Source organism: Equus caballus, chromosome 22 (assembly GCF_041296265.1).
Source record: "Equus caballus isolate H_3958 breed thoroughbred chromosome 22, TB-T2T, whole genome shotgun sequence".
Lineage (NCBI taxonomy): Eukaryota > Metazoa > Chordata > Mammalia > Perissodactyla > Equidae > Equus > Equus caballus.
The window spans coordinates 46,239,833-46,382,635 of NC_091705.1; the positions used below are offsets into that span (position 1 = coordinate 46,239,833).

At 47.9% G+C, this 142,803-nt stretch overlaps 2 protein-coding genes, 2 long non-coding RNA genes and 1 other non-coding gene across 14 annotated transcripts; 2 read left to right on the forward strand and 3 right to left on the reverse strand.

Moving 5' to 3' along the window:
- Positions 1-25,264: 25,264 nt before the first annotated feature.
- Positions 25,265-63,598, reverse strand: LOC111770045 (uncharacterized). 2 transcript variants are annotated; one of them, XR_011430844.1, is made up of 4 exons: positions 62,842-63,251; positions 61,071-61,251; positions 32,324-33,619; positions 25,265-26,377 (listed from the first exon to the last, which is right to left on the reverse strand). It is a non-coding gene; the product is annotated as an uncharacterized lncRNA (long non-coding RNA). The 2 variants fall into 2 exon arrangements; XR_002802980.2 differs by lacking the exon at positions 32,324-33,619 and having other exon boundaries at positions 62,842-63,598.
- On the reverse strand, positions 31,992-32,069 carry MIR296 (microRNA mir-296). Its single transcript, NR_032985.1, has one exon. It is a non-coding gene; the product is annotated as a microRNA mir-296 (primary transcript).
- GNAS (GNAS complex locus) lies at positions 52,051-118,787 on the forward strand. Of its 9 annotated transcripts, none has more exons than XM_070247286.1 (13): positions 52,051-53,344; positions 103,802-103,874; positions 106,951-106,995; positions 111,262-111,316; positions 111,400-111,519; positions 113,462-113,559; positions 116,666-116,720; positions 116,846-116,919; positions 117,032-117,090; positions 117,202-117,322; positions 117,498-117,628; positions 117,954-118,021; positions 118,286-118,787. In XM_070247286.1, the coding sequence occupies exons 1-13, from the start codon at positions 53,302-53,304 to the stop codon at positions 118,430-118,432; spliced, it is 1,089 nt and encodes a 362-aa protein (XP_070103387.1). In that variant the 5' UTR covers positions 52,051-53,301; the 3' UTR covers positions 118,433-118,787. The 9 variants fall into 9 exon arrangements, with proteins under 9 accessions (XP_070103387.1, XP_070103386.1, XP_070103384.1 ...); XM_070247283.1 differs by lacking the exon at positions 52,051-53,344 and adding an exon at positions 65,021-67,399; XM_023626819.2 differs by lacking the exon at positions 52,051-53,344 and adding an exon at positions 99,575-100,078.
- On the forward strand, positions 52,550-103,874 carry LOC100050675 (neuroendocrine secretory protein 55). Its single transcript, XM_070247288.1, has 2 exons — positions 52,550-53,344; positions 103,802-103,874. Exon 1 carries the CDS (start codon positions 52,550-52,552, stop codon positions 53,300-53,302), a length of 753 nt encoding a protein of 250 aa, XP_070103389.1. The 3' UTR covers positions 53,303-53,344; positions 103,802-103,874.
- LOC106782441 (uncharacterized) lies at positions 87,139-97,050 on the reverse strand. Its single transcript, XR_001379510.3, has 2 exons — positions 96,908-97,050; positions 87,139-90,402 (listed from the first exon to the last, which is right to left on the reverse strand). It is a non-coding gene; the product is annotated as an uncharacterized lncRNA (long non-coding RNA).
- Positions 118,788-142,803: the final 24,016 nt, after the last annotated feature.

A 142,803-nucleotide genomic window follows, 5' to 3' on the forward strand; every position in this document is an offset into this window, starting at 1 on the left:
GCTCCAGGAGGTTCAGGTGCTGAGAGAATTGGGCCACAGGCCAGCCAGAGACCTCCCTGCCCTCTTCTGGCCCTGCCCAGTGACTGGTGAGGTAGTGCGCCCAGAGGTGGGACACTGGACTCTCAGAACCATGAGGGGTCAGAGGGCCTCCTGCAGAGACCCCTGCTCATCCCTGCCGCCCAGGGGAATGGCTCTTTTCAGGATGGGGGCTATGGTTCAGATCTCATCCAGGGCCAGAAAATTCCAGATCCAAAGTCTTGAAGGACAAAGCCCAATGTGGAAGAGCCCGTGCCAGATGCTGGGCTTCTCCCTGTCCTTGGGCCCTGTCCCGAGCTTCTGGGTGTGACTGGAGCTGACTGGGACCACTACCTGTGTGTCCTCTAAGAGCTGTGGGGGTGGGGGCAGCTGAAGGCAGGCCAGGGACATGGGCCTGGGGGGGCCTGAGATTCTGGGATTCCCAGGAGGAATGGTTAACTTCAAAATAGGCACACAAATGTTGTGCGATGCTGCTGGGGTAGGAGGCAGGCTGTCCAGGTCCTCACTCTCACTTCCCCAGATTCTTCCCTCCAAGCCTCTTCCTTCGCCTCTGTTGACATCCTCCTCTCCAGGACCTGCTGCCGCAGCAGCAGCCAAAATAAAAATGCATAGAGACTCTGCAGTGGAAAACAAACGATAACTTTATTGCTTACCCGCAGCCTCACTGGGATATGAATCATGAGTTTCCATCCTGTCACTGGGGCCAGGAGTGGAAACAGGCTTCTGCTGCTTTCAGAGGCCCTGTCGTCTCAGGTGCGTGAGCCACAGCGGCCCAGTGGAAGATGGCGTTGGGAGGACGGCCAGGACGTGTCCATCCCCATCCTGGTGTGCACCTGGTTCACATCACCTGGGCCATGCTCCTCAGAGCTCACAGGTGTCAGAGTTGAGGAGTTCATGCTGCCCACTCCCTCCTCATCTTTCAGAGGAGGAATTTGAAGGCCAGAGTGAACACAAATGTTCAGAGGGTCCCCAGAGCTGGGGGCTCAGCTGCAGCCGAGCCGCAGGCCCCTCATTCCCCAGCTGCCAAGCCCCCTGCCCTGCTCCCACCCTCCTGTGTCTAACCCAGTGCTGGGATCTTTTCTGAAATGGAAAATCTCTCTCTGTCCTGGTTCTTGGGCTCCTCCCTTTAAGCCAGCGCCCCCAGGCCCATCCCCACCCCAGAAGGCAAGGAGAAATGTGGCCCTCCCTTGGCATCCAGGTGGAGACATGGCTGGGGGCTGAGGAGCCAGTTAGGGACCCCTGTGACAGACACACAGAGCCCCACAGCAAAGTTGAGGAGGACCAGGAGGTTGGCATAGCCAACAGGCAGGGCAGCTTTGCAGGCTCAGGTGGCAGTGGTCCTGGGCCAGCCAGGTGACACAGGCCCAGAGCAGCAGGATGAAGCCCAGCCAGCTGCCAAGGGTCATGCACTACACCTACGGACAAGGCGGCACAAAGGTCCATGCTCCTCTCACAGGCACATCTTGGAGACCAGGGGTTCCGGAGCCTTTTTTGGACTGCATTTCCAAATCAGGCCTTCCCCGCCAGGAGCCGTCACCCTGTAATTAGGGCAGCCCAGCAGGGCTTTCCCCCACGCACTGCACAGTGGTTTGGTCCCTCTCTCAAATCCACTTGGATTTAAAGACTTGGATAAATTGCATTTTGTCAACAACTAAAGCTCCATTTTGAGCAGCATAGCTGGGGACTCGAGGGTCCCAGCCCATCTCCCAAATCTCAAAGCCACCAGGGGGAGGAGTCATGTCCCAGCATGAGGTGATGAGCAATGCGGCCCACCCCCTTCTGAGAGATCCTCCACGACCTGCCAGACGTCATTTCCCACCAGAGGTCTTTTTTTCTCTGTTAATGGGGATGAAAGTTTGGCCATCCCAGCTACAGGGACAAGTAGAAGGGACAAAAATTAAAATGTGTCTGGGAAAATGACACTTGCGCCCTCCAACCAGACCCCCCTGGGGGCCGCCCCAGCTCATGTGGGATTTTTCATCATGATGCCCATGGCCTTCCACCTCTCTGAGCTGTCATTCTGAGTGCTGGGACCAAAAACGTACTTTCTTCCTAAACATGAAGCCAGGCTGTCCCCAAGGGCCACATGGCCAGGTAAAATCCAGATGGGCTCTGTCCCCAAGCCCACCCATGGAAGGAGCTGATGAGAAGAAGAGTTGGGGTAGGGTACAAATAAATATAAACTAGTGGGTGGGGTTTTTCTTAGCCTCAGTGAACAGACTCTGAGCAAGTCTTCATTCTGGAAACTCTCTTCCCCTTAAAAGATGAACCCCGACTTCACGTGCTAGAATCGAGCACACAACAGAAAGAGCCTGCGCCATCCCCTGCAGTCAGCCCTGTGGTTGCACAGCCACCCAGGGCTCTGCTGCTGCCTGAGGGGCAGCAAGCACCTAAGGTGGCTGGAGGAGGTCCCCCCTGTCAATCTCGAGGTTACGAGGTGCCCCAAACATCCCGAGTCTCTCTTACAACTCCCTTATGCCTCCTGCATCTGCTAATTGACCTCAAGACCTGAATGAGGGGCTTCCATTTCCAGGCACCGAGGCCTCTCCTGAGGGAGTGTCCCTGCTCGATCTCTTTCCTGATTGGCTCCAGGAGACAAGAAAAGAGGCCGCTCCACTTCCAGGACTCACCATCATGGTGATCAGCACCGGGATGTAGCTGTGCCTCGTGGTGAGGTGGCCCAAGACCGAGGGGCTATGTGACTGGAGCCCGTGACCCCTGACTCCATGGGCGTGGTGGTGTGTCCTACAAACAAAGGATTCCGACAGACTGCAGGCCACAAGCAGGACCTGCAGAAGAGCTGCGCTGGGCCGCCACAGCAGGACAGAGGACACCGGAGCCTGTAACAGGCAGGCGGGCTCAGTCCAGAGGGTCCTGTCCTCAGCACAGCAAGGACTTGCTCCGCCATGCAGCTCCAACCCACCTGCCATGGCCAGGCAAGAAAAGACTGGTCAGCCTTGGCCCTGCCCACCCACACCTGCGTCCTTTGGGTCTTCCTGAGTCTCTCCTTGGGCCCAGTAGCGTGTTTTGACAATACTCTTGATCCAACATGGCAGCTGTAAACAGCGATTCCTCGGGACTCATAGAGGGCCTGGTAATTGGTAGGTTCTTGGTAGATATTTCCAGAATAAATGAATGAGACAGAAGTCCCACTGCAGGAGCCCAGTGTGGCTTTAGGAATTCCCTCTAAGCAGTCCATGGTATGCTATCATTCAGGAAGACGTTAGTGGGTGCCTTCTGTGTGCAGAGCCTGTGCTGGGCATCACAGGGACCACTAAAGAGGCAGCGGCATCAGCTCTGCCCTCAAGGGAGTTAAAATGCAGTTGGACAGCGATGTCCCGATAACTCGCTGGAGAGCCAGGTCCGCCGGCCTGATGAGTGATAGTGCGTGCATCCGTGCTATTGGGAATCGCACGCCTCCTTCCCTGCAGAAGGCGAGGAGGGCAGGGATGTGGACTGCCCTCACATCTTTGGATCATCACAGCCTCTCTTGCAAAGAAACGTCTAGCACAGTGATTCTCAACCACTGTGAGAATCCCAACCATGGGTGGTTTTACTCTGCAGGGGACATTTGGCAAGGTCTGGAGATATTTTTGGCTGTCACAACTGGGGTAAGGGGGGTTGATACTGGCATCTAGTGGGGGGAGCCTAGGGATGTTGCTCAACATCCTGCCATACACGGGACAGCCCCCAACAAAGAAGGATCCGACTCAGCACGTTGATAGTGCTGAGGTGGAGAAACCTGTCTCACGCACCAGTTAGGAGCATGGAATTTAAGTCAGCCAGAGGTGGCTGCATGGGGCCACTTACGGATGGTCTGCAACCCCCCATTTCCTCCTGGATAAAATGAGCACAACGACAGCACTCGTTTAGGGGGCTCCTTTCATCCTTGTGCGAATGGACTGAGCTAGTGCGTGTTCCGAAGGCACCAGTGCTGGGCTCATGCGTTTAAAGTTACTGCTCTCGCCGTTATTACAAACCCCAAAATTGCCAAACTGGGACAGAAACTCATGAGTTTCACACTCTCTTCCCAGATTTTTCTTGCCCAAAGAACATTTTCCAAGGAGTGTTGGATGTAAATTGGCTTCTCTAGAGAGCTACTTTGGTGCTCCCAAATGGACCCATCTCAATACTAAACTTCTTCGACGTGGCTGACCGGTCCCACCTCCCAGGGTGAGACGTGCTGAGAGCTGACCGCTCCCATGGCAGCACATGTCCGTTCCCTCCACTTCTGCTGTTGTCTTGGGGATTAAGGGTTTCTATGCCATGAGTCCAGTTAGGGGTTTGGAGGCCTCCACTGGGGTATGTGAGTCTCTTACTTGAGAATGTCTCTGCTCTTTTTGTTTTGTTTTTTTCAGTGAGGAACATTGGCCCTAAGCTAACATCTGTTGCCAATCTTCCTCTTTTTGCTTGAGGAAGATTGTCATCGAGTTAACACCTGTGACAATCTTCCTCTATTTTGTATGTGGGATGCTGCCACAGCATGGCTTGATGAGCAGTGCATAGGTCCACACCCAGGATCCGAACCCACAAACCCCTCTGCCAAAGTGGAGTGCACAAACTTAACCAGTATGCCACCGGGCCAGCCCCTAGAATGTCTTACTCTTTTCTGGCACAAAGAAAGCTGGTGGAATCAGGCCCAAGCTTTGCCTCCGTGCTCCTTGCCACACAGAAGGGTGAGATCTGCCAGCTTCCACCTGGAGAGAGCATCATCTGGCAAAGCAGGGAGGGCTGCGTAGAGGCTGCCTGAATGGGAGGCCTGAAACTGGGCTTCGTGGCACTCCCAGGACCCTGAGACGAGGCCTGGAGATGACAGAGGCCAGCAGGGAGGGCTGTTTTCGGTTAACTTTCTGGTGACAACTTGTACAAATGCCATGTGAGACTCCAAGGGACATGGGTGTCTTCCTCCAGTCAGAGTTGTGGTTTCTAAAAAGGCTGTTTCGGGTCCTGCATCTTTCCTACATGTTCTTCTTCCTGGCTCTCTGAACTTGATCTCACCTAACAATCCCGGGGTATCTGCATCGTGTTACGCCTCCCCACCACTGCCAACCCCCACCCTCAGCCCTGACAGCCCCAACACCACCGCAGCAGCATTCAGGGGTCCTCCGTGGTCTGCAAAGCAATGTTTAAACTCCCTCGTGGCTTCAAGGTCTCATGTGTCCAGCCGCTTCAGGACCTGTGATGTGCCGCACACACAACGGTGAGGGAGCAAGGTTAGGGTTACTGAAAAGAATGCCTCTAGCTGCTACGCAGAAAATAGACCCCCGGGAACAAGAGTGTGGGGGGCATCGCAGAGGTCCAGGGAGCGTGGGGGGAAGGGTGCACCATGGTGGTGAGATGAAGAGGGAAATTTCTGGAGAAATTTAGGACAATGCAAAAGCATCCTTATGGTGCATTAGACATGGGTTGAAGATGAAGGCGAGAACTTGCTTGCAAAATCTGGCTGGTTGGAGATACCGGTCACTGAAGCGGGACATTCAGGAAGAAGACCAGCTCGCAGGAGACACGCTGGGTCTGGTTTGGGGCAGGCGAGGTCTGAGGGCTTTTCAGACATCGAGGTTCATTCCCCACTTTAGCCAATGCTCCTTTCAAGCTGAGAGCTACTTATCTCACACCAAAACATATACACCTCTCCTGGGGTATGTCCCCAGCGAAGAATGAACTTTCCACCCCCCAACCTCCACTCTGTTGAGACCCAACCCATCCTTCAAGCCAAGCTCTCCTCCAAGAAATCTTACCGGATGAACCACTTTTCACCCAGCATCCCTAACTGAAGCAGTGAAGAGAGACCCAGAGACACCTAGCTACCATCTGCCAAGTCCGAGGCCAGCAAGAAGCACCTCCCCTCACCAGAAGGGGTTCCAACTCTGCTTCTCCCTGCCCTATGCTCTAAAATTCACACAAACGTCTTAGTGCCCTGGCTGGATGGTAAGTTCTGGAGGCCAGAAACCCAGCCTTGTAGTCTTTGTAGCCCCCACAACGCCACGCCTGTGCTCTTGCGTGGAGCCGTCACTCAGCCGGAGTGTTAACGACAGCCTCCCTCCAGGCTCTTGTGGTAGAGAGCCACATACACATCTCAGGATATGCATTCCAAATAGGCTGCGGGCAGTTCTTGCTAAAACACCATTCCATCTTGCGCTCAGAGCCGAGGTCAAGCAAATGGATCTGTGCAGAAAATGCTCTTTAAAATGCATTACGTGGATGAGTTTAAAGAGACACCCGCTGCTCGGTGAATTTCAAAAAGGAGCAAGCCGGTGATGAACGGCCTCGGGTTGTTACCAGGCTAAGGACCACGGGGCTCTGTCTGTCTGCTGGTAAATAAAGTATGGACATATATCACCTACGGGGCCCTGCCGGAGGGAAGCTCCTCAACCTGCTGGACAGGAAAGTGCAGTTTCCAGTTCATTACAGTATTATACAATAAGGTTCTTATTTGGATAAAATGTGAAAGGAGTCACAGTGGATGGGGAGGGGGTCCCCATGTCTATCCTGAAGGGTCGAGTCTCAGGTTCATACCTCCTATGCAGAGAGGGAACTTCTGGGATGGCACTTCAAGGGATGGACAAACAGAATATGATTCCTTTTTGTTTTTCCACTAATCAAGAAGATTTTATTTTTCAACTTTTCCATCCTGGGTGGCACTCTGGTCTAAGGCAGTTTATCCTGGGCTGGCTTGGTGGGGGTTCATCTATAGCATGTGAATGACATCTTCTGTATCCTCCCCTCCTAGAGCTACCTGGGAAATTTAAACTCGGATGAGCTATTAAGAAGCCATTATTAAATATGCCCTGTGTCCAGAGCACTGTGTCAGGCGCTGTGGGGAGAGAGGAAAGAGCCGAGAGGCCTTCTCGGTGTTCCCTGGGCCTGCTGACAGGTGCAGGGAGGCTCCGCCATCACTACGGAGCCCGCGTCACTAAGTCCAAAGTGACAGCCCGACACCCAGCGGGTGAACTCAGGAAGGCGCTTGGGTCAAGGCGTGATGGGACTGAGAGGGGAGGTCTCCTGGGCGAGCCACGTTTGCGGCTTACTCTCCCTTCCGGCAGCAGAGTCAGCTGGTTGCAGATTTCTTTCTTCGTGTCTTACAGATCTGTCCTGCAGTTTCTTCGGGCCTGGGAGCTCAGTATTGTCACAGGGCTATGCACAGAAGTAGACAGAAGATAAAGAGTGGGCCCATCCCGCCAAGGTGAGCGGGGGTAAAATCACCCTGGAGCAAGCGGCATGGGTCTTTATTCACACAGACTATTTCTTCCAAGATGGACAGCTTCCTGTCGGGGTTTGGGGAAGCTCGGTTTGTGACCTTGGGCAAGTTATTTGCTTCTGGGCGCCCCTCCTATTTGCGGACAAGTAGCACCTGCCAGCCAGTCCCCCGTGCATCTGTGAGCCATCGCCACATCTGCCACTTCAATATTCCAACCCACGTTTGTTAAGCAAAGCAATGAATGACACATGAGTGTCAGAGTTTGCCCTGTGCAGAGAGGCTGGCCCCTTTCTCAGCTACCCTGGGCAAGCCACATTCACCAAGCAAGCATTCGCTGAGCACTTTCAGGGTGCCAGAAGCCAGCAGGCCATGGCACAGATCTCTGGGTGTGCTACCCACTGGTGCCATCTTGGTTTGCCATGCTTGGGATCTTCTCGGTGGTTTGTTTCAACACAACTTTGGCACATTTCTCCTGCAGGCTTCCCACCTCCCTCCTGCTGGGAGACAACAGAGCGTGCTGTTCAAACAGAAGCTCTGGTGGCGCACTGCCTGTGTTCAAATTCCAGTTTTGCCACCTAATCCGGGCGTAACCTGAGTGGGTAACACTCTCTCTGCCTCAGTTTCCTCATCTAAAGAATGAAGGTGATGATAATGAAAGCACTTGAAATAGCACCTAACAGAGGAAACCCTCAATAAGTCCACTTCTCCTTGTAGCTATTACTATTGTCATGATGCTGTTGTGAAAAGAAAGTACATAGTGGCCATGGCGTGTGCCCACCGAGGGAGTCTTACTTGGTCTTCCTCGCTGCCTGAGGTCCAGGTCTTCACTTTTGCTTGGTGACCTTGTGGGGAGGGCCTCCATCTCTTCCCGTTTTTGGAGGAGGACACGGCTTCCAAATCCCCAGCCATCCACAGAATCCCCTCTATGAGTGCTCAGTACCTAGGAAGCCCTCCACCGGAAGAGGAGACCACAGGGTCGAACGTTCGGAATTGAGGCTTGCCCCCAGGAGGTCCTGCCTCTGAGTTCTGGGGACCACTGAGTAGGAATCCCTTCGGGGCAGGGCTACTCTCTGCTGTAGGGGCGGGCCATGAGCCATATGTGGCTATTGAAAACACCCTAAACATTATTATTTCAACAGGTAAGCAGCACAAAAAACTGTTGCTATATCTTACGTTCTTTTTGCTACAGCAAGTTTTCAAAATCTGGTGTGTGTTTTGCTCTTACGGCATATTGCAATTTAGATGCTAAATTTTCCCTGGAAGCACTTGATCTGTATTTAGATTTTAAAATTTAAAGTGGAAAATGTAGATCTACACACCCGAGTTGTTCCAAACAAACTTTGAAGTTTTCCAATAACGAGGTCAAGTGTTAGCTTCTAAATTCTCATTTTACTTAAGTAAAATGAAACATCTGTTGCTCAGAAGCACGAGCCACGTTTCAATTGCTCACAAGCCACGTGTGGCTGGTGGTGGCTGTTGCATTGTATGGTGCTGATGGAGAACGTTTCCTCCGTCATCACAGAATGTTCTGCTTATTGGGCAGCACTGCTCTGGAACGATGACCTGGGGACCCTGTGAGGACGCAGACCCTGACAGGCAGATGGGGGGTGGGAGCGGAATGCTGAGGGTCTGCACTCCTGACAAGCTCCAGGCCAGGGCTGTGCTGCAGGTCTGCAGACCACGCTTGGAGTGGGGAAGCTCTAAAGAGTAGCACAGGATTTCAGAGAGGGGCTCTGGAGGCAGGCGTGCGCCCAGCTCTGGCCCCGCCTCCCAGCAAAGCAGCCTGCCCACTTGGCTTCCCTGGGCTCCTGCCGCACTAAAATCAGGGCTGGCCAAACCTCCAGGGGTTTCTGTGAGCATGTCAGAGGCTAACAGGGCTTGCATAGGTGATGCTCAGTAAGCGATGCCTCCATTGAAGGGCAGCTATAATTTTTTGTAGTTCTTTTGCACATTAAATTGAAACACACCTCTTTGTAACTCACACCCTCCCACCTTCCTTCTGTTCCCTGGGGCTAAGTGGAGACAAGTTTATTGCCTCAGTCACACAATAGCCCTTCAAACACTCTAAGGCAACAATCACATCTCCTTAATCTTCTCTTCTTACGCAAAACCATCATACCCAGTCTGTGAGTACCATGGGAGGAGAAACCTAGTCAGCAACTGTCAGTTATTCACACCTTAGTGAGAATTTGCTCATCAGCTTGATTTTCTCTGTAGGAGCAGGCAGGTGAACAAATGGTCCCAGCTCTCTGGGGACAACTTATCCCAGGCTGTGGGGCCCACTGTTGCAGCAAGAGGACCAGTCAGTCGTAGCACAGCAGCAGGATCAGAGGATTTACAATCTCTGGCCAGTTGAGGCCTGGATGGAGGTGGAGCTTCCAGAACTCTGTGTGGTTGGTCCTGATGAGTGCATCATCCCCAGCAGCTTGCATGCAGAAAGCCAACTGGGAAGGCACCAGATGCAGCCATGGACTCCCAAGTCTGGCCCCCCCTTCCTGGCAGTGCCTTCACCTTAGCTTTCTCTGCCCCAGCCAGCCCTTGGCTTGGGGGGTGGATGACCAGACTCGAGGTGTGGGGTGAAGATAGGGCGGGGGCATGCCATGGGCCCTCTGCCTCAGCTGCCTTAGACCAAAACTTTCTTAGATGGCCTTTCTTCCTTAGTATGCCACCAGGGCCGACATCAAGGGTTTCCCCTTTGCCTTCCCACAGCCTTAATAAAAGCATATTGAATGAATGAATGACATGAAAGCAAAGAGCCAAAAATGGAGGTAGGTGGGGCCTGTTCCCCTTCTGGCAGAATGGGATTCTGGGCATGCACCTTCCATCTCCTCGCCACACACGGCCTCTTCCTGAGCTGTCCGTGGCCTTTCCCTCAGATTTTGGGACACGGGAACTGGTATACACCTTGCATCTGCACGTCCTCTCAGGGAGTCAAAAAAAATGCCAGTAGGAGCGGGGAACAGTAAAATGCCAACCCAGACCACCTCAAGAGCAGCCTCCCACGAGGGAGGCAAAGCCCTCCCACCATCCACGGCGGTGGGGCTGGTCTGGGCCTGTACCTGACGTGAGTGTCATCAGGAGGCACAAGGGCTTGGGAGAAGGGGGAGCTGGTAAAGGTTCAAGTTCCCTGGACGGACGGCGGGGAAGATGGCCTTGAAGACACAGAGCTTGCTGAAGGCTGGGGCGCTCAGAGCCTGGTTGCACGCCCACCAGGGGCCCAGGCCCAGGAACGCCCCAAAGGACATGGCCGAGGTCACAGCAGGGGAGACCATCCCTAGGGAGACAACCCCCACCCATGTGACTGGCAGCCTTGACCAACGGAGCCCCTGATCGTGTGCTCCAAGACCCAGCCCTGGAAAAGCCAGCTCTGGGGACAGCCTACAAGACAGGCCACCCAGCTGCAGGCCCCGGAGAGGCGGCACTCCTGCACTGTGGGGCAGGGTGGCCCTGCAGAAACCAAGTCTGGGTTTCCTTGGGATGGCCTGAGCCCTGCCAGCTAAACGACAACAAGACCTGATGGAAAACGTCAGCCCATCTGAGGTCCACTGAGCCGGAAGCTGCTCTCCACAGCTGTGGCGGCTCTTTCTCTCTCTTTCGCTCGGGGCATTCACCGTGCAGTCCTCAGCTGCACCTCTGCTTCCAGGGAGCGCCCCTCTCCTTTCTGTCCGCAGCCATGGCCTCATTCCTTTGAGGGCTCCCAGCCAGCCGCATGCCTCCCTGCCAGCGCCAGGGCCTGCCCCAGCCTCCCTGGGTCTGTCCAACCTCTCCGGCAGCCCAGCAGTGGCCTCACCATGGGGCCCTCTCAGCACCTGCTGAGCCCAGGAGAAGGTCACCAGGACCGTCCCTGAGGTGGGGAGGAGGGGCTCCAGGGTGGTTTTCAAGCCCAAAATGAAGGCATTGACTTTCAAGACAAAGTCCTTGCTCCTCTCCTGGGCCTCCTTGGCCTTCTTGTCACTGATGTCAGAGTACAGGCGCTTGCATCATCCTCAGAATTGCTCCTGATATGGTAGAAAAGTGAGTAAAGCACACCGGCCAGAAAGAATCCCAAGGCCTTCTCTCCCTCGTGGGCAGGGTGGCCTCACTTTGGAATCTGGAGACTGACCCTCCAAGGGCTCAGCATGAGCATCTGCTAGAGTGCACCCCCACCCCCCGCCTTGCAGATGAGCAGCCGCGGCCCAGAAAGAGAGAATGACTTGCCGAAGGTCACACAGCGAGGTCTGGGTTGGGAGCCAGAGTCTACACTTCTTTTTTTTTTTTTTTTAAAGATTTTATTTTTTCCTTTTTCTCCCCAAAGCCCCCCGGTACATAGTTGTATATTCTTCGTTGTGGGTTCTTCTAGTTGTGGTATGTGGGATGCTGCCTCAGCGTGGTTGGATGAGCAGTGCCATGTCCGCGCCCAGGATTCGAATCAACGAAACACTGGGCTGCCTGCTTCGGAGCGCGCGAACTTAACCACTCGGCCACGGGGCCAGCCCCCAGAGTCTACACTTCTTGAAGGCAAATCTCAGACTTGAGAAATTCTGCTCATCATCCCTCCAGTCCAGGCTGGTCCCCTGGACACCTGTCACTGGCATCCTGCCCTCTTGCCCACCCGCTGCAGCCTGCCTTCCCCAGGTGCCCACCCTGGACCCAAACAGCTCTCAAAGTGTTCAAGTGCAAACTCCGGCCTGAGTCAGCTGCGGAGGGTTACCAGATTCTCCACTAGGACGTGCTGGGAGACTGTGCAGTAAGGATTCCCCTTGCCCAAAGAGAGGGCTGCTTGGCACAGGCTCCTGGGAGGTGAGCTCTAAGTCCTTGGGATGTGCTGACTGATAAGACTGTCCTTGTTTGCCTGAGGGTCTTGGGCCACGCCAGACAGCCTATGCTGACAACATGATTTAGGATGGGGGCCTTGGGCCACGAGATATCAGCTTGACCTCTAGAGAGGCTGGAGACCAAGGTCAACCACATGGGCAGTCAACCATGTCTACGTGACTGAGCTTCTGTAAAATCCTGGACACCACGGCTGGAGGGCCTGTGGCTAGTGGACATTGCTCATGCATGTGGTCACGCATTGCTGGAGAAGTCCGTGCTGTCCCCAGCTCCATGGGGAGAGAACACAGAATCTCCCACCCAGAGCCCTCCTGGCCCTGCCCCTGTGCGCTCCCCTCTGCTGAGCTGCCTCCGCTTCCCTTCAGCAATAAACTGCAACTGGGAGGATGAAAAGCCTTGCAGAGTTCTGAGTGGACTTGTAGCCAATTATTGAGCCTGAAGGTGGCCTTGGGGACCCCCAAGTGGCACAGTGACTTTGTACAGATCTATCCTCCATCAGGGTCTCTGTTTCTGCCTCAAACTGAGGAAAATGGACAAAAAGTTTCCCTGGTCCTTCGAGGGACATCTGCATTTAAATTGCATGTGTGCACGTTTCAGCCGAAAGACGACTCCCTAACGGGAACCTCAGGTGCTGGTGTCGGAGGTGTTTGGGGGCTTCAGCAGCCCCAGAAGGGTCCCTGCCCGAGCCCTGGCTCTCAGGACAGTGCCCCCGAGAGGGGGCCTTGCCTTCTGTGGAGGAGCCACCAAAGCTCATTCTTTACGACGCGCTCACCCCTTGCCCTTCAGTAGACAGTGTTTCCCCCGCTAATATTTACTGAGTAGCTGTTAGAGGCCTGGCATTGTTCAGGTGCTGGGGACACAAAGGTTAACAGACAAAACCGCTGCCACCTTCTCCTGTCCCTGATGCCTATCAGCCTTACGAAGATGCTGACAAGGCCTGTAGGACGGCCCCATTTTAACTTTGAGGAATTCGATATTTCTTCTTTTTTTTGTACCCTGTGAATGCCACCCAGCATCTTGTGGAGCATGTGGTCGCACACGCCTCTTCGTGCCCCACCTCCCTCCACCCTTTCTGCCTCTCCCTCCACCTCTTGCTCCTCTCAGCCCTCACTGTCGGAAGGGGAAGATGCTGGAGGCCTCCAGCTTGTGACTCAGCCTGGAGAGGATGAGGCCACAAGGACCACCCCGACATCTGGAGCCAGGGGACGTACAACTTTCATTGCGTCCACCTGCTGACCCTGAGGGGAGGGCAGCGCAGTGCCTGTGGAGAGTGTCCAGCCTCATGGCCTACCTCCTCCCTCCCCATCACCCCCCCTTCCAAATCTTGCCTCTCCTCCAAGAAGGGCCAGCTGCTGTCCCACCTGCCCTAGGAGGCTTCCCCTCACCTGCTAACTTCCCTGAGCCTCAACTGCCTCATCTGTACAGTGGGGCTGTAACAGGATCTGCCTCTGGCGGCTGTGATGAGAATTACGTAGGTAGATTGGCATGATCAACACTCTCATTGTCAACGTGACGATTACACTACTCTGTACCAACTACAGAGAAACGACATAGCGTCCGGCTAAGAGCGGGAATCCTGGAGTCCGCTGCACATTGAACTCCCAGTTCCACCACAGCTTCACACGCACTTGACCTGTGTGACAGCTGAGTTCCCTGCCCTCTCTGCTCCTCATTTTCCTCGTCTTGAGGGCTGTGGTGAGCAAAAGCTGGCTGTTTTTCCGGGGAGCTGTGGTGGTCACTCGCTGAGCCCCCTCAGCCCTCCTCCGACCTCCTCTACGCCTCCCTGCCTTGATTTCCCACCATCCGAGCATGGCGCCTGCTTCTTACCCAGACGTCAGCCCCTCTGGGGAAGGACCAGGCCTTGTTCTGATACGTGTCTCCAGGTGCCTAGCTTGGGGCTGGGCATCCAGAAGCTTCTCAATGAACAGGGCTGGCTGGGTCTGAATTCACCCTGACAGCCGTCCACTCTTGTTCCGGGGCCACCTCACCTGATGACTCCAAGACGCTCTAGGACCTCCTTCCAAACAGTGCCTGCAGCAGACAGGGGCTCAGGCTCCGGCCTCTGAGTGTTTTCTGGCCGCACGACAAGGCCTCTGCCGACGCAGAACGGCCAAGGACCGGGCTGGTCGTTCTCCTCACTGCGCCCGCAACATCCTGCCTGGCACTCTGCACACACATGGGGGTTGTTTGGGCGAATGTGGGTTGGACTGAGCAGTAGAGGCTGGATCGTGGACTGGGTGTCTTAGAGCCATGTCAGGCAGATGTTCCCTGTGCTTCACAAAGAAGGTCAGTAGACTTCTTCTCATCCTTCAAGCCTGAGCCCCTTCTTTTGATTCCCCGAACTCCTAACCTTAGCTGGGTTACCTCCTCTGTACCCCCATGATAGCCATTGCCTGGCCCCAGGGCTCTCCGTGAGAGGGTGGGAATGCCTTTGTCCACACTTTCTCCTGGTGCCACCGGCAGGTCAGGGAACATCCGTGCCCTCGTTCCCACCGCGCCTCTGAAGCTCTCCGGGGGCCAAGGGCTGTGTAGTTCAGGGCCAGCGTCAGGCGCTGCTCAGGGCAAGGAAGTGCCGCGGCAGGAAGAGTTGAGGGGGCCAGAAGTGGCCCTGAGGCCGGGGCAGGCGGGGGCAGGCCGAGTCCCGAGGACTAGGAGAGCAGAGGACACCCCGGGGAGTAGGCGCGGGTCTAAGGCGCAAAGCATCATCTCCATGAGGGAGTTCAGTGGAGAATGCCCCAGACATGGAGGCATGTTCATGAGAACTGTGTGAAGAAATGGCTGAAAGGGCAGAGTGGGGGGACCCGAGGGCGAGCAAAGGGCCGTGTTTTTCATCATGAGCGTTCAGAACACTTTGGCTTTTAAATAACATAGATGCCTTACTTTGATAAAAAGAAAAAGTGAGAGCAATACTGGGTGTTCTTAATTCATACATACAACTAGAGTAAGAGGCCCCAGGTGCAGCCTTTGGGAGCGGAGCGTCAGGTTCACCTGTAGGTCATTATTCACGGTGGCGCAGCCGTCACTTGAACCGTGTGCAGCAGTTAAAAAGAACGAGGTAAATCTAACGTGCCAATGTGGACACATGCCCACTGTGTAGCATTACATGGAAAAGTAATGGGCAGATAGATGTACTCAGAGTGACGTCCTGTGTTGGTCCAGCCTGGAGGGAACGTGGGAGAGCTGGCTCCAAACAGCCTGTGGGAGGCAGGTGGCCCCCAGTGGCCAAGTCCTGGATACTTTCCCTTCGTTTATTATCCATTTTATCCAGGATTTAATTTTTTATAATGAGCATGAATTTCGATTGTAATCAGAAAGCTTAGGCCATAAAAATATATAAAAATTAATTTAGAGGAAATAAATATAACTTCACGTTCTTACTAGACCACCACATGGCTTAAGAAACATCAGAGGGAGGGTCCCTGGAGGATCAGAGGAGGGAAGTGGGGTCCATCATCCCCTTGAGGGGAGCCGTGAGAAGGGGACACTTAGGAGCTGGTCTCTCTTAGTCTTCTGGTCAGGTTGCGGATAAAATGTGGCAGACCCAGTTACACAGGAATTTCAGGTAAACAATGGATAATTTTTTAGTACAAGTCTGTCCCCTGAAATATCTGGGACATACTTACACTAAAAATGTGTTTGTTGTTTATCTGAAATTCCATTGAACTGGGTGTCCTGTATTTGCGTTTGCTATCTCTGGCAGCCCTGTGTTTTGGGAACCTGGGCCCTTTGAGAGTTTGATGAAAACGTGGGCCTTCTGAAAAAGCGCCCAGGTCCTACTTTGCATTCGATCCAGGGAATTCGCGGAACCATCTGAAAGTCCATGCGTGGGTTTAGACCAGGGCTCAGCAAACCTTTTCTGCAGAGTGCCAGATAGTAAATATCTTCAGCAAAAGCAGCTGTAGGCGATACATCCACAAACGGGCGTGGCTGTGTGCCAGTAAAACATTACAGGAAATTCAAATTTCAGTTCCCATAAATAATTTCTGTGTGTCAAGAAAAATATTGTTTTTCTTTTGATGTTTTTTCTAACCACTTAAAAATGTGAAAAACCATTCTTAGCTGGCAGGCCGGGCTTGGCGCACAGGTCCAGAGCACAGAGCCCCGGCTGGTTCTCCTGAAGCCCCTGCACCACCCTCTTGTCTCTGCTGCAGCCCTGGTTCCTCCTTCAGGATGGAGCGTGCGGCGTCTGCGGGAAGCGGAACTCCTCGGACGGGGCAGGTGGGGCTTCTTCGAGAAGACAGCTGTCATGGAAAGAATGAGGGCTGACAGTAGTGTGGTTAGACCACAAGTGGGCCCTCCGCCTCGCGGCTCCCTGAGATGGAGCCCCGGGAGGCGAACGTAAAAGTGGTCTTTACCGTCAGGCGGCCCTGAGCGACAGGAGCTCTGTAGGGCCCCTTGGAGCAGGAGGAAGAGGATGTGGGTGCACCAAACAGCACACAGGAAGTGCTTGGTGATTCCTGGAAGCAGGGTGGGGGTGCACGGCCGAGGGGTCCACACAGCGTAGGGGGCTCAGGCAACTCTCTTTCCGATGCCAGGCCCTACCCTCAGCACTAGCTGGGTCGCTGGGGGTACGTCCCTAACTGGGTGGTGGCTTTCTTGGGGTGTTTAGGAAGAGACGTGAAGTGGGCCACCTCTTTTGTCTGTTTCTTTCACTCACCTCTCCTGGAACTGTTTGCTCATTGGCTGCCGCTCTCTGTCCAGCCGGGCCTGTGTCAGACCCATGGGTGCGGCCGTGCTGCATCTGCGGCATGCACACGTTGCCGGCCGGAGAACATGTGTGACTTCCCAGCGCCGGAGCAGCACAGACTTGGTTGGCAAAGCTCTAGCGAGTTAGCAAGGCCTCTCGAGAGGTTGGTCCCACTCTATGGGGACCGAGAGGGAAATTTCATGAGGCTGGACATACTCCACTCAAAGGATGGTCTTTGCACGCAGCCCGACCTGGTTACCCTGTGTCCCAAGTTCCTAGAATGCCACTAGCCCAGAGGATAAATCCATGATTTCATCAGTTCGGAGTTTCGGTTTTTCTTGCTCATGTTGCCCTTAGAGCCGAAATGCCCGTCCTTTTATGAGAATTGGCCTAAGAAGGTAATGCCTTTTCTCGATAAAATAAAAAGTGGCAATCTCCTCTCTAATTATATTTATTTTTTGCTGGTCTACAAAAATCCCAAATCTGGGGATCAGTTCCTTAAATGAGTAGTAAGAACAATCTCTCAGTGTGTTAATTGACTGGAAAGGAGATTTAGCCATCTCCCTTTTTACTGGGGAGGAGTTTTTTTGTTTCTTCTTTTTTTTTTGCTGAGGAAGACTGGCCCTGAGCTCACATCTGTGCCCATCTTCCTCTACTTTATATGTGGGATGCCTGCCACAGCATGGCTTGACAAGCAGTGTGTAGGTCCGCACCCAGGATCCGAACTGGTGAACTCCGGGCTGCCCAAGTGGAACATGCGATCTTAACCGCTGTGCCACCAGGCCAGACCTGAAGGAGTTTTTGATATAGGATATTTCTGTCTTCCTCCACCAGCTTTGTAAAGCGAGGCATTACCAAGAATTTAGTATTGATCTCTGGGAAGATACTGAGGAAACTCTCTGGCTCCAGGCGTCAGACATAAAAAGGCTAATTTTAAAAGGTTAGACAACAGAATCTACAAGTTCGGCATATGATTTTGTTCACTTCCCCAATCCACCTGCAAGAGGCTTTCCACATAGGGTTGGCCTCCGTCTCATGGAGCCAGCTGAAGGTGTGGGGAATAGTGGGGTCAGGACAGAAAAGCCAGGTAGGCAAGGGAGAATCCATTGTACCTGAGTCAGAGAGCTGGAGGAGGAAAACAGCGAGCTGGTCTAAGGTGCCGCAGGTCACCTCGCTGTCGGAATGGAGACAGGCAGGGGAAAGAGTGGGGTAGAGGTGTGCTGAGATTTCATTAGAAGGGTCTGGAAAATCAACTTGTTGGGATCAGACGCTTGTTCTTTCCAAGCGGTGTTTGAATTTTCAGAGTTTTTTTAAAGGGAATAAATAATTCTATAGATTCTTCTCCCCAATCAGTGGCCTGCCTTTGAAATTAACCATTTCTCTGGCTGTCTCTCTGATTGGGATCGTGTCCCTCCTCAGTTTTTCTGAAGTGCTATCGTGCCAGCTGTTATTCGCTTAGCCACACACAATGTAACTTTGAAATGTGATGGAAAAAAAATTAGCATTTCCAGTGAACTGGAAAGAATGCATCTGATTTCAAAATGTGTACTTAAAAAAGGAAAAGCGCACCCAAATTCATGCTACCAACTATAGGGCTTATTCTGCCAAGCCAAATCTGAAATGCATTTTTGCAAAGGAACAACTTTATTTATGATTTTTTTAGAGGAAGGAAATATGAAGATCCAGACACAGGAAAAAAAAAAAAAGCATCTTGAGGATTTAATACAGCTTGGATTAATCAAAGTGCCTGCTTTTAAACTGTGTGCCCCCACAGAGGAGTGAATTAATGAGCAATTTATGCAATGAATATATTTTTTCTTTAATTATCTAGGTATTTCAGATGAACGTGCTTCTTCTGACTTGAATTCTCCAGATACTTCTCTGAAATTTTAGCTTCACTTTGCATGTATAATTACAGCCTCCAGTTGTTCACAGAGCAGGTCTCGAGGCAGTGGCAACCTCTCTCACCCCCACCCTCATGCAAATCAAGCTGGTTTCTCACCACTCAACCTCAACTCTCTCTCTCCTGGATCCTTTGGAATGAAGAATCCATTTAGGAATTATCCTGAGGCCAGTGTCTCCGAGGCTGGTTTGGAGGAGAGCGCTTTAATAACAATACAGACCTGGACCCCACTCCTGGAGATTCAGAATCAGCAGGTCTGAGGTGGGGCCTGGGAGCCTGTATTTTTAAAGGTTATGTAGCTCACACACACAGTGAGAAGGAAATGCTAAATTACTCAAGTTAGCTTATCTGCTGCCCTTACAAGGGCAGTCTGTAGACCACCGAAGGCTCAACCTCAAGGCTGGAGCTGTGTGAGCCACAAGAAGATGGATTTTCCCTTCGCCGCACAAACTCAGTTGCAATTTAGGTCCCCAAGAAATGTGTGGGACCTCTAGAAGCAACCTGAGTTTGCATCTGTGTTGGTCCCCCAACCCCTAACAACACTAGGGCTGGTTCTTGGGTCCCAAAATTGTCCTGCTTCCAGGAAATGGAGAGGAAGCAGGGCACTAGGTGTGGAATTCCTAGGCAAGGGCCTACAGCTTGTCAAGTTCAGTCTTATCTCCCCCTGCAGCTTGATCAAAATGGATGGCCAGGTTGCAAGAAACAATAGCTGGGGACCACCAAGAAGGCTGAGCTATTGACAGCCCTGAGTGGCAGATGTTGTTGGTGGAATGTCCCTTCCTCTCTCAAAAACAATCCAGCGATTTTACCTGAGCGCAGGGAGCCGGGCAAAAGGACTTGGAAGGAGCCCAGCCACCACCTCTGCAGCCATGGCCTCCAGGTCACCCAGCTGGCAGCCCTCTTGCTGTTTCAGGGACGATACTTGGGTCTCTGCAGCACGTCCTGCCGTCCTCTCCCGGACACCCTCCCTGACCAAGGCCTTTTCTAAAGCCAGAGGAGGGGCTCTGGGGGAAGAGTATTCAACCTGATGGGAAAATGCTTGATCAGTGGAAAGAACGGATTCCTTCTGGGCCCTTCTCCCCTCTAATGCAGCCCTTCCTGGTCTGCTGGGTCAGGAGGCTCCAACACTGATCCCCAGGTTCACTTCTTCCCACTTTGCCCCCACTTAGGAGTAAAGGGAGGGTGGGGGCTGGTTGTGAGACAGGCTGAGATACACCCCCCAGCTGGCCTCTCATCTCCCCGACCCGAGAACTTTCGGGAACCAGAAACTTACCGTTCAGGAAAGTACAAGAATGGCTAATTCTTCCAGCCACCCCTCCACTTTGCCACAATTTCCATTAGCACCAACATCACCACCTCCAGAGCCTGGGTGGCCTCCCGGCTTAGATAATTATTTTCTCATTAGTTCCGTTCACCTGCAACCTTCATTAGACACTGGTGTATCAAATGGTCATCTTTGGGCATATACGGCCAACTGGGTCCACTGCCCTGCCGGAGCCTGCCTCCCAGCCCTTTGCCCCATGCTCACTCCCTGGGGAAGGTGGCCTCACACTCTCTCTGGAACTCCTCTGACACACAAAAGTCCCGCATTAGCCAGGCATTTATCTGGGTTACGAACTGCCATCTTCCTGTGCCAGGAACGTATGTGAGGCAGCTCACATAGGAATAGGGGAGCCCCCCGGGGCAGCCAGAGAACCCTCAGAGGCTGCAGGGTTCCCCTAGAATACGTTCTGCCTCCTGGGCTGACAGCCCACGGGGTTGGCAGTCCCAGCCCCGAAATGGCCACCTGTCTCCACTCAGGCAAGAGCGTTTATTGAGCACCTCCTCTGTGGCAGGCACCGTGCTAGTTACTGGACTTCAGCAGGAAACCGAGGAAAGCCCCTTCCCCATAGCATTTCTTAGGTGACAACGTGTGCAGTTGCTAATATTTGGCTGTCTTTGACCTATGAGACCAACACTGAGCGCCGGGGCTCACTGGCCTTGCCCATCCTCAGGCGCCCATGCAAGGAGAACCCTGGCTGGCTCCAGCCTCCCCTCCTGCCTCTCAGAGCAGCTCCCTGCCCCTGGAGTCAGACGTGGATTTGAGTTCCGTCTCCAATGTTCTCTGTCTGGGTGACCGTGGACAAGTCGCCCAACTTCTCGGAGCCTGTGAATGTGGGGTCACACCAGCGCTTTCCTCCTTAGATCAAGTGGGGTCATGTGTATACAGCCCACCGTCAGCACCCAGCCAGGTCAGTTAGTTTGGGTTATTTGCTGTTTTCCGTAGGAGAGCTGTAGGAGGTTTCTTGAAACAGTCTCCTCATGTCTGTTCAGTGCCTACAGCCTCCAGCACTGTCTTCAGGATTGTTTCAAAACCTCAAAAAGACCTACTAGAAACATCTGCACAGACCAGCCAGGAGTTCTCCTTCTCTAGGAACTTGCTTTTCCCAAGCTCAAGGTCCGTAGCCTAAATGAAAGTTGGATGGAAGGATTAACTAGGCTTTCTACAATAAAAAAACTAACTAACGGGGAGATGTCCAAGAGCTCGTGCACGGGAGTTCAGGCTGTAACCAAATCCAAATGAGCAGGCACTCGGGTATTGTGAAGGCCAAACAGGAGAGCTGGGGGCCTGTGAGATGCTGCTTCTGTGTAGCAGTGACTACACGTCACCCTCAGCCTGCTCTGCTGGAATTCTCTTTGCCTCAATCAGGAGAAACCATTATGCCCTTCTCCACTGGAAGCCCTCCCATGTTTTTCCGAAATATAATTTGGAGCTCACTTGCATGTAAATATACCATAGATCTTCTGGGGGGACCTTTATCCCAGGACCCATCTCTGGCACTACCTGCAGTATCTCTGAGAATGGGCTGCAGGCAAGTGTTGATCCAGCCAAACCCTGGAGCTCATTAGGCCTCCCTTATCAGCTTAAGATTTGTGGCACTTAAGGCATAATTGACATCAGAGAATGGACAATACATTCTAAAATGGAATGGAAAATACATTCTAAAATGGAATGGAAAGTGAAGTTTATCATCTTTGTACAGAGGTAGACAGAGACAGCAAAGGAGACACCTGGTTTTGCTACTTGGCAGAGTAACTGAAAGCTCACTGCAAATGCCTAATTTTTTTTCTCTCTTCTTGATCATATTGAGTCAGGGAATCCAAGAGGCCAAGTCACTGACAGTAAAGAAGATTTGCTGTGGGGCAGGGCGGGGGGTGATGTTGTGCAGAGCTGTGTGTCCCCAACTTCAGCTACCAGGGTTCCAGCTCTGTGGTTCTTGCGTATCTGCAGGCTTAGCTGTGCTGCTGTTTACCTAATATTGTTTTGCTCTTGCATTACTTAAATAAATGATTTGAAAAGGAAATTTTACTCTACCATAGTGAGTGGAAAAATCTTTGTCACTTGATGCAAATAGGAAAGACCCATAAAAACAAGTCCCTGCTTATCCAACTAATAAAGTGTCAACCAAAACCCTCGCCATCTTGCTCGGGGACAGGGGTGGGGCGGGGTGGCCGGAGAAGGGACAGGAGCTTTAGACTCAGCTGCAGCCCACCAGCAGAGGCTGTTGACAGCTGCCTTGTAATTTGTAAGACACCAAAGTAGCACAGAATATTAGCAAAGCAAAGAATCCTGAGAAAACAACTGCAAAATGAAAAATTCCAAGACCCAGAGAGGGGCCCAGATTTCCCAAGACAACACACCTGAGTTTGTTTCATACGAATTCATCATCCCTTCCCTGTGATATGTTTTTCATAACAAATTAGCATGGGGTATGTGTGTTTAAGGAAATTTAATTTTATCTATTTATTTCTGAGGACTTATTTCTGGTTCAAAAATCAAAACATACAAAAGAGTATGCAGGGAGGTGTCCTGTGGCCTCTCTCTGGCCTCCCTGTGCCCCTCCTGGGAGCCAGCCAGCTTAGGGATACACTACGTCTACACAAGCCAATGCATACGTGTATATTTGTTCCTTTTTTATAAACACAGACGGGAGCATACTATAAACACTGTTCCCTACTGTGTTCCAACAATGCGATGACGCATCTCCTCTCACTATACAATGAGCCTCCTGCTTCTGTTTTTAGCGCTACACTGCCGTGCCCTCGCAGGGGAGGAACAGGCTTTATTTAACCAGTCCTCGATGGCGGGCATCTACGTGGTTTCCAGTCTGTTGCTGTTACCGACTGCTCTGCAGTGAACAAACCTGTATATTCATCACCGCGGGCCTGTGCGAGGACAGCGACAGGAGAAATTCCTGGCAGCGCAATTAGCATGCATTTTAGAATATTGTTTCCCATGTTTGTAATGTTCTCGTCCCCATGGGGTGGAGGTTTGGGCCAACAAGGTCAAGATCAGGGGACGTGAGCTCCAAAGAGTTGCTTTTTATTTTCTCCATTTCAAGAAAATGCTTCTCTCAGGCTCAGTCTTTAGAAAAAAGGATAATTCAATTTGAGCTGCACACCCCCTGACTGGGTTCTCTATGAATTATGGATTTTTAAAAAGACAGGAAAGGAGGTGAGATATTGAATTTCCAAACTGGTTTTATCTTACTCAATTTAAAGTTCATCTTCTGATTCTGATGTAGGCACTGGTGTGCGAAGCAGCGGCAGCAGCCCCTGTCCAGGCCTTCTCGCAATGAGTCGGGGGGTGACGCACTCCCAGAAAATGCAGGCTTATTCTCTGGTTCCTGCCAGCCAGGCCGCTAGCACACAGCCTGCCTGGGTTTCACGATTTGTAGGAAAACTGGAACCCGAGCCGCGGCCTCACCACGCCATAGTGGGACTTGTCTAAAGGACTTGGGGGCTCCTGTACCACCCGGGGTACTGCCTGGGTGAGGGGCTGTCTCGGGTGGGGTAGCCACAAAGAGAAGACTTTTGAAGATAGGAAATATGGGCAGTGACTCCGAAATGCAGCAAATCAGCACCCTGATTCAGGAGACTGTGCCATCTCTCTGAGGTCCTATCCTTAAAACACCAAGCATGTCCAACCAGTGCTTCCGCACTGCCCGTGGGCCTGGCCCTCCCTGATTGGACTGTTTGGCCTTGACTAGAGACATTTTGGGTTGTCACGACTTGAGAGTGGAAGGGTGCTATTAGCGTCTAGTGGGTAGGGGTCAGAGATCCTGCTAAACATCCCCAAATGCCCAGGACAACCCTCACAGCAGAGAATTAGCCCACCCGAAATGTCAACAGTGCCCTCATTGAGAAAGCCAGCCCTAACCCAGCCTTGAGAGGAAATAAGAATGATCCAGGGACTAAATGTTACCTTCGAAAGGTGGCAGCAGCCATTTCACCCACACTAAGGGGCAGGAGGCATGCCAGACCCACCTGTTCCCAGGCTCTGGCACATGGAGGACCCTCACGGAGTCTCAATCTCCTGAATTTCTATGCTGCAAAAATGTACAGATCACCTCAGAGGGGAAATGTATGAGAGAAGCAATAGCCCAGCATCCTCAACAATTTTTCTCCTCTGAGCTCCGAGCTTTTCCAGGACGACGTTACTTTATATTCCTACAATATAAGGCAAGAAGGATTGCTCTTCTCCCTTTCCAGATAGACATATTTTCCAGAGAGCTGGTCCTGACAGCTAGTTAGTGAGGGAGCTGGATCAGAATCGATAAGTCCCGAATCTCTTTTTTATTTTTACAAAATGAAAACAGCTCTTTTTTTCTGATTATAAAAGCGATACATGCACATTGTTCCTTAGAAAATTCACAGTACAGAAAAACATAAGGAAGAAAAAGTAAAAATTACCCAAATCCTTTCATCAAGAGATAAACAAATATAGACAGTTTGGTGCTTATCTTTCCAGCCCTTTCTCTGCACGTGGGCATGCACATATATTACCCAAATGAGGGTTTCTCAGCTTCAGCCCTATTGACATCCTGGACTGGATCATTCTCTGCTGTGGGGCCGTGCTGGGCTTTGTAGGATGTTTAGCAGCATCCCTGACCTCTGCACACTAGATGCTAATAGCATCTCCCCACTCCTGAACTGTGACAACCAAAAATGTCCCCAGACATTGCCCAATGTCCCCTGGGGTGCAAAACTGCCCCTGGTTGAGAACCACTGAGTTAAAGGGAATCATGTACCTACTGTTCTGTACATACCCAATGTTTGGAGAGAGAGAGAAAAGAATAAGGCTTACGACTTTTGTGTCCTTTGGTTTTTAGCATCAGAGTTGGGGGTCAAGGCCCAGTTCTGACATATACAAGGCAAGATCTTTAGGTAAATTACTTGACTTCTGTGAGTCTCAGTTTCCGCATCTGCAGACTGGGACAGCGATGGGACCTCTGTGCCAGGAATGATCCCAGGGGCCCCTGGTTGGTCTCCTTGTGTGCTGAGCTCTGTGCTTCCTGTGGCAGGGAGCCCAAGACCCAAAGGAGGCTGGCCCATTCCCAGGGAGGAGAGGTGGGCTGCAGGGTGATTTATTCCAGGCGCTGAGGCGAGAGGAGCAGCAGGGGGCTGGCACAGACAGCGTCATGAGGTTCTGTTTGTGGGCTTTGTTTTTTAATTCAATTCTTTTAGAAAAGAGATAAGCATATGTCTGCTTCAATCTAGTATGCTAGGTTTTTTCTTTTCGTGTAAACTTTGGTTTCTTTGGAGCTTCTGATATTAAGGAAAAAAAAAGACAAACGTACAAGATCAGTTGGAGGTTTAAGCAAATTGGTTTATTCCATTGCCGGGGGAATTGAGGTAGATGAGTCATAATCTAGGGTTTGTCAGATTTTTACTAAGTAGCATCTGATTTCGATGCTGATGAAAGAGAAGAGACAGCCTCTTGTTCCTTGCTGTCCCCACCCCCTTCAAGCCCTGCCTCCATTTCTGCCTGTGCTCCTTCTCATGCTCAGATGGTGAAGTCGGGCCCATTCGGAGCTAGGTCAGAAGGTGGAAGGACCCTCCCTTCACTAATCGCCAGTGGTCTTGGCTAAGCCTTTGTCAGCTCTGGCCTACAGTTTCCTCGTCTGTAAAACGACCCCCAGAGACCCAGATCTGATTAGGTCCTACCCTCCCTCCTTAGAACGTCAGTCTGTCCCCTAGCTCTCAGGATAACAAGCACAATTCTTCCCAGGGCCACAAGGCCTGAGCTCTGAGCCGTGCCCACTACTTCTCACTTGTCCCCGTTAGCCATCAGGTCGCCTGGCCTTCCTTGGGTCCCGCCTGCTCTCTAGTTCTCTCCCACAGGCCTTTGCACGTGCCATTCCGCCCCTTTGCCGAGTCATGCCTTTCATCCTGGGGTCTCAGCCCTGCATCCCGTCCTCTGGGAGAGACCAGCTCCTCTGTGGCACAGCCTCGTCTACAGCAGATTGACAGGTGCTTCTGTGATGATCCGATTAGCGTCTGGCTCTCATTTGTCCGTAAGCATCCCAAGGGCTGGGGCCCTGTCCAATTTTGCTCACTATTGTATGACCAGTGTTTCACATGGTGCCAGGCATGATCAATAAATGTTTGAAGGAAGGAAGGAGGGAGGGAGGAAGAGACCCTTCCATCTCTAAAAGTGTGATTTTCTTTTCCCTTCAACATCCCAATCTTCCATAGTCAAGTGGTACATGAATATAAGCTCTCTCTGCCTCCTGCCTTCCTCCTCTTCTGGGGGCCGAGGTGAGCATCTCCCATTAGTGGATGGGGAGACGCATCCATTAAGCCACCTGCGATGGCCCATCCGCCACCAGCCAGCGCGTGGGAGAAGCGATGAGTCAGCGCTTCCACGGCATGAGTGACCAAGTGGCCGCTCCAGCCTTCCTGAGGAGCTGTCCTCCGCCTGTAATGGAGAAATTATGTGAGGCATAATTTATAGTAAAAATCAAATGAACATTAATTCTGGTGAGTCACCCATGCAGAAAGGGCACCCGGCGGCTGCGGACGTGGGCTGCGGTTGAGGACAGCTAAATGTTTAATCAAAGTGAGAGAAGACTGTGCTGCATGTTGCGGTGCCTGAGGTTTGGGGCGGTGGGGTGGGTGTTGGTGTCTGAGCCCTTCTTGGTGGCCAGTCACACATCCACACCACCTTGGGGCTCCCAAGCTCAGAAAGGACTGGGCCAGTAGCCCATCAAGCTCCCTTATTTTACAAACGGGGACGTGAAGACCAGGGGGAGACCCCAAACTCATTGCACATCTTGCCCCAAACCACCCCTTGCCCAGCCTTGCTCACCCCTGCCCACGTCCCTGGTGCCCACTCTGCACAGCCCTCAGAAGCCAGGATGCCCGGCCTCCCAGGCTTCCTGCATCTGACACTCTTCTCTCCTCCCCCTGCCACCTCCTCCCTGGTCCAGTGCTATCTCCTCTTGAGGGGCAACTCCAACAGTCTCCCCACTTCCACTTTGGCCTCAAATGGCATTCTAGAAGGAAATTTCCAAAATGCAAACTGGACCGTCACTTGTCTGTGAAACACTTCAGTGGTCTGTCCCTGCCCCTGGGAAAGTCCAGGCTGGAGGCGTGCGTTGGGGGAGTTCTGCAGGTTCAAGACCTTCCCACATGATGTCCTCTCCCCCATGGGTACACTTCCCTTCTGCCTAGTCTCCTGCTACCTCCTCCTCATTCCACATACATGCCACCTCCCCCAGGAAGCCCTCCCTGCTTCTCCCAGCCAAGCCCCTGCTATTCACATGATCAGGGTCTGTTTCAGGCATGGGCTCTAAGCTCCCTGAGGACAGGCCCATGTCCATCTTGTGCCCCTCTGTGTCCCTGGGGCTCACAACAGACCCTGGCTTGCAATAGGTGTGCATACACCTCTTCAGACTGTCCGAAGAGAGGGATGGGTAGTGACTGGCCCTAGAGAGCTGGTGATGGCACTAGGCATCCCTGCTTCTCTTTCTCTTCCCCTGGCCTTTCCAGGACTCTTCCCAGAAGGGAGCTGGTCCTCAGGAAAGCTGAGGGCGGGGGCGGCCCTTGTTTCCATGCACCTGCCCTCCACAGACCCCTGACAGCCCCATCACAGCCCCTCCAGCCTTGGCAGCAGGCCCCGTCCTTCAGGCCCAGACATCACAGTTAGATGTGAAGGAACAGGCTACAAGTGGCTCTCCTTCGCAGGTGGGTGCAAATGCCCGGTACATGGGCACATTGTCTTTTTGAGGATGGCATCAGTCCCAATTCATCTTGCATTACAAGAACATTCTGCCTTTTGAGAAAGTGAAGAATGTCGGGGGACTGTGGGGGAGATATTTTGGGGCAGACGGGGCCTCCCCTGAATCTCCTTCTGCCAAGCGCGTGCTCTGGGTTTTCTCCAACATGGAAATCACTGCCAGCAGCCAGGAAGGCCTGGGCCAACAGCCTCAGGGCTGAAGGGACAGTCTCTGCCAGGCACGAGCCCGCCAGGGAGGCTCTGAGGAGGCCTGGGCCTTTCCCAAGATGTCCCTGGTGCACACATTGGGAGCATGTGGTAGCTTCCAGGACAAGAAAACCTGCCACACCCATCTCGTGCCCTAAACTCGGGCCCAGTGCCCACCCCTCCTCATTTGCACACTGCCCATCTTTGGTCGCAGCCAAAGCCCTAAGCACCTCCTGGACACGACACCACCTTCCTCCCTCCTGCCCAGTCACCCCCTTGTAAGGGACGGTCCTCTCTCACCTTTTCAGCCTGGATGTTGGTTGTGCACCTGCTGGGTACCAGCGCACCTAGGGCTTGGGAGACCCCAGCGGCAGGGCAGAACCGAGCCCCATGGTGCAGCCTGCATTCTGGCAGAAGAGGAACGTCAAGCACTGTGAATATGCCAAAGCTGCAGAGCCATGGGCCAGTTAGGCTGGGGAGAGGGGGCAGCAGCAGCCGCGTGGGTGTGGGGCAGAGCGCCATTTCTCCGCCCGGCCTAGTGTGCTCTGCAGCGCTCACCTCTGGCCCGGAAAGCCCAGGGCCTGCTTCTCGCAAGGCCGGCCGCCACTGTCTATACATCTGTACACCTGTATTTTAAATAAGCTGTATGTTCTAGAATAGTTTTAGATTTAATGAAAAGTTGCCAGGTAGTAAAGAGTTTCTGTGTGCCCAGCAACCAGTTTCTCCCATTGTTATGTTGCCATGTTAATGAATCACAACTAATGAATCAATATTGATAGATTATTAACTGAACTCCACACGTGACTCAGATTTCACTAGTTTTTACTTAATGCCCTTCTTCTGTTCCAGGAGCCCATCCAGGCACATTGCTTTTCATTGTTGTCTCCTCAGCCTCGTCTTGGCTGTGACAGTTTCTCACGTTTTCCTTGTTTCTGACGGAGTTTCCCTGCGAGGAGGCTGGCAGATTGGCAGAGCGGGCCTGGCGCTCGGGTCGTGGTTCCATTGGCGCCACCGGCCTGGGAGGAAGCCCACAGCCACGAAGTCCTTCTCATCACGTCCTGTCAGGGGCCAGGCACCCCATGACTCATCACTCAGTGTGAACCCTGGTCCTCAGGCTGGGGTGCCATTCCCATTTCTCGACTGTGACGTTCACTGCCCCTCCTTGCACTGTACTCTGGAAGCAAGTTCCCAGGTGCCATCCAGACTTAGAGGAGTTATGCTCCCACTCCTTGAGGGGCCATCTACACAAATTCTAAGTCTCTGTACAAGAGAGTTGTCTCTCCTGCCTACTCACCTACTTAGTCAATTGTTTAGATCAGTGTGGCCTCACGGATATTTAATTTCTACATCGGGTTAGAATCCAATACTACTTTGTTCATCAAATTATTCTAGTCTGGGCCTTTGAGAGCTCTTTCAGAGGCTCCTGTGTCCTTTCACGCCCCTACTTTGTGTCTTTTAGAACTTCCTTACTTCCTGCCACTACACCACGCTCCAGGCTCCTCCTGCAGGCCTCGCCCCAGCCCAGGAATAAGCTTTTTTCACAAGGAGCCTATTCCTTTCATTGGAGAATGGTATTAGAAACCAAGATCTGGGTGCGGGGTGTGCTTGCTGCTACTGGGGTGCCATGCTTCTAGGCGCTTTCAGAGCCCTGGGCAGAGCCAGGAAATGTGTGTGTGTACACCAGACTGTGTACACGCATTGATCTAGAATGACCTCTTCATCCATCCGTCAGTCTCTAGATGGAGCTAAACATCCTCAATCACCAGGACCTTAGAAGGGCACAGACTGTCTTTATATCCCAGCTGCCCTGGGGCAGTAAAGTCTAGGCCAGGTTTAAAGAGGGCACCAGCTGATGAGCTAAATCTTTTTCTTTTTCTTCTGTCAAGTAGGTCAAGGGAAAACTTGGGTAAGCTAATTGTGCACCAGTAGTTCTCGACTAAGGGGTTCATTTCCTCCCTGGAGGACATTGGGCAATGACTAGAGACATTTTTGGTTGTTACCACTGAGAGCAGGGGTGGCATCTGGTGGGTAGAGGCCAGGGATGCTGCTAGCCATCCTACAATGCCCAGGACGACCCCACCACACGAATGACCCAGCCCCAACCATCATGGTGCCCAAGGTAGAGAAGCCTGAGGGTACAAAGACACAAACAGGAAGGAAGACGTTGGGGGCCCCCACTTGAAACAGCAAACTGTTTTGTTTCTCCTATCCCACTGCACTTTTCCACAGAATTTATCACTTCCTAGCAGACTGCGTAATTCCGATTTCTTGTTTACGGGTTTCCTCTCCCCACCAGAGAGAAGTCCACATGGAAGGGGTGCGTGCCCCTCCTGTGCACTGAGGTGCCCCAGCCCCAGGACGGGCCATGGCTGAAGGGGGGTGGGAAGGGGAAAACAGGAAGCCACAAGAAGGTTGGCCTTGGCAAGGATGGTCACATTGTTTTTCCCTGAGACAGAAGGAAAGGCTGCAGCTGAGAGAAATGGGTGACAGTCAGTATTAAAGAAGGGAGGCAAAGTCCACAGCAGGGCTGGGGGCAGCGAGAGATGCGGAGCCTTGCGAACAGAAAACGTTTGGAGAAGTGATGGGGCGGGTGGGAGGGAAGCAGGCAGTCTCACCTTCATAGCCCCGTGCCCACCTCCGGGCGCCGGGGAAGCACTCAGAAGGGGAGAGGGCTGGGGAGCTGGCTGCAAAGCTCGCTGCCCGTTCCCACAGCCAGCTCCCAATGACATCGAGCCTTCCCTGCTGCGAGTGCTGTCTGGGGCAAGGGCCTCATTCTCTTTGTTCTCATCTCTTGGCCTTTGGCAGTGTCCTTAGCCTCCTTGTCCAATTTGCCTAAGGCCTTTTCTGCCTGGTGCCTCGTTGAGGGGGCTACTCAAGCCTAGCGCGTGAAACTCCAGGGCCCAGGCAGCAGGGCAGCCTGGTGGTGGCTTCCTGCCCAGCCATCTCCAAGAGCCCAGCTCCCAAGCACGTCCCAATGACAAACCCCCCAGCACAAAGCCACTGTGGGCCTGCCACCTTGCCTGCATAGCTGAGCTCCCCCCTCGGCTCACCCCCTCCAGCCTGCTGAGCCAGGTTAGGCTCCGTGATGGTTTGTGAATGGGCTTCAGGGATCCCTATGTGCTGCTGTTGCAATGGGGTGAATTTGTGGTTTCTCAGAGGACTCGTCTTAGAGAATTCATTTGCTCTAAGGGGAAGGCGTCTCACCCTTGCTTCTTCTGCTCTCAGTACATTCTGGGGACCCTCTGGCCCCCATGCCTTCTGCCCGTGCCCAGAGCCTTCTATAAATTGTCAGAAAGTCACTCTGCACATGAGATGGATCCTTCGACTTCAGTAGCCTTTTTTCATATCAAGTGTCTTTGAATCTTTTTGCTCTGTCCATCCATTCGTCTGCCCATCCGTCCATCCACCCAACAATTACCTGAATGCTTACTCTGTTCTAAGTGTGTGAGAAAGACAGGCCCTGCCCTTTGGGGTTTGGTCTGGTTGGGGAGACAGGCATTCAGAAAAACAGCATACCCATCCATCTACTCGTCTACACACATTTATTAGGCACCTACTGTGTGCATGCATGGAGACAGAAGCTGGAGAACGTAACAATGCACAAGGCAGCTATGGCTCTCGCCCTTGGAGCTGAGTGTAAAGGAGGGGGCCAGCAAACAAGTCATCCACCGAGGGACAAAGACAATGGAGGCTGTGATGGCCAGTGAGGGCCAGACAGTCAGGGGGCTTCCTGAAGGTGGGGAGGGCTGGCCGGGCCAAGTGGGAAACCAGGGTGAGAGTGGGGGAGGAGCAGCCTGGGTGCAGGTCTGCAGGCAGCTGTGGGCTACAGAGCATTGGGGAACCTGGGGGACAAGCACGCGGGCAGGGCCCAGGTTAGGGGTGGGTGGTGTTCCGGGTCACGGGGAGCCACTGGAGGCTTGGAACAGAGAAAGGACAGTCGAGTTTTCATTTCAATGCCCTCTGGCTGCCGCATCGGGGACTGCCTGCATGGGAGTGGGGGCCTGTGCAGGGGAGCGGGCAGGTGCCAGGGCTGGGCTGGGGCCTTTTCTTTGTCCAACTCCTCACATCCCACCTCCTGACCATGCAGCCTGTGGGTGCAGCTCTTCTCAGAGCCTTCAGGAAAGCCTCCACCCAACCCTCTGAATCAAACACAACAGGATTGGGGGGGGCCCTCCGGAAGAGTCCTGCATCATCTCCCACACAAGGCTGTGCTAACACACCCCCTCCCAGCCCTGCCCCACATTGGGGCCTATGGTGGACCCACATGGACACGTATGTCACTGCACACTGACATACTTCTTCGCACCCCAAGGTCTCACATGACCATAAACCAAAGATGCATCGGCACCTTCCTGGTGGACCCTCTCATTCAAACATGCACATCGAATCCTGCCTCCCGACTGCCCGCTTCCCTTCTGAGTTCAAAGGCAGAGCTGTTACCTTGAAGAAACAGCCTTTGAGACGTGGGTTTTTGGGGCCTCGGCAGCAGGGCATCATGGGAAAGAAGTTCATCACAGGTCTGTCCTGGCCTCACACATCGACGGCCAGCCTCAACAGTCTGTCTTCAAAGGCTTCTCTTGGAAGGTTCTGTTGCTACTTGATTTGAGTGGCCTGTCCGGGCTGGAGAAGAGTTTATGAGCAATTGCCTAACTAGAGTGTTGCGAGGACGGAGAACCCCTGCTGAGTTCTGAACGGAAGCTTCAAATCAAAAAGAGCTGTCAGCTCACTCCTGAGCAAAGCAAAAGGCCAGTCCTTCATCGTCATGGAAAACCACCAGGAGAGCCACCTGGCTCTGTCCTAGGCCTTCAATTCTCCCTGTCCTCCAAGGTGACGGGTTGTTATGACAAGGCCCATACAACTGATCTGGGAAATTCTAGGCTGATGGGACTGGCTGATGAGAAGGGTCCCCATGAGTCTGGACATTCTGCCTAGGAACATTTGCTGTGGCATAAAGATAGTTAGAAAATTATGAATGCAGCCGAAGCTGGAAGAGAAAGTCTGAGAGTGGCCAGGACAGGAGCAATGTTGAAGTTCAGGGGCCCCGACCCTCCAGGGTTCTCCTCAGGGGACAGAAAGCCACAAATCTAAGCAGGCTAGCTCCCCAGAGAAGCAGAGAGTGGGTGGCTGAACCCATGGCTACCTCAGCCGAGGTCACTGCATTCAGCGGCTCCTTATTATGCAGCAGTATAAAGTGTCTGCTCTGTGGATGTGCCGTTGTTATTTTGTTCCTTGCAACAGATGGGCTAGAGTTTCCCGCTTCTCACCTGACATGGCTTAGCGGTAAACTGGTACAGTAAATCCTCTCGTTTCAGGTGACTGGGTGGTGGGGCTGCCACTATGAATTAATCAAGCTATCTTCAAGAAGCCCAGTGGTGAACCCAAAGTAAGCTGTGACAAGGTGTTTCTAAGAGGAACCTGGCTGGGTGTTTATTCAAAGCTAGAGATAACTCTACCCTAACTGACGATGCAGCTGACGCGATACAGAAAGCCTGAAGGACAGCTGGATTCTGGTGAGGAGTGAAGATCATTGACCTTCTTCATGACCCTCTATTTTCTCAGCAAAACTTTCCTTCAGAGAGCATAGGTTAAATTCCTATTGAGAAGAGGCTCAAGCATTAAGTTTTCAGATCAAGGAGGCAGCAGTAATGAGGCTCAGTGGTGCCACACAGAGAGGTGTCAGGGCTTCAGAGGAGACACAGGTGCTGAAGGCTCCAAGGACACTTGAAAGCAGAAAAGCTTGGGGTAGAGAGAAAGAGAAAAAGGCGGGGAGGAGTTACCAGGATCAACAAAATCAGACACACACACACACAACACCCCAAAGTCACACTCAGGTGGCTCTTCAACTTGATGTCTTTCTTCCAATGGCACAAACAGCCATCAGTGCAACTTATATTTATGGGCAATCTTTAGACTGTTGTCTGTTGTTGATTTAAGAGAGAGGAGTCTTAACGGTTTTGAAAATGTGGCCCCCTTTCTGATAAAGGAGAGTGGGTTGTCAATGAAATGGGTTTGGAGTCACAATCTCCAAAGCCTTCCTAGATGATCACAGACAAATCACCTGCCCAGAGTTGACTTCTTCAGGGCCCTCAGCTGGGCAAGGGCAGAGCACAAGAAGTCAAACCCAGAGGAGCCTTCTCTGCCATCCCTCCAGTCGGCCAGAGGACAGAGAGAGAGCTGTGGCTCTCCTGTCGATCCTGTACACCAGGGCCAGGGATGGGCACCAGAAGAAACAAGGCAGGTGAATTTGTGGCCTCATTCATATGAAATTATAGAGCTGGTGGAAATCTATTATCTCTGTACCCAACCGTCGTTACAGACAAGGAAACCCATGCAGGTGACATCATTTACCCGTGACCACACAGCCAGGTTCAAGAGCAGATCCCAGAGGTGACTGGGGCCAAGGGGGCCATAGGAACCCCCACCCCAGGATTCTCCTGAGAAAGGGGCCCTTGAAGGCACCATCAGCATCATTTACTGCAGCTGCGCCATCTAGTGGTGAGGGCCTGGGGCAGTTTGTGCCACCGCGGCAGCCCCCAGGAACACCAATCACCCAGAGAGTAAGATGATGGGCTGGCTCCAGTGCAAGCCTGGGGACATCCAGGAGACCCCTTCATGGTATGCCCACAGTGAGCACTGGCCACCTACTCACCCTACCCCCAGTGGCCTGCCATTTTCATCAGGGGGCTGGAGAAGCGGTTTCAGGCATTGACCTCTCTCAAGGCTAACTTACCTCACCTATCAAAACATAAAAACCGGAAAACCTGTAACACCTGTCAAGAGGATGAAGATGAGCTGCTCCCTTCAGAAGTGGAGGGGGAAGGAAGGCGCTACTGGAACTTGGGTCACCGCGTACACACAGGGGTCTGTCCCAGCCTGCCCACGGCTCGCCAGTCTTCCCAATTGTGACACCTCCTCCCACCACCCCCTGGGCTCTCCAAGGCTGCCTTGCCCTGAGGCTGTGTGTGCTCTAGGCCAGAAGGAACCCGCTTTGATGACAGGCTGAGCCCCAAAGGGCTGAGGAAGATTCCTGAAGCGCCAGAAACCCTCCTCTACACTGTCAAGGAAGAGGCCTCAGAGGGAAAGCCTCCCCCAGCTGCACCACCTCAGGAAGCAGACCCCAGCTACCCCAGCGGGGAAGCCAGTCAGATCAGAGCCACCTCTGACGCCCTCTAACACATCCATCAGCAAGTACTTTGAGCCTCCCAAATGCATCTCAAACATTCTCTCTTTTTTTGTGCGGAAGATTGGCCCTGAGCTAACACCTGTGTCCATCTTCCTCTACTTTATGTGAGACGCTGCCACAGCATGGCTTGATGAGCAATGCTAGGTCCACGCCCGGGATCCAAACCGGTAAACCCTGGGCTGCCAAAGCCAAGCGCACGAACTTAAGCACTACGCCAGTGGGCAGCCCCTCAGACACACTCTTCACTGCCACTGACGGTCTAACCAGTCCCCGTCTGGGCCAGCTGGGCTCCCTGCTGCTCCTCTTGCCTCCAACAGTCCCTCCTTGACATGAGAGTCCTGGATGCAGACCACAGCTCAGCCCCTCAGTGCTTCCTCCACCCTCCTCCTTTACCCCGACTCTCCTCCTCGCCCTTCCTGCAGCCAAGCTGGCCTTCCTGTCACTAGATCCATAGCCAGCTCTCGCAGCCCAGGGCCTTTCCCGAGCTTGCTGCATGGCAGGCTCCTGCCTCGGCCCAAGCGTCCTCTCAGACCCCCTCCCTGGAGCCCCCTCATCTCACAAGCAGTATTCAAAGGCAGTGGTTTGGAAGGTGGGCTCTGGAGCCTGATTGACCAACTGGGTTCAAATCCAGACTCCACCACTTTTCCAGATGTGTGACCTTGAGCAAGTTACTTGACCTCTCTGTGCCTCAGTTTCCCTATAAGTTTGCTGTGACGACTAAATGAATTACTGTAGTCCCCTAATGCCTGGGATATGGCAGGCACAAGATACATCGAATAAAGAAAGAAAAAATCAAGAGGAAGGGTTCTCTGTGCCGAGACCAAATTTGGGGCAGTCTGTGTGCGAACAGCCAACCCCAGTGTTTCTCCCACAGGAGAAGACTCAGTTCTTCAAAAGAAGAGGGATCTCCTAAGCACTCGTGGAGATGGTCCTCAGGGCCCAGCCAGAGTCACTGCTGCCATGGTTGCTTCCCAGGGGCCTGGACAAGCAAGAGAAAAGTCTGAACCACAGAGGACAAGGAGGAAATTCTGCATAGGAATAGAAATTAACTCAAGGGCTGCCTGCCATCAGCCAGGTGCCCAGAGAGACACCCCCTCCTCCCTTCCTTCCCCTGTGCTGAGAAGGCATGCCCAGGTTTTGGACCCACCCTGGCCTCCTTAGAGTCCTCTAAGAGAGGCCCAGAGACGCACAGATGTTGGTGTTGCCGCAGCAACTGACCTAACCTTCCTCTGTTTCTGCTCAGGTTCCTAAGAGGCACAAGGAGGAAAACGGGCAACCACTGGCTCCACGGCCCAGCCAAGGCACCCATGGAAGCCCCTTGTGCCCTGCCTTCAGCTCCTCCGCAGGCCGGGCCATGCAGTTCTCGTCCATGCGCCCAGGTCTCCCAGGCCAACATCACAGCAGAGTCAAGGAGGCCCCAGTCAGCAACTCGGCAGCTAACTCTGATGACCCTCGTTCCTTCTGAGATAATAATAGCTCCACTTTACTGCACGGAGAGCAAGTGAAGTGCCTACAGAGGCCAGGCCCTGCACAGAGGTGAGTGACGGGGCCAGCTGGCGGCAGGCGCAATAGTGGCTCTGTGGTACACCGACAGGGGGCAGCCACCCCTCGGCTATGGCTACTTGTGGACGGCAGGCCCCAGACAACCAGAGGCTCCTGTGGGCCAGGAGAAGTCAAATCTCCCAAGCTTTTGGTAAACTCTCCTAATATCTAAGCATTGGTGGTTATCATAATTCAGACTTCAAAAAAAATGCTGTGTGGTTGAGACATAACATGTGTCTGGGTGGGATCAGGCCTGGAGGGCAGTTTCCAACTCCATTCCAAAATGGCAGTTTTTCACAAATTAATTTTTGCTATTAATAACAGGAGCCACCATTTAGGGACTACTTTCTGAGCGTCAGGTGCTACTAGTCTGGCTTAATCCTCCAGGAACCCTGGTTCCTTCCTCACAAATCAGGAAGCGGCCTCGGCAGATGAATGATTTGCCCTTAGGGTGCAGAGGGGACAGTGGCGTACTAAGGCTGGTGCTCAGTGCTGTTTGACACCAGAACCAGGGACCTTAACTACAGGCTTATTCTCCGGCCTATTCCTCTTAGCTAGGGCTTGGCCTGCTGACCTCGCAACTCTAGACCTGTTCTTGGCGATTCCACACATTTCCATCTGCCCCTGCCCCCAGCACCCCAACTCAGATCCCTCACCTGCCCCCTCCTGCCCGCCTGCGCCTAATACTCAGATGACCCCCTGCTCCCTCTTCCCTGCACTTCACACGCTGGGCTTCTTCCTGGCGCTAATCCTACCCAGCTCTGCTGACCATAGCCAGCATGGCGACGCAGCGGCCTCCAAATCCCCCTGCCCCTCTGTCTTGCTGCCAACTGAGCTTCCATTTGGCCTGTGACATTTAAAAATATCTGCCGAGCCTTGGCATATAGAACCCAATACCCAATACCCCCAGCTGTTTAAATACCACTGCCTCATTCAGCCCACACATGTCTGCACTTCCAGTAAAAGTGTAAGTTGACCCAGAACATGGGGCCATCCGAACCCTCTTATTCCAGCCACGCCAATCTTAACTTGGCTCCTTTGTCAAGTATATTGTCAGCTTGAGCCCATTCCTGACCCTACAAGGAGAAGACACGCATGGGCCTGGGGGGCTTTGAGCGGCAGAGCAAGGTGTGGGCCATCTGTGTGCTCGTGACCCAGGAGCACATGCCTGGCGCATGGTGTGGTGTCTGCCACAGCTGTCCCTTTCCTCTCCCTGGCTTCCGACCCCACTGGGCCCCAGGGCCTGCTATTAATATAGTGCAAAGAGGCCCAGCAGCTGGCCATGGCAAAATATTTCCACACAGACGGTGACAACTGACATCACACTGATTTGGGCTCTGTATGTTCCAAATGTGCATTCTTTTAGAGAGAGCAAGCTGAGATTTGCCTCGTTGCTGGAAACGTGTCTGCTTTGCTTTGGGAATTGGGGAAATCTCCAATGAGCAATTTGGGGGCCTTTAAAAGGGGGCCCAAAAGATGGGTGGTGGCTTTAGAGACTCCTGGGGCTCCCAGGAACAAAGGTCTACTCTCCCAGCAAGGGTCCCCTAGGTCTGTGCAGTCTTTAACTACACAACTGTGGGGAAGAGAAGAGAATGCAGGGTCAGTGACCCTGACAGGCTCTCCTCAGGGCGAAGAAGGCAGCTTTAACAGACCCCAAAAGAACTCAGAAAGAGTGGCAGTGAAATGATATTATTTCTGGGATTTGCTTTAAAAGACGCCAACGAAAAGGTGGGGGTGACAGAGGGAACGAGAGAGGCAGGGCTGATGGCTCTGCAGCTGTGCTCAGGCCTGGGCCTCTTCACCTTGGTGTGCCTGGAAATTTCCATAACAACAAGTTTAAAAACATACACGTGAAAAAAATATTCAACAAACGTTTGCTGAAGGCCTAGTATGCGCTAGGAACTCTCCTGGGCACTTGTCGATTTGTACAAAAGGAAGAGAGTAAGCAGCGCCCTGGCCCGAAACAGTAACGGCTCGGCCTGCCAACAGCATCCTTTGGCGGCAGCACAGTGGGCCCCCTCCCCAAACCCCCTGGATTTGTTTCAGCTGACCCCTGAGACAGTCTGAACATGTACTTTTTAAATTTAGTATTTAAAAATACTACCGTGAGTCCTTGTAACCCTTCAGCCAACCCAAGAAAGCACACGGCCAGTAACTTCACCCACTAGAATGCCTTCTCCCCTGCCCTCGCCCAGCTTCCCCCCAAGGCATAATCGTGGGTTTACCATACGCTTGCCGTGGACATTTCCGTTTTATCTGTATATATTGGCTTAGTTTTGCTTGCTTCTGAACTTTATGAAAGGCATCTGAATACGTATTTTTAGGCACAGGATCTTTTCTGGCATTTAATCAAGAACAGAGAGTATGACAGGAGAAGAGACCCTCCTTCCCCACCCAAATCCCAGAGAAGCCCCAGTGAGCGAGAGGAAACGCCTCTGCTCAAGGGTCCCCGAGCGGAGCCAGGCCGGGCCGCGCCGAGCCAACAGGAAGTGCGAGGGACTGGGCACCGGGCACACACTCCTCTCAGGGGAGAGTGAGGCCGAGGGTGCAGGTTAGAGCTGCACCGACAAGCCTCTTCTCAGCTGCATCCGCAAACAAAAACGTGAAGTGATGGCAAGTGTCACGGTAAAGGCAGATCAAGACAGCTGCATTTGTCCATTTATTATTAGAAGGCAAATGTCATGGAAAGAAAGTATGCCCCAAGTAATTTAGTCCTATTGAAACTTAACAGGCTTCAGCTGGTTGGAACCAGAATCCTGCCTCCCACTCCTCAGCTAAGAGTTCCCTTACTAGACACTGGGGTCAAAATCTAATCTGCCCCCTTCGACGGTGAATGCCTGTTGGCAAGGGAAACAGGAATATGCCGCACAAAAGAGGAAGACCAGCCCGTGTCACATCTTCGCGCGGGTCCAGAGGGTGTTCTCTGAGGCGGGTGAACAGCCTCAGCCCCTCACCACGTGTTGCGGAGAAGAGAGCTGGACCAGATCAAGGTGGTGCCCAAGATGATTCTGACGGGACAAGGGCCATTGCTGTCTGTTTTAAAAGCTACACATTTATCTTCACATGTATTAAAAAATACCTGGCCAGAAGCCAAGTGACAGCAGTATAATTTTCCTTTAAAACCAAATTCATTTACATAAAGAAAGCAAGTCGATTTAAAGAAAACCATTGAGTGTAGTGATAGTATGGGAATATGGCAAAAATCGTGAAGGTAGTATGGAAATAACTGAAGTTTGAGCAAAAATGATCTCCCTATTTCTAAGACACTGTAAACTTTTTTTTTAATTTCTAAGGTACTTTTGAGCTCAGAAAGTTTTGACTACTTTCCCTGCCTAAAAATGGCTATTCCACACCCCAGGCCAGCCACGCCAAAGCTGTACTGAGCCTTCTCTGGTCAAGGCCCTGTGCTGCGGGGCCTTCCAGTGGCTACGCCAGAAAGGGCTGCACTGAGATCCCTGGCGGCGTTGGGAAGAGAGGAAAGGAGAGGCCCAGAGGCCCCAGCACTGCTGCTGAATAAAGCCCCTGACAACTGGTGGTGACCGACCTCAGCTCTCTGGGCAGGATCCCCAAGAAAGGAAACTTCCTGTTCTCTTTCTCCTGAATTTGCTCTTTTCCTTAAGTTCCCACAATGACTTCAGAAAGAAACAGAGAGGAGCACACTTCACTTTCCACCGAGACGGCGCACCCAGTTTAACAGGCGCTCTCCACGGCAGGCCTTCCTCCCCGCACAGGGGAGGCTAGCTTAAACTAGATGGGAAGCTGTTTCTTTTAAACATGCTAAAAATAACATTAATGTTAATTACACTATTTCATTTATATATTTAATTACAGTGTTATAATTCTATCACTACTGATAATAGTCACATTAGTATTAAGGACAAGCAGCCCATACAACTCCCTTCACCAGGAAAGTCCTGGTTTACGCATTACCCCAGCATCCCTCCACTTAGTGCTGCCTTTCGCGCCCAAAAATGTCGTGGTTGGATGACAAATTACATGGCAACCCTAGTTACACACCATGACTAACTCGTCTATGCCTGCAGTGAGCAGGGTGGGGATCAGAGGGGGAGACGGGGACCTCGATTTCAAAGGCTGGAGAGCATTCTTTAAATTGCGGCCATTCCCAATTTAAACTGTCTCGATCCGGGATTACAAGAGGAGGTCTACCACTCAGGTTCAAAATGATCCCGCAGAGAGGGGTGCTCTCATCAGAGCAGCGCGCGACTTCTCGAATGGGCACCAGCAGTAGTGGTTTGAGTGATGCTGTTTCTCAAAGAGCTCAGTCAACTCCATGAAGAACTTCAAACAAACCGGACACAGACCCCGATACGCTTGGCTTCCCTTTTCTAGCATCCTTCAGTAAGGTTTTCCCTCCACCTCTCTTTGTGGCAGATCTCTGAAATATATTTCACCAAAGTTCAGTTTTTTTCTTGACCAGTTAGAGACAAGAATGATGACAGTAAGGTCATGGCCCCACAGACCCAGTGGCATAAGAAAACAGCCTTGAGCCCTTGCTCCCTGCTCGTGCAGGTCTGGGCACACCAGCAGTGCTACTGCTCTCTTGGCCAGAGGAATGGGTGGGGGAAAGACATGCATGGACTGCTGGTGGGGACAGACTGGTGGCCTTGTATTGAAGGACAACTGAGCCAGAGCTGTGTGTCTAGCTGTGATCTAGCACTTCCACTGCTTGCCATCGACCCTAGAGAAACCTTTATAAATGTGCCCACAGAAGTATGTGCCGGGACAGGGGCAGTGGCGCTGTTTCTAACAGGGACCAAGGGGAAGGCAGACATGCACATCAACATGGAAGTGACTCTCGCCAGACGATTTAAAAGAACAAAGCAGACCTTAGGCGAACCAATGCAGTAGGGTCTCCAGATACACCGCCCAGTGAAAAGGCCATAAAGCGACATAGACACTTGTGTTTTAAAAAAGACATTTTCTGTGGAAACTGGTCACTATATGTGAAGTTGGTAACTTCGAGGGGATTTGAGAGGGAGAATGTGGAGACCGTGGCTGGCGGACGGTCATTAAAGCAGACTTCGGCCTTGCCTCTAGGTATTAGTATTTTTAACTTCTATATCTAATTCACATATTCCATGTGTAATTAAACATTAAATTTTAACTACAACAGAGTAGACATCTGGAAAAGGACTGAGAAAAACTGACTTGTTCTTATATCTAAACCTCCTATTTTGAGGACCAGCTTTAAGTAGTAACTGGTACTTTGGGAGTTGGCTGGATTTTTGAATAACCAGCAGAAAACAAAAGACTCACCAAATTATCTTAGCTTTAACCTTGCCCAAGCCCTTCCTGGCTGCCATATGGACTTTGCCAGGCTTGATAATTAAGGACATGGTATGGTTCTATTTCTAGCTTCCAAACCCCTTCTAGCTAGCTCTTGCTTTGCTCTTTCTTTAATAAGGAGCCGACGGAATGTCAGTTCTAAAGTGATCAAGAAAAGAATGTGAAGCTGTGAACTGTCTGTTTGGTTGCTGACAAACAGACAGATCTGATATCAAGGGGGTTGACATCTGAACCCTTGGTTCATGTTCCATCTCTACATGAAGATTCTCCACTTGGTGGAGTGAAAAAGGGACTCAACTAGGACTACGAAAAATGCAGTCTGAGAGATGGTTTTGCCCCTAACTAGCAGGTCCCAGCCCCCTCCAAGCCTGTTTCCTCGCCTGCACAACGGCTGGGCTAAGGCTCGCTCTGCCAAGCCCTACGTCTGGGACGACTGCTACCCACAACGACCGTGGTTGGAAACTCAGTTTGGGGTGTCCCTCTCTTGAACTCTCGTTGCCACTAGATTTTTTCCTGATTCTGCTACAGCACCTCCACTGAGCTCTAGATCCACAACATCCTCCTGCCTAGTTGACTACACTTCACACGTGGTCCAAAGGCACTTCTAACTCTACCAGTCGAAGACAAAACTCATGGTTACCTCTCTCCCCACTCAACACGTCAGAACTCAGTCTGCCAACCCACACCCGGGCCACTTTCCACCCTTCTCTAGCTCAGTGAAAGGCACTGACTTCCATCTAGTTCCACCTGAGCATCATCTTTCGCACAACCAATTCCCTATATCCATGTTGTCACCAAGCCTTGTTAGTCGACCTCCTAAATGACTCTAAAAGCCACTCTCACCACCACCAGTTTTATATATTTCCAGAACCAACCTCCTCCCTAGACCCAGCTACCATCATTGCTAGCTTCCCCTCAAATTCCATGCCCCTACCCTGTGGCCAGAGAGATTTTTGAAACAGACAACTTGATTATGGCAGCTCCCGGCCATCAGGACAAGGGCTTCCCACTGTTCTAAGGATATTTAAGACACAAGACTGCATTTTGTCCTGCTGGGCCAACAAGGCTCTAATGGTGGCCCCTGCCCAGCCCTCTAGACTCATCTCACTGTGTCCCACTGTTCTGCTGACCTCCTGCTGCTTCTCCTAACACACTCACTCCTCTCCACCAGAGGGCCTGGGAATACGCTCTTCCTGCCCTTGGAAGTGCACCACGCCCCTGCCACCACATGCTCATCATTCAGTTCACAGCTCAAGTGTGCACATACCATTTTCTCAGGACGGTATTCCCCGACGTGCCCAAATCCAAGGCAGCTTCCTCTGCTGTACACTCTGAAAAAAAACCCATTTCTTTTCCAGTGCCCTTAGCTCGGGATGTAACAAGACCCTCCTTAATGTGATGATTCATTATTTCCAGATCCCCCACTGAAGGAACCAAGTGGAGAGAAGGAGTGTGATTTAGCTCACCATCATATTTCTGGTGCCTAGCACAATGTATGGCCCATAGTGGGCACTCAGTGCATTTCTGTTGATCAACTGTGGCTTCTAAGACCATCATTAAGAGGCCACTAAGAGAGAACTGGAAATTCATATGGACAAAACCCAACTTGATTGACCTCTCCAACTTTCCATTAGGTTTTTTCTGCCTAGCTGAGCTCCTCCCAGTCCTCACCATCACTCTCCTGCCTCTTGGCCTTTACCACTACCACTACCATTACCATCACCATCACCCACTATCATCGCCACTACCACCATCAGCACCACCACTACCATCGTCACCATCAATGACAGCTGCCATCAGTTGAGCTACCAGTTTAACATTTGCTTGTTACTGACCATTGCTAGGCACTTTCTGTTTCTTTCCTCATTTGATCATCTCCACAACCCTGGAAGGCAGGTTTTTTCGGACCCTAGAAGGTCCTTATTCTGCAACTGAGGAGACAGAAGGCCAGACAGGGAATGCCACTGGTCACCCATGAAGCAGAGGGAGACAAAACATACATCCAGGCCCGTCTGGTCCGAATCTAGCCTCTCGCCCCTCACCCCCAGCCTTCTGATGACTTGCTCCCAAAAGATACCATTTTCTTTCCTTTTAAAACCCATCTGAACACTGTCAAAGACAAGACATTAAAAAAAAGAAACATCGAGGGTGTCCCCATTCCATCCCGCTCATTCAGTAAAGGAGTAAGGATTCTTCTCTCGTGCATACTCTCAGACAACACGGCAAGGCACAAAGGAAGGGTGAAGAAACTGAAAAAAGGTAAAGAAATAAAAACGTCAATCTAATGAAATGACATGACTGACTAGAAGAATACAAAAGAATAAACAAAAATATATTTTAAAATAAAAAAAGAAGCCCAGAATTACCAAATATCACAAATATCACAAAGATATCATCTAAGATGACATGAATTGGAAGTTCCTAATTTTGAGATTTCAGAATGCTAAAATTTCAAAAGAAATGTGGGATGCCAACCTGGGATTGCCAACTGGTTTTTAAAATATGCTAAGTAAAGTCATTTTAAAAACTAAAAAACAGGGGCTGGCCCCGTGGCCGAGTGGTTAAGTTCGCGCGCTCCGCTGCAGGCGGCCCAGTATTTCGTTAGTTCGAATCCTGGGCGCGGACATGGCACTGCTCGTCAGACCACGCTGAGGCAGCGTCCCACATGCCACAACTAGAAGAACCCACAACGAAGAATACACAACTATGTACCGGGGGGCTTTGGGGAGAAAAAGGAAAAAATAAAATCTTTAAAAAAAAAAAAAACTAAAACTAAAAAACAAAATTAAAGAAAAAACTCTAAAACCGCCCCCAATATCTTAAAACAAAACAAAAAACCCAAATTACTATCTATTGTGATTCAAAAAGAAATGACAGGGAAATACTAAAGGTAGGAGGATTTTGTAGCCTCCACATCAAAAGGAGTCCCCTCACTGAATAAATTTAGCCTGATCAGAAACCCACTACAGCATCTTTATCTTCCTCATTTCACTGTGGGTTGGCACCTGGCAACACTGCCTCACTCAGCTCTCACCCTCGCGCAGGAATCCCTTCCACAAATGCTCCCGCGCCCTGTCCCGAGTGTTGGCTCAAGCAGGTCGCTGGCTGCCTCATAAACCAACCAGTTCTAAAAGTAGCAGAACGTGAGAAAAATGCACAAAAATCAATACCATTCCTATAAACACATGATCAACACCCTGAAAATGCAATGAAACGAGAGAGCCCTTTCACAACAGCAACAAAAGTATCAAATGCTTGGGGAATAGATGCCACATATTCACATCTCAAACTCCATATGACATAGTAGAATAATGTAAAGAAAACACACAACCTTAATGGAAGAAATAGAAACTCAAATAAATGAAGACAGAGATCATACTCCTGGCTTAAGACAATACAGAAAGGACGACAATATTTCCCAGCTTAATTTATAGATTGAATGCAATTCTAGTCAAAATATCACCAATGTCATTACAGAACTTGATAAAAATGGTTCTTAAATTCTATAGAAAAATAAATGGGGGAAACTACTCGAGGATTCTGAGATGATATGCAGGAAGAAGGCACTAGCCCCAGGTCTTAGAACAGCGGACAACGACGATCGTTAAGGCTGTAAAGCAGTCATGGTACACACTGGGCAAGGACGTCACTGTTTCACAAATGGAGCAGGAATTAACCTGGTATCAATAAAAACATACATAACACACGTTATGGACAGACAGATGTTTTTCAAAACCCTTTTATCTCAATTATGGACAGGAAGTTTTGGGTTTAAATAACTAAGCAACATCAGAAAATTTCAAAGTGACAAAGATGAAGATTACTTGACAGCCTAAACAAAACAAAAACTTTCTAATTTCTATATATTTTTCTAAGGTCATCTCAAGCCCCACCACCTCATTCCTAGGGTGCTTATAGTCCAAAGCACAATTTGGAATTAATTAGATTCATCTTGCTCTCTAAATTGTGAGTGTGAGTGTGTGGGCACGGCAAAGCCTTCCGACTGGGCTCCTGCGTCAAGGCCCTGCCCGGCCCGCGGCGCCCAGCAGGCTGCATGCAGGCCTCGCTCCCCGGCGGGCGCTGGCTGCCTGACTGCTTGCACTGCTCTCAAGGGCGACTGTGACCCAAGTCCTCACTTGCTTCAAACCAAATCAGAACTCTCATTGGGGCACACAAAAGCCTTCTCCTGCTCTTCCTTCTTCCCTCGCGAGGGAAGAGCTGGCAGGGAGGTCATGGCTGCTTTTTGAGGGAATTTCTCGACCAGCAAAGGGAAAAATGCCCAATTTACAATGATTTTTTAGTCAACACAATGGATGGAGAAGGGGGCCCAGAATTCACCACCAGCCTATAATGAGTTCATTTCTGGTTTTGAGGAGACCTATTCTTCTATTCTCCTAGTTTCCTGACTTTTTTTTATCATGTGTGGTTCATATCTCACCGTAGAACCTATGGGATCTACATGATCTTGGCACTGGAGGTGACTTTGTCAATCACCTGGCCCAACGTTCCTAGGATCCTTATATGCAGGGAAAGAAGGGGTGGGAAGCAAAGACTGAGGTTCCACCGGAAGCAGAGGTCGGGCCATTGGAATGCACCCGGCTGTGGAAGTGCTGATTATAAACTGATCCAGATCAATCCCCACCCCCCCGGACTGCTTGACAGGGTCCTGCAAGCTAAGGGAGCCACACACTCTAACGCCAGTGCAGGGCAGGACGGATCTTTACCAGACTGCCTTTTGGAAAAACAAAGCTGAGAGCAAATAACAAACAAATACCTTAGAATCCTGTTTAACTCAAAGCTATGCGACGGTGAACAAGGCTGCTTTCCCGTTATCAGGATGGACTGATTACAGAGCCCAGAGTCATTTGCCTGAAGATAATTGCCTCAATTCTCCACTTCACTTTGCACATATAGAAATAGTCCCAATCTACCGGAGCCTCAGTGACTAGACATGTAAAATTGGTCTAATCATATTTTGAAGAGCTCGAGCTGAAAGGATTTCTATGAGCGTGCGCCTGAACCATGACACCACTAAGAGTTTCTCCCCTCTGGGCTCATGGCTCGCTCGCTCCCCCACCAAGTCTGAAGGGGTGAGTCAGATCCTCAGCAGATGAAACAAAAACAACTTTGAAGCTCTCTGTCAGTGACGGTGGCTGGAGGAAACAGTGGGATGACCGGGAGAGCTGGACAAAAGCTAACACCACGAGCTGGGGGATGCTCCTGACTGTTGAGTAGTCCTCTGCAAGGAGGAAGCAGAGGTGCCAGGGCAGAGGGGGATGTCTGAGACTAGAATCACCTGGGCTGCAGGCACTTCTGGACACTGATGTCTCAGCTGGCTAGGGGAAAGAACCAGACAAGCTAACATGTGAGCTAGGGCTAGGCAAATGGACAGAACCCAGTCCCAATTTCCACAAGACAAAGCCAGGCACATGACCAGAGTCCAGAGTATAAACAGGGACCACATGAAAGCTGAGTGCTAGGGCCCAAGCAGAGAAAGGGAGGCATCACGCCTGAGAAGGACCTGAACGCCCAAGCCTATGCTTTGCCTAAGCAAGGGAGCTTCTAGACTCTTCCTGTTGGATCAGGAGCCTAGAAATTGCTCCTCCCGTGACAGAGGTAGGTAGACAGGTAGGTAGGTGGGTGGGTGGGTGGATGATGTACTCGTGGGAGAACCTCTATAGAGCCCAAGGCAAAGGGCAAGGAAAGAGCACCCCCAAGAATACAATCCCTGACAGTGCTGTACACAGGAATACGTTCGTTTCTGATCCTATCTCCCTGTAAAAACGAACGCACAAACAGAGGATTGTAATCCCAACAATGGCCTGGACAGAATCCAGCCATGTCAAAAAGATGATTATTTCCCCCTATTGTTTGCTTTTAGCTCTAGATGGCATTCCCCCAAAATCACAAAATCGGGAGCTTGGGGTTGTCACTATTTCTACTGGTGAGAGCCAATCGATATCATTGCAGTCTGAATAACAGCAAAACAACACCCCAGAGAAACGAGCCAAAAGCTTTTGTATTGTACCCAGACCTCTTTAAGGGGCAGGCGGAGGAGCAATGCCAAATTCTCAGTGGGCTCAAGCCTGTCTGGCTGATTGCCACAGTCAGGGGTGGGAAACACTTCACACTCCCTGAATTCATTTCTACCCAAAGGAAAGTTTGAAAAGCTCTCCATCTCCCAAAATAGTCCTTTCCAATGACTGTCCAAAAAATATGTTCAAGAGTGATTTACCCAGTCGCCTAGCAGAGAAGAACCAATCTTTTATCTTACGTCTCATCTTGGAGAATGTGTTGGTGTCTGTGGGACCCATGACAATAGCCTGGCAAGCCTTTTGAGAATTTATGTGATTCATCTCTGTCTCCCCCAGAGTGACCAGCACAGGGCTTTGCACACGGTAGATACACAGGAACAGGTGGATTGAAAGTAATCCTCTTACAGGCTTTAAAAAAAAAACAAAATCTCCAAGTCAGACCAGGTATAAACCCTTCCCTTCCAGAAAACCACTAGATGCCTCTCCATCTGACTGCAACCACAGTTACTCAACTTGCCTCCCTCGTTTACCTGTCTGGTGTAGGATTTATTATTTGGCACCTGTTGGCAATCCACTTTTTAATATTTGGGGGCATTTCGCATTGATATGCATGTTGTTGAATGGCAGGAGTTGTTCACTCTCAATTACCTCCAACTCCCCATGATGCCTGGAATAGTGTCTTGGTCACAGAAGTGACTCAATGCATGATTGCTAAATAGTCAATTTCATTTTTAATTTCCGAGACAGCTCCAGGAGGGGAGGCAAAGAGGACCGATATAATTAATAGACAGACTTGACTAATTTCTTTGCTTCAACAAATGAGCTGTGAAGCCCAGAGACTGAGAGCCCTACCCCGGTTATGAAAGCTCCACTACAGACTGCTGGTTCCATCACATACACCTGTTTGCTCATGTCCTGAAACTGCCACCCAAACATTCCTTCCTGTCACTGAGACACTTGTACTTTCAAATGCTTCTAAAATAGAAGCAGAGTCGGAAGAGCGCAGCCATTACTGGAGCCCCCAGCCCCTGTCCCAAGGCCTCCAGATGCCCTTCATGGAATCGCAATCGGAGCTGAAAAGAACTTTGGTGGGTCAACTTCCAACTCTACCAGGCTCGTGAATCCCATGGGAAACATCTCCAATATGTGGTCATCTGTCCTTTGATTTAACACTACCCTGACAAAGAGCCAACCACCTCCTGACAGCCACTCCATTTCAGAGCCCCAATCGTTAGAATATTCTTCCTTGGGCTGAGCTGAGCTGAAATCTGCCTGTTGTAACTACCACCCATAGGTTCTAATTTTGCCCTCTGGAGACACATAAAATCTCTCTTAATGCCTCTTCAACAGGACAGTGCTTTAAGGGGCTGAAGACAATACCCTTCACAATTCATCCAAATAAAAACCTTATTGTATAATACTGTAATGAACTGGAAACTGCGTTTTCCTGTCCAACTGGTTTAGGAGCCTCCCTCCAGCAGGGCCCTGTAGGTGATATATGTCCACACTTTATTTACCGGCAGACAGACAGAGCCCCGTGTTCCTTAGCCTGGTAACAACCGGAGGTCGTTCATCACCCACTTGCTCCTTTTTGAAATTCACTCTGCAGCAAGCACTTTTTAAAATCATGCACGTAATGCATTTTAAAGAGCATTTTCTGCACGGATCCATTTGCTCGACCTCGGCTCTGAGCGGGAGATGGAGCAGCATCTCAGTGCGGTCCTCCTGCTCCTCCCGGAGCCTTGTGTAGAATATACACCGAAATGTATTTGTAACTATACATGACTGAGGCTCTAAAACGCAGTGTTTTGTTAAATGTTTGTTTGCTGATTAAAATGCATCTTGCAAAGAAAGTGCATTACTGATGCAGAATCTAGTCCAAAAATATGTATTATGTAATGCACATTTTTTAATAATGCAGGCAATCTCGGTGTATCTGTATTAGTGGATCAGCTCTGGGCTGCCATCTCCATTATAGGCATAAAGCACTCCTTCTGAAAAACGAACTACTTTCTTACGTATGCTAAAGAATTGTAACCCACCCTGTTGCTGACAGTTGGGATTCACCTCCTTGGAAGGGCATTCACCAGCACCCACATATTCCTGATCTCTTTCCCAGTGGGCCCTGAAAACCATTTGAATGACATCTTTCTGTTCCATACACTGTCAGTGGGGCTGTGCTAACTGAAAGAAAGCAGGCAGGTGGGTCAATATGAGCAGAACCTTTAGAAATGTCCCCCCTTGGTCAGGGCTGAGAGGTCAGGATTTAAGATATTCAGCTCCCAATGGCCGTGGTCAGTGTCCCATCATAATAGCCACATGATTGGAGCCAGCCGGCCACTTGAGATAATAAAACTCAGTTTCTCTGGAAAGTGTTAGAGTGGGGCACAACTAGACTACAGACATTTGTCCTTTTATGGGGTGTGCCAAATCAACCCCACTTTATTAGACTAATCAGTATTTTAATGCTACAAACTAACTCGAAGAACACAAGACACAAGATAGACACAGCCACGAAGCCAGGTCAGGAACATTCAAGAATGTCCACAGCCAAGATGCAGAAATAAAAACCTCAACACACCAAAAGCAGTTGCTAGAATCTTACTAAGGTGTCAGCTCTGGGTCTGACAACTTTAACGTGGACCTGGTGCTGACGGTGTGACGGCAAGTCCACCGCACTAACAGCACGTGACTCTTCAGCCACCAGGACAGGCACCAGCAGGGGACGCCTGGTGGACCACCTCCAAAGGGACAGCAGAATTAGTAGAGGTCACGCCTCTTCAACTTTACCCTTATTGACTCCAAGACAAAGTGTCCCAAGTGAAGCAAACTTGTTGCCACTTCCATGGATTCTAAGAAGATGGTTTTGCTCTGAGTTATGCCACTCTGGACTTGTCACTATGACAAAGGGGGCATTCCATATTTTAATAGGGAGGGCATGTACAACCCAGAAGAAGCAGTCACGTTACAGATGGAACTCAAGAGCTTCCAAAGTACCGTCCCCTCCTGAGCAAGGATGGCTCCAGGGATCCTCCTCCGGGAGGACATGGAACTCATTGATTTTCCAGGGCTGAGAAAGAAATGGACTAAATTTCCTCCCACCTTTTAGCCTTTGGGGTTCAACAATATGATCTAGGGGCATCTAGCCACTCCCTAACCCTAATGTTCTGGTTGAGCCAATAGAATTCAAGCTGGATTAAACAATCCTGGTGGGTAAGGAAGGATGCGGGGTGGGGTAATGCTCGGACTAACAGTAGAGTACTCCTGAATATCCTTTCCTGATTTTAAGATTTTTTTCTTTTCTTTTTTTTTTTAATCTACCTTCAGCACCTAGAACAGAGCTTAGCATGTGCTAGGCGTTCAATAAATATTTGCTGAATGAATTAACTTTACTGAAAACCTATCTATGAAAGAGCTTTAAAGGGTAGCCCGTGAGGTTTCCTCGATAGCTGACCACCCTGAAGCACCCCCAGGGGCTAAGAATTGGCTGCACCTACTGAATATCAGCGCAGGAAAGACTTCCCTTAACTAGTGGTTCTGGCTAATGAGTCTGTCTCCCAGCATACGTTCTCAGCTAGAGCCCATGGCAGCCCACCAACGCGTTTGCAGACTTGCAAACCACCACCCCGTCTGTGGGGGTCCTTCTTAGCGAAGATGCTTATTTGTCCATGATGTAATTAGCCAATTGAGACTGCGTGTGTGTGTGGGGGGGGATTTTTTAAACTTCTCTAATTACAGTCACTACAGCAGTTCTGCCAAAGGTGGTTTCATGATTGACTGCCGCAGGTTACCATTCAGACTATTAAGCCCTTGGAAAATGCCCGGGGCCGGATCATTAATACTCACGTATAGACCCCTATTCCCATGGAATATCTGGAGCGTTGTGGTCTGGTTTTTAGCTGCTTCGGGCTTTGTTCGTGTTTTCTCGATAACCCTGGAGAAGTTGGGGAGGATGCGGACCCCATGGAGATGCCATGCCCAGCAGCCAAGTTCTGGAACCTGTGGCTAGCTCGCTCGCTTGTTCCTTGGCACCCGCCAGGCCCCCCCACTCTCCGCTTTGCCCAAATCCTTTCAAACAAGGATCCCTCCTGCCACCTGCCGGCCCACTAGGGTCTGCGCCACCGACTCAGCGCCACCGCGCAGCTGGCGGGGAGACGCCCCCGCCTCCTTACTGCACATGCCCGGCAGAAGTCCGGGCGCGCAACTTTGCAGAACCTCTCCTCCCCGTCTCTCCTCGCCTCAGTCTCCTCTTCCCTCTCCCAGGCGAGAGGACCAGCGGAGGCACCTCTCCCGAGTCTTGGACCGCAGCGTCTGAGACTTAGAGAGGGGAGCCCGGGAGGAGATAGACTTTTTCTCCCCCTTTCCTATCCCTTCTTTTTTTCTCAGAGGCAAGCAGAGGCGCGGAGCTTTAGAAAGTTGAGTGGTCAGGAAGGTAGGTGCTTCCCTTTTTCCCCTCACACCGAGGTGGGGCTGGGACCTCCGGATCCAGCTTCTCACCTCGTCAGGTGCACCTTTTTCGGCTCTAGTAGTCAATGCGCATCGGAGCCGCTCTCTGCAGAGCCAGAGGGCGGGTCGGCTTCTCGGTGTGCGCCTAGGAGAATGGATCGTAGGTCCCGGGCTCAGCAGTGGCGCCGAGCTCGCCACAATTACAACGATCTGTGCCCACCCATAGGCCGCCGGGCAGCCACCGCGCTCCTCTGGCTCTCCTGCTCCATCGCGCTCCTCCGCGCCCTTGCCACCTCCAACGCCCGCGCCCAGCAGCGCGCGGCTGCCCAGCAGCGCCGGAGCTTCCTTAACGCCCACCACCGCTCCGGCGCCCAGGCGTTCCCCGAGCCCCCGGAATCTGACCAGGAGCACGAGGAGGCAGACCTCGAGCTATCCCTCCCCGAGTGCCTAGAGTACGAGGAAGAGTTCGACTACGAATCTGAGACCGAGACCGAGTCTGAAATCGAGTCCGAGACCGACTTCGAGACCGAGCCCGAAACCGCCCCTGCCACTGAGCCCGAGACCGAGCCCGAGGACGAGCGCGGTCCTGTGGTGCCCAAGCGCCCCACTTTCGGCGAAAGGGGCTCTCTCACCCAGCGCCTGCAGGCTCTGAGGCTGCGGAGCCCCGACGCCTCCCCAAGTCGTGCGCAGCCCAGCACTCAGGAGCCCCAGAGCCCCAGAGAGGGGGAGGAGCCCGAGCCCGAGGACAAGGATCCGAGGGACCCCGAAGAGTCCGAGGAGCCAAAGGAGAAGGAGAAGAAGGAGAAGCAGCAGCAGCGCCGCTGCAAGCCGAAGAAGCCCACCCGCCGCGACCCATCCCCGGAGTCTCCTTCCAAAAGGGGACCCATCCCCATCCGGCGTCACTAATGGAGGACGCGCCCCAGATTCTCCTTGTTTTCTTTGACCCAGGTTGGTTGCCCACCGCTAAACTGGGAAGCCTGGGGTCGGTGTGGGAACGGCGGCACGAGGGGAGAGAAAAGGAAAAGCAGGTTAGGAGGAAGGCGGGAATAGAGCCGCCTCAACTAGCCCGCCCGGGAGGTGGGGGGCCAGGGCAAGCTGGGAAGGACTCCCCAAATCTCCCCTGGGGCGTCAGGAGCGCCCAAGTGGCCAAAGGCTTGTTGGACGGTGGGGCGCTTCTTGCGCCCCTCTGGGGACAGCCTGAGGTCTCCAACCTACCTCCAGGACGCACTACTGGATCCCCCCCAGGTTTCCAGCTGCACACGCGAAGGGCACGGGTAAGTACTTGTTTTACGCTCTTTTTTCTCTCCTAGAGAGACTAGTGTTAAACCAGTTGGTCTTGGCCGGCGCCAAAACGTGGTTCGGAGGTGCGCGCGCCAACTTTAACAATACAAGGGCAGCCGCACTGTAGCGACACTGTTGCAATGTGCAAAAAGTAATCAGACTGGGATTGGGCGAGAACTCCGGAGACTGCTGGCTCCGGGGCAAGTCGTGCGCGCGGCGCTCAAGACACTTAGAGCCTGGAGCCCAGGTCCCGGAGCTTCCAATCTGGAACCACGGGACCTCGGCACCAGTACCCCCCACGGCTGTGCACCAGTCCTGGCCGCCACCGCCCGCCTCCGGGCGCTCGCCGGGCCGGAGACGGCGGCAAAGGGTGTGCGCACCTGCCCGCGCGCCCCAGAGCCGACTTCTCCGGGCGGCCGGTGGTTCCCCACGAGTCACCCGCACTCGGAGGGCGAGCAGAGGAGGTACGGGAGTCGTGGGGGATACCCCTACAGGCTACTGGGGTTGGTGGCGCGAGCATGGTCACGTCGGGGCATCGCCAACCTTTGGGGCAGCTGGTCTGGCCACGAAGCTGGGCGCAGCTTGGCTGGAGAGGTCCCGGGCCGTTTGCGCAAGGCCCTGGGGGTGAAAGAGAGGGGCTAAGAGGCCCAAGAAGTGGTCGCCAGAGGAAAGGTAAAGCGGAATGGGCTGGAGGGGGTCGCATCTATCACACTCTAAGATGTGTCCCCAAAGAGCGGGGCACCCTCTGAGCTGGAGGAAAGGTGTTGGACGCGACGCAAGTCCTTGGGCGATCGGTCGAGAGGGGGCAGGGGCAGGGGCAGGCGCCGGCGCCGGCGGCTTCTCCAGCCTCGGGGAGGGGAGGCGGCGCGCACCGGCCATTTTCAGCTTGGGTGGACCTAAGTTTGGAATCTGTAACCTGGAGGAGAAACTGTCCTGGTGTCCGAGCACAAAAACGGCCGCAGTCAGGTAACGCATCTTCTTCGGTGCGGAGTGCGCCTTTCTCGCCAGTCCTGGGGGAGAACACTGATAAGTGAAATGTATTAACAAAACCTCACCCGATTTGAAAATTGATCTTTTCTTGGTACACGCGCGTCTCCTTTCCGCGCGGATGTGAGCTATTCTGATGAGAATGATTTGGAGGGAAAGTGAAGCATTTTGAGACTTGAAATGAAAAGACGGGTCGGGTTCTTAGACTCCTAGGAAAAGAACGCGACCAGAAGGAACACACTTTAAATGGTCTTCCTTCCAGGTGTCTTCCCTGAGAAAGGCGTCGCAGAGTCCCAGAACTTAGTTATTTTGGGCTGCGGCGCTGACGGATGGCTGCTGGAGCCGTTGTGGTGTTCCCTCGTGGTCCGGGACAGGCGGGTGCTAGCAGGGGGCTCCGCGGGGCGGCGAGCCGCCGCGGAAGTCTGGAGGCAGCCGAGGGCGTGCAGGGGGGCTGGGCATGCCCTGCCTTCAGCTGGAAAGTGTAAATTGCCTAAGTGACATGGAGCGCCTCAAAGTTGGAATTTCTGCTTGACGTAAACAGTGATGCTCTGTTCCTTTCTGTGGCATTAAGTGTTCTGTTTTGCCTCTAGTATTGTCTTAGCAGCTTCAGTTCACCAAGTAAAACGTCCCTAGCGAATAGGCAGAAGCAGCTAGCGTCGTGGTGGGCTTCTCTGGCGGGCTTTTCAGTGTAGAGGCTACCTCCACAGATGCGCTAGTGTGAGGGACCGGTTTTCCTGCAGAGCTAGGTTTTTCATGAGAGAAATTAGCATGCTGCCTTGTTGCAGGATGAATATACAAGTTTTAAAAAGTCCTCAGCGCCCGGCCCCACCTCTCACGGAAGCCTGCATGCGGGAGGCTGCTTTCTTGACTGTAAGCAATATACCAGGTTCATGGTGGGGGGCGGGGGGCGGCAGCTAGGAACACAGGCTCTCCTCCACAAGCCGCCTGATTGTGGAAACCTGTTACCCACCCACCCCTCCCCCACTCAGTTCCCCTCCCCCACTCAATTCCCCTCCCCCGCCCCCTCCTTCCATCCTGGCTCCAGGGTGGAAAAGCCATTAGGTACCGTACAAAACAAGTGAGGACTACACCAGCCCCCGGGGAAAGTGCCCAGGACCCACCAGGAGAGGGCATTTTGCTACAGAGACGCTTCAAAACCTTTCTACCTGAGGCACTCGGGTTCAGCTGCCTTTCTATTCCAGAGTCATTGCTGGCAAGTTCTCCGAGCATTCCCAACTCACTAGTCTCCCAACTGGTCCTTTGTTTCACCCTGCTAAATGGGTTAGCATTTGAATAGGCTCACTTGCCCTTTCAACTCAGGCGGGTTCTGTCTGGTGAGGAAGTTCTCTCAAAGAACAGACCACGTAGGTGAATTATCAGCCTGTTGTAATATTTCAAATGGAGAGAGAAACGAGGAGAGCAGAGCTGGTTAAAGGTGACGGTATGCACCAATATTGAGGATTTTCCCCTTTATGACACTAATCATTTGCTTAATGGAAATTGGCTTTTCCTTGGACAAAGCTGCTCTTAGAACTGAAATTTTTGAATTGGAAAATCATGCAGCAAAGTTCAAACTGTGTGAGGGGTCAATAGTCTAGTGCAGGTTTACTTCTAAAGTTTGCCTTACAAAACATGTTTATCAGAATTCAAGAATTGGGGATTTCAAAGTTTGGAATTCTTTTAAGATAATGTTTCTTTAAAGCTTTTTCCTCCCTGGAATTGCTCACAGCCCTTCGCTCTCTAGCCTTCATTTTTAGCAGCTGTGATAGAAAGTTTAATGAGGAAGCGAGCTGAAACTTTGGTGTTGGCAAGAATGAGGTCTTTTTTTAATAATCTGCATGGATTTTACTTAATTTTTGTGTATTATCACTGCTCCTAACGCAGAGGGAAGCTATTGAGCAGAAACTGAGCAGAAACCATGGTATTGGGGAAAGTAGTCTCTTAACAGAAAGGTGACCTATAGCAAAAGACAAATCACCAAAATCAAATCAAGCTTCCAGAGGCGAGTGATGTCATATGCCAGCTCAAGTACTGCCCTTCTCTTAAAAAGAGCCCAGCAAAGGGGACGAGATTCTCAAATGACATCTTTAATTCCCACGTTCCAGAATGAGGGACGGAATTCGTTGTCCTACCCTGCAGGGTTTTGACATTAATGACTCTGTTTCCTAAATCCTGATGCCTCAGAGGTGGGCATCAGGATCTAAGATCTAAAGATCTAGCCTTGATCCTGCCCGGCGGACTCGGCTCAGACCCAGCACCCCTCTGCCTCAGTCTCTTCGCATGGAAAATGAAGTAGCTAATGAGATGTTCCTAGCATCCTTTTCAGCTCCAAATACATGCAGGTTGATTAGTTTAAGAAGCCCAGTTACCCAATTTGATTCTATCAATGATTTTAACACTAATGAAGCCAAAACGTTTTCAAAGATTGATCAAATAAAAAGCACCAGTTGTGAAGAAATGTTTTGTGTTGATCTAATTTTGATTTGTCAAATCTGTTTTTGAATTGGTGGCAAAAATGGTTAAGAGGCCAGTTAGAGAATACAGAATCCCACTGTGTCCTGTTACTAACCTGAGAAAACGGGCCATCCCCAAGCAGCCCTTCAGAGTTTGTCTTATGTGGGCTTGTGCTCACCACCTGCTCTCCCCGATCTTCGTGTCTGAAAACGAGCTTTCAGAGTGGGCGCCGACAGCCTGGAGCCGGCATTGCACTGAGCACTGCAGCCTGGAGATGCAAACGGCTCCGGGAGAGAGCAGACTGACAGCAACGAGGGTAACTGACCACAAGTGTTGAATATATTATTTGGTAACACCTCTAGGTGTCCTGATTAGGCTAGACCTGAGAAAAGTGGCTCAGAGGCTGCAGCGAGTTAGGATAAATCAGTGTTCCCCACTTTTTTTTTTATCATCACTCCCTCCCAGGAGCTTTTTCAGACAATTTTTTGTTAATTGCTCCTTACCCATGACATTGTAATACCACAGATAGATATACTGTGTATCTGTTTCTGTACTGCAGGACCTTGGAACAGCTAATATTTTTTTGCACGCCCCCCAAAACACTTTTGCCTCTTTTGCAAATGCATGGGATAAACAAACCAATTGTTAAAAAAAAAAACTGGTTTATGTCAAATGAAGTGCTTTAACATCCCACTGTGTTTCATATTTTAACCTTGTTTCGGCCACATATTACAGGGCTGTCTGTAAGGGGAATTTGACTGATGTTTGTTTTCCCTTTTTTAAATCTCAGTTTGTTTTCTCCCCCCAAACCCCTGGTACCAATGCTGGTGCTAGTGCCCCGCCCATCCGCACAGCAGAGAAGCCAGAGTAAGCAGCCTAGTGACTTCGTTCTCCCCAGGCCAAGAGTCCGCAGTGCAGGGCCACCAACACCTGTTGACAGCGCTCAGCCAGTAGGGGCAGGACATCTGAGAGGAGCTGGCACCATGGCACCCCACACCCCTGCCCACTCCCGACTCCAGGGTAGAACTGGGGAGGCTGCCTTCCTGGCTTCATGTGTGGACACGACCTGTTTTTATTCTATGGGCTTATTAAGGGTGAGCATGTTCCAAGTTAACAGGTGAGGTCACAGCTATCAGAAAGGCCAGAGGAAGACGAGGCTGTGGGACAGTGGGGAGGTGGTAGCTGTAACGTGGGGGAGGATTTGAGGACAACAAAAGGAAACAAAGGTTTTGGGGGGTCACAGAAAAACTGGAAGATATAGGGAAATATGAGCACTGGGGAAGGAGAAGATAGGATTTGGAGGTGGGAGTCACAAAGCCCACAAATATTAGGGGTAGAAAGAATAGTTGGAAGAAATAAATTCAAGGAGAAAAAGGTTTAGGGAGACTCCATGACAACCTTCAGATATCTAGTGGCAGCTGGAGCAACGTGAGCTCAGCATTAGGAGGCGTATTCTTAATAGCCAAGGATGGCGATGGAGGGCACTAATGGGGATCTCAGATTGGCTATCCTGAATGTCACTGTCCCCCGACAGTCTTACAGACCTGGCCCAGAAATTTCAATTTCATAAGTGAGTGAAGTTTTCATGTATGTACCTCAATTGCTTCAACCAAACAGAAACATTTAAAATGTAAGAAATCTTGTTTTATAGTTCAAAACCTAAGTCTTGGATTTCAGTTCAGGGAGAGGCCCCAACTCTCAAACTTGAGGAGTGTGAGGGGCTCGGGGCCAAGAACTGCCAGCCAACTGAAGAAGACATGTTTCTCCTCCCCCCAGGCAAGAGCTGCTCTCTGAGTGCCCTGGCTTATGTTGCTGTCTCAATTAGAGTTCATTAGGAAAATGCGCTCTGGGTAATTGAGGTTGTGCGAGAAGGTGAAATATACCATTCCCCTTAAATTCAAATCACATTGCCCAGAAGCCCCCAGGGTGCCTGGAATTTCCACCATGAATTACCGAAATTTTGAACAGAGCTTCCCTTAAAGCCAAATTTATCTCCTGGGATTCCCTCTCGCCATCCCAGCCCCGGCTTTTGCCCCTCTCTTAGTCCCTTCTCATGGTACTGTTCATCTTTTCTGGAATGGCCGGCCACTTCTCCCCTTGAAATTCTCAGCTGCATCATCAGCTAGGCTGGAGAAGGAGTCTATAGCCCAGTTCAGGCGACTGTAGAAAATGTGGTGGTCAGCTGACAGTTGTGTGCCTGGCTGCGGTAGAGCTGGGCAGCCCTTCCAAGAAGAGGGCTGCTGAGTATGGCTAGTGAGCTGAGTGAAGGGGCCTGAATTCATGGTGGGGACCCCTGGCCTCTGGGGCTTCAGCATGGGGCTTTTTAGTCTGCAAAGATCAAGTATTTTCGTAAGTCTGGTTTCCACTGTCTTTAATAAAAGCTCCGCGTCTGCTGCTAACCCTCCTCCATGTGAGGCATTTTCCCTTCAGTTGGCATTTGTCTGAAACAGCCTGGTCACGCAGACCCTTCTGCAGACAGCAGTAGGCTGCTGCTGCCTCCACCGGCCAAGGCTGGCAGAGGAGATGCTGGAAGGTAAAAGCCTGGGCGCAGCAAGTCTTAATTGAACAGTAATTAATTGAACAGCTTCAAAGTCTTATTGCTCCTCAGTCAGCACTCAGAAAACATTTGTTACTGGGAGGCTGAGAAACGCAATAGTTGCCTGAATTCTCTTTCCTATGTTCTCTCCTTTCTGCTTTTGCCTTTTCTTCACAACTGGTGAAAAGAGTCTCCTTTTCCTCATTTGAAAGAAACCCACAGACCACTAATGACACGAGTGGGATGCAGAGAAGGCTCTTCTGTAAACTGCTCCCCGCTCCCCCGCCCCCAGCACCGCAGGCTAGGAGGAGATGCCACTGCCAAAGATCATTTTTCCCGGTTTCTGCTCCCTTCCCTCTTGCCCACCTCCCCTCCCTCTCAAGGGACCCTCTTCTACTTTGCTTTCTCTTTCTTGGATACGGAGATGAATTAAGGAGAAAAGGTGACAGGCAGCTACTTAAAGTTTGGATGTGCTTTGTGCTTTTGGCAATGAGGAAGAACCCCAGATGTAAGTATACTAACAGGTGTCTGCTGCTTAGCACGCGTGCTGCCATGGAGGCATCAGTCCAGCAGTGACACTGAGTTTGGGAAGCCCAGGGCATCACATGGGGCTGCCAAGGATGAGAGCTACATCCCTGCAGGTGGCAATGGTGCCATTCAGAGAGTGAACAGTGAAGAAATACTTTCTTTCCATTTGGGGTTACTTATTTACAAAAAGCCAGCTGATTTGCTACAGTGGCATCTGGGTCGTTTAGTCTAACAGGCTGACTTTCCTTAGAAGTGCAGAGTTTAACTGAAACACGAGTAACATCTCCCATTCCTTTCTTAATTCAGCGAGTGTAGAAAATCTTTTCAAGCAGCTGAGTATAGACAAGTTTCACGAAAGCGTCACCTGGATTTTGACAGCTATCCTTTCCTCCGCTAATGGCCTCAGATCTCACGCAGCCCTTCTCTCTTGCCCAGTCCCTGTGAGAACAGGGTCCAGAGCCCAGCGCGCAGATCCTGTCCTTCGCCTCAGCTCAGTCTGTCTTCAGGCACCCTGACTAGCCTGTCTGGCCTTCCTCCTCCTAGTCCGTGTGAACCCATTAACTGACTTTCCTTCCTTGTTCCTGCTTACTCCTATCAAAAATTTACCTCTTTCCCTGATAGAAATCCAACCAGAATTGGAAATATATGATCAAAGGTATTTTGCTATTATAAAATTATAATGGCAAACCCTAAAAGCTGTGCCCTGGTGGGGTTAGGCCTGGCCTGGGCTGCTCACCACAACCCATCGCTGGCCATCTCCATCCAGGGCAAGGCTAGATTTCTGTCGTGAGCCGGCAAGATAGGCAGCCCCGAGTGGGCTCACCAGACGGTCCCACCAATCAGGGTGGCCCCCAGTCCACCCACCAGCTGATCACCCCCAGCTCTTACCATACTGGTTCTTCAGGTCCCTGTGGCCAGGCCACCAGCTAGAGTGAGTTAGTCAGCTCCTCAAACATCTGGCCACACTTCTGGAGTCTCTCGAGTCCCATTGCTGATGAACGGTGAAGTCTCAGCTCTGAACCCCACTCACCCAAGTGATTCAGGGTTTTCAGATTCTGGTGGACAATCGCTACAGAAAAATAAACAAGAGAGGACAAAAAGGGGAGCGTCAGAGTTAAATACTGGAATTTTTCTTTCTGGTCCTAATTTACCTTTAAGGTGATTCCTCTTCAAATCTAAGGGTCCTTACTCAGCCTAAAGCAGTGGTTTAAACTGGGGGCTATTTTGCCCCCCAGAGGACATTTGGCAAAGTCTAGAGACATTTTTGGCTGCTACAACTAAGGGGATGCTACTGGCATCTAGTGGGTAGACGCTAGGGATGCTGCTAAGCATCCTACAATGCACAGGACAGTCACCACAACAAAGCATTACCCAGCCCCCAATGTCAACAGTGCAGAGGCTGAGAAACCACGGTCTAGATTAGATGGGCTGACCGATTCTTAAATTCTTCCCTCTGGTATACCCCACCAGTCCCTTCCAAGCCCCCCTGCTCTCTCCTGTGATGTCTCCCTTTTTCCTCTCCAGTGCTCCAAATGGTTAAGATTCTATTGCCAAATATATTTCTCCCCTTGAGGGTATTATCTGACCTAGTGACTTCATATCCTAAAAGGGAGGGCTGTCACTTTACCTTTCTTCTAAACTTCAGAGCCATCTTCTGAATAATAGGCTTTAAAAGTCTCCATCCAGACTGCCCATCCTTCTTTTCCCTCTGCCATGTCTAAAATAAAATTGGCTCCAGCTCTATGCCACTTCCTCCCAGATCCCCACCTCCCCTCAGTCTCACTCGTGTCCCATCATCCAGGTGCCAAACTTTGGCTACTCCACCTTTTGTGCCTTTCTAGCGCAGAAGTTTCTAGAGGGTCCTTTAAGATCCCTCAAGTCCCTTCCTTCAGCCTTCCTCTTTCCTTCGCTGAGTGTGGTTCTCTCTTCTTTAAAGGTCATGACCAGTCACAGCCCACTTTGTTCTCTTCATCGGCACCATCCTCTACACTGCTTCAGCTTTTCCTAAAACTAGGCTCGAATCTTCACTTGCAGGACAAAAAAACTTCAACCTCTGCTCCATTTCCTACCAAAATAGCCTCAAAACTGCTTGCCCTGATATTCCATGGTATCCTCAGAGACATCCTAGCCAATTTTTCCTGCTTTCTCTCCCGCTGCTCCCCCAGGACCCCACAAGGTAGCCTGTGGTCTTTATCCAGCCATGTGCTGTTTTTCCTACCATTGGATCTTTGTTCCTGGTAGGCCAACGTCTCCCATCCCCCATATCTTCTATTCATAGCCAAGGCATTTTATCCCTCCATGGAGACCCATTTGAAACGCCATTTTCTCCATCAGGTCTCCCCCAATTGGAGGTCTTTTCTTTCGTTTTTATGCTGCTTTACCTTTAGGATGGAGGACTGGTATCTGCCCAGTCTTTATCCCCTCAACGCATGTGCTCTCCTGGCAAAGAACCAAGATACCAGAAGAGTACTGAACACAGGGGTCCCACAGGCCCAGGAGGATGTCGAACAAAGGCACCCTCTACCCATTCCTTGATGAATAATACTTTGGGAAAGAGCCCAAGTGAAGTGGGCCGAGCGCGAGGCCTGGCGAGAGCAAGCCATCCCTTTGGGGCCCCTGTCGCGGCATCCCTGGAGCTCCAACCCCAACGTCTACTGACCTTCCACTTTCGCAGGGCTCGGCATCCCTGGGGCATCAACTCCTTATCCATCTGAGGCTGCTGCTCTGCATTGGGGCAGTAAGCCCTCTCCCTCCTCGGGATCATGGTCCTTTGCCCCAGGCCCTGGAAATCTTCTTCCTCCTGGATTTGCCCCAGTGGCAGCCCCCTCTGTTGAGTAGGTTTGCTCACCGCCATCAGCGAGACCAAGGGTTGGCCCCTGAGAGCCACCAACCTCCCATTCTAGTCCTTGTGACTTGTGGCATCAGGAAGAGTGACCCCCACGGCACCAGCCAGCCTCGTGGCGTCCCAGGCCTGGCCGCCATACGCCCGCCCACCAACCGCTTCCAACCACCCCAGCAACACAATCTCTTAGGGCTTTCCAACGCGGCGCCCCCTATTGGACCTCCCCCTCATATCCGGTTTCCGGTCCGATACCCCCTGCTCATTCGCCAGGCAGCCTTGATTGACGTGACCCCAGCCCAATGGCTGACCCAGCGCTGAGGTCGGTGGGGAGCGAGTTGACTCTTGTGACCCAGTTGGCCCATTTAGTGGATGGCCAAGTGGCTGAGCCGGTGCGTGTAGGGATAGTTGGTGAAAGTTTGAACCAAAGTTCAGTGTTGGTATTTGGAAGTGTGTAGACTCATAGAGCTGAGATGATACGCCTTTGGGGGGCCCCAAACATTACTCGGGGTCCGACTTTATCAGCTCTCCTCTGTGCGGTGTGGCCACGGGATGGTGGATGCGGGGGCAACGATGCACAGTAGCTGTGGTCCCCTCGTTCTAAGAGGGGTGCGTTAGACTTAACGAGATTGGACCGTGCGTGGTTTGCCGCCTGTGCTTCGTAGATACAGCGATCCAGGTGGTGTGCCCCGCTTGCCGCAGCCCACCCGATGTAACACTCGTCCCACCATCCTTCCCTCCCCCGCTGGGGGGGGCCTACCGCCGACCCCCATGCCTAGCCGCCTTGCGCCCAAAGGTGGCTGGCATCACCCGCTAGTGAGACAGACCTGATGCCCCTGTCCCGGGTTTTATGTGATCTACAAGTAGCATTTTTTTCCCGGGGTTCAAATCCTTCGCAGACCCCAGACCCAGAGCACTAGGCATGCACGCGCAGAGCCCACCCAGGTGGTTCAGGTCTTTACCCCGGCAGGCTCTGAGCCCTCCACGCTCTACGGCGATGGGAGCGCAGCCGGGCGACCGTTGGGTTTGTGGCCGGGCTTAGTGCCGCCTCAGCGGACGCTAGCAGTGGAAAAGTAAAGCGGCTGCCCTGGGAGACCCATGGCGAGAGGACAGGGGACAGAGGGGTGCTGGAGAGGAGCTGGAGAGGAACTAGAGGAGCCGACTGACCGACCCTGCAACCGGTGCCCGAGGCTCGGAGCAGCAAGCGGCTGCCGGCACGGCACGGTGTCTTTGGGTTCGGCGCGCACAGAGTTGTCCAGACTCTCAGACCACCCTAAACTAGCCATAACTCCCAACCAAAATCCCCTTTAACTCTTCCCCAGAACTCAGGGCTCCACTCATGGGGTCCTGGTGTACATCCTGCGCCCCCCGCCCCGACCCCTCTTCCGAACCGCGGCGGCTACCGCTTGGAGGGTCTCCATGGTACGCGCCCGAGACCCTCTTATTCTCCTGAATCATCGTCCACATAAACGGAGGAGAAAACCTCCTGCGCCACCCTGGGCTACTACGGAGACCCCAAGACTGTGGTGGGGATGGGGAACATCAAAGTGCTTTACAAAGGAGCCAGCCTCGGCAAGCCGGCAAATAAAAACTGCAGAAGCCAGGGAAAGTACCCCGAAGCGTTTTGAAAACAAATTGTGTGCGCACATTTGGCAGCCCCTCACCCCTCACCTCCTGTCCACCCCGCTGGTGGGCTCACGACCACCTGTCGCATATCTGCTGCGCGCCCTTGCCCCCTTCCCACGCGCCCAAAGCCTTGCGCTCTGGACTTGGGGCTCAGGATCCGAGGCTGCACAGGGCTGGGGGCTGCGGCTTGGGTTCAGGGGTATTCTGAGGTGATGAAACCCTCCTGCAGTCCCCCCTCCCCCCGAGAAGAGTCAGTTGGGTCCGGGAGGGAGGGTTTCAGCTCCTGCGCTCAAGCAGCTCAGGGCCCACGTCTTGCGTCACGTGTCCCGCAACGCAGGAGAGCTCTCTGGCCAGGGGAGAAAGACTCCAAATCAGTCAGGGAGAGGCGTGGAAGGAGCCAAAACGTCCCTGCGAGGCCTGCGCTCATCAGCCCCCTTACCCAAAGTCCGGGGCTGTCGGCGCCAGGATCCGGCTCCTAGAGCCGCCTGGGCACCAGGGCCGGCGTCCCCTGGTGGCAGAGAGAGAGCACTACGAACGATTTTCGGACCGAATCGGCACGCTCCTCAGATCCAAGCAGGCGGGGCCGGCCTGGAGCAAAGAGAGAGAGAGGAGGGGACAAGGGCAGGCCAAAGGGGGCCAGGGGGGCAGCCTGAGGGGATAAAAAGTGGCCAGGGAGGAACCAAGACTACCAGCAACAAATAGCGTTGCTTCTGCCACGGTCTAGGGTGTGAGGCCCTGACCCCCCCAGACCTCACAGAGGTTTGGAAAGTGAAATTGGAGAAATTTCTAGCTAGTACTTTGATTTTTTTTTAAATATTTTTTTTTCACCCTAGTTTGGTTGGGTGCTCCGTTTTACGGGGCCCCAAGTTTATTTTAAGAGTCCGCCACCGTGTTATGGGCTTGCGCAACTGCCTCGACGGCAATAATATGTCAGGACAACGCGATATCCCCCTTGAACTCGGGGAACAGCCCGAGCAACCATCTTTGGAGGCCCCAGGGGCAGCTGCCCCCAGTGCTGGGCCTGGCCCAGCCGAAGAGATGGAGACCGAACCGCCTAACAGCGAGCCCATCCCCATCGAGATTGAAGGCGAGGCCTGTGGACCCCAAGAGGTCTCCAGGCCCAACTTCCAGAGCCTTGGCCAGGCCATCGAGGAAGTCGGAGTCCATGGAGGCTACAGCCCACCTCCTGAGGAAGCCATGCCCTTCGAGGTTGAGCAGCCCAGCATGGGAGCCTTCTGGCCTACCCTGGAGCAGCCTGGAGACACCACTAAGGCCCAAGCAGACCTTGGGGCCTTCGGCCCAGCACTCCTGGAGCCCGGAGCCTTCCGTGATGCCAGCACAGGCCTGGGAGGCTACAGCCCTCCACCAGAAGAAGCCATGCCCTTCGAGTTTGAGCAGCCTGGCCAGGGAGGCTGCAGCCAACCTCTCTTGCAGGTCTCAGACCTTGCTCCAGGAGGTCCAGGGGCGGGGGTCTCCAGCCCTCCACCCGAGGAGCCCCAAGCCCTCAGGCCCCCAAACGCAGGCTTTAGAGGAAGCTGCAGCCCTCCCCCTGAGGAGGCTATGCCATTTGAGTTTGATGGAGCAGCCTTTGGGGACGACAGCCCACCCCCTGGGCTCCCCCGAGCTATCCCGCAAATCGACGGCGGTGATGGCGGCCAGTTCACGGCAGTCGCGATCCCGAGTGAGGTCTTCCTCACTCCCACCGCGAACGAGCCCCCCCTCTGGGTCTCAGGCGCCATCGGCAGCCCATCCCGAGAGGCTGTCAGACCTCCTTCACACTTCGTGGGTAACAGCCCCCCGATGGAGATCTCCGGACCCCCGCTCGAGATTGGCAGCACCCCCGTTGGGGTCGACGACACTCCCGTCAACATGGACAGCCCCCCAATCGCGCTTGACGACCCGCCCATCGAGGTCTCCAGAGCCCCAGTTAAGAGAGCGCGAGCGGAGGGAGAGGGACCCCCAGTTGAGGGAGAAGCAGCCGAGATGGAAAGAGGCTCAGCCGCCGCTTCCGCGGAGGGAGGAAAAGTCTCCTCTCCCGGGGAAGGAGCCCCTGCCGCTGGGGCCGCTCCCGCGGTCCCTGCCTCTCCTGCCGCCGGGGCAGCCCCAGCCGCTCCTGACGCTCCAGCCGCCAGGGCAGCCCCTGCCGCCCCAGCCGCTCCTGCCGCCAGGGCAGTCCCTGCCGCCCCAGCCGCTCCTGCCGCCCGGGCAGTCCCTGCCGCCCCAGCCGCTCCTGCCCCCCGGGCAGCTCCTGCTGCCCCTGCCTCTGGAGCCCGACCTAAGCTCCGTTTCCTTAGACCCCCCAGCCCCGAGATCCAGGCTGCCGATCCGCCTACTCCGCAGCCTACTCGCGCGTTTGCCTGGCGGGGCAGGTCTGAGCGCGGCCGCGACGACGACGAAGGGTCGGTCACCAGCAGCGGAGACGAATCCGACGATGGGACCTCCGGATGCCACCGCTGGGTGCAGCCCCGGCGAAATCGCCGCCGCCGAAAGCCCCGGCGCAACTTGCTCCGCAACTTCCTCACGCAAGCTTTCGGAGGCTGCTTCGGTGGATCTGAGAGCCCCCAGCCCAAAGCCCCGCGCAGCCCCAAGGTCAAGAAGGTTCCTCTGGCGGAGAAGCGCAGACAAATGCGCAAGGAAGCCCTGGAGAAGCGTGCTCAGAAGCGCGCAGAGAAGAAACGCAGCAAGCTCATCGACAAGCAACTCCAGGACGAAAAGATGGGTTACATGTGTACGCACCGCCTGCTGCTTCTAGGTAATGCGGCGGACTCTGCCCGCAGGGAGCAGGGCCGCCGGGGGACCCGGGAGGGGGTGGCAGGGCTGCCCGGTGGGGCTCGGGGCCTGGCAGCGGGAGGAGGAGGTCTGGGTAAAAGCAGGAAGAGCCTGCTAGAAAGTTCCAGTGAGGGGCCCTAACTTTGCCCCGGGACCGGGAGAGGGGCTCGGGTGGGTTTGGGTGGCCGAAGTATGTGCCCTCTAGGGAGAAAAGTGGTGCCGTACAACAATGAGGGTCGTTTCCAGCTGGACAAGCCAGCGCCAGCGACCGTAAGATGCCCGCGAGTCCTGGGGTGGGGGCCGGCAAGAAAGGCGGGGGCTTCAGGTGAGCCTGGAACTGCTGCGGAGGGGCCCCGGGGTTTCCCTGGCCAGGCTGGTTGGGGCTACCGTGGGTTGGGGTCGTTGGGGAAGCTGCGTCCCTCCTCGCCTGGCACGGCTGCTTGGACTCAGATAGCTTGTTGTTGGTGTGTGTTGGTGTCCATATTGTGTCCGCCTGTGCATGATATGCTCAAGCGTCCTCCAGTTCCCACCCCCACCCCCACCCCGGCTCTCCCAAATTACCCGCCGACTGTGTACTTGTACCGGGGAACGGGCTGTCTTGTGTTTTGCGCCATGGTGCAGGCAGAAACTTTCCGTGTTCGCACACTGTGGTGGTACCTGTGTGCTGGCGCTCTGCGGCGGGCGGCGCGAAAAATGCGGAGGAGAAGGTGGTGGGACATCTTGGGTAACAAGTTGGGCCACTGGCTGGGGGACGAGGGGACCGCCTCCCGCCGGCCTCCATAACCTTTTTTCTGTATGTCTTTTCTCTCTTTTTTCCCTTTGCGCTAAGCGTTTCCTCACTTCACATTCGTTCGCCAAACCCTCCCGCCTTTACGGTTGAAAAACCAGACACTCAGGTATCTGGGGCGTCCGGGGCTACGCACATAAGTTTGGTATTCTGCACACATTCGGCTCACCTGAATGGGGGGTGGGGGGAGGAGGGGGAAAAAGACACTTAACCTGCCGTAGGCAAGTCTGGATCCAAAACCACACTGGGCTGGTTCCAAGGGGGTGGGCGTGGCTATGTTTAAAAAATATGAAATCATGTTTTTCCTAGGGAAGAGCCTGAGGTAAGCCAATCACTTACGGATTTATAAAGAGCACAGTAGGAGGGGCTTGGTTTAAAAAGAGAGGGGTTATGCGTTGTGAGTGGGATGCCGTCTTGTGTTTGAAATGCAATTAAAATAAAACTAAAAAAAAATGCTTTCGAGTGTATTTTAAGTGTGTTGACCAAATGTGGTAAAACTGTGAATATGACTTATGAGATATGTAAATATTTGCATGTGAATGTTTTCAAGCAGTTTTAGCTGGGGCAAAGAGGCTCAAAGGTAAGATCCTCTGCAAATGGGCTTGGGATACCCAAGAAGGTCTTGCGTTCATAATCCTCTTAGAAGGGTACCTTTGGTGCCCCCACCTTCCCCCTCCTTCTCGCCTCACTTTTTCTACCTGCAGCGCCCGCTCCCCTCTCCAGGACCCCCTTCCTCCCGCCACCACAAGCCCCTGTCCCCTATCTCCAAATCCTTCCCTGGCCCTTCCCACTTGTCCCGCCTCCCACTGTCCCCTCCTCAATACCCTCCTTAGCTCCAATCTGGGGCGTGGACTTCTGTGCCACAGTTAGTAAAACCAGCAATTAGCAGCAATGATCTGAATGTGGGGCTTAAATGAAAATTTCAAAACTGACGCTCCACAATCTTGATTTCTTCATTTTATTCTCTAATACCTTTCAAGGGACTTCAGGATCACAATTTCTAAGGCTGTGCTACATTTGTTTGTTGAATATTTTATAATGTGATGGTTTTTATTAATGACATTATGGACCTAACTGTATGCTATTGTGACGTGTGTCTCTCACAAATCACAGTTTTAAATGTGATGGTCATTTTATTGATGCCAACCAGGGAAATAATGACATCATTTTCCCAAAAGCATACAAAAGGAAGATAGTTTTAAATTTCAGATGTCCCAGCCACAGAGCCTTAAGTGACAGTGCCCCCATTTTCCTGCAGACAACTGGTTTTGCCATAACTGTTCCGTTTCCATATTCCACATGTCGGTCTAGGAAGCAAACCTGTGATGGAGAGAAGACAAAACTGGGTGCAGAAGGAGAGCCAAGGGAGAGTGTGCACTTGATCCCTGGTTAGCATGTCCCTTACGTGCTGGGGCCTCAGTTCCCTCATTGTGGAATGAAGCTTTCCCAGCAGACTTTCTCCTCTAAAATCACTTTTGCTCTAGGTCTTAAGTGCTCTATCCTGAGGGTCTGGGGAGAGGGGAGCTCAGTTCACTCAAATCAGGAATGGAGGCTTATACCATAGATTATGCCAACATCATCTCTGCAGCAAACTGTCCATGTCTGGGGCCAAGTCTTAAGAATACTAGAAAATTCCCTTGCTTACCCTTATTTTGTATCAGGGGAGGAAATCAACCTTAATAAAAGGAAGTTTGCTGGGGTCACCCTGCCATTGTCCTGGCTCTGCTCCCAGGGTGCTCGTTTGGATGCAGTGTAGTCCAGGAGACTAAACCTCAGGCCATGTCTAGCATGAACCTGAATTCAGATAGCCAGTGTCACCTGCTGTGGCAGTGCGATTTGTCAAGCCAGGCTAATTTCTAATCAAGCTTCATTTTGCAAAGTGACGAGAGAGGTGCCCCATCTGGGTTTGAGTTACCAAATGAGGAGGGGGAGGAGGAAGACTGACATGTTTAGGAGAAGACTTTTTACTAACATTCTAGTCCCAACTTAGGAAACAAGATGTCCGTATATTCTCACCACTGAAAATGCAGATCAGATGACCATCCTTTGATATGGTTCCTAATTTGTGACATGCAGATTCATTTGTTGCTTTAAAAATGTGCGAGAGTGTGTGCTTGTGTATATATACCCTCTCCATTTTTATTGCCCAAGCAGCCTAACCATATCACAAGGAATCTTAAAAAGGAAGATGGATGGATGGATGGATAGATAGATAATCAAGAATATGACTAAAATTCTGGTATATCTTAGAGTTGAAGCCTTTTTCCTACTCAGCACTACCCAATAATAGGCTGTTTCCATGTTTCTGTTGCCCTTTAGAAGTTGATGGCTTAAACATGGTTTTTGAAACCTAATTTGAGTGTGATTTTTCTCTTTTTTAAGAATTGAAGGCCGCTAAAATGTCTTAGTATCTGCTGCCTTTATTAAAATTGTGCAGGCAAATGGTGTATATAATAATGGCCATTCTGCCATGACACTGTATTTATACAGGGAATCTCACTTAATTGCATGATAACTTATTTATGCCACCCAGGTACGCCCGTGATGCACCGCCTCCCATCCTGCAGGAGTGCCTTTTTCTTTTTTTCCCCAATACAGCCGTTTTTCCATATTCAAAATGCCTCCAGTGAGCTGTTTGGTGCAGTGGGAAGGACATGGCTTACCATGGCACAAAATTTTTAGCCTTACGAGAGACTTTTATGATTTTTCATTCTCTGCCTCCCAGTAGTATTTCATGCTTCTCAAAGGCTGAAATTCTTCCGTGCCTTTTCAAATCGGATTTCCCATAGATTTCTCTCAAAAAAAACTTTTTGCTATACATCTAGGTTAATTTTTATAATTCCCCATATTGTATATACCATGGAAAACTGGTATTAAGCAAAGAAAAGTGGGGTATATTGTCTTTCTGTGTATGTCCTCCTGACTTGAAAGGGACAGGCTCACTGCCTTCAGTTATTAGTAACCAGTAATAGTAATGATTACGCATAATGATAGCACATTCTTATGGTATTTTTAAAAGCCTTTCATCGAGTCACATTTGTCCTTTGAAACAGCCTTGGGCAATAAAAACGTGATAGGACCCCATTTCATAGGCAAATAAACCAAAAGCTCAGAGATTAAATGTCAGGGACTTTTGCTCAAAGACTGCAAGGTAAGTGAAGGAGACTAGAGTTTCTAGTTCAGGAAGGACCCTGCTTATTAAAAAATGTGGTAATAAGCTATAAAGCATTATTTAAATGTAAAGCATGATTATTGCACGTGTACTTGTGCTCTTAAAGTCCCTTGTCAGCTGACAGGTGTCTAGCCGTCTTCTGCTTTCTGAGTTACAGCCAACCCTGACAGATCCCTGGTTATAAATGTCCATTGAGTGTACATGAAACGTGAGCTCCCCAGTCTGAGGTACCTGTCACTGCTATGGTCATGGTGAGTTTCCGCATTCGCTTTAACTCATCTGCCAACACTGCAGTCTTCGTTTGTTTGTTGGGCTTTCCTTTCTTTCTTTTTTTTAAGGCAGATTTTCTTGAAAGTCTTTTTAAAATCCCCCAGGAGTTTTCAGCAGGGCCTAAGCTTTCCTCCTTACTCAGATTTCCACTAAAAAAAAAAAACTAATAATAATTTTAAAATGCACTTGCTCTTATGCATAGCTCCCCTACAGTTTTAGTGTTAGCATGTAACAGACTGTTTGGAATCCTGGCCTGGATCTAATGATCCTATTAAAGTAACTCTTGCTCCATATTTTTCATAGTGATTATTTTTTAAAAGTATTCCTTACTTTTAGTCAGGGCTAATTCCTAGTTAGCAAGAGTCAGTGCATAATCTTAGAAATCACCTTTGACTTTTATGCAGGAAGGTTGGTATTAAGCAAAAAATAAGTTTATTTGTAGAGAAGGTGACCTAACTGCCTAGATTTGAAATTCCCATGCCAGCCATGCCTCTCCATTTGACCGAATAAAATTTACCCCTCACCCCCAGCAAAGTTGTGACTCTTCACATGCCTCTACATAAAGTAACTTTTAGGAGACACGTAAATAGCGAATGAATATTGATCTCTACACTTCTTGGTTCCTATAACCTGTGGCAAAAGTGGCGTTCTTCCCAAGACCACCTTGTGCCTCCCTGGGTTCCTAACGGAATGTGAAATTAACATGCCAGTTCTCCAATTTAAATCAAATTTCTCAGGAAGAGTAGCAATCTTCAAGATAGAAAGGGCAGGGCCAATGGATATGAGATGGTCCCCACTATCAATTAAAACAATTAGTCGGGGAGGGAACTAAAAGCATTGGTCAGTCTAATTAACTGTCTCCAGCCCTGGTGGCCCCCCAGTAATAGGGACTCTGAGACTCTGGCCCTGCTAACACTCACCTTAACAAATGTCATTGAGTTTGACTGAAAGGGTCTTTGTCCCGTCAGATTCCTATTCTGGCCTGTGGTCACCCTGGGCATAAGATCATGATCTTTTCAGGAAGTAAGAGAAAAATGGGCCTGAGTCTTTGGGAGTCCGGCTGAAGAATCAGCAATTCCTTGGCCAATCAGCAGTTAGCGGCCTTTATAAAAGTGAGGAAGGTTAAGTGGGAGGCCCCAGATACAAACTGGCCTTGAGGGCGGGCCAAGGAGCCTCGAAGGACGGAGGGATGTTTCCAGAGGAATCAGAGGAGGAGATATCATTTTCCTTAATTCCTCTAAAAAGAGGGCCAGATACTAAAAGTGAACACCCTCTAGAAATTGAGAGAAGCCTTTAAAGGGTATCGTCAACCCAGTGCCCGGTACAAATGAGTGCCGACAAACGGTAACCGTTATGTTTAGAAATGTGCTTCTCCTGGACTTTCCTCTCCCTGCTCCAAGTGAGGTTTTTGTTTTTGTTTTTTGTTTTCTGTTTTCTGTATTCCCCTTGAGACCGTTAACTTGTAAGTTCTAAAAGTACTAGGCACCCATTCTATCTTTATGCCTCCTTGTTTCAGAGTACACTCTTTGTACACATTTTGCAAATAAAGTCAACCCAAGCAGTAGACAGACAACACCGTGCCGAATTCATGGCTGTGTGAGGTCACTCTCAGGTGAGTGACATAGCTGAGACAAGATGAGGAGAAAACTTTTTTGACTTGTCCTGAAAAAGTGTCACCTATCCCCCTGGTCCATCCCCTACCCACTGCCACCTCCTTCTCTTTTTATTAGCCCCTGTCTATAAATGAACTCAATACTGTGGTTGAGCCCTGGGGACCTGAGCACAGATTTTCCTGTGGTTATTACACATGCGAAAAAAAAGATTGTCTTTAGTTTTCCTTCCCACCAGCCAGATGGTGAAGCAGGCCAGCCAGTGGGAGTTGAAGATGAACCTCCAAGAATGAGGTAGGGAACAACACAAAAAACCAGTGTTTGACGTTTAACTATTGTGAACCCTCACATGCTCAGTTGAGACCTAGGACGCTCTGGTCTCTGACAAACTGAGCACAAAAGGTGCACGCCTTTCAAGTTAGAAGTGTTGAAGCAGTTTTATGCATGTAACTACCGGGGGCTATAATGAGGGAAGAATGTTAGGTAACCGATCTGTGACAGAGCAGTAAAAATTAAGGGAGTGTGCCTCTGTTGTACTCACTCAGAAGGAAAATCCCAAATTGCGTTGCAGAGTAATTTGTTAAACCTCAGGAGAATTCATGAGCAGTTTGACTGGTGGAGTTCTGCCCACAGAACTTGAACGTTAGATTTTACTAAATGTTCCTTAATGATTCAAACTGGGGCAAGGAGAGAGGTATAAAGGTATAAATTGTTATCCGATCCCGAATTTATTATGAGTCAGTCAGTGTTTCCGACGTTGTCACACACATTTGGTGTGTGGGACAGAGTAAGTACCTTAAACTTCCTTTAATGAGTTGATAATGGGAAGGGAAAATCTCCTGTACCCACTTTCTAAGGAGTGCCGCAGTCAAGCTTTCACGAGTCAGAGTCACTACTGAGCGTCGGTTCTTCTGAGGAAATAAGAACTTGGACAGTGACAGCCTCTCTTTTTTGATTTATCCAGCTCTCTCCTCTCACCCTCAGTCAAAAGACCACTTTACCTCTCTCCTCTTTCCTGTTTGAACAATTTTGCCTCTCATCAAACTGATTGATAATGTGCAACTGACTCTGAGGAATTTTTTTTTACAGGGAACCTGTGTACAGGTAAGGTTGTAGCTCTGGGATTTTTGAAAGAAAGAATAATGCTTATGATGCACAAAAACTAAAGTCAGGAACTGTGAGAGAGTACAGCACCGAGCAGGGCTGCTTCTGCCAAAGGGAGCAGGAAAAAGTGTCCTGCATCTTAGCTAGTGTCCATCCTAGCTCCCTCTGACCTCTGGGACCACATGGCTGGGTCTCAGTTTCTTTAGCTGTAAAAGTAGCTGATTGGTCCAACTGAAAAAGGAAAAAAAAGCCAACCTATCAAAAATAGATGGTGTTAACTTAGGAAGTAGACAGCTACTTGAATTACTGAGACCACTGGAACAATCCTTTTAAGTAGATGCCATTTTCTTCTCTTTGGTTATACATGGTAACTCCTAAGTATCCAATGGACTTAAGCAGAAGCCCTGTGGGGTCCTCATTAATAATAAGTCAAATTTTATTTGTCTTCAGCCCCTTGAGGTTTTGGCCTTCATGGGCTTCTGAAATCTTAAAAAGTGTCCATCTTAACTCCTTATAGCCACTCTCTGTATAGGTCTTAATTAAGATGCTTAATTAACTTATTAACAAAATAATATACATCATTCAGGGGTCCTTCCACGCACTGCCCTCCCCCCCATGCAAATACAAATCTTTTAGATGACTGACTCTAGAAGGGCCAGAGATGGTGAGGTGAGTTGATATTTCAGGTGGCCACTAGATGGTGAGACGGCATAAGGCAGAAGAAGTCTGTCACATCAGTGGTAAAAATGAGAGAGGAAGGCGAGAGCCAGCGAAGGTAGAGAGGGCCCCCGCCGCACTTTCACCCCCACCCCACCCCAGGACAAAGTCTGTGTTTAATAGGCCCCAAAGCTTTAGTCACCCCCAGCCTTGTGTTTTGAACTGTGACTTCTCCCTGTTGTCTGTGTGCTGGGATTTTAGGAGCATTCTGGGGCTCTAACACAGGGGTCTTCCATAGCAGCTCCATTGACATTTTGTCATGGGATCTGCCTCTGTCCTGTGCACTGTAGGATGTTTAGCAGCATCCCTGACCTCTACCCACCAGATGCCAGTAACACACACAGAGCCCACCCCCCGCCACCACCACCAAATACACAGCGTGACAACCAAAACTGCCCCTAGTCATTGCCAAATGTTCCCTTTGGGGAAAAACCATCCCCAGTTGAGAACCACTAACCTAACATTATCAATATCAAATTCTGGGGAAGGTAGCGATCAGGCATGTCTTAACTTGAACACCTTAAAAAGAAAAGTCATCTTCAGAGGAAAGGAGGTTGACTTCAGTTACTAATAGCCAGTCAAAAATGTTTATTCTAATGGTGGTAATTGTGCGTTCTGGGGTAGGAGTAGTTTCCAGAAATCTCAAAAAAGAAGGTGGTGACCCAGATGACCCTAAATAGAATAGAAAGAGAATTATTCCACGGAGGTAAATAATGATTTGTTGGAAGACTCTGATTAACTCAGTCAGTCCCGTAGCTAATCCGTGGACTGGGATAAATCAGGGCTTACATAGATTTTAACCCTTAAATGATCACATCTACCGCTTAGGGGTTCTTTAGGGGCCTTTGTCCGTAGCAGGCTGGGAATTCTCTGTATGTCTGACGTGCACTAAATTAACTCACTCTGCATTGTAGAGAAGGATGCTGAGATATAAAGACTGTACTCAGATGGCTGCTGATTACAGATCAGCTCTGGGGTGGCTGGGACCCCATTTTGCATGTGTCCCACAAAACATGAATAGAGCCTTTAATTGGCAGTGCATGGACACCGGCAACAAGGGTATGGGCTCTATTACCTGGGTTACCTTAGTCCCAGGCCCACAGGGAGCCAACCTACTGCACAGAGGTGACCCATAACCCTTATTAACTGATATTTCAAGGCAGGAAGTTAGATCACAAGGGAGTGGGGGGCAGTGGAAGGAATGCCTCTGAATGACTGCACTGAGAAAGGTAAAATAGGATCTTTTAGAAATAAATGACAGTTGTGCCGATAGAAGTGGTGTCCCAAGGACACTTCCTCATCAAGAGTCTTGCACTTGGTCTTTGATAAGATGGTTGATGTCCCCTCCCCAACCCTAAGACAGATTCTATAACCAGTTTCTCTTGGAATAATCGTAACAGGACTAAATCATGACTTTATTTTTAAACAGTGACTTACCCCTCATCTTGCACCTACCCAGACTCCCTCCCAAGCAGCCCTCATGAAAGAAGACTTCACTGCTTCTTTATTCTGTTTCGACCCTAAAACATGGAGATTTTTGCTCCCATCTTGTCTTTCAATAGAGCTGTCAGAGGTTACAGATTCAACAGAGATTCAGTTTTTTTAAACTTTTTTTTTCCTTAGAGAATTTGGAATTTATGGCCTTTAAGGTAATTGCAAAGTCTAGAAGAAAAGAAAAGTAAGACAATGACTGTCTCCGCCCCAGATATCTATATGAACTTAAACACTCGCTTTGACTGTTAGGATTACTTTCAGGTGAGGGGTGGAAACAATCAGTAATTTGATAAATTATACATTGGACACGTAAAATTAAAAGGAGCATTTTCTTTATGTTCCAAGTTCAGCTAACACCTCCTTATTGCAGAATCCTCGAAATTACACCAGGCGTGTTATTGAATGTTGATTTTGACATTATGCCTGGGACCAAGTGCCACATCTTTCCAAGGAAATGCTTAGAAGGCTCCAGGCAGAACCCAAAAACAAATGCCAGACATTAGAGGAAACTTTTTTAAAGTTGGATTGCCAGAAAACTAATCGCTATTTAAAATTAAACATTTATGTGATTTCATTTCTTCCTTTTTAGCTGTTAAAAGGGAAGCATATTAGATCATTTTGTTTTGCAAACAAATGGCCACGGCTGGTTTTAAGATGGACACTTGAAGGAGGGTTCTTCTTTCCGAGTGGGAGTTTCTGGAAATTTTCCTGATGGGCTGCAGTCATTCTGGAACACTCTTAGGAAGTTGGTTATCCTAGGGCGGTTTGGCATGGGGCGAGTTTATGGTGATTACTCCTTGTTATCTTCCCGCGTTGCCCTGATGGGGGAAGGGGTGGGCAGAGGAACCCCAGCTTTCCAGGGGGTCCTAGGAGAGTGGAAAGAGAGCACTGGCTTAGATGTTGGCGGGTTCTTATTCCTGGGGCCTGGTGGATTCTAGCGCTGTATTCAAGGATTCCATGAATTTGCCAAGTGACATTCAGAAAAGGCCAAAGTTTGATTCTTAAAATGTGACGAGGCTCCACTTTGTAACGATTCTACTGAGTAATCCTGGGGTCCTGCCACGGTCAGGGGAGGGAGTTAAATTTGATGTGTTGTCCAAGAGAGAGCCAGGGGGTATCTCTGTGTTCAACTTTAGGTGCAAAGAGGTAATGGTCCAAGGTGAGGGGTTGGGCAGGCTCGAGAGAAGGGATTCTAGGTAGAGACTTGGACTCAGGGGCAGGGACAGAACCAGAACCCTTGCAGACGTCTTCTCCTGAGACTTAAGTTGACAGGTGACAGAGGCCTGTCTTTCCTTTTTCTTTGAGGCCCTAAGACCTTGATTCCCCAGAGGCAGGGTCTGACCTCAGATATTAATGCAGGATCAAAATTGGGACCCAATCTTTCATTCTGCTAGAAAGAAGGCAGAAGGTGAGGAAGAAAGTGTCTGGAGGAAGACCATCAGGGCTGCCTTAATGGAGAAAAGGGGCTGGTCACATTCCCCCCAGAGGTCTGCATGGCTCAGAAATGGGGGAGTGGAAGTCAGCCTCCAAAGGAAGTCCCTCCTTTCTTTCTTTCCCTTCTTTCCTTTCTCTCTTTTGAGATTTTTATTTTTGAATAAGATTTTTATTTTGGGGGGGTTGGGTTGTGAGCAGGAAATACCTTTTGTTTAGGGAAAGAGATAACACCAACTATTTAGGGGTGGGAAGTAGAAAAAAGAAAATAAAGCAAGGCTGCTCAGAACTGGCTGGCAGATGGCGCTCCGCTTTTACTGTTGAGAGCCTGGCTTTTCAAAACTCACCGTGTGCTCGCACCTACAGCCAACTCTGCATCCCCCCCCCTCCCCCCACCCCAGTCCTCTTTCTCCACCGTGCAGCCCTTATCCCCAAGGCCTATCCCCAAGGCCTCGGGATACTTTCAAAGGTTTTCTAGTTGAACAATTGATATCTGAGGACAAATCCTGTCTCTCTTAACTACTGGCTCTGCAGACCTTAGTCAGTGCAGGAAAACACACCGACCTCTAAATTCCCAGCCTGCGTGTGTGCCCTGGTTCTGCTGGGAACCAGTTCTGAGACCTTGGGCAGATTGCTTTATCCCCTGGGTCTCAGTTTTCCGTCATCAGAATAATGAGAGCGATGTCCTTCTCACTTTAAAACTTCTTTAATTCTCTTATAAGAAGTTTAACCAGAACAGGTGTGCTGGCCCCCCCTCTCCTCTTTAAAGTGTCCTTTCCCAAGTGGCAGATTGTACAGGAAATTTTTGGCCTATCTTTCATCCTTTGGTAAATCATTTAATCATCTCTAGGTCCCCATCACGGGGAGAATCTTTGCAGGAAGCGCAGGTGAGTGGTACATTCTTTCCAACTCCAATCAAGGAAAAGTCAAAAGAGCTGAATGAACTATATTAACTTGAGCAAAAGTTCCTCCCACCCTGCTGTTAAAAGTTCTTTTCTTTAAATTAAACTTTATTCCAACATCTTCTCTTAAGCCCATAATCGTCTGGGGCTTCTTTAAAGATTTTCTTGCCTTTTTCCTCCTCACATTTCCCAATTTATGGCCCTGAGCCTCGGCGGAGGCGGGTTAACACAGCGACCCCCAGCTGGGTGTACTCTGGATGTTGGGGTCTCTGGGGACGCAGGGCAGGTGGGCTGCCCATTTCTATACCTTTTCTGGGCCAGTAGAGCTCCTCCCCCACCAGAGGTCAGCAGAGAGCCGCTCGCAGGAAGTGGGATCGCTTTAGAATTCTCTAGATGAAATGTAGGAAGCCCAAACAGAAAAAAGCCCCACGTTCTGGGGGTATCTGAGGTTGGGGTTTCATCCTGTCCTAGGTCCCTGGGGCTCTGTTTTAACATCAGTCCTGCCATTCTGTCCTTTGCGGGGACAGGGCACTTGGTCTGTACATCGGATGGGGGTTTTTGCCAGTCTCTCCCCGCAACGTGTGCACACACACACACATTTCCTTAAAGGTTTTCCCACATTCTCCACTGTATCTTCTCAGGTCTTTTACTTGCTCCGGCCTTTCACTGGGGTGGAAAAAGGAGTCTGAATCCCTTTCTTTTGTTTTTCCTTCTCTGAACTTTTGAAATCCCAGAGTCCTTGTGAACTCTGAGAAGTTAAAAACCAACTCTCTTCTTAGCCAGGTCTTCATTCTTGAAAGAGAGAGAAAAAGACAGAAAAGAAGGTGCATTTATCTCCTAAGAGATAAATACAGGGATCAAATAAAAGTCTTTGAAAGGGAGTGAAAGAAAGAGGGAGAAAGAAAAAGCACCTTTGCTGACGAGCTCCACACGCTGATGGGGTCCCTGCCCTCTAGGAACTTAGAGTCTGAAAGGCGGGAGGAGGGAGGGTCTGGTTGCAAGTAATTCAAGTTGTAGCAGGCAGAGGATGGGCAGCTGCCAGTTCCTGGTGGAGCAGCCAGCACAGCTGAGGGGCCGGTCTGGGCTTCACGGCGGCAGTTGGGGGGAGGGGGGGAGGTGGACAGGCTCAGGAGTCCAGGAGGGGGGGACATCATCCCATCCCCATCACACCCCCCGTGGAGCCCCATGTTGGTCCTGGGGGCCCACCAGTTAGGACAGGGACTGAGAAGCTGGCAGTATGTGCCAGGGAGTCGGCGGGGACCCTGCCACCCTTCGCCATGTTCACTGAGCTCTGACTGTATCCTCTCCCACAGGGGGCCCTTGTCGCTTCCCTGGACGTTCCTCTCCTGATCTGAAAATGATTGTTCAATTTTGGGGTCTTTTTGAAATTAGTAATAAGCCCCCTCTATAGCAACCTGATTTCCCAAGTGTTTTCACGTGCCTTACTCCACTGAGTAGTTTGTTTTTTTTTAAAGAAATCTGGCACACAGCAAACCCTCGTCCTAAAAAAAACCAATCTTCATGAGTTCTTTGATTTATTAATTACTCAAAACAAAACAAAGCAAATCCTAAAGTTAAAAGCAAACAGCCTGTACGTGAGTATCCATCTCAGATGTTGAGGAAATCCTTAGAAGTTTACAGGTTGATGTCCTCGAGAATTTGGCTCCAGCCAGGCCAGTAAAGGCATTGTTTTCTTTTTTTTTCCTTCCTTCCTCCCTTCCTTCCTTTCTTCCTTCCCCCCCTTTTGAAAAACAAGTTTTATTCTCCTGGGTACGTTCATTAGAGAGGGAGACAATTCTCTTCAGTAAGGAGGAGTGAGGGGTTGGGGGGGTCGATTCTGCAGGAGGAGACGGGCAAGATTGATGGCTCTGTGCCGGGGGGGCCCAGGGGGGAGGGGGGCTGAGAATGAATGTCGCGCCGGATCCCATCGCTCAGGCTGCAAACGGAGCAGCTCCCCAGAGCAGACCTTCAGCTTCCTGGCGTGAGTGGGGAAAATATCCCGTCAGCTGCCTCTGTCCCGCGCTTTATTCATTAGCTCAAGTGAAAAAATAAAATTAAAGGCTTGTCCTAATTTGTTGTGGTAGGACCCCATTCTCCCAAGTTTTTGTCTTAAAAACAAACAGAAAAACCCACACAGCCCATAGAGGCAGAAGCAGTTGGCAAGGGTGGCCGTTCAGTTCCTTCTCGAGGTTTAGCTTCTCTCCACCAGGGCAAGTTCCCGCTCTCCCGCTCTTCCGCTCTTCCTGAGCGCCAAGAGTTAGAAATGTGTTGCTAATTGATTTGAGCTCGATTTGTATTGCTTTGAGACTTAGCAAAATGGCCAATTAGGGGCCTGGGGCGGGGGTGGACAATTGCTGTTCTAATAGCCAAGAAAAGGAACTCGCCGCAAATATGTTTATAAAACAGGCCTTCAGTGACCTTTAGGAATTGTTGAGGGGAGAGGGTCGTGGCTGTTCCTCAGAAAAAAAGAAAGAAGGGTTGTCGGGAAGTGTTTAATGGGAATTGAGCACATGATGACATGCCTCATTGAGGAATATCATGGTTCCAAATGAAAACAGTTGTCACGAATTAATTTTTCAAATTTTTGACTATTGGCTGGTCTGAGGTTTACCTCATATTAGATTGTGTCCAACTTGGCAAAGACCATGGAATCCTGCCCAGTTCTTGGTAGAGATGCACCCATTTTGCCTCACTGATAAGTTATTTCCTAATTTGGGGGTTATACTGGACATCGAAATAGCCTTATTTCCTTCTTGCCTTTCTAGTAGCATCTCTTAGCTTGCAGTCGCCACTCATGTGTCTGCCAAGCCTCTCAGAAGAATGAAATCCTTGCCGAGCTGGTGAGTTTGCCTTAATCTGGGCATTTTCATTTCTTCATTCATTCATTCAATATACCTGTATTGAGTGCCTAATCTGTGCCCTTCTCCATGGGGAAAACACAGGTATAAGACGTCGCTGCTCCCTTTTGTGGTCTTACAATCAAACAAACCCTGGAAGTTAGCAAGAGTGGGGAGTCTCTGCTGAGTGAATAAATAGGGCGTAGATTTGCAGCTAAGAAAAGATGGAATGATTGTCAAAAAAGAGACTTAAGCAACCTTCCAACACTTCACCCTAGCTGAGCAAACCCCGTCAGTGCTTACAGGAAATTACTGTGAGGCCTGCAGAAAACCCAGAAGGATCTGCATGGGTCAAAACAAACAACTGTGTCTAGATATTCGACAGGCACAACCCTTCAGATTTCCGTGCCAGGCTGAGGCCAAAAATTTATACACGAAGAGCAGTAGCCGAGCCTTCTGTAGGCGCAGTGTGGGTCTCGGTGATGGCAGGGCATCAGTCCTGATACCCGCGAGGTCTTTTGCCCAGAGGTATAGCCCAAGGGCAGGCTTGCTTTCAGAAGGCCTGGCGCAGGGGTGGTGCAGAAGGCAGCCTTTAGCCAGTCCCCTCTCTCTTTTCTGCTCTCTCTGGAGCCAAACCATGCCTTCCAGAATCTTCTAGGAGTGAAAATTCTCTTAGGGGGTGGGCCCACATTCTTCTACCTAATCTTAGAATCTTCTATGTCTAGGATTTGTGTTCTGAGGGTGGGATGGAAAAATGTTGATAGTTTGCAGCCAGGGGGCCCGAGGTAGTATGGAGGGCTTGCTTTCATCTGAGCTTCGGCCTGACATCTCAGCTTCTCGGCTGTTGTCCGAGTTAGCACCAGTCTTCCATCTTGGGTCCTGAGCTGCCCTCCATCTTAGCTCCCAGCCTCTCGCTTAGATCCTGAGCTTTGGTCCTCTTTTTTCCCATTCCCTTATGCAAAGACTGTAGAGATATTCTTTACTCCGGTAGGATAATTCATTCCCAGTCATTATGGAAAGAAAAACACACTTTTAATTCCAGAATTTTATTTCCAACTTTCCTTTCACAAGTACTTTTAAGTTCCCTGTTCGTCACTCTTGGAACAGTGCGTCGGATCCGTTAGGACTCCTGTAATGCCCGGCACGTGACACATGACCTTTATGTGTTTTTGAAAATATGTGTGCGTGTACAGATAAATAGATAGGTAGAGATGTTTTGGATGCGAGGGAGGGGCTTTTGCGGAGGTGACTGACTTGAAGGCACTCCTAGATAACAGGGACTGATTTTGTTCCAAGAGTAAAATTCAGATTTACAGAATTATTAAGTTTTGGCTTCTCTTTGTTTGTGACACTTTAATACTCTGCCCCTGGGAGGCACACTGGGAAATCAATGTGGGTGAAAACCCATTTTCAGGACATAAACTGAAGCTTGTTTGCCAGTTCAGAAAAATCAGTTGGCCAAGTTAACTTTGAAAATATCCTTTATTACAAGTTGCTGCCTCTGCAAATGAATGCTATGTGCAGTTACTTTCCACGGCCAGCCTGATGCTCCTCTCTTGAATCTGGACCCTTTTATTGGGACACTTTGAAAGTGTTGTCCATCCTAAAGAAATGATTTAAAAGAGATGAGGGCACCAAGGCTCAGAGAATTTCAGGAAGCAGATGAAGCCACTGCCGGGACCCAGGCCTTGTCTTCAGATTCCCTTTTCAAGGAGATCTGAAACAGGGATGCCTGAATTTTGCATTCGGGGCTTCAGAGATGAGCCTTTGGCAAATCTGAGAAGTGGAGATTTGGCCCTAGGCCTCTTCTCTTCCCTCCAGGTGGCTGTGTTCTGTTCAGTTAATCCCATTAGCTGGCAAAGGCTTAGGGGGCTACCCTTAAGGGACATTTGCATTTTAATAAAGAGCTCTATGAGGCCAAAAAGCAGAGAGAGTCACATTTTTAATATTGGAGTCCTTAAGAGTAGAATTCTAGCAGGAGGCACTGGAGAGGCACAGAGGAGGGGGCATTTGGGCAATCAACTTCTCTCCCTACCCCTTGTGCCAGCCCAAACCCCCGTTCCTCCCAGCCCAGCTCTGACCACCTGGCATCCCCAGTGCAGTGAATTCAGTAAATTGGCTTTCTTTCCCCTTTACCCCAGGATTTGGGGGCCCCTCCTCCGAGCTCTCCATGCACCTTTTTGGGTTCCACTTGGCAGTGGTGGGTGGGGGGAGGTCCATCTAAGTGGCAGAATCAGGTCCAGATGGAAGCCTTCAGGTGCCTGACTCTTTCCCAGCTCAGGTTGATAATGACAAGCCCCATATTTTTGTCCAGCATCCACTGCTATGACACCCAGGATAGTCAGGAAATAAAAGGCTTGAGTACTATATGGTTGCTTTGCTTTCTTTAAAAAAGAAAAAAAAAAAGTCAGGGGTGGTGGGGAGAAAGGAGCAAGGAGGCAGAAGGCCAGGGCAGCAAATAATCAAGCAGCAAAAACAACCTTGTTGCTAGTATGTGACATACACAGCCCCCAACTGTCCTGCGTTGCAGCCATAGGAGAAGCTGGTGCTTAGTGATACTCGGGTTGATTTCACACCTTAGCTCCGAGTTGCTCAGCGGTGCATTAACAACTAATGATTCAACCGAGGGAGGCCTGGATTGCCATTTTGACTTGCCAGATCTTAGCACACCCTTACAGAAACCCGGAAGCCTGCCAATTAAGCTCCCAGTGTAACTCAAAAGGGGCCTTCCAAGATGCTTGATCTTTAGGAAAAGGAAATTAAGCTAATTTTGAAAGCTACTGACATGCGAGTTTCCTTAAAATGTAAGTAGTTGAAGGCTAGGATGAATATTATGAGTTCCTCACATAATATGTATTTGAATATATGTCATGGATTCCAGGCAGAGCTCAAAACTACTCAGGGCCGTGGGTTCTTCTTTCTTTCTTTCTTTTTTCTTTTTACCTTTATTCTTTTTTTTTTTCCTTAAACGTTAATGTATTCCCAACCTGAAATGTTCTTTTCAGAAAGTTCTGTGATGCTAACAGGATCAGAGTGACATTTTCACAAAATGAGATGAGGTGCCATTGCCAGGACTTTGGAAAGGGCCCTAAATGCTGCAGTGTCCGTGACAGGCAGTGTGTCACCCAGCGGCTCGGTAGCACCCGGCTGGGAGGAGGAGGGCATTTAATTATGCGTGTAAGTTATAGCTTTGTTTCAAACACACAAACACGCAGGCCGGCGACAATATTAAACACGCAGTCACGCTTTCCCTCTGAGTGTGAAAGGTGCTTGGATCTTATCTTCCCAGATCCAGGACCTATTTGCTTCCTTCTAAACAGCTTCCTCCTGCCCCTTAGATAAGTCAACAGGGGGAATCAGCCTCCAAATTTTGCTAAATTGTGTACCCTGACAATGACTTGTAATTAGGAAACCTCGCATGGATCCGAGACCAGAGGTGGCTGCCGCACTCCTGCCGATTAAGATGGCTGCGCCGGCACCTTGCCGCAGAGAAAGGCCAGCTCAAAACATCGATTTTTCTCCCCACCCTCCCAAGGTTAGGATTCTGCTTAGAACTCTCTGTTTCCAGCTAAAATTTCCATCACCAAAGGGCCTGATTTCAGGCAAAGGAAGGACCACTTTAGCAAATGAGAGAAGAGGAATGGAGAGGGTCATTTCAACTGCAGCAAAAATCAGCCATGCCATTTTCCTGACAGCACTTTAATTATGATGAAAGAACAAGATGCTTTTTGGTTTTTACAGAGGAGGCTTGTGGTGGGGGGAAGGGAAGGGACCTCTGAAAGAGATGTTAGCTGCCTCGCGGCAGAGTGCAAAGCGGGCTGTCAGGGCAGAGTGATGGATAGACGCCCTTGGGGAGGGGCGCCAGCCCCTCCCGGTCCCGGGTCCCATCACCAGGTCTGTGGTCAGGCCTTGCTGTTTTGAGCCAGGGGTGCACCATGAATAGGAAGGGCTCATAGGGCAGAACTTAGCAAGCCACAGGCTGCTGGTTTCTCCCTTCCCTTCTGTGGGCTGAGCTGTGACTTTAACTCCGAGGCGGGGAGTCCAGCTTGTGTTCTGCTCCACTGGCTTTGAAAGCAGTGGAGGGGTTTTCAGTGGTCACACACCCCATTGTTGGAAATGGTGTTTTTCTTTAAAGTCAGGTGTGTAGTTCAAATAGACATTCAAGGGCCTTGGAGCTGCAGAGAGGGCCACAGAGAGCCCTGCAGGCTTCAGAACTGATGTTCTGATGCGGGGAGGCCATTTAGGGTGGGAAGAAAGTTGGAGAACCAGAGGTTAATAGGCCTCCGTGAGCTCAGGCATGAAAGGGCCCATTTCCACTCCCACCCTCCTGGGCCTGTCTAATCCCCACCCTGACCTTAGGCATTGAGTCCATAGGAGGCTTCCTAGTGGGTTGCCACAAGCCCCAGAAGTGGCCCTGGGATTCTGGACTGCCAATGTTTAGAGAGAAATCAAAGAGAATCCTAGACTCTCTCAGCTGAAAAGAGCCTTGGGAATGGGAATGTAAGAAAGAGGAGCAAAGTGCATCCAGGTTAGCTGCGAGGTCCCCAGGGATCCCACAGGAAAAAAAAAATAGACGTGGAAGGTGCATCTCTCGCATCCCTTTACCTCCTTCCTCCGTTTTAGGGCTCGTTCATGCCGTGCAACAGAAAGGCAGGCTGCTTCCAGAGCCTGGAGCAGAGAATTACACAGAGCAGGAGAGATGATTTGAACCTGCTCATCTCAGCTGCTTTTCTATAACTGAATTACACAATGTCTCTGTTAAACGTGATGTCACTGCTGAGAGCACCCCACAGTCTTGAATTAAACACCAATGAGCATTATTTTCCCCCTATGGAGGCACCCTCCACGGCAACTTTCCCCAAACAATTTGTGATTTTCTGGGGTTCCTTATTCCCCTCACTAAATTGTCATGCTGCTAGAGACACTTCTCATTTTGATGATTATTAAAGGGCAGCGGATAATGAAACAGCAGGGACTTGGGGCTTTGTGGCAGGTAAATTATGGACATTTACGAGTCAAACCACTTTATCTCTTGTGCTCAACAAGAGGATTAACAAGCAAAATGCAACACCTGCAGAATCTGCTGGAGGGGCAGTGGTCTTGAGACTGCGAGGCCGTACTGCAGGGGTGCGCCCGCCGAGATGCTCCCGTCCCTGCAGCAACTGCAGATTCCCCATCCGAGCCGAGCTGAAATGCAAATCCTGTCTCTGTCTAGATACACGGTGATTCTGCCTGCTATGGAGCTGGAGGCCCTGTGCTCGGGCTGATTTCACTGGACCAGTTAAGGGGAAAACACTAGAAAAATATGTTGAAACCCGTTTTCCCCTTTTTCACTTGGAAAACAATATTAGAGGCCGGCAGTTCAGTCTGCAAGGAGAAAGATACGAGGGCAGCATCCTGACTTATGACCCTTGGGGGTGCTTAGATATTTTATTTTAGAGCGATTTTCGTTTGGAGAGAAAAAAGAAAGATATAGAAGCTGGCAGAGTCTGGGGGTCAAAAGCATGCCACTTTAGGAGTTGATGCCTTTTCAATGTCAGAATCAGAAAAGTGCTTGAGGATTTTGTCCCCTTGTAGAAATAAATAGGCACTTTGGAAAAGGAGAATATTCTGTTTTTTGAGAAACGTAGTGAGGTGATGGGTTCATGTCAGGCAGCAGAGATCATAATCCTGTCGGAAAAGTTGGTCTCATTTTTCATGTCAGAATTAATATTGGTTGAGATTAGATAGCTGCTTAATTTAGACCATTTATATTTTGTAGAGTGCTAAAAAGGAGGGCTCCAAGCCGCTTTCTGGCAGCAGCAAAGCCAAATAAATAGGAACAATATAACCTTTTTAAAAATCCATTCTTTCTGCTGTGGCTTCGCTCTGGCAAATTTTGAGTCGTTTAGCACAATCTGAAAACTCAGATTTTCATTGCTAGGAAAATGTAATGCTTCCCACTGTCATACAGCTTTTTGTCGCCCACAGATTTCCTATTCTTGGTGACCTTTTTGACTTGAGTTTTTGTCGTCTTGACGCTGAAGCATCCACTCAAATTGGTCAAAAGTTCAATTGTGAAAAAGCATCTGGTTGTTTGTCTACAGATGGCCAGTTTGCCTGAGTATTTGAGAGGAGGAGCTCATCCGACCACCTACCCTAACATGACCCCAGCACAGCTCAAAGGCTGTAGATAAACTTTTTATGAATTGAAGGAACAGACGTAGAATCCAGCCTGTGCTCTGAGGGACCAGACAGGGAGGGCACGAACAAGATGTTGGCATCTTCTTCTTTTTCTGCAGTGACCATCTGAAGTCTGCTGCAGAGGGAAGGAGAGGTGAAGTAGCAAGCCGGTCCTTACAGGCAGGCGCTGGGAGGGAGAACCATGCCTAGAGAAATCCTATGACCAGGCTCTTGGCAGCTTCATTCCCAGGGTCAAGGTTTGTCTGGTGCCTGCAGCCATCTTAGAATTTAGAGGGAGCTGAAGCCACCTGCAGCCACCTGCCCTCGTTTTGTCTTAGGTTGTAACCAGCTTAACCTAGCCAGTGAAAGATAAGGATAAGTGCTGCTTTTATAGGAAAAGTATCCATGATTCGGTTTCTTGAAAAAGCCGACACCGCCCCGTCCTCCATCCTTTTATCTCAAAGTCACCAAAACTAGGACTAGATCATCAATCTTTTCTTTCTTTCTTTCTCTCTCGTGTGGATAGCCAATTTAGACTCTCTGGGCTACAAATTGTCCTGCTCTCTCACCTCAGTAAGCAGGCAGGCAGTTGGGGGAGGGCGGGAGTCGAGGAGAGGCACGCCATGGGGTAATGGCTCCTTGGCACATCTCCCTTTAGGACTTCTTCAGTCGTGTGCAGTTCATTTCTGTTTGCAAACAGCTCAGCCCAAAGCAAAGCATCGATACGACCCCCAGATACTGTTTCTAATCGATCTCACGTATTTTCCCTCTGCGGTGCAGGCAGGGCAGAGAGAGCCCAGATGTATTCAGACCAGCAAAGCTCCCCAGCCTTGATCCTTATTTTTATGTTACAATCACAGAACCTTGAAAATGTGTTTTCAGCAATTTACCACATACCAAGAATTTCAGGGAAAAAAGGTCAAGAATTGATGATTTAGATTTATTAGTAGCCCCATCAATCAGACCTCAGAATTCTAATACGTCTTTGCCAGACAAATCAATGTCACATTTGTAAAAGGAAGAGAATGACAGCTGGGTGATCTCACAGAATTATCAGGTATTGGGAGAAAGGTTAAGCAAGCGTTCAATTACTATCAATCCGAGTGATTTTTTTGTTTGAAACCCTTGGGTTTGCTTGCTGCTGGAAGCTTCTTTTTTTTCATTTGCAGATTTACTGTCCTTCTTTACATGTTTTAGAAATTATACGTATGTTTTTCTCTCAAAATCTCTTCTGCCTTTGGCATCCATTTTAGAAACTAAATTTTTGTTGTAGAGTTCTATTCTTTAGTCATTTTTTAGGCTGCTGCTTTTTTTTTTTTAACAAAGTTCCCCTCTCTGCCTTCTGTACCCTCAGTAAATATAGCAGGTATGTAGTTATGCCAGGTTGAGGAAAACACATTTACGTAACACATTTAAGAATGTGTAGGGTAAATGAAATATGAAGGCATCTTATATCTGAGATTAAAACATTAAGTGTCCTTGGGGATCACAGTAGTCAGTCAACAATCTGGTTTTTGCATATTTTGCATTCAACGAACTCATGGCAGCTCATTGAAATGATATATTTAGAATAATTACTGGCTTAATTAATAGAAAACCATTTAAGAAACTCACTTTTAAGGCTGAGGATTTCTTTAAATTACTCTACCATGGGGCGCCCCCCTGAGGCACGGGTTAATAACGTCATGATAAGAATTTTGCGTCAGTGAAGTTTTTCTAGACTTTGGGCTGCTTTAATGGTTTTGAGTAAATCAAGGATCCGTTTAACCTGCAGATTAGATGTCTTCGGGTCCTAACTAAGGTTTATATCAACTTCCTTTGAAAGTTTCTTTCACGGCTAGGCTTTTGGAAGCAGTTCCAGGAAGTCCAATTATTTAAAAATCCCATTACTCTGAAGATAGAGATGATCTTTTCGGGATAAGAATGCAAAAAACCTAACATTGCTTTGAGTTGGTTGATATCTTCAGCCATCATCTCAGTGAGATGGAACCAGTCTCCAAGGTGGAAGATCCGACAGCCTCCACAGCTGATTCTCTCTCCATTGGCCATTTGGCGCCATCTTGCCAGGTGATAGGGGTCCAGGGCCTGTGTGGTCAGTGGGATGGACCAGGGGAGCTTCGTCTGGATCCCTCTTGGCTTGACAGAGCACAACCCAACCTTCTTCCTTCCCTGCGCTGACCAGGACACCCTGTGGGTACAGTGCAGTTTGCTCAGGCTGGCCTTTGACGCTTCAGGGATGCCCTCTTAGCGGCATGTTGACGTTACGCCAGAACCCCAAAGGTTTGGTGTAGAGTCCCACTCACCCTCCTTCATGGTTGCCAAGTTCCCTCAAAAATCAGCTACTTTCCTGGGTGACTGCTGATTTCTCACCCTGGGTCTGACCAAGGGACTCGGTGAAACGCTTGCCCTGTGGCCCCCACCTGTCAAGGTGTTCCTGTTTTATACTTGTGAAGGGCCAGTTTTCTAGAGTTTTAATTCTTGATGTTAGGTCACTGCAACCCTGCGATAAAAATAGGTATAATTAGTATGTTACAGATTAGACTCTGCATTTCTAGCTTTGTGCCACTTCCTCTAATAATACCAATTTTGGTGACACATTTCCTAGAACCCCAGGCTTGCTTCGATTGCTCAAATCCTCCGAGAGCTTCGTAGAAGACAGACCTGTTTGCCTTAAAACCCAGAAGGGTTTGGTCCTGATCAGATCTCTCCGCTCCTACTTTCTCTCCCCTGCGTTCCAAGCTCTGTCTGGATTTTCCTGTTTTCTGTTCAAGGAGCAGCGCCTCCATGCTCCCCTGAGGCGGGCATTTTTGTGAACGGCTGAGCACACATGGTCTTCCGTGTCTGTGGCAAAAGGCCCTTTCTGGCTGGCTCCAGAGTCCCCACCAATTAATCGAGGGGAAAACTTGAGTTAGGCATCACAATTTCAGCCAAGCTGGGCATACATCGAGTACACCTGTCACTTGAGCCGGTGTCCAGAATTCAGCCCTAAGGGTCACAGCTGTGGCATTATTTCAGCATGAGCAATTCAGTATTTAATGTTCCTTAGAAAAATAAATCATTCCAAGCTGCTACTGGTCACCTATTAACCCTCAGAGGATTTCGTGGCTGGGGGGGGGGGGTAATCCATAATTTGCTTGGCTGGCAGGGAGAGCACATCCTTCTCAGTTCTGTCTTTTAAAAGACCATTTCTTACGTAATAAACAACAGGGGCTGCAAAAGCAGCATCCTCTCGTGCTGCCGCCACAGCCTTCCAGGGGGAGAAGTTAGACTTTCTTTTCATTTCGTTTATATTTTTACCTGCATAGTACAGGTACTTCTTTCTACAGATTGGCAGCTTCCATTTCTTTCCTCTTTTCATGGTGGTTTAAATTAGCCTGCCATCATTGGCAAGTCTTAATTTACAATTAAGTACTAGGGGGGAAAATTCATCATTAATGAGATCTTCTCACTTTGTGTAAATGGCCCCCAAAAGCAACACACATTTTTAATTTGTCCTCCCAATAGCTGAGCCCTTCTGTCACCTGGGTCTTAATAAATGAATTGGCTATCTGCAATTAATCCACATAGTACAAATCATTTGAAAGCTGAGTTGTCTGCCTTCTGAAAAAAATTGGCTATATTTAGTTTTTAAAGCAAGCATGCTTTGTGTTCTTTGTAAAGTCAGCGACATTCTTTCAATTTTTTCAGTGTAATTAGCACAAAAGGAACCGTAATCTGAGAAGGTAGTAGAGACTAAAGCGATTGAGAGACAGGAATGTTCAAGAAAGCGGGCAGAGGCAGCTTTCCAGTACTGGGCAGCATGCAGAGACCCTGGGACGTGGCTGTGGGTAGAGCTGAGGTCTGTAGCTCATAAAAACATCTCCTTTTCATCTGATCTCCAGACTGGTTGCAAATACTTGATGCTTTGGCTGAATAATTCTCTCCTCCTCATAACTTCCAGAGGTCAGCAAAGACCTTAGAAAGCCACAGTGCCATCTGGGCTCTGCTGATGTTGAGTGGGCTCCTCACAGGCCACGGAGAGGGCTGTGAATGCTGCCAAGCCCTCGGTAAACTGCTGAGTGAGGGAGCGGAGGGCGCAGCCTCTGGGCTCCCCAGCAAACACCGAATTTTGAGCAAATGGAGGCTAACTGGAAATCATGCAGGGTGCAGTGGGCAGGAGAGCTGGGGCTTGTGTGTAGCTGTGTGCAAAGGAGGAGGCCGCCTTGCTCATCTGGAAGCTAGGCTCTCTGTGTCCTGAGGGTTTGCTCCCCCTCGAAAGAAAAACCCAGGGAAATAGGTGGAGCTAAACTATAATTACACATTTTTTGATTTCAGCTTAAACGTGTGTGGGCAAACACAAAAAGATGAAAAGGTACCTACATTTCCAGATGAATTAAATGTGTGACTAATTATGTCACATTAATTGCTTAGTTCAGGGTTTACCAACAGCAGATGGAAGTGGGACCAGAGAAGGGGTTTTGGCTATGAAGGCAAATGACACCCACAGCCCCATCAGAATCTCATTTGTCCCAAACTGAGGCTAGTAACTGATTGCAAGCCTGTTTGAAAATCATCACCCACATTTGGTTGGTAGATAAATAAAGTAAAAACCCAAGATGTAAAACTTGTACTTAGCAGGTGTTTCATTTGTATATATGTATACACAAAGCAGCATTTAAAGAAAGAAAACTTATTACCTGGTTAGTCTGGAGTGTTTAACTTTCTAAACTCTTAATTATATGGGGCTACATTGGAAGAATTGAATACAGTGAAAAAACCTAAAATCTTTAAACTGAGAACACTTAAAGGGATTCTTTCACTGAAGGAGATCTTATTGGGACCTCAGCACTCTCTTGGTTGTGCCAACCTGCTTTTTATTTATTTTTTCCTGTTGTTACCTGTTTAGTAAGATGTTGGACTGAAATGTCATTTAAATAAGGCACCTTGTAAATAAAAACAAAAGTTAGCTGGCCCACACCTATTGTCACCTAGTCCTCCTTGCCTCAGTCCCCATCCTGGCTGAGTCTCCATCAAGGCCAAGTTCAAAGTGCTGAGCAACAGGTTTTCCCGTTACCTTGGCCTCCATGAAACTTTGTTCCCCCAAAGGAAGTTGAAGATAGTTTAGGAAAATTAACTTTCCTGCTACAGAGTAGTAACACTTTTACTTTTTTTTTTTACCCAATTAAGATCTCTAGTAAGTGGGTCCATGGGTCTATGGTTGATGTCATTATGCCCCTAATCCAAATTTTTTGTCCATCTAGAATCTTCAACCAACTATCATATTATTTAGGTTTAAGTTTTAAAAGGAACAGAATAATGCACATAGTCTCTTTTTTATTATTTCTCCCTTTTAAGGTAGATAGTGACTTTGTTAAACGTCCACTTCCACCCACTCTGGGGCTCCTTGGGATGTTGTGAGAAAGGCAGTAAGGCCTTGGGGACTGGTTATCCCTGGGGACCAGGAGCTCCTCTCATAGATGGGCCCACCCATGAGAGTCAAGAAAGATCAATAAAGGCGCGAAAGGTCCTGATTGCCCTCATGTTATGTGCCATGGTATTAAGTAGATGCTTGAACAACATCTCAAAGCCACTGGCCGGGTCCAAAAACATTGGCCAATGTGCCTCCACATTCTGTTTGGATTAGAGTATGTTCTGAATTTAAAACAAATTATTTTAAAATTAGTTGATGGCAATTAAATAGGGAAATTTCATATGGCCATGCAGTTAATTCCTTGATTTCAAGTCTCCTGAAATAAAGTTTTACTAACATAAACAGTGTGTTTAGTTTAGAATGCAAGTTTAGGAGTAATCTGTGGTTGAATTTACTAACTAGAGAATATGACAAGAAAAAAAAAATGCCCTAGGTAATCACTACATTAGATTTTTAAGAGCTTTATGGTCCTAGGTAATAGAACCTTCTTACCAGGGGTTAACTGGGACAGGAAGAGGCTTTTTGCAGTGCCTGCTTTCATCGTCTATATAGCACATGCTTCAAGTCATATTCATTTGTCATTCTAGTTAAATAAAGCGCAGAATGTGCTTTAAAAACAGAAAGCACTGTGAAAGCACTAAATACTATTATTACAATCTTACAGCTAAGGTTTCTGTTTCAGTGGAAACTTATTTATTGTTTCCTAGGCTATTAAAATAATATTATATTTTCTCTGGGCTCTTATAATAACCCCAACTAATGAAAGGCCAAGAAAACTCTTGTCCAAAAACTGAATTACATCATTTAGTGTAACAATATTTTCAAGATTCTAAGCTGTAGCGAGCCTATTCCTTCTAAAAGTAGGCAAGGCATTCTTAGGAAGATGCAAAAGGGCCAAGGGACACATCCACCCATAAATATGAAGCTTACAAGACCACAAAATTCAAACCCCGACATATGAATCCATCCATTGTTGTAAAATATGCACTGTTGGAAAGAACTGTTGCTGGGCCATCCCTCTGTGTAGCATGTGACACCATCTGCTTCACCAAGTTGTATCATTAGGTGACCTAGTGTTTTAGGTTAGGGGTGTGTTATTATCCCAACTTGCTGGCTTTGGCATGAAGCAAATCACCTGAGCGAGGGACCTGTGCCCTCTCTGGGCGTTTTATACTCAGAACATTCTGGCCCTTTCCCCTCTCTGGAGCCTGAAGTTTCCATAACTTCTATCTCTCCCCGGGCCAAGTAAGAGGCCCCACTGGAAAACTCTCTAGTCGGGACTGTTCCAAGAATTATGCTAATGAATTGCTCTACTCTCAAAGCATAAACCAGGTACTTAAAATGGTAACGACCTATTAAAATAAATTACTAATTTATATGAAAAGGTCACGCATGGTGGCCTGCAAATCTGAAAAGGCTTTTTTTTAAAAAAATAAAACTTTTAAGGCCCCGGGTAGGTCAAATGCTAGACGGAAAACTGTAGACAGTGTCAGCTCACCATGCCAATTAAGTAAAATCTCATCTTTCACTTTGTGTCGAGTGAAAACAGAAAGCCGAACAGACCACAAACGAGCTTGTGTTTCAGAGCTCTTCGTGTCTTTTGCTTACCTATAAACCTTTGATTCCACCTGCTGTCATTTATTTACAAAGTAAATGCTTTATTTGTCCATCAGTGGTTGGTCATAATAAAATATAGGTGAAACCTACACTTAAAAAAAAAAAAAACAAACATTTCAAGGATGGCCCTGCTAGGTTAGAAGTTGAAATGACGAAAGCCTGACCTTGCTTTCTATCTTTCTAGGACAGTAGTCCTGATTGTGCCTTGCCTGGGATGTGTATCAGTATATGACATGGGACAGTTTCACTCCTTTCAAAATCCACGTGTGATATTTATCTAAAAGGGAAAGATGGCAACCCAATTCAGGGATTTACAAACAAGGAGACTTCATTATATTTGTTGAAGTAATGTGTAGCTACTGGCATAAGTATCAAGGTTTATTTGTTACTATTTACCTTGTTCTTCTTAAATACAATATATTTGTGCTTTGCCACATTGGAAGTCGGAAGGGAGATGCTTTTGAACAAATGGAGCAGAACAAAACTTTCTGGCCTGTTTCTCCTCTTTATAAGTCTTCACTTTTTTAAATTAACAAGTGATTAATCAAATTCAACCAAGAAGTTTTTATTTAATATATAAAGATATAAAACTTGGGCCTTCAAGTAGTTGCTAATCTAGTTGGTGAATGATGGTGAGTCGTGATCTCTTGGTCACAGAATCACCGATTCTAAGGCCTTCCTCTTGAATTGGCTTACTAGCATGTTTGGGTCTACCCATTTAAAATTTTTATCTGGTTTTGTTTAGGTGAAAAGCATAAACTTAGAACAGTAGTTCATTTGAGGTTTTTTCAAAAGAGGGTATTTTTTGGATGGAAAAGAGGCTCTAATCCAAAGTGTGACAAAGACCCGGCTTAGTTTGGATGCGGAGAGGAGGGCAAATGCAGCAACTTTCAGCAGAGTTCAAGAAAGTCAGAGGCCTACAGGGAGGCGCCGTAGCAGCTGCAGGTTATGGGGGTCTGGCCTGTAGCTTTTACTTCCTGTTCTTAATTCCAAGTGTTCTTTGGTGACTTTGAATTGCTCTCTGTTGTCCATTCAGATCCATAAAAAAGAGGCCTTGTAGAATGGGGGTAGAGGTGTACCTGAAGGAGCCAAGACAAATAATACGTGACATCTTCATCTGTCACACTTTTTCTTATTTTGAGTTGAGCAAACCAGGGGAAAGGGGGGATTTCAATAGTGCTGTTGAATGTTTAACAGTGTCTTTCTATTTCAAAGAAAACTTAAAACTACATGCGACAGTTTGCTCCGAGGCCTCTGAAAGTACCAGACTCCCATCCCACAGCCCTAGGCATGATAGGTGTGTTTTCATTTACAGGTCAGCTTCTGTCCTTTCTTTCTTTCCCCCTAAAACTCGAAAGTTTTACTGATGGTTTATAAGTCACAGAAGGTTAAAGGTGGGAGACAGTTCATAATTATTTTGTCTGTCTGAGTTTACTGGCAGGTGTGCCTGCCGCCCACCAATGGCAGTCACCTGCCTTAGCCTGGTCACCTGGCACTCCACTCACCTGGGCACAAGGTGGGTGTGTGGACCAAACATTTATTGAATGAATGAATGAATTGTACCCCAAAGCAGACACCTGTGGCAGCAAGTGACTCAACCAAGGTCCCAGGAAAAGTGAGCAGCGGGGGTTGAGAAGTTGGTGTCGCTACACCTAACCCAGTGATCTCTTCCACATCCTAGTGTGGGGACACTTTAGAGTTTGTAAACAATCTGCAAACAAATTCCTGTTCAATAAAGTACTTTTCCCTCTGTTGCAGAGCCCACCGGGACACCCGGGCCCACCACCTCGCCCACCTGGGTGGACGCCGGGTACACCGACTCCGCAGTCACGGCCACCACTGCTCGGCTCCGTGTCGCCGGCGCACAGCCTGCCGCCTCCTGCTTCTAGCCGCGCTAACTTTGCGCTCACATAGCACCTCTCATCAGATCCGAAACCCTTTCCAGGCGTCAGGATTAATTAGGCTTGCCGACACCTACCTCCACGGGCGCGCGCCGCCGTGAGGGAGGGGTGGGTGGCTGTCCCCGCGTGCGCTAACCGGGAAGCTGGAGGTAAGGAGGCGCGCAGCAGGGGTAAGCGCCGCCGTCGCACACTTTGCACGCCGCCAAGGGCTACACCACTCACCGAAAATTGGGAGGCAGGTCTGGGAGGCGGGGTCCGGTGCCCACCGCCTTGGGCGCCCCCGCGCCTCCCGCTGCTGCGCCCCCCGCGCCCCCTACCCACTCCCGTGTCGCCCCCACACCGGCCCACACCCCCTGGGTGCGCGGCGGCCTGTTTGGGCACGTCCTCGGCGGGCCGATTTTTCGGCTTCCCCTTCGGTTTATAGGGGCCGCCGCTGTGGGTCCGTCCTCTGAAGAGGCTGGGGCGTCATCGGGCTGGTTAGGAGCGCTGCTCTTCGGCGGGGACACTCAGTCGCTCGGCACCGCGGAGCGGGCTGCGTCAGGTGGCTGGCCCGGCGCGGCGCTCGCTCGCTCGCTCGCTGGCTCTCGGGCTCGGGGCTGCGGCGCCGCGGCTGGAGCGAACCCCTGTCCCGGCGCGGGGCGGCGGGCGGCCGGCGGCCGGAGGGCAGGCAGGCAGGCAGGCAGGCACTGCCTTGCGTGTGAGTGCACCTCACTCACATGTAAGTCCGGCTGCACCGTGGCCTCCCGCGGAAGTGCGAGTCGCCCGGCGCGGGCAAGAGCCACCGGGGCCGGGACAGGGCAAGGGCGCCCCGGCGCTGCCGCCCTGCCCGCGCCTCCCGGGCAGCCCCCAATTCTCTCTCTTTTCTCTTTTCTCCTCTCCATTGGCGTGCCCAAGAGCCAAACCAAGGAGCGCCTGAGGGTAACAGCAAACTCGTGCCATCGCGCCTCTGCACTTTTCTTTTTTGAGTTGTTTGACATTTCTTGGTGCTTTTTGGTTTCTCGCTGTTGTTGGGTGCTTTTTGGTTTGTTCTCGCCCCTTTTTCGTTTGCTCATCCTTTTTGGCGCTAACTCTTAGGCAGCCAGCCCAGCAGCCCGAAGACCGGGCAGCCGCGCTCCGCGGCCCCGGGGCAGCGCAGCGGGGATCGCAGCCGAGTCCCCCGACACGGGGCGCACAGGGGCCGGCCAGGCCGAGGCCGGGGGCAGACCGGGCGCCCGGGCCAGGCGAGAGCCGGGCACCCCGAGGTGGCCGAGCCGCCATGCTGAAGATGGCCATGAAGATCAAAGCCCGAGCGGCGGAGAGCGAGAAGAAGACAGCGGCGGCTGCGGCCGAGGTGGCTGCCGAAGCTGCGGCGGCGGCTGCAGCGCTGGCCGCGCCGAGAGAGCCGCTCGCGCCGCGGAAGAGCGGGGACACCGAGAAGACCCCGAAGACCCCGAAGAACCTGGCGCGGGAAGCGCCCCCCGAGAAGTTCCTGACCGAAAAAGAGCGAAAAAAGATCGAGAAGAAGCTGCTGGAGCAGAGAAGAAAGGAAGAGAAGAAGAAGGAGAAGGAGAGGAAGAAGTTGGAGAAGATGCAGAAGAAGAAGAAGAAGGTGCCAGAAGCCCCGGAGGAGCCTCGAGGCCCGGCGGCCGCCGCCGCTGCCGCCGCCGCCGCCGACGACGAGGGCGCCGCGGAGGGCGCCGGCGGGGGCGACGAGGGCGCCGGCGGCGCGGGCACGAGTAGGGCATGGGCCGAGTGGGACACGGACTCGGGCGACGAGGACGATGCCTACTACACGGCGCCGCGCGTGGGGGGCGTCGTGTGGCGGCCCGGGCCGCTGAAGGCCGGCGCGCTGAGCGCCCACCTGCCCCTCGTGGTCTTCCTGGTCTTCTCGGTGCGCAGCCCCTCCTGGGTGCTCAACTTCCTGCTGCAGAAGCGCACGGAGCAGGGCCGCGGCTGCGGCTTCGTGTTCGGGGCGACCTGCTGCTTCCGAGTGTTCCTGGGCTGCGCCTTCTTCTCCTACTTGGGCGGCCGCGCCAAGCGCAGAGGCCGCGGGCGCTCCGGGGCCACGGGGGCCTTCGGCTCGGGCCATGGCGCCCGGCGCCGGGGGCGCGACGAGCGGCTCATCTAGTCAGACCCCCCACCCCCGTCCCCGCCACCGCCACCAGACACCACCATCGCTGTGTAGTGTGGATTTTTATTGAGTATTTGTGTGTGTGTTTGGACACATTTTCCTTTTCGGTTGCTCTGTCCTTTGGTTCGTGCTCGCCTCGCTTTTTCCACACTCCCTGCTCTCTGGCTCTCTCTGTGTCTCTCTCTTCTTTTCGAAAATTTTCCAAAGTCCGGGCTCGGGCTCGCGCTCCCTCCCCTTCCGCCCACCCCGGCCCCTCGGCGGCGCCCGCGGGAGGGGGGGGCCCGCGGCCTCGGGGGCCGCCGGGCGCCGCGGCCCGGGGGGTGGAGCGTTGGCGTCGTGCGAGGGGTCGTCACTGGCTCGGAGACGCCCCCTCTCCCCCCGCGGCTGGCCCGGCTGGGGCCCGAGCCAGGGGGGCGAGGGGCGGCTCCCCGGCCTGTCCCGTCCCGGGCCGGGCGCGGGCGGAGGGACCCCCCTTCCCGGGCACCCGGGGGGGCGCCTCCCTCCGCCAGCTCCCGCCCTCCCCGCTGCCGCGGCCGCTGCCGCGGCTGCTCCTCATCCCTCCTCCTCCTCCTCCTCCTTCCACCCCCCTCGCCGCCGCCGCCTCCTCCTCCCCCCGCCTCCCCCCGCCCGCCGCGGCGCTTTGGGTCGGGGCGGCGGCGGGGCTCGGGCCGAGGCAATAAGAGCGGCGGCGGCGGCAGCGGCGGCAGCAGCTCCCGCAGCTCCTGCTCTGGTCCGCCTCGGCCCGGCGGCGGCCATCAGCCCCCTCGGCCTCGGCTCGAGGGGCGGGGAGCTGCGCGCTGCCCTCGGTCCGACCGACACCACCTTCCCCTCGCGCGGCCCGCGCCCCGCAGTCCGCCCCGCGCGCTCCTCCCCGAGGAGCCGAGTCCGCGCCCGGCCCGCCCGCCCGGCGCTGCCCCGGCCCTCCCGGCCCGCGTGAGGCCGCCCGCGCCCGGCCCCGCCGCCGCCGCAGCCCGGCCGCGCCCCGCCGCCGCCGCCGCCATGGGCTGCCTCGGAAACAGTAAGACCGAGGACCAGCGCAACGAGGAGAAGGCGCAGCGCGAGGCCAACAAAAAGATCGAGAAGCAGCTGCAGAAGGACAAGCAGGTCTACCGGGCCACGCACCGCCTGCTGCTGCTGGGTAAGGGCGGGGCGGGGGGCGCCGGCCCCGGCCCGGCCCGGGGGCCCCTCGGGGCGCCCCGCAGGCCGCGCGCGCCGAGCCCGCCCCCCGCCCCGGGCGCGCGCTCCCGAGCCCGCTGCCCGCTCGCGGGCTCTGTCTCTGGGGGGCGAGGCCGGAAGGGGGACCCCGGGGCGCAGATTCGGCTGGGCGGGGGCTCAAATTCGGGCGGGGGGCCGTGGCGGCGCGGGCGCGGGTCCCTCTCTCCCGGGCCGCCCTTCCTCCCTCTCTCTCTCGCCCTCCCCCTCGCTCTTTTTTCTCTTTTCCGCGAGGCCTACACGACGCCAGGGGTTTGGGTGCGTGTTGGGGAGGGGGAGGGGGAGTCCCACAGGGCTCGGGAGACTGCGACAAAAAGAGGGTTTCGGGGACAGGAAATGGGGTGGCGGGCAGAGGGAGGGGACCCGCCTCCGTGGGGTGTGTGATTTGTTGGGAGAGAGAAAGAGGGGCCAGAGAAGGAGGGGGTGACGCGGGGGGGCGCCGCGGCGGCGGAGGGGGCCTCGGCGAGGGGAGGCTTTGGCGGGGGAAGCGGCCGAGGAGAGTGGGGGGGGCGGGTGACATCAGCCCCTCGGAAGGGATCGGAGTGGTAAAGGTGGTGCAGTGAGGGGGAGGGGGCGCGGGCGAGTCGTGGCGCCGGAGTTGGGGGGAGGGAGCGCGGCGGCCGCTGGGCGCGACTTGGTGCGTTTCGGGCAGGACAGACTGTGTGTGCGCGGAGCAGACGTGTCCCGGGCCGGGCCGGGCCAGGCCGGGCCGTGGAAGGAAGAGAAGGAGAATCAAATAAAATAAGACCAAAAAAAAAAAAAAAAAAAAATGGAGTTACTACGCTAAGTGCCCAGTGAAGCCAAATGACACGTCATTTTTACAGTATGACCTTTTTTTCCCCTTCCAGACATGCAGGCTTTTTGAAAAGCAAAGAAGAGAATTAATTGTAGCAGATGCCCGCCCCCCCCCCCCCCCCCCCCGCCCCGCAGCAGCGCCCCCCCAACCATTAACACACACATTTTCCTGTTAGTCGGCCACATTGAGAGTGCTTTGTGAAAAAAGAAAAAAAAAGACATTCACAAATCAGATAGAACTGGAAAATGACATTTGTCTGTAAATGGCTTCTTGGTCTGGAAATGGCGTTTTTTTGGTCCTTTTCAAGGTGGGAGGGGGGATTGAGAGCGCTTTAAGGAGAAGATTTTTTTTCCAGGTGGAAGGAGATGAAAAGACATTAATTAGTTGTTTGTCAAGTGACATTTGGTTGGTTGCGTTTTGGGTTTTCTCTTTTGATTGCGGTTTTTCCTCTTTGGCCAAAAAAAGCGGAGGGGGGGGACATTATTAACTACAAGGAGATGGCCTTTTCTCCTTTTTTCTTAAAGGTGCTGCTTTGGGGAAAAAAAAGAGAAGCACAAGAAAAATTGTTGAAATGACCAGAAGATAACACAAGCATTAATTAGTGTGGAAGTTTTCCACTTCCTGAGTAATTTGGCTGAGTTAATTTGTGAATTTGCTAGGTTAAGACCTAGTTTATGGTCACATTTCAACGAAACAGCTTGATTGTGAAGAATAAAATGTGTAAAAGGCTGGTCTTTCTTTGTGGTGGTGTTTGGTTTGCTTTTTTCGGATGGGTCACGTCTTTGTTCTCCTGGGTCCAGATTTACGTAAAGCAGAAAATTATTAAGTGAAAATAAGTCTCTTTGGTGTTTTATGCATTTGGAATCTCAATAATTAAGTGGTACATACGTTGAAGTCGTGCCTAAAAGTTCTAAAGGTGGAATTGTGCTGTGTGAATATTAATATACATATAATTTGATTTCAAAGTACAAGCCTAGAAAAGTCTAGAATCTTTCCTAACAGTAATGCTATCTTGCTGTCTGAATACTAATCGAAAACAAGTGTGATGCTAATGGTACCTTAAATTTCCAACACCTTTGCGCAGCGGTCACAAAGTCTCCACTTAAAACTGGAGACTGTTGCTCTGATCACACCTTGCCTCACTGTGGGCTAATCTTCCTCAAGTGTCCTGGTCTACATGGCTACATTTGACTGCTATTTATTGACAGCCCCTGCCACGGGGGTCTGCAACCCAAGCCAGGGGTTGCATTGTTATGTGGTGATTCTCACCAAATGATGCCTCCCCCCAACAGAGGAAACATAATGATGCCCCAAATCCTCTTTTTCATCTGTCTTAATTTAATGACATAAAAATTGAGTGAATTACAGTACCACAAGAAGATCTCGAAAAAATCTTTTCAGTCCGATTGTTTAATTTCATTAATGTGGAAACTGAGGCACAGCTCTGTTTGTGCCTGTAAAAGAGAAGTGTTACGCATTTTAATTCCGAAATAAGAATATTGGGGATTCTGATTAATGTTATATATTCTCTTCATGGAATCTCTTAATAGTGCCTTTTAATATTTTAATTTATGAGAGCTAGGCTCATTAAGATAGAGTGTTTACTTTGAAATCAATGTTTCTGTGGAAACTAATTTTAACTTTTACAGATATTGATTACAGCCTCGTGAGAAGGCAAGTGAAGGAGGAATGCTTTGCTCTTTTGGGCAGTAAAACAAAACAATTAATAAAACTGAAAAAGAAAGAAAAAGAGGGCTAAAAAACCCAAACAGGTTTGTGTGGGAGGAGGGCGAAATATTGTTCACACAGGATTATTTATTGGAGAGAGCGCGCATTTGCAGAAAAGAAAATGGAAAAATAGCAGTCCTCCTTCTAGCTTAGTGAAAATGGTTTTTTTTCTGTAAAATTTTATTTTTACAAATATGATTTAAAATGGAGGCGTGTGTTCCTTCTTACTCTTTTAGTTGGGGAGGGCTGTGGGATCTGAAAATTCAGTGGTTTCCAGGAATATTTTTCCTTATGATTAAAGTCTTGTCCTTTTAATACTTCTTACAGTTGGTGCTGCATGTTAATAATGGTTCTCAAGGACTACAGTTGATATTAAAAATTTTTTTGAGAAAATAACAGAAAATTGATGGTCTCCCATTTTCCCCTGCAGTATGCTTGTTGTATGCAGAGGGAATTTATCTTTAGAAAGAGAGAGTTTGCGGGAAGGGAGGGTAGATAAAATGTAATGTTGTGGTTTTAGGGGTTGATTTTTAAGTAGCCCAAGGCGAGGGAAACCTGCACAGAAAGAAGCTGCATTGTGAAAATGGTTAGAAGGTTAGTGCTGCGTCAGTACGTGATCTGGAGGAGACTGCAGCGTCTGGGCATTGTTTGTGAATCTTGGGTATTTTAACCATGAAACATCTGACAAACAATGAATTATGTAGCTATGTACATTTATGGGCACATTTTACCAGTGACTGCTCACATTTCAGAGATTCAGTTTCACAGTTTTAACTTCAATTTTCCTTTTCCCCCTCAAATGACAAAATTGCGTCATCCCCTCTCTTTGCCCCTTTGCTTGCCCACCCCACAAATTTTAAAACAACCAAAAGAAAAAAAAAAGACACCTAAAAACAGTAAAACCTTTATTTCTTGTTTGTTGTTCTGATGGTGAAATACTGCAGGTAGACACGGAGTTGGACATTTATTTCATTTTCTTTGCATCGAAATGTCCAGGAAAATTGCGAGTCTATTATTTTGTTTGTTTTTTGCCTGTTGCTTCTATGGAATAAACAGCAGTCCTCTCCCTGCCCAAAGTGAGTAAAATGCCTCCTTCATAACCTGAGACTTACTTTCATTTTCTAGGTGCTGGAGAATCTGGTAAAAGCACCATTGTGAAGCAAATGAGGATCCTGCATGTTAATGGGTTTAATGGAGAGTAAGTGTCCAGCCTGCGCAGGGGCGCACAGTCAGAGGAGCATCCTGACCCTGACCTCTAGGAAGTTTAGGTGGGGGTGGGGGGCTGGGCAGCCCATTTTCACTTAAGTTTTTCAGCCTGCATTTAGAAAATCCTGGGAAGAGCTTGTTAGGGGTCTCCCCCCCCCCCCGCCCCGCCCTTTTAATCTTCGGTGCAGCAACAAATAATAATGGTAATAATAATAAAGCCCCAGGGTTCTCGTAGAACAGCTCCCTTTCCCAGGAGAATAGAAGCAGGTTGGCCCCGTGACTGATCTGCCGCAGACCTGCCCACAGATTTTGGTGCAGTGGGGTCTCCAACACAGCTGACACTGGTCGCCACCGTCCCCTCCTTTGCCAGGCGCAACCCCTGCAGAGCGGGGTCCCCCACCCCACTCCCAGCGGATTTCAGCGCACCCAGGTGCAGGATGTTTTAAACTATTGGGGAAACACTTTCAATAATATTCCCACATAAAAGAAAGTTGGAAAAGGCAGCCCTTGTTAATAATTCCTTATCTCCCCCCCCTTTGGAATTACATTATGGGCAGATCATTGTTTCCCTTTGTAAAAATCAATAGTCTTGCCTAAAGACTCAAAAAGGAGACATTTAAGCAATGGAAAAACTGGGAGTTAGGTACTTCTGGCCCATTGAAGGGTCATTTTTGCCTTTGAAAAGTCCTTCCAGGCATCTTGGTATAGGACAATGTGACGATACCGCACTGAAAATAAAGACTAAAAGAGAGCCTGTATATTAGGGATGTAAAAGATAAATATGAGCCCCTGCTTGCCATGAATAATGCAAATGGAGAGGGGCGCTCAATATAATCAGGGAATTTGCTTTTCTCCCGGACCCCAAATGGGCCTGTCCCTCATTCTCATGTGACAAAATGTGTGAAACAGAACAAGCTGTTTACCAGCCTGTTTTCACTGGCGAGAGAGCAGTTAACCCCACTAGATTACAAACACCTGAAGTCACTAGTCTGCCATTACTAGCTGGTTAGCAAACCCACTCCCTTTCTTAAACCTGAATTCAATTGAAAATTTATCCCTCAGTTATATGCCTTTAGTTTCCAAAGGGGAGATTGAGTGAAGGTGGCATAGTTTAGTTCAGGTATGCACCCAAAAAGAAAACAAACCAATAAAAATCTGCATACTGTCACCTACTGTGCACTAGGCACCCTGCTATGCACTAGGCACCTGGGAAACAAAGATGAATTTTATCACCTCTTAGAAGTAAAAGACCTGCACTGACGGCTGCTCTTTATGGAAAATTCTAGAATTTCTTAGATAAGGGGGTAAGAGAAGGATGACGTCACCGATACAAATGGACATTTTAGTTTAGGGTGCTTTTTATGCTTTAACTGTGAAATTGGAAAGGAAATTGGAGTTATCAATGTGCACATACACGCTGTCAACCAAATATCACTTTTACTTGTCACAGACCAATTCTGAAATTCTTAATTCCTGACACACCCTTCAATAAAGCCCTGCCACCAGAGATTGCCATAGGTCAATAAACAAAAAGCCTGAAACAGACTTCTAGCTATGAATTTGTAATTTAAAGAAAAATCTGGCATAATTTATTTTCCCTGCAACTTGCTGGACAGAGCTTCTTCATGAGGCTACTGAAGCAAAAATAATTTGACCATCTACCCTCTAGATAAATATTTTGATTAAAACTGGACATGGCTAGCCTTTTTAAAAGGATGCAGCGGCCGCTGTTTACCTTAGCTGGAGTCCGATGAAAGATAGGACATCCTTGAAATAATTTACTTAAAGTTCTATTACTCTTGAGATTGCCCTGAAATTTTTTAATCTTTAGAGAAAGGATTCTCTTCCCTAAGTGAGCTAGTCTGTAATGCAGACGAGGCATTTAAACCAGAACTTCTCTTTTCTATTTTCTTCCTAAAAAGAGGAAGCGACATTCCCAGCTTGCCTCCTTTGTCGAGGAAGCCATAGGTAATCTCCGAGGGTGTTAAATTTAGCCTGTGAAAGTGACATACAGGGGAATTCTTCATGTGAGTCTGGAAACCTTATTTTTATCTCGCCAACTGAGCCTCCTTTTTTCTTTTTCCTCACTGCGGTATTGCAACAAACTCGGTTTCCTTCTTAACTAGGAATTCCCTATGAAATGACATCCGTCCACTAAAGGGTGTTTTCCGTGGTGCAGGGCCTTTTCCTCCTCGCTCCCGTAAATGTGCGCTTTGTTAGGGCTGGGCTGAGCTATTAAATTTGCCTTAACTATCCGCAGGCTGCCGTGCCAATTACATTTTTAGAGTAACGTGTAATATTAATCTGACCTTCAGAAATACAGAGGTCAGATGTGGATTTTCCTAACACAAAGCTAACTCTTTTCCTTATGTTTAGTGCCACAAAAAGAAAATGCCATTAACATTGGTTGAGCTAATAAGCTAATCAATTACAAAACCACGTAGAAGGCTTAGCCATCCTGCCCTTCCCACCTTCAAGGAGGAATTCCTACCATTTATGAAGAGTTGGGTTTTGAGTGGTTTTTTTTTGTTTTTTCCCCGCTGCCTCATGGTCCAGGTACGGTTTTAACTGATGCCAATTTATGGGGAACAATCACTTATAAATAAAAACATCTTATAGGTAGTTTCCCCAATGGGAGGTCATTAATATTGCACCAGAAAATCCATGGGCAAAAGTCACCCATGTCTGTGCCTTTGTGCGTTCAGGCACAATACTGAAGATTGAGATCAGGGAGAATAAGGAGCCTCATGCGCTGCTATGTTCTCGAAAGAATTATGAGATTACTCCCTGCTCTAGCTCCCTAATGCATGTACATTTAGTGAAAGCACACGAAAACAATTATGTGTCCCTCCTGTACCGACATGAGTCTCCAGAGGGCTCTGCCGATGCTGCAGCGAAGGCGCGGAGGCTTCCCTCCACGGCCTGCAGCCTCGCTGGACCTTCCAGTTTAGCCAGAGAGGCGACCTAAGAATTAACGGGAGGTTGAGGAATGTGGAGAGGCTGTGTGGGGTTTTTGTGAAATTGCGGTGCCTTGCAGATTAGGTGAGCTTTCAATCTCTCTTTAAAAGGGGCGGCGAAGAGGACCCGCAGGCTGCAAGGAGCAACAGCGATGGGTAGGCACATTCAAAAACAGAAAAACTTTTTAACCAACCAACAAACATGAAGATCATACTGGGAAACTGAGGGCAGAGGCCTGGGAAGAAAGCACAAGTCATTTAGGGGCCATCAGCCATCTTGGTATACGTTTGCAAAAGACACGTAAACAATGTCTTAATATTTCAGAGCACGTGAAGTGCAAGACAATTTTTTTGGCCATCCGTAAAGTATAATTAGATCCAGCTGGGGGAAAGTTATGGATTTCTGCATTCTATGATCAGTTTAGGATTTTGAGAATTGATGTGTTTTCACATGGTTTCTGTTTCCCCCAGCTCTCCATTTGAATCGGCTACTTGTCTTTAAAACTATCTGCTAAATTCATCTACTCAATGGTTGGTCTGATTTTAAGATTTCAGATCTCCTTGAAAAAAAGAAAACACCTCTATTAAAATACGTGGTGCCGCACTGTCCTTAGTTTTGAAAAAAATGTTCGGCACCTTGCAGGAGGTCATTGTTAAGAATGATCTCGAAAAGCCTTTGGTCTTTTAAAAATTATCACATTTATTTTTATCCAAGGTATTTTATGTTAGCTACTGGATAGGAAATTAACGATGGCATCCATCTTTTTTTTTTCCATTCATTATCATTTTTTTTTTTTCCCCCACTTCCTGCATCTCCACTATCCATCACATGCAAACACACACACGCGCATGCCAGGTAACCCATTCTGGCTCTGCTTGTCTATTCAGCATGCAGTGATGGAGCAGCCATTTCTCATGAACATGCAGAGCCCACTGACCTAAGCCTAGAGCATCTCAAAGAAACAGCTTCTGTGGCCGGGGAGGGGCGGGGCAAAGGATACTGGGGTCAGGACAAAGTAACTGACACATGTTTGTTCATCTGTTTTTTTTAGAGTATATTATCCCTAGATGATGGCTACAGTTTCTCATCTTCCCGGCTATGTCCTATCACACTTTGCATGCTGGAATTGCCTGGTCTTAGGAACTTCTAATAAGAATAATATTCTGTTGTCGGGGGGAGGGGGGATGGGGCCCTACCACCTAACCTCTAAAGATAACTGAAAAAACAAAAACAAAAACAAAAAAAACAAAAATGGAATGAAATCCTTAATTGGCAAAAATGTAGCGTAGCAACAATCCATAAAAGGCATCTACGTAAATAGTGACTAATTGACAGTGTACTGTACCAAAAGTTGGCATTTGAGAAATATGACAAGTCCTTATTGAACAAACAACCTACTGTGTACTAGAAGCTGTGCTAGAACCCTTGAACCCTACTAATACCTTGCCTGCACTTCTATCTGTGACTCTGTTCTACAAGTAAATATAAGTATTAACATACGTGATAAATAAAAATTCTCTGCATGTTTCAGCAATCCCTGTATCCTGCGTCTGTCTTCTGTCTTTCTTCTTTTGTCTGTCTTTTCCCACAAAAGCACAAAGATAAGATAGAGCACTGAATGAAACTTAGTACAACGTATCCTTCCCTAACCACTTAGCCCACCGGGTTGGGGTGGCTCGTAAAATTTGAACCCGGCTAATCTGCTTTATACGTAGGTCGGGGGGGGGGGGCGTGCTGCAATGTCCTAAACATCCTTCCGGCCCCAGCTTTTCAGTCCATCAGAATTCTAGCAATTGATATATAGATATATATTTTGGCTTTAAGTAGTTGAGAGACATCTGAGAAATTTTCTCTGAATTTCACAATCAGTGTTAAATTCATTAAGCGATAGTAAAAATGATGATAAACCTGCCAGCCCCCAGGATAATGTCTCCATCTACATAGTAATTGCTTCAATGGAAGAATTTTATGTTTTAGTATTACACACCCGAATTAGATTTCAGATTTCTATTTTAGATGTTTTATACTTGATATACTCCCACACCTATTCACATACGTAGATGAATACTGAACACGTTCTCAAAATATCTGTATTTAAGACTGGAAGTTTTCCAATCATCATACTACTACTTAGACCAAAATATCAAACTGAATGAAAGAACCTTGTTTCTGGAAATACTTTTCTCTTGCTGTATGTACATTTGGGTATTTAGGACCCAGACATATCTAATTTTTAACTATTGTGGGGCCTTAAAACCAAAGATTCATGGCTCTCGTTACCATGGAAATGGAGCCTGTTTTTAATGAATGGGAATGGATTTGTCCTATGGGGTTTTAAGTAAATTTAAATTCATAAGTGAACGGGAGGGGCAAACACGCGTCCTTTTAAAATCCTAACGTCTAACTGATTTTAGATTATAGCACCAAATCTGGACATCGCTCCTAATTTCAGAAACAAGCTTCAATTCTGCACGTACAGAGCAGAGAAGTCCCACAGAGGGGTGGGCACTCCCAATCCCTTTATAAGGTGGTTGCGTTAGGAGTCTGGGGGCCAGAGTCACACTTCAGATTGGGCACAAGTTCCACCCTCCTGATTGGCAGCACCTCTCACTGTCGTGGCTTCTCCTGAAGGTCTCCTGACTTGCAGCACTTTCATGTAAGTGGCCACGAGGGGGTTCCTGGTACTGCCTGTCGTCCCCCATGGCACAACACGCACACCCTCAACCACTGACAAGAACAGCACCTCTAAACTCCTTATTCCCGTCTAACAGGAGCAGTGTCTCAAGGCCAGTTAGCGGAGGGCTGGTCCCGGAAACAGGCGAGATGAGACCACTCAGAAAACGAGGGCCACCCCTCAAATAAGTATGCATATATTTGTTGAAAGGATAAAATGCTCAGGAAATAGTAGCTGTTACAATTATTTGAAAAAGAAAAGACCAAGTTCTTTGCGGGGCAGGGCTGTTGGCAGGCGGACGCACGACCCCCTCAGCAATCCCCAAACCTCGAGGTCTGCCTCCCTGGGCCCCACGGACCTCTCAGCTGGGCTGCAGGTGCTATTAGCCCCCGTTGCATTTCCTCTGCGTTAATGTTCTGTCCTGTCCTACTCCAGAGGGATTACACGTTTAACTTCTACCTGAATTCCGTGACTCTTGGTGAATTAGCCAAGTGAATGCTTCAAAAATTGGGAATCTCAAGATGTTTTTTAAAACTTACACGCAGCAAGAATCAGGCTCTCTCCCTTCTCCTGTCTCGTGGCTCAGACTTTCCCTCTCTCAGCCTCAGTTTCCTCCCTTGTGAAGATAGCACCTTAGTTCCACGTGACAATCACATCCCAGGGCCTAATACACAGTAGGTATGTCATTCACGTGGTTCCATTTCCCCCCACTCCAAAACCAAGAAGTGAGGTAGGGGGCAAGGATGTGGCAGGATTTATACCCCAAGCAAAAGGTCCTTGTTTTCCCCTAAAAACACAAACTCGAGAATCTTCCCTGGCTGTGCCTCAAATGAAGGACAGTTTCTGAAAGACACACAGCACTTCAACTGATGTCACTGGGTACCACATTCCGTCAGGGGACCCTAGAGGTCAAAGGGTGTGACCTTGTGGTCCCAGTGACTGAATGTAGAGCTGACCACACAGGGCATCCTATATGTCCCAAGTTAAAATCAAAATTAAAAAGCTACAAACCCTCTAATCTCTGCTTACTGGAGGGGACCTCCACCACCACCACATATAAGTCCCAGATCATAAAGACTTCTGGGGGCAGGATCTTATTCCTGTTCACATCGAGGGATCGATGTGTGTTAATCAACTAGAAACGTCATTCATTGCTGCTGGCTGCAGTGACAGACACACAATGACTATTTAAATAAGTAACAGGGCCGCAGAGGCCTGAAGTGTGTACTGACTCCAGCCCCAACCCCGCCCGTGCCCCCCACTCCTGTCCCCGCCTCCCCTCACCCCACACTCAGTGGTTCTCGGTGTACTAACCCAGCTAGGAGTAGCCCCAAGTCAAGCAGGAAACTCCCCTCCCCAACCCCCCAATGACACCCCCCCCAACAGGGATGTTGATGAGGGCATAGGAAGCTTTTAGGAAGTGTTGGTGTGCAGTGGGGGCTTAAAGCAGATGGAACCACTTCTGAAACAGTAAATGAACATGTCCGACTTGCGGTACAGTAGCCTTGATCATTATCTCGATGCCAATTTGCTAATCTACCCCAACGGGTGTGTCCTCGGGACACACTTGGGAGGTTATAATTTGAAACCACCTTTATCCAGGAACCTCCAATCTGTGCACATATCTGAACCCATGACTCCTTCAAGAACAGAATACTATGCTTTTAGTTGTAATATCTTGGCTAAAGTGACACTGTTAGTCAACGTGTTGCAACCTGACTTTTTTTTCTTTTCAATCCCACTGTAGTGAGAAGGCAACCAAGGTGCAGGACATCAAAAACAACCTGAAAGAGGCCATTGAAGTACGTGCTTGCGTCTCCCCCATTCTCCTAGCCCCCCCTTCAGAGGGCACCACCCCCTGACCGCTTTGCTCACTCACTTTCAGACCATCGTGGCCGCCATGAGCAACCTGGTGCCCCCTGTGGAGCTGGCCAACCCTGAGAACCAGTTCAGAGTGGACTACATCCTGAGCGTGATGAACGTGCCCGACTTCGACTTCCCTCCTGTAAGCTAAGCCCTGAGCGGCGCTGCCGCAGCCCTCCCCTACACAGCAGACAGGCAGGTGGTGAGCGGCCAGGTGGGAGCTGTGCTCACCGGTCCCCTCCATACATTACGCAGGCACACCAGTGTCAAAGCCACACTTCCAGCAAAACACATCTCAGTGCTATCGACTCTCAGGGAAAAGTTAATTGCATAAGGATCCTTAATGTTTAAAACAAAAATCACTAATGATCATTAGGGCTTTGCGGAAGATGGATGAGCAAATTCTGTCAGCCCTTGTAAATCTTGGCTCACGGGTCCCCACAAGTAAACATTACATTTCAATATTGCAATTCTCACTTTATTAGATTATAAATTTTTATGAGGGAAAAAGTCATGAGTTGTGGTAGCCTTAATTATTCCCTCATACATATCTTATGACGGCTACAACTCTGTTAAGTATGGCACACAAATGCTAATTGTCCAGTTAATTGAAATATCCTGAGATACCAAGGAATGCAGAAATAAAATGCCAGCTCTGAGTTTTATAAATGGGAGCTATTCTTATCTTAAACAGTTTACCATTTAACCTTTATTAAGGTTTTTCTAAAATCAGTCCTTGCCTCTGGGCAAATGGAATCTTTTCTCATTATTAAAAAAAAAAAAATGTAAATTTTAACTCAGATTTTCTTCTGCACCCCCTGCCTGGTGTGTGGGCCACTGTTTGGAGAGATTCGTCTGCTCCCTAAAGAACTACTTGTAGGGAACACAAACCACCCATGCCCAGGCGTGGCCATTTTGACCCCGTTGTGGGGGAAGAATCGTTTATAAGCGGGAAGGGGAAACAAGATGGAAAGATGCGCGAGTTTATAGGGCCCAGAAGGAAAAGACTTGTCTGCAGCTAAAACAATGAGTTACTGTTGCCTTTTGTCAGACTTTCGTGGGAATTCGTGTTTGTGTATTTTAAACGGGTTTGGCTGTAAACTTACAGCAGTGGGAAAGCAGGATTAATAAGTATGCTTAGGTACATTGTTTTAAATAGCATTTGTCTGAAAAAAATTCAGGCGGTAAAAATATACATAGCACAGCGCAGACTTTTTCATGAAACGTGGTTCTATACTTCCAGCTGGAGAATAAGTAATGGCAGTCTAGAAACGTGCCAGAACCGGAACCCGTTACTCGTCCTGCTGATGCCTGGACTTGATGTCCTCGCCTCCTTTGACTCCTTCTCTTGAATTCACCTTGGAGGAGAAGCTCCTCTTTCCTTGTAAGGGAAGGTTGTCCCCAAATAATTAAAAATGTGTTTATGTCCAGTGAACTGTGCATCCTGACCCACTGCAACTTGAAACAGCTCCGAGGTCATTTGCGCTTCTGCTTCTTCCTGTGAAATCCTCCCCAAAGGACAGGCACTGGCAAGGCCAGATTTGCCCAAAAAAATGTACCTAGCCAAACCCGTTTAGAATACACAAACACGAATTCCCACGAAAGCCTGACAAAAGGCATAATAAAGAGATTTGCCATAATATTTTTTGGTAAAATTTGAATTTTCCTTCAGGGAAATTTCCTTATAGATGAAATTTCTTGTTTTCACAACACTGAATCATTCGTTGACATGTTCTCCTAACAGATTAGCATATATTCTTCCCATAGAAGCAATTGTGTGAAGAAACAAAACCCGTCAGTAATTTACTCCTCGCCCCCCGCCCAAAGTATAGGAGGAAAACTACCCAAGACCAGTAATTCACAGTGAGATGAGATCGGCAGGAATTAATTACTTCAACTTTTGAAGACGTTTACCATGTTGAATGAAAGTTCTTCATGCGAATTAATTCCCTAATTTGGCTCGCAGTTGGCAGTCACACCAGCTGTTGGTCACAGAGGGAACCAGGGTCTCAGTTCTGATGGCAGCCTTCTTGAATTGGTGCAGCTTCGTATCTTGAAGCCTTCTTCCCCGTGTTCACTTTCAGGAATTCTACGAGCACGCCAAGGCTCTGTGGGAGGATGAAGGAGTGCGTGCCTGCTATGAGCGCTCCAACGAGTACCAGCTGATTGACTGCGCCCAGTAGTAAGTCACTTCTCTCCCACATCAGCACAGACACGGGCACAAATGGGGAAAATACTACAAACCTCGACTCTCGCTTTCAAAGTTACTTGCAAATGAGTTCTTTTCATAGAAGCCAGCCAGTTATTCCCACCTGCAGTTAGAAAGTTCTACTCTGATTCACTTGTTTTATAAAGCCCCTAATTGCACTTTTTAGTGCAGTGACATTATTTTATCTAAACAATTAATGCCTGTTAGAGCAAAATGATAATTACTTGCAATAAAGTGATGTGCATAATTAATTAGCTTGAAGTAACTAATTGAATTGACCTCTGAGCATTTAGGGAGATAGGGCAGCTCTCACACTTTGGATAATGTAAAAATATTTTATTGCTATAATTTGAAAACACAAAGAGGAACGATGAGAACAAAAATAGGCCTCCCCCTTCCTTGGTAGCTGATAATCGCTCTGCTGTTTCTGCTGTCAGGTACGTGACTCCAGAAGCCGCCAGAGCCCTATGTTGCTAAGTCACATTCATCTGAGTTGGTTTTGGGTTGAATTCTGTTTCCTATCCTTATTTATTCATTCACCCGGGGCTGTAAATCAAAGGCGCTTCCCCCCATGGGCTCCTTGCTCTGTCCCTTCGTGGGCTGTCTTCCAGTGAACATAACACACGCGTGGAAAGTTGCCTTGTAAACAGTTTACGAACTCGCTCATCCTGGACGAGAGAGAAAATATATGATGGTCAGAGCTATAAAAACATTTTTAAAAATCTTTATGTTGCACCAAGTGGTCCCAGGCATGATATTCTCAAGTCAAAGTGTCTTTTGTGACTGGAGGGGCACAATAAATATTTGGGATGTTTCGGCCTCTCTTGTGTAAGTAGCTGAAACTCAGAAACGATTTTGCTATAGAAAATATTAAGTAATCAGGACCAAGGTACCAGGCTGGCTGGCGGAAAGTTAAAGTTGCTTTATTTGGGAGCCCTGAGCCTGAGGAACTTATTGTGAAAAACAGTTGAATAAACAGCAGGGAGGCGGAGGTAATCACAATCAGACAGCACACAAAGCAGGCTCCCTAGGATGCGCCCTTCAGATGGCAGTGACCGAGGCTGGGGTCTGCGAAACCTGCAGGCTGATCGATCGCTGGCTCTGCTTTCTCCTGAGAAGGGGCGTCTGATGATTTTCAATGGTCACACATAGAGCTGTTTCATGGTTTAATATACAAGGAAATTTGTATATTTTTTCAAGGAACAGAAAAACAGTCCATTTCGGCCAGTCCCTGTGACCCCAACCCCCACCCCCTCTTCAACAAAGTCCCTGATTTTCACAAAAGTTTGAACTAAAAGCTGGAAGTGCTAATTATAGTAACGCAAAACAAATGGAAATCCTGGAATTGTTTGCGTTTTGTATTTTGGATCCAAGTCAGAAGTACAGGTACGAGATTAGGAGGGTTTAACCATCCCAGTGTTGAGTGTTCTGGAAGCGGGGGAGGGTGGAGAGTGTACCAACTTCGTTAATTAACAGTTTAGCCAGGGTTTTTTGTTGTTTTTTAAATCTCATACCATTTAAAAGATTTTTTTTAAGCAATGTTAAATTACTACTGCAACTTTATCTGAAAACGGCAACATCTGCACAGTTTATGGAAAGTTTTAAGGAAACTCAGAGAAAAGGGGAACAGAGCTTAAAACTTTTCAAATGTCTTCCCCGACGGGATGATTAAAACAGCCCCACCTTGGCACTGACCAGGACGCTTCTGGTCTAACTGCCTTTATGTTAAAGTTGAGACACTGGTACCTTGCCCATTTCTGAAGCCGCGTATTTTTATTTGTTGAACTGGGGTTTGGCTGGCCCCACTCCAGATGTCTCTCTCACAAGATTTGGTGCTGATGATCTATTTATAGAACTGTGGTTCGGTTGCCATGGCAACGCGCTGGAGGCCAGGGCGGCTGGGGAGCTATTTCTGGCCTGGTGCTGTAATGTAAGACTGATTGGGCAAGTTAGTATATCCTCCGAGCCAGACTAACTCGAAACTGGTAAAAAGGAAGGAGGAAAAAACTTATAGAATTTCTTTAAATAGACTTTTCTCCCTTTGTGATTTTTCTTTTCTGATTAGCCCACTTTAAAACAATTCCAACTTCCCCACCAACCCCCCCCCCCAGCCCCAAAAAGCTTGTTTTACCATTCTCCATATTAATTAAATTAGTCCGGTCTTTCCAAAGTGATTTTTCCTTAGGTGTGTCTAGTCGAGCAACACGAGCAAGAGATTTCTTGCTTTGGGAAAAGTGCCAGCGGTGGAGGGGGAGGTGGGAAACAGTGCTTTTCCACAGAAAGCTTTCTTGTCACGGCTGGTAGTCTCTGAGACCCCAGCCCCTCTGTGTACATGCTCCCAGCCCATAGGAGGACCCATCACCTGGACGGCGTGAGATTTTTTGAAAACTAAAAGTTTCATATCTGGAGTGTTCCATTAACGGAAGGGAACTTTGTGTTTGTTTCCTGTTCCGTGTGGTTAGGGCAAAAAGGGCCCCTTTGTGGCAACTTCTTTTGTTCTCTTTAATAAGTGAGATTCTTAAAAAGTTAGAAGGGATACCCATTTTGAATAACTCAAACAATCTCATTTTCATTAGTCCCTTGGGGGAAAAAGCCCTGCTTTTAAATGTTTCTTTTTTTAAAAACACTACTTGCCATTTTTTAGTCAAAGCCAAACAATTTGAAACTTCAACTTTTTAGTCAATCAATATGAAATGGCGCAAAATCTGACAGGCCTGATTTTGGGCCCTCTGCTGGTTGATTTGGATAGAACCAGCCTTCAAAATTAGAACAAGACCAGAACCCCCACCAGTGCCCTGTGCTGTCCCCGCAGGCCAGGGGCCCAGAGAGCCTAGCTCCTGATCGCTAGATCTACTTGTCAGCGATACACACTTATCTTAGAAAGGTGGGAACAAGCAGAACTTAAGCATAAGCTTTGAGTGATAAATGTAACCAAGATGAGCAGAATCTCTTTGACTCAATGCCATGTAAGTGCGGGATGATCGTTTCCATTTGGCTTGACTTTGTAGAGAGACAGGAATGGTGAGCCACTTGGCGTGAGCCCTCTCAACACCCCCATGTGTCTTTCTTTTCCTCCCAGCTTCCTGGACAAGATTGATGTCATCAAGCAGGCTGACTATGTGCCCAGCGACCAGGTAGGCAAAAGTTCTCATAATCGAGGACTTGGAGCCCTCTTTCCAAGCTGGTCAAGATTTCTGCTCCAGATTGGAGACTGCTAATATTTCTGTGGTGAGATCCGTTGACCTAGATTCTGTTTTAGGATCTGCTCCGCTGCCGCGTCCTGACTTCTGGAATCTTTGAGACCAAGTTCCAGGTGGACAAAGTCAACTTCCAGTAAGTGAATTAAAAAAACAGAGACAGTGGGTCCTCAGCATTCCCTCTGGCAGTCAGAACGGTGGCAGGTGGGAGCCCTTCGGAGTGACCAGGTGTCGTTTCTGTCCTACAGCATGTTTGACGTGGGTGGCCAGCGCGATGAACGCCGCAAATGGATCCAATGCTTCAATGGTATGGAAGCCGTGGGCTTCTCTGCTCTTTAAGGGCATTCTGCTTTTTTAATTAAGGATCATTTTCGCTTCTAACATGCATTGCTTTTTCTTTTGCTTTCTTGTGCTGAAGATGTGACTGCCATCATCTTCGTGGTGGCCAGCAGCAGCTACAACATGGTCATCCGGGAGGACAACCAGACCAACCGCCTGCAGGAGGCCCTGAACCTCTTCAAGAGCATCTGGAATAACAGGTGTGTGGAGCGACCCCCGGCTCCCTCCCAGCTGCTTGTCCAGGAGTCCTATTACTGACCTCACGGCCCTGCGTTTGTACTGCTATAGACAAGAATCTTGCGCGGGCATCCCACAGCCCTTGCAGGAAGAATGCTTTCTGTTCCTGTGCGTTAAACCTGCTTCCCTCTTTGTTAGATGGCTGCGCACCATCTCTGTGATTCTGTTCCTCAACAAGCAAGACCTGCTCGCTGAGAAAGTCCTTGCTGGAAAATCGAAAATTGAGGACTACTTTCCAGAATTTGCTCGCTACACTACTCCTGAGGATGGTACGTATGGCCTTATGCAGTTGATCGGCATACATTTCAGCTTAATGGCCCTGTACAGTCACGCACGTTAAAAATTTCCGTTCTCGGAGGTGGTTCATTTAGGTGATTTTTAAAATTCACCTAAATGAACCACCTCCGAGAACGGAAATCTCCCCGCAGCCCCCGCAAACTATAAAGGCTCTGTAGGGGAAGCAAGAAAACTTATTTCCACTCACTTGCATCTGGAGAAATCCACGAAGTGAAGGGGCTGCAGGGGTGCCAGCACTCTAGCTGTGCTCCAACCTTCCAATTACTTTCAGTAACAAAATATTTCTGTTTTTCATAGCTACTCCCGAGCCCGGAGAGGACCCACGCGTGACCCGGGCCAAGTACTTCATCCGTGACGAATTTCTGGTGAGTAGAGACTGTCTTTAGTTCTCTTTGCTTGCCCTCTTCCTCTAAAGGATGTAAGATTACTTAATTCTAAATTTGGGGATTAAACTATCCAGTTCTTCAGTTTTATCTCACGGATGGCCAGTGTGCATTTCAGCGTTTGCACCCCCTCTTACTTGGTTTTAACAATAGCTGGTCAGCAGTCCTTGGTCGATGTCCCCATGAACGATGAGGGGGTGTCTGCACAGGTGGCACTAACCGTGTTCCCCTATGTTTGTGCCGCAGAGAATCAGCACTGCTAGTGGGGACGGGCGCCACTACTGCTACCCCCACTTCACCTGCGCTGTGGACACCGAGAACATCCGCCGGGTGTTCAACGACTGCCGGGACATCATCCAGCGCATGCACCTCCGTCAGTATGAGCTGCTCTAAGAAGGGAACGCCCAGTTTAATTAAAGCCTTAAGCACAATTAATTAAAAGTGAAACGTAATTGTACACGCAGTTAATCACCCACCATAGGGCATGATTAACAAAGCCACCTTTCCCTTCCCCCTCGAGTGATTTGGCGAAACCCCCTGCTCCCTTCAGCTTGCTTAAATATATTCCAAATTTAGAAAGCTTAAGGCGGCCTACAGAAAAAGAAACAGGCCACAAAAGTTCCCTCTCTCTTTCAGTAAGTAACATAACAGCAGCAAACAGAAATAAAGAAATAAATGAAATAAATGAAATGAATATCGTCTTGTGCAGCATTAAAAAAATCAAAATAAAAATTAAATGTGAGCAGAGGATGTGACTCCTGTGGGTTATTTGCGGTTTCGAGCAAACGCCCATTGGTCATGGATCTGACTGCATCAGAAGTAGGGAGGCCCCCTGCTGAGGTGACAAGGCCCCGGGCTTATATGTGGGTGGAGAATCTTCCCTCTCTCTGTCTGTTTTTGTTGACCTAATCTTTGGGTTTCTGAAAACAATTTGCAAATAATACAAAATGTCCACCCGGTGCTCCCAAACCCATGCCTTGTGGAAAACCCCTAGGCCCTGTGGGAGAACTCGTTGCTCAGAGTCGCTGCCTTTGCGGAGATTCTACCAACTCAGGCCCTTAGACAGGGTCACACGCTCTGCCTGTTTACCCAGAGTCTCCCCAAAATAGGTGTTAGATTTTGACTTTCTGTTCAGTCTTAAGATATGGACCCAATTACGTGGGGGAAGTTTAGGAATGCAGTTTCAAATCTGTGAGGGAAAGTGGGGTTATTCAAGAAATGGTGCACAATATATACATATATTCAATCATCGCACTGTACACTAAATATCTTGCAGTTTTGTCAATTACACCTCAATGAAGCTGGGAGAGCAAATAGAACAAGAGCTATCAAAAGAAAGAAATGGGATAGAAACAACTGGCTAGCTATTTGGGGGGAAATTTAAGCTAGATCCCTACCTCATTCCATACACAAATGAATTCAGTCACACGTTTAAACACAGGTTTAAATACAAAGAGGTACTTTAAAAACGGCTATTTTTACAATTAAAGTATCGGTTTATAGAAGGCCTCTGTAAGCATGACCTAAGATCCAAGAGCCATAAAGGGGGGAGGGGGGAACAGACTACATAAATATTAAAATCACATAGAAAACCATATGAATGGGGGTGGGGGCTGGGTAAAAATCTGTAACAAGAGGTTAAATTCCCTATAAGCAAAGAGCTCTGAAGAATTAATAAGCAAACCCATCACAAAAATGGGCAAAGTACATAAACATGCAATTTACCTAAAAAATGGGGAAAACGTGGAACTTCACTCACAATGAAATGAAATACCAATAAAACACATCCATTATTGTGGGGAGGGGGTGGTCATCTGCACCCATGGGCCCCACATCAAACTTGGTGAAGGTGTAATAGATTGTGGCTTGGACCTGAGCTCCACTTGGGCTCCCTATCCTTCACCCCCAGGTTCATCCCTTAAGCTTGTGGTCACCCTGGTGTGGCTTCCTGGACGGTGGGGGGAGGAGACCAGCTTGTCCCCAGCATCAACCATTACACCCTCTGAAACTGGCAGAATGGGACATTAATGAAGTTGATTCTGTAGTTCAGGACAAAAATCCACTTCCTGCTCTGTTTTCCAGATCAAATTAATCCCAGCCAAATTAATTACGGAGCATAGTTTACCAGAAGTGAGCAAAATGAGCCCCAAGGAGGGCAGAAAAAGTAGCAATTACTCCACCTCCTAAACCCTCCCAAAACTTCCCGTATCATAGTCAATCCACATAAAAACTGTACTTGCTATGCAGATTTAGTTATGCAACAACCCTCAAAAGCTGCCCCCTGCCAGGTTAACACGATCACCAAATTAACAGTCTACATAAGCCCTTGCTATGCAAATATAGCCAGAAGACCAGGCAAAAAATTCCCATAATCTCCAAAGTACTCCAAATAAACGCAACTAACGAAAACCTGGGTGCCAGCCACCAAGTGTAACTACAAGACCAGCCCACGACACAAATACCTTTCTAAGGAAAGGCTGTCCTAACGCAAAATAAAGGGTCGACACCAGCCCCATAACCCCTCCTCCAAGATGGCAGCCTGTATGCCCCACCCACATAGAAATTCTGGAACCTTCTCTGAACAATCCACCTAAGATTGCCACAGCAGTTTGTCAAAATTAGAAAACAGGGGTCCGGTGGTACAGTGGTGAAGTGCGCACGTTCCACTTCCGTGGCCCAGGGTTTGCAGGTTTGGATCCTGGGTGCAGACATGGCACCACTTGGCAAGCCATGCTGTGGCAGGCGTCCCACATATAAAGTAGAGGGCGGTGGACACGAATGTTAGCTCAGGGCCCGTCTTCCTCAGCAAAAAGAGGAGGATTGACAGATGTTAGCTCAGGGCTAATCTTCCTCAAAAAATAAAAAAAAGAAAAGAAATTCCCAAGCCATAAAGCAGTTATGCTAAATAAAATGATACCCCGGAAGCCCTCCCTTGCTGGTTAAACCCGGCAGAGACTTTGTGATAACTTCCCCGAGGAGCGTAATGAAAATCCTGGTTATCCTGCACCTATTATGTGCCAATCACTGCCCAATGAGACAGGTTAGGCCGTTAGGCCATTTTACAAATGAGGAACCGGAGGCCTAGAGAGGCCACAGTAACTGCCCCAAGAGGGCAGCTGGTAAGCGGGGAAAACGGGCTTCAAACTAGGCAGCCAAAGCCCACGGCCTGACTACGCTGCACTGTCGCTGTGAGGATACCAAAGGAAAAGGTCTCCCGGTGTCCCTTCCAGGATGCCAGTTGTCAGGAGGCCATTACCGGTGACCCCAAGCGGAAATCCTGCCGGGCTCCGTTGGATTCCGGATGGAGCAGCGATGATGGGGTAGAGGCGGTGGCGGAGGGGGAAGGGGGCGCCGTCGGCGCTGGACGTACTCACGCCAGAGGTTTGTCCTGGGGTCGCCTGCTGTCGCTCAGACGTTTGAGGGCTCCTTCTCTTCCTTAAGATTCATTCCTTCTATCAGAAACGCTTTCATTATTTTCCCTCTGACCTGATTCCAAACATAACTTTTATAGGTCTACTTTAAAAATCTGAATTTCAGCATCTTCAGAAAGCCAAAAAAATTATGAATAATTTCATCTAAATTTTTGATTACAAGAAACCATTAGTTTTCAATTTTTTAGCTGAATTTTACATCTCTATTCAAAGGCAAAACAACGTATTTTTCTAAAGGTAACAATTCATGCCACACTTTATGAAGATGTATAGGCAAAATGGTATAAATATTTATTGATCTTTAAGAGATTAAAAGATAATAATAATAATAAAGTACTAAGCCCCCTGATGAGGCCTAATACGAGGTAGGTCCAGAATTGGGCAGATTTTTTTATCCACCTTCGGTTTTATTTAAATGTGGGCAAAATTATACCAAAAGAAATGGCCACCTCTGCCCAGCCCGATGTCAGATGTCATTGTTTTATCATAATAGTTTCCTGGACATTTTGGGTCTTTGTATTCAGCAAATGTGTAGAGAGTATAGAATCTATGGCCCACCACTAGGAATCTGCTTTCATGGGGTTTATATTCTATCAGGAGAGACATGCATTTACCAAATAAATAATCCTAAGAATTACAGATGGTGACAAGGTCTCTGGGCTAATAAACAGTTTGGGGGCAATAGGGAGTGGGAGATTTTGGGGGACGGATTCCACTTCAGATAGAGTAGCCAGGGAAGGCCTCTCGGAGGAGGTGACTTTTCTTATGGAATACAAAAGATGAGATGGAGCTAGCCATCCAAGCACGAGTAACTAACATTATTTTTGATTAATATTAATTATTAAAACATTACAGTTAACATTCATGGAGCTCTTTACCATGTGCTCAGCACTGTTCTAAGCCCTTAATCCTTTTGAAACCCTATGGGGATATACCTTATCATTTGTAAAAGATGTACCAAATCTATACTCCCATTGCGCAAAAATGAAAAAGGCAAATTATACCTAAAACACTGTGAATAATTGATGCAAATTATGTTTTTAACAATGATTATACTAAAAAGGCCAGTGCAATAAGCACTTAATTTAATTGCTACTCAAGTTCATATTTTAGAGTTGGAGAATTTGGGGGTCTCTACTATAATTTTCCTGTGTCCAAACATTCATATATGATGAACAAATGCAGTTTTCTGGTTTTGCCTATCTTATTGTATCAGGAATGTGTTCAGCTGCAAGTTACGGAACTCTGACTTGGAGTAGCACAGACAAACAGAGGCTTGTATCTCACTCGCTTCCCAAGAATTCTGGAGCTAGCTGGTTCCCCATGCTATTCAGCTGCTCATCAATTTCAGGGCCAATACTCCCGCAATTCTCTCGGTTTCTCTATCATGGTTGCAAGATGGTATTGCATCTTAGCCCAAGGCAGAAAAGAGAGGAAAAGGACAGCCCAACTAATTCTCTCTTTTATCAGGAATGCAAATGCTTTGTAGATGCCCTTCCTCTAGATACACATAGATAGCAAGATACACATAGATACTAGATAGTAAGATAAATAGATGGCTAGATAAATAACTAGCTAGACAGACAGACAGAGAGAAAAGTGTCTGTTCAATAATACTCTTACACACACAGAGGGATTTATATGCATGGACCTTGATGGAACATCTAGAAAGATATATCCAGTTCTGTAGCTTCTAAGGATTAGGGGGGATAGCAGGCAAAAAACTGTCAAATCATAAGAGACTAATTTGCGTAATTCTATATAAATCAATCTGGAGGCCTAGATGAATTAGATAATTGTCCAGAAAATACTGTTTATCAAAATTGACCCCAGTGGAGACCAAAAAAAATCAGTTACCATAGAAAAACTTACAGAGTCTAGTTAGAGAGCATCATGATAGAGCAGCTCCAGGATCTTGTTGGAGTGGGAAGCCAACAACTGGAAGGAAACATGAGGAAGGCTTCTGGGGTGTTGTGTCTGTTTCTTGACCTAAATGCTGATTAACCAAATATATCCCATTTGAGAAAATTCATTGAACTGTACGCTTATGATTTATGCAGTTTTCAGTATATACATTATACTTTAAATTTTTTTTAAAATGAAGAAAAGGAAAAAGGCACCAGACCCAGGTAGTTTTACAGAGAATTCTACTAAACCTTTAAAGGTCAAATAATTCCAATGCTACTTAAATTATTCCAGAGTGTAACCAAAGGAAAACTTCAAAATTATTGTTACGAAATATAACATTGATTCTGAAACATCCCAAAGATTGCATCCAAATATAACATTACAGACTAATCTCACTTATGAATATCAATGTGAAAATCTTAAAATACAAGGAAGCAGAATCCAATATTAGATTTAAATAATAATATGTCATGCCTAGGTGAGATTTATCCTATGAATTCAAGGTTAGTTTGATACTAGTAAAATTGTAAAATTTGCCAAAATTCAATACTCACTTATATTTAGAATTTTTAGAATATATTTTTAGAAATCCAATAAAATAGTAATTAATGTATGCTTTCTTAATATAATTACTATATGTAAAACATATGTATACTATATATATAACATCTATAAATAACATATAGTACAGTTCATATGTATATAAAATATATTTTTTCTCCAAAAACCAACATTTTACTTCATGGGGAACCTCTAAAAGCTATTTATCATTGTATTGGACATATAAGCCAATTTATTGTGACAAAAGAAAGCAGTTAGAGTCCTGAGAATTGGAAAGGAAGAAGTAAAACTATCTTTTATTGCAAATTATATATTAAATGTCATGACTCTCCCCCAAAAAAAGATCCAGAGAAAAATAATTACAGTCATGTGTCACTTAACAACAGGGACATGCTCTCAGAAATATGTCATTAGGTGATGTCATTGTTGTGTGAACATCACAGAGTGTACTGAAGGGGAATAAAATTTGCCACCCCAAAATATGTCTCTTGAAGGACGTCAGCAACATGGCAGAGTGAGCAGTTTTCTTTGTCTCTCCCCCTTTGAACTACAACTAATCGGACATTCCTTGGTCAACAAAGGATATCCACACAGCATCTCAGGACACCTGAGAGACCCATGCTGCTATACATCGGAAGGTGGACGGACTTCCCCCTGGGAGGAGGTGGAGATAGGTGAAAACTCTCTGACCCCCGGACAGCCTAGTACCTGCAACCATCTTTCTACCAGTGGACACGCTCATAGCATTGCCACAGCACCAAGTGTGGGTGTGTGCATGCATCAGTGAGCGACAGTGGAAACAGCTGATGAGAGACCCCACAGGGCCACTGTGACCACAAGGAGGGGCCCAGGTCCAGTCAGCAATAGCTGACAGTGATCTTAGTCAGTGCAGATTACACAGGTGCTCCCCCCACCCCCCCGATTCCAGTAGAAGCAAGTGGAAGCAGTAACTAAACCCTATCTCTATGCGGAGGCACAAATCAACGCCATCACGCAGTAGGAAAAAATATATTAAATCTCCCAAACAGAAGGAAAATGACAAGTACCCAGAAAACAATCTCAAAGACACTGAAATCTATAACTTAAATGACAATGAATTCAAAATAGCCATTATTTAAAAACTCAATGAGTTAAAAGAGAATACAGATAGACAACTCAACAAGTTCAGGAGCTATGTCACAAAAGAGCTTGATACTATATAGAAGAACCAAACAGACAAAAATCTTGGAGATGAAGAACATGATGGAGGAGAGTAAGAAAAATCTGGACTCTCTGAACAGTAGGGTGAATAATATGGAAGACAGAATTAGCAATTTGGAGGATAGGAATATAGAAATGCTGCAGATAGAGGAGGAAAGAGAACTAAGACTAAAAAGAAATGAAGAAACTCTCCAAAAAATATCTGACTCAATTAGGAAATGCAACATAAGGACTATAGGTATCCTAGAGGGAGAAGAGAAGGAGAAGGGGGCAGAAAGCCTGTTCAAAGAAATAATGGCTGAGAACTTCCCAAACCTGGGGAGAGAGATGGAACTCCATGTGACGGAAGCTAATAGATCTCCAAACATTATCAATGTAAAAAGACCAACCCCAACGCATATAGTAGTGAAGCTAGCAAAAGTCAATGACAAAGAGAAAATACTAAGGGCAGCAAGGCAGAAGAAAATAACCTACAAAGGAACGCCCATAAGGCTGTCAGCAGATTTCTCAGCAGATACCTTACAGGCTAGAAGAGAGTGGAATGATATATTCAAAACTCTGAAGGACAAAAACTTGCAGCGGAGAATACTCCATCCAGCAAAAATATCCTTCAAATATGATAGAGAAATAAAAACGTTCCCAGATAAACAAAGTTTAAGGAAGTTCATTGCCACAAGACCTCCCCTACAAGAAATGCTCAGGAAGACCCTCATACCTGAAAAATCAAACAAAGGAAAGGGGTTACAAAACCCAGAGCTAAGGAGATAAGTAGAAAGACAAAATCAGAAAGTTGCAGCTCTTCATCAGAACAGATTAGCAAAGGCTAAGTATAACATTAAAGATAAAAGGAAGGGAAACACCAAGAATAAATATAATCTTGTCATTTTAACCACAAACTCACAACACAAGAAGGAAGAAAAAAAACTGACAAAAACAACCTAGAAGGGGAGGAAGAAAGGGATGGAATGGCTTAACCTAAGGAGATAATAGGCTATCAGAAAATGGACTCTCTCATCCATGAGATGTTGTATACAAACCACATGATACCCACTAAACAAATTACAAGAACAAAGACACAAATTACAAATAAGAAGAGAGCCAATATAGAAATCTACCTACCTGAATTGGTAGTCCAAAATCCATGGGACAGGAAACAAAAGCAATGCAAGAGAACTGGAAAACAAGAGATAAAATGGCAGCATTAGGCCCCCACATTTCAATAATCACTCTAAATGTAAATGGATTGAACTCTCCAATCAAAAGACACAGAGTGGCAGGATGGATTAAAGAACAAGACCCAACAATATGCTGCCTTCAGGAAACACACCTTAGCCCCAAAGATAAACACAGACTCAGAGTGAAGGGATGAAAGATGATACTCCAAGCTAATAATGAACAAAAGAAAGCAGGTGTCACCATACTTATATCAGACAAAGTAGACTTCAAAGCAAAACAGATAAAGAGAGGGCAGTTTATAATGATAAAAGGGATACTCCACCAAGAAGACATAAAACTTATAAATATATACACACCCAACACAGGAACACCAAAATATGTAAAGCAACTATTAACAAAACTAAAAGGAGACATCAACAACAATACAATAATACAACATCCCATTAACACCAATGGATAGATCATCCACACAGAAAGTCAAAAAGGAAATTATAGAATTAAATGAAAAATTAGACCAGATGGACTTAATAGATATATAGAGAACACTCCATCCAAAATCAGCAGGTTACACATTCTTCACAAATGTGCATGGAACATTCTCAAAGATAGACCATATCTTGGGAAATAAAGCAAGCCTCAACAAATTCAAGAAGGTTGAAATAATAGCAAACATCTTTTCCGATTGTAATGCTATGAAACTAGAAATCAACTACAAGAATAAAGCTGGGAAAGAGGCAAAAATGTGGAGACTAAACAACATGCTACTGAACAAACAATGGATTATTGAAGAAATTAAGGAAGAAATCAAATATTATCTGGAGACAAATTAAAATGAAAACACACCATACCAACTCATTTGGGACTCAGTAAAAGCAGTCCTAAGAGGGAAATTCATTGCAATACAGGCTCACCTCAATAAACAGAAAAATGTCAGATAAGCCATCTCAAATGACACCTAACAGAATTAGAAAAAGAAGAACAAACAAAACCCAAAGTCAGTAGAAGGAGGGAAATAATAAAAATTAGAGCAGAAATAAATGAAATTGAAACAAAAAAGACAGTAGAAAGGATCAATGAAACAAAGAGCTGGTTCTTTGAAAAAATAAACAAAATTGACAAACCCTTAGCCAGACTCACTAAGAAAAAAGAGAGAAAACTCAAATAAATAAAATTAGAAATGAGAGAGGAGAAATCACAATGGATACCACAGAAATACAAAATATTGTAAGAGAGTACTATGAAAAACTATATGCCGACAAATCGGACAACCTAGAAGAAATGGATAAATTCTTAGTCTCTTACAACCTCCCAAAACTGAAGCAGGAAGAAATAGAGAATCTGAATAGAACAATCACAAGTAAAGAAATTGGAATAGTAATCAAAAACCTCCCCAAAAATAAAAGTCCGGGACCAGACGGCTACTCTGGAGAATTCTACCAAACATTCAAAGAAGATTTAATACCTATCCTTCTCAAACTATTCCAGAAAATTGAGGAAGATGGGGCACTCCCTAACACATTCTATGAAGCCAACATCACCCTGATCCCAAAACCTGACAAGGACAACACAAAGAAGGAAAACTACAGGCCAATATCACTGATGAACATAGACGCAAAAATCCACAATAAAATTTTGGCAAACCGAATACAGCAATACATTAAAAAGATTATACACCACGATAAGTGGGATTTATACCAGGGACACAGGGATGGTTCAAAATCCGCAAGTCAATCAATGTGATACACTACATTAACAAAATGAGAAACAAAAACCACGTGATCATCTCAATAGATGCAGAGAAAGCATTCAACAAACTCCAACATCCATTTATGATAAAAACTCTCAATAAAATGGGTATAGAAGGAATGTACCTCAACATAATAAAGGCCATATATGACAAACCCACAGCCAACATCATAGTCAATGGGCAAAAACTGAAAGCCATCCCTCTGAGAACAGGAACAAGACAAGGATGCCCACTCTCACCACTCTTATTTAACATAGTACTGGAGGTTTTGGACAGAGCAATTAGGCAGGAAAAAGAAATAAAAGTAATCCAAATAGGCAATGAAGAAGTGAAACTCTCGCTGTTTGCAGACGACATGATCTTATATATAGAAAACCCCAAAGAATCCATAGAAAAACTATTAGAAATAATCAACAGCTACAGCAAAGTTGCAGGGTATAAAATCAACATACATAAATCAGTAGCATTTCTATATGCTAACAATGAACTAACAGAAAAAGAACTCAAGAACTCAATCCCATTCACAATAGCAACAAAAAGAATTAAATACCTTGGGGTAAATTTAACCAAGGAAGTGAAAGACCCATACAACGAAAACTACAAGACTTTCCTGAAAGAAATTGATGATGACATAAAGAGATGGAAAGACATTCCATGCACATGGATTGGAAGAATAAACATAGTTAAAATGTCCATACTACCTAAAGCAATCTACAGATTCAATGCTATCCCAATCAGAATCCCAATGACATTCTTTACAGAAATTGAACAAAGAATCCTAAAATTCATATGGGGCGACAAAAGACCCTGAATTGCTAAATAGATCCTGAGAAAGAAGAACACAGCTAGAGGCATCACAATCTCTGTCTTCAAAGCATACTACAAAGCTACAGTAATCAAAACAGTGTGGTACTGGTACAAAAACAGGTGCACATACCAATGGAACAAAATTGAAAGCCCAGAAATAAATCCACACATCTACGGACAGCTAATCTTCAACAAAGGAGCTGAGGGCCTACAATGGAGAAAAGAAAGTCTCTTCAACAAATGGTGCTGGGAAAACTGGACAGCCACATGTAAAAGAATGAAAATTGACCATTTTTTCTCACCATTCACAAGAATAAACTCAAAATGGACCAAAGATCTAAAGATTAGACCTGAAACAACAAGTCTTCTAGAAGAAAATTTAGGCAGTATACTCTTTGACATCAGTATCAAAAGGATCTTTACAGACACCATATCTCCTCAGATGAGGGAAACAATAGAAAGAATAAACAAATGGGACTTCATCAGACTAAAGAGCTTCTTCAAGGCAAGGGAAAACAGGATTGAAACAAAAAAAAAACCCCACTAGTTGGGAAAAAATATTTGCAAGTTATATATCTGACAAAGGGCTAATCTCCATAGTATATAAAGAACTCACATAGCTCAACAACAAAAAATCAAACAACCCAATCAAAAAATGGGCAGGGGACATGAAGAGACATTTCTCCAAAGAAGATATATGGATGGCCAATAGACACATGAAAAGATGCTCATCATCACTAATCATCAGGGAAATGCAAATCAAAACTACACTAAGATATCACCTTACACCTGTTAGAATGGCAAAAATATCCAAAACCAAGAGTGACAAATGTTGGAGAGGCTGTGGAGAAAAGGGAACCCTCATACACTGTTGGTGGGAATGCAAACTGGTGCAGCCACTATGGAAAACAGTATGGAGATTTCTCAAAAAATTAAAAATAGAACTAACATACGACCCAGCTATCCCACTACTGAGTATCTATCCAAAGAACTTGAAATCAACAATTCCAAAAGTCCCATGCACCCCTATGTTCATCACAGCATTATTTACAATAGCCAAGACATGGAAGCAACCTAAGTGCCCATCAACTGATGATTGGAAAAAGAAGATATGGTGTGTATATATATATATAATGGAATACTACTCAGCCATAAAAAAGGATGAAATCGTCCCATTCACAACAACATGGATGGACCTTGAGGGTATTACGTTAAGTGAAATAAGCCAGATAGAGAAAGACAAACTCTGTATGATTCCACTCATAGGTGGAAGTTAAACACAGCGACAAAGAGAACTGATTGGTGGTTACCAGGGGAAAGGGGGGTGGGGGTAGGGCACAAAGGGTGAAGTGGTGCACCTACAACATGACTAACAATAATGTACAGCTGAAATTTCACAAGGTTGTAAACTATCATAATCTTAATAAAAAGTTAAAAAAAAAGTGGGTCAATTGGTACTTCCAGAAGCTATTTTAGTTCAACTGGGAGAAAATTAACTGAATTTCAGAAATAACTCTTGGAAAGTTAGTCTCCCTTATTTTGCATGGAAATAAAAAAAATCCTTTAATTTGAAATAAAAACATTTTTTTAACTTAAAAAAAAATGTGTCTCTTTAACATGAGGATTATTTTAGGCTGATTATTTTTAAGAACCAAAGGCTCAGAAAATTTTTCTCTTTTATGTCCCCCTTAACTGTCTAAAAGAATTCAGATTAAAAAACCTGTCTCAGGAAGTGAGTTATCACCTTCACATAACATGAACTAGGTGATATAGAGGGAAGAACCTAGAAAAGGCTGTTTGTTGGGCTCCCTTGGTGTTCTTCTGTTTCCAGTATGGCCAAATACCTCTTTTCCAAACACTCGCTCCTTTCACCCACCTGTTAATTGCCTTCCTTCCCTTTGAAGCTCCTGACTCTCCCCACCCCTAGCATCTTCTTTTGTCTTTAGCTGAGGGGAGGTATTTAAGGTGAGGGCTTTGGCCACGCAAGCTCCTGTTTTCCTGGGTTTCTCTCATGTATACAAGTTATTAAACTTTTGTTTGTTTTTCTCCTGTTAATCTCTGTCATGTAAATTCATTTGTTAGACCAGGCAGAAGAACCTAGAGAGGTAGAGGAAAATTTCTTCCTCTCCTACAGTACCTACACAAACCTAGATAGTATAGTCTGCTGCACACCTAGGCTTTATGGTACTAATCTTATGGGGCCACCATCTTATATGCAGTCAGTCATTAGCTGAAATGTCAATATGCAGAGCACGACTGTAGTAAAAAATGAGAATTTAGTAAATAACAGGTTTATAAGATCAGCATGCAAAAATCAATAGCCCTTCAATAATGGATAGAAAATCCAGACAGAAAATCAATAAATAGCTGACTTGAACACCACTATGGACCAATTGGAACTAACAGATATATACAGAACTTTTTACTCAACAGAAAAATACACATTTTTCTCAAGTACAAATGAAACATTCTCAAGGATAAATCACATGTTAGGTCACAAATCAAGTCTTAACAAATTTAAGAAGATCAAAATCATTCCAAATATCTTTCCCATCCAAAATGGAATGAAACTAGAAATCAATAACAATTAGAAAATTCACAAATATGTAAAAACTAAGAAACACACTTTTGAACAGCTGTTGGATAAAAGAGGAAATTAAAAGGGAATTTAAAAAGTATCTTGACACAAACAAGAATGAACATACGACATAACAATTATGAGATGGATGCAGCAAAAGTAGTACTAAGAGGGACTTCATGGTGACAAAGACCTACATTAAAAAACAGGAAAAATCTCAAGCAACTTAAATTTACACCCCAAGGAACTAGAAAAATAAGAACAAACTATACCTAAAGTTAGCAAAAGGAAGGAAATCGTAACGATTAGAGCAGAAATAAATCAAATAGAGAATAGAAAAACAAAAGGAAAAAAACCAGGGATTGATTTTTTGAAAAGATAAAATCAACAAGCTCTTAGCTAGACTAAGAAAAAAAGAAAGAAGACTCAAATTTAAAAAATCGGAAGTGAAAGAGGAGACATTACAATGGATGCCTCAGAAATAAAAAGGATCATTATGGATTATTATGAACAATTATATGCCCACAAAATGGATAATCTAGAAGAAATAGATAAATACCTAGAAAAATACAACCTGCCAAAACTGAATCAAGAAATGGAAAGCCTGAACAGACCAATAATAAAGAAGAAGATTGAATTAGTAATCAAAATCCTTCCAACAAATCAAAGCCCAGGACCAGATGGCTTCGTGGGTGAATTCTACCAAGTGTAGAGAGAAATTAATACCAATCCTTCTTAAACTCTTCCAAAATAATAGAAGAAGAGCGAACACTTCCAAACTCATTTTACGAGGCCAGCATCACCCTGATACCAAACTCAGATAAAGATACTACAAGAAAACAAAACCACAGGCCAATATCTCTTATAAACATAAATGCAAAAATCCTCAATAAAATACTAACAAACTAAATTCAGTAGCACATTAAAAGGATCATACTCCATGACCCAGTGGGATTTATCCCTGGAATGCAAGGATGATTCAAGATATGGGAATCAATCAATGTGATCCACCCCATTAACAGAATTAAGGATAAAACTCACATGATCATCTCAATTGATGCAGAAAAACATTTGACAAAGTTCAATATCCATTCATGATAAAAAAAAAAACTCTCAACAAAATAGGTATAGAAGGAACTTACATCAACACAATAAAGGCCATAGATGAAAATCCCACAGCCAACATCATCATCAATGGGAAAAAACTGAAAGCTTTTCCTTTAAGATCCAGTACAAAGCAAGGATGCTCACTCTTGCCTTTTCTGTTCAGCATAGTACTAGAAGTTGTAGCCAGAGAAATCAGACAAGAAATAAAAGACATCAAAATTAGAAAGGAAGAAGTAAAATTCTCTCTGTTTTCAGATAACATGATTATATATGTAGAAAACTCTAAACACTCAACAGAAACAAAACAATGGTTAGAACTAATAAATCATTCAATAAAGTTGCAGAATAAAAAAAATCAACATACAAAAATCAGTCACATTTCTATACACAAACAACAAACTATCCAAAAAGGAAGTTAACAATCTCATTCACAATAGCAACAAAAGGAATAACATACTTACAAAGAAACTTAACCAAATAAGTGGAAGACTGGTACACTGAAAATTATAAAACTGATGAAGGAAATTAGATTGGAAGAGTTAATCTTGTTAAAATATCCATACTACTCAAAAGGATCTCTAGATTCAATATACTCTCTATTAAAGTCCCAAAAGCATTCTTTACAAAAATAGAAAAAACCCTCTAAAATTAATATGGAATCACAGACGACCCCAAATAGCCAAAGCAATGTTGAGAGGAAGAACAACGCTGGAGGCATCACACTTCATGATTTAAAAACATATTACAAAGCTACAGTAGTCAAAACAGTATGGTACTGGCATAAAAATGGACATATAGACCAATGGAACAGAATAGAAACCCAGAAATAAATCCATACATCTATGGTCAATTGATCTTCGACAAGAGTACCAATGGAGAAAGGAGACAACCGGACATCCACATGCAGAAGAATGAAACTGGACTCATCTCATACCATACGCAAAAATCAACTCAAAATGGATTAAAGACCTAAACATAAGACCTGAAACCATAAAACTTATAGAAAAAAATTAGGACAAACGCTTCTTGACATTGGTCTGGCAATGAGTTTTTGGATATGACACTGAAAGCACAGGGTACAAAAGCAAAAACAGACAAGTGGGATTGCATCAAACCAAAAGCTTCTGCACAGCAAAGGAAACCATCAACAGAGTGAAAAGACAACCCATGGAATAGGGGATATACGTGCAGAGCAGATATCTGATAAGGGGTTAATATCCAAAATAAGGAACTCGCACAAGTCAATAGCAAAAAAATAAATAACCTGATTATAAAATGGGCAAAGGACCTGAGTAGACATTTCTTGAAGAAATATCAGTAGCCAACAGGTATATGAAAATGTCCTCAACATCACTAATCATGAGGAAAATGCAAATCAAAACTACAATGAGATATCACCTCACACCTGTTAGAATGACTGCTATCGAAAAGGCAAAAGGTGAGTGTTGGTGAGGATGTGGAGAATAGGAAACCCGTGTATACTGTTGTTGGGACCATAAATGGGTACAGTCATTATGGAACACATTATGGAGGTTCCTCAAAAAATTAAAAATAGAACAACCTTATGATCCAGCAATCCCACTTCAGAATATACAGCCAAAGGAAATGTAATCCGTGTCTTGAAGAGATGTTTGCCCTCCGTGGGCATCACAGCATCATTCACAACAGGCAAGACATGGAAGCAACCTAAATCTGTCTATGGATGAATGGATAAAGAAAATGCGGCATACGTATACACACACACACACACACACACACAAAATGGAGTATTATTCAGCCTTAAAAAAGAAGGAAATTCTGCTGCTTATGAAAATACGGATGAAGCTAGATGTTATAATGCTGAGTAAAGTAAACCAGACACAGAAAGACAAATACCGCATCATCTCCCTCACGTGTGAAATCTTAGATAGTCCAATTCACAGAAATAGAGACTCAGAATGGTGGCTGCCAGGGGCCTGGGGTGAGGGGGGAAAGAGGAGACATTGTCCAAGAGGTAAAGTTTCATTGTGCAAACGAGTAAGTTCTGGAGGCCGAATGTACAGCAATGTGACTGTAATTAATACTGTATTGTATACTTGAGATTTGCTAAGAGAGTAGATCTTAAGTGTTCTTGCCACAAAGGAAAAAAAAGGAAAAGAAAATAGTAACTATGTGAGGTGATGGATATGTTAATTAGCTTGATTGTAGCGAATGTTTCACAATGTATACATGTATCAAAACATCGAGTTGTACAACTTAAATATATACAATTTTTATTGTCAATCTTCCTTCAGTAAAGGTGGGGAAAATCAATAGCACATGTAAGGTAAAGCAATAAGGCGTTTAGAAGGAAACATAGGAGACCATTGGTTAGATAGGGCCCACGTGTTGCATTTCGTTTATCTGTCTCATACATCTTCTCTTTATTTTTTTTTTTTTACCTCCCTTGCAATTTAGTTGCTGAAGGACCAGAGTCGTTGGTCCTCTGGAGTTTTCTGTATTTTAGACTTTGCTGATTGCTTCCCCAGAGTATAGACCTATTTGGAATTCTGATTTGAACCAACTATTAAAAAATTATGAAATAATTAGGGAAATTTAAACAGTGACTGGATTTAACAATATTTTAAAAATTAGTGATAATTTTTTAATGTGTGATAGAGAAATTGTAGGGTTTTTTTTTAAGGAGTTCTTATCTTTTAGGTGTGCTGATTGAAATAAAATAATATGACGTTCCAAAATAACGCAGTGTGGGGTGTGTGCTGGTAACCATCTACCAGCACAGAGGCTGGGGGAGAGGGAGCCTCGATTTGTAGCGTTTGCCAATTTCCATGGTGTAAATACCCCCATCGTGGTTGATTTCAAGCTCCCAGCAGCATGTCACTGAACACAGAGTTGAGAAGAGTTGTATGCAACCTGCTCTTGGCAGACAGAACGAGGTGTTTCCGGCACATCACAGATAGGGAGCAAAGGTGAAACAAGATCGGCTGCAAGTTGACACTTGTAGAAACTGGATGGTCGGGGTTCGCTAGGGCATTCTAATTTTGTATATGTTTTACATTTTAAGCAAAATGCAAAACCCAGAAAGAAAAATCCTAAATTTCAAGATTAAATTTTAAAAATTTTCAATGTTATGGACGGCCATTGCAAATAATTATGAAAAGGAATTACATGTAGTCATATCAGTGGTCCACGAGAGACTTGACAAACTAAAATAACATTAATACTATTATATGGGACTTGGTGGGCCAGGGGCGTGGGGTTATTGATATAAATTTCTGGGTTAATTTTTTAGCGCCACAGTGTTCTGGTACTTTCTCTGCATAAATCTGTCAAGAGTAATTTTTCTGTATTTTAAAAATAAATGTTTTTACTCTTTGTCATAGCACAGATTGCTTTGTCCACTCAGCAAGCAGCTGTTGGACATTTGCTGTCCCCAAGCACTGTGCTAGGCACCAGAGCGACAGCAGCAAATAGGGCAGGAAAGCTCTCTCATTCTAGAGAGAAAATTATGACAGTAAAACAGGAACCTAATAAATAGTCAACGTAATGCAGGGGGTCACAAGGTCTATCTAAAGCAACGTGACGCGGTGGTGGCGATGGTGTCACTTCAGAAGTCGTGATCAGAGTAGGCCTCTTTGAGGAGGTGATATGGGAACTGAGACTCGAAGGATGAGAAGAGAGTCTGAGGAAGGAGCCCGAGGCTTTGGGTGCAACCCTGAGGAAGGCCCTGGGTGCACTCCATGTCTTTCAAGCATACATTTTCAGACACATATATGTTTTTGTAATTAAGGACTTTCATGACTTGCTGCTTAGAGACCTCCCACTTTGCATCTCAGATTCCTCCCTTTCCACAGTGAGGTCCTACAGAAATACAAGGTAAGAGTCGAGCTCTTGGCTCGGAGTGACTGGAAGAGAGTGACTGATGGAAAGACTCACATATCAGAATCTGGAATAAAAAGTGTTGAACACAGAGCCAGGAGAGTGCTGGCACAAAGTCAAGAAGAGTTATGGAATAAGTCAACTGGAGACACAGGAGGGCGTTTCAATCAACTTTTTCTGGAAATTCGTGGACTCGTCAGCTTGGTGGCTCTTTAGATAATGGGTAGGTGATTGCCGGACCTCCTTGACCCCCGCCCACCAAGACCTTTCCTCCACACACACACTGTGCTGCTTCAGAGATGAAGTTCAAATTTGAGAATAATTGAGATCAGCTGCTAGAAATAAAGATCCGTGAACCAGAAACAAGATTTGGTTCTTCTCTTTTTCCAAGAGGAAAGAAATAATCAAAGAAAAAAGTACTGTGACCCTGTTCTCCAAAGTCAGGGTACCCCAAAGGAAATAGAGGATCTCTAGGAAATTGGGTTTCAGTGAACAAGGACTTTGGGAAGTGGTAAATTGTACGAAGGGTTGGGATTACCAAACAGCCCCTGGAACAAAGGTTAAGAATGCTTTTGTGTTTTCTCCTCATTGATTCCCTGATTGCCTGGTACTTACTTCAGAATTTTATAGACTATGAGGAAACAAGGGATCCTTGGACACTGTAATAACTGGCCAGTGAGGGCTTCTAAACGATGTTCTCTAGGCTTTTATGATTTCATAGTGTTTCACAAACATCTGAAGACCCATTAAAAATCACATTGCATCTGGTAAATCTGTAGTTATTGAATAATTCTCCTCTGTTTTGTCTTTCTTTCCCAATTATCCAGTAGCCTTTGGTGGCAGTGTCCACAATGACAAATTTTTCTGATGGCTTTCAAGATTGCTATGTCCTGGGCTCTTAAAGTTTGAGAAAGCCTTCAATGTAGTTTCATTCCAGTAATTTGGTGTCACAATTTTTTCCTTAATTTCAAATTGAAAACTTTTTTAGTACCAGATCGTGAATAGATTGGCCATTAAAAAGCTGTAGATCAAAGAAATAGAGGGTCCTAAAGAAAAATGGTAAAAGGTAAGGGAGAAACCAGACTTCTGGTACAGAAGGTTTTAAGGAAAAATTCAAGCTTTCTTGCCTTTTCAAGAAAAAGAATTATTGTCACTAGAATAGCTAGAATAATTCTTATTTGTCTCTAGGAACAAGAATCCGATACAGAAATGAATACATTTCACAAAAGAGAAGAGGCCTTTCCTTAGTTAGTAACTGGAAATTTAAAAATCAGCAGGTAATACAGGTTAAATTCAAAATGACAGTACGTGATAACAAAGCACTAAACCTTTACCCATAAAATTATAGCTTATTGTACAACCAGTTGAGAAATTACCCCATATAGAATTCCATAATTGCTTCCATCCACAACTATAAACATTTCCATTATCTTCATACGGAGGTTTGAATATTCTTATAATAGTTTCAGCAACAAATTGAAGTTGTAATAGTGGCTTATCATTTACCTTGAGGCTTTTACTTTTTTTTTTTAAGATTTTTTTTTTAATTTTTCCTTTTTCTCCCCAAAGCCCCCCAGTACATAGTTGTGGGTCCTTCTGGCTGTGGCATGTGGGACGCTGCCTGAGCGTGGGCCCATGAGCCGTGCCGTGTCCGTGCCCAGGATCCGAACTGGCGAAACCCTGGGCTGCCCAAGCAGATCATTCGAACGTAACCACCCGGGCACGGGGCCGGCCCCAGGCTTTCCCTTTTATTAAGGAGAATAGTAGTAGAGAAACCACCAGAGTCCCTGGTGTGTGCCTGTGACAACACCAGTTCACTTCATCGAGCTTCAACTCCTGAGGAGACCCGTTTGTGTGTTGAAAGTAAAAGCTCAGAGTCTTATATTTCTTTCTATATAAGAAAGAGAGGATTTATTTTACACCTACATACTTCAGATAAAAATTTAACTTATAAGTCACTTTTTTTTCCAATTAGGAGTTTTAAATTTGGACACAGAATTAGCTCATCTACACATCTGGTCAAGACAAGGGCTTTCCAGAGCATCTTCTGAAACCCAAACCCTCACTGTAAGAGTTTAAATTCAGATGAGTTTTTGAGAGTCAGTTTCTGTCCATGCCCTCAAAATAAGGAATTCTGACAAGTTTTCTTTTGCCTTTCTCTGCAGCTTTGGGTTTGTCAAAGCTGGTTCAACAACCTGGTAGCGTTTAGATGAATGTTGTCCTGTTGGGCTTGCTTCTTGCTCATTTGTTTCTTCCTAAATGATGCTGATGCTTTGTCTCCTGATTCTGATGCCTGACATACTTCTTTACAAATAAAGATGAGCGGAATCATGGCAAACGAGATCCTGACCGTGGCAAGAGGGGGTTAGCGTGGGAATGCCAAGGATGAGCAGCGCACAGTTGACCAATAGGATTCTCCATGTTAATGGTCCAAAGAGAAGACACCTTCAGCAGCTGATGGGGACTGAAAAGGCCTTTGAGATCATTGGGTCCCTTCCTGGTGGTGGTTGTTTTTTAAGCCCTTGGCAGAATAGTAATAAAAGGATACTTCCTTGATATCATTGTGTGTGTGTGCCTGTGTGTGTGGATCCAACAGCCAGCAATATTCCTAACATTCTTGAAGTCAGGAACAACAGAAGCAGTGCCCACTCTCCTCACTACTGTTTAATTTTACTCTGGAAGTTCTGGTTACATTTCCAGTGCAATTAGACAAAAACATAATAATAATTGGATTAAAAACATGAGAAAGTAGAATACTGTCATTATGTGTGGATGATATGATTGTAGAGCTTACGAAAACCCCAAAGAAAATTCACTAACGGTACTCTAATACAAACTTAAGACTTCCTGAGCACCAGGCACTGTTCTAAGTGTTTCAATACTCACATACTATATAACTATAGTAATAAAAGCTAGCATTGATGGAGTACTTACTATGGGCCAGGTACTGTTTAGTACTTTGCTGCCCATACACTACACAACTACAACAATAAAATTTTATACTTATTGAATGCTTATTATTGCAAGGTCCTTTCAAAACACTTTAATACTTTTCACAATTATAAGAGGCTATAATCCTATTTGTGTCATATAATATCATAGATTATTAATATTATATTACTATATATATTTCTATAATATAGTTTATACTGTAATTACACATGTAAATGTGAAATATTATATATTAAATTATATACAATTTCTATTATACTATACTACATTATAAATTCTATTATATATTTGTGTTATATTTTTATATTACTACATATTTATAACATATATTATAATTACACATGTATAAGGTGATATATTACATATTAAATTATGTATAATTTATTATACTATACTATATTTTACTATAAAGATTATTAATATGTCATATTGTTATATTACTCCATATTGATATTTATGTATTTTACATCATATTATAATTACATGTGTATCATGGGGTATAACAGTAGAATTAAACTATATACAATTTATATTACATTATACTACATTACATTTTACTTTAAATCCCACCATTTAGAGAGGTGGAAACTGAGGCACAGGGAGGCCCACCTGCCTGAGGCCATGGAGGGCGGTAACTGGCAGAGCGGGGACTCCAACCTCCCTTTAGTCCCAGAATCCCCGCTCTTACCCACTGTCCTCCTCACCAGCTCTGGAAATGTCTGAGTTCCCCACTGCCTGCGGGAAACCTTGCCTGTCCTGTCCCCTCTCCACTTTGAAAGGAAAGAGAAATGGCTCTACCGAGGGCCCAAATTTACCTAAGAATGTGTGTGTCTGCGTGTGATTTAAAGAATTCCAGATGACCTTGTTCTCCCAGCTACAGGTGACTGAAGGAGGGAAGAACCCATGGCCAAAATGCAAAGTACCTGCTGGCTGGTCACAAGAAGAGGAGGCGACACCATCCGGTTTCTCCCCTCAGGGATGTGAGGGAAGAACTACATGGAAGCGGCCAGCTGGTGATGGATGCTGCTGAAGGAACCGAGGCAACGGCATCTGGACCACTTTCGAGCTGAAATTGTAACCAAGAGCACATTGGAGAAGCCAGGTGGCTGAGATGGAAGAATGGAGCTGATAAGCAGGTAGGCAGAAGGGCCACGAAGAGAGCAGAGGGCCTCCCCGAGAAGGGAGAGCAAGCCACATTCCTGGTTCTCACTGGCTTCCCAGTTGAGGTTCCTTTGAGGCCTTGTCTCCATATCTGGATTCACCTGGCCACCACTGTTTCCCCCACCCCCAATATGCACACACACGCACATGCACACACACGCACATGTGCACACACACACACTTTGACCCAGCTACTTTGAGAGAGTCTCCATTTCTTGCAATAATTAGACCCAGTCTAAAAGTCACTCAATGGATTAAGTGCAGAATAAACACACACACAGGTTCTAGCACACACACTGACTGCACCCACCTAAAACTATAATTGGAAAAAGGCATCTATCACAACAGCAAGAAAAAGTATAAAATACTTACATAAATGTAACGAGCAAAGTGCAGGAATTTTATTAGATAAAAACTGTAACTTTTACAGAAATACATAAAGAAAAAGTGAGTAAATGAAAAATGAGTCTTAGTTCTTGGCTAGGAGGACTCCATATCTAAAGATGTCAATTCTGCTCTAAATTGAATGCAAGCTCAGAGTACCCTGATTTTTTTATGTGGCGAAATTATGTCACACTTCATCTGGAGGAATTAATCATATAAAAGAAGAGCAAATGTAATTCTGAAAATGAAGGCTGTCGATGGGGGACGGGCCCGACCAGACACAAAACATTCTAAATGTTATAAACACGTTATAAACAGACCGGGCGTTGAAACCAAACAGGAAGTCCAGAGACAGGTCCCAGTATATGGAAATGTAACATATGATCAAAGCCACATTTGAATATTTTGGTCAGGATTCATTTGGTTGTATGTAACAGAAACTCGATACAAAATACCTTAAGCAAAAGGAGAACTTAATGGAGAGATTCATAATACTCTGGAAAGAGCCAGGGTGTATACCGCATCCTGGCTTCATTCTCCCAGACAGGTTTTATTTTCCCATCTGGCGACAAAGCCTGTCCCATGCCTCAGATCTTCCAACCTCATCATCAAAAATGGACTGAGAAACAAGCAACGGGCTGAGCAGTGTGCCCTTTGGTGTGCCTCTGTTGGTATAGAAAGGCTGTGTGTGTGCATGGTGGGTGGAGGGGAGAATACAAATTTGTTGGAATATGATTAAACCTTGTAGCAGGGTACACAGTAAGAGGTATTATTGGATGCCCCCAGGGAGGAGATATAAGGGGGCAATCTTTTTCCCCATCTTGGACCTCAGGAGAAGAGAGTTGAGTTAATGATGTTCCCAGTTCCTGGCCAGACTGTCACCGGTCTGTGCAAGGTGCCTCTTGTTGTATTGATTTACTCATTCCTCTTTAGCTGCATCTCCCTTTCCACCATTGGCAGCAATTCCAATACATTTGATGTGTATCCTTTGCTTCGTATTTGTACTCGGAGAAACATGTAAATTGCTAGGGACACGTTACTTTTAGTCAATGTGAATGTATTGTGCTATAGATCTCATTCAGCTTTTCCCCCACTCAGCACTGTTAGGATGTATCCACGTTGCTGCGTATGTGCCTGGTTCATTGCTTCCAATGTCTACATATGGCTGCTGTATCAGTCAGACAGAGCAGGTGATGCTGCAGTAACAAATACTCCCCAGATTGTAAAGGCTTATTTCTCATGCATGCTACATGTCCATCGTAGATGAAAGAATGTAGCAGAGCATGCACTGACTCTTGATTTCTATCTGGAAGTGACACACATCCCTTCTGCCCACATTTTGATGGCCAAAGCATATCCTATGGCTCCACCCAACTTTAAATAGCAGGGAAATTCAGTCCTTCCTTGTGACTGTAGAAAGAGAAAGAACCAGAATATTCTGGACAGTCCTAATGATCACCACAGAACCCTAGGTTGCCTTCAACTCCCTGGTACCCCAAACAATGGTGTGGTGAACATACCTGTACGTGTCCCCTACAGGCCCATATCTCGCTTTGGACACACACCCAGGAGTGGGGTTTCCAGGCAGTAGAGCACGTATTTAATTTTACTAAGCAATGCCAGGTCATTCTCCAGAACAGCTGCTCCAGTCTAAGTTACAAGCAGGCACAAAGGTACATGTACCCCTACATCTTTCCAATGCTTGGCACTAGCCAGCTTTTTAATTTTTGATAGCTAATATTGTTCTAAATTATAGTTCTATGATTTCTAGTGGGTTTAATTATCTCTTCATATGCTTATTGGCTTTTTAGATTTCCTCTTCTGTAAATTACTTATTCATATCTTTTTCTTATTTTTTTCTATTAGGGTTCTTATATTTTTCTTGTTGATTTTC

Bases quoted from the DNA above. Each gene is read 5' to 3' on its own strand.
- GNAS (XM_070247283.1), top strand. From the start codon at position 65,542: ATGGGCTTGCGCAACTGCCTCGACGGCAATAATATGTCAGGACAACGC. The intron at 103,875-106,950 runs GTAAGTGTCCAG...TCTCTTTAAAAG, and splicing joins GTTAATGGGTTTAATGGAGA to GGGCGGCGAAGAGGACCCGC. The intron at 117,323-117,497 runs GTGTGTGGAGCG...CCTCTTTGTTAG, and splicing joins AAGAGCATCTGGAATAACAG to ATGGCTGCGCACCATCTCTG.
- LOC100050675 (XM_070247288.1), top strand. From the start codon at position 52,550: ATGGATCGTAGGTCCCGGGCTCAGCAGTGGCGCCGAGCTCGCCACAAT.